The sequence below is a fragment of the Mercenaria mercenaria genome, chromosome 15, assembly GCF_021730395.1.
Source record: "Mercenaria mercenaria strain notata chromosome 15, MADL_Memer_1, whole genome shotgun sequence".
NCBI lineage: Eukaryota > Metazoa > Mollusca > Bivalvia > Venerida > Veneridae > Mercenaria > Mercenaria mercenaria.
The window spans coordinates 38,990,651-39,099,617 of NC_069375.1; the positions used below are offsets into that span (position 1 = coordinate 38,990,651).

At 35.4% G+C, this 108,967-nt stretch overlaps 3 protein-coding genes and 1 long non-coding RNA gene across 7 annotated transcripts; 3 read left to right on the top strand and 1 right to left on the bottom strand.

Annotated features, from left to right (window-relative positions):
- Window positions 1-287: 287 nt before the first annotated feature.
- Window positions 288-14,572, bottom strand: LOC123551745 (bis(5'-adenosyl)-triphosphatase enpp4-like). The gene is made up of 4 exons (XM_045340902.2): window positions 14,361-14,572; window positions 7,287-7,395; window positions 3,076-3,812; window positions 288-2,229 (listed from the first exon to the last, which is right to left on the bottom strand). Exons 1-4 carry the CDS (start codon window positions 14,472-14,474, stop codon window positions 1,912-1,914), a joined length of 1,278 nt encoding a protein of 425 aa, XP_045196837.2. The 5' UTR covers window positions 14,475-14,572; the 3' UTR covers window positions 288-1,911.
- A 1,367-nt stretch (window positions 14,573-15,939) lies between these two features.
- Window positions 15,940-55,032, top strand: LOC123551752 (L-amino-acid oxidase-like). 3 transcript variants are annotated; one of them, XM_053525062.1, is made up of 12 exons: window positions 15,940-16,163; window positions 42,113-42,200; window positions 42,646-42,687; window positions 43,957-44,166; window positions 47,707-47,896; window positions 48,710-48,817; window positions 49,551-49,772; window positions 50,137-50,251; window positions 52,852-52,980; window positions 53,340-53,514; window positions 54,011-54,171; window positions 54,459-55,032. In XM_053525062.1, exons 2-12 carry the CDS (start codon window positions 42,116-42,118, stop codon window positions 54,663-54,665), a joined length of 1,644 nt encoding a protein of 547 aa, XP_053381037.1. In that variant the 5' UTR covers window positions 15,940-16,163; window positions 42,113-42,115; the 3' UTR covers window positions 54,666-55,032. The 3 variants fall into 3 exon arrangements, with proteins under 3 accessions (XP_053381037.1, XP_045196859.2, XP_045196850.2); XM_045340915.2 differs by lacking the exon at window positions 15,940-16,163 and adding an exon at window positions 31,148-31,517; XM_045340924.2 differs by lacking the exons at window positions 15,940-16,163; window positions 48,710-48,817 and adding an exon at window positions 31,147-31,517.
- A 3,454-nt stretch (window positions 55,033-58,486) lies between these two features.
- Window positions 58,487-62,935, top strand: LOC123551763 (D(2) dopamine receptor-like). The gene is made up of 2 exons (XM_045340931.2): window positions 58,487-58,647; window positions 61,031-62,935. Exon 2 carries the CDS (start codon window positions 61,042-61,044, stop codon window positions 62,419-62,421), a length of 1,380 nt encoding a protein of 459 aa, XP_045196866.2. The 5' UTR covers window positions 58,487-58,647; window positions 61,031-61,041; the 3' UTR covers window positions 62,422-62,935.
- Window positions 62,936-103,121: 40,186 nt separating this feature from the next.
- LOC123561194 (uncharacterized) lies at window positions 103,122-107,346 on the top strand. Of its 2 annotated transcripts, none has more exons than XR_006688331.2 (5): window positions 103,122-103,331; window positions 104,701-104,859; window positions 105,151-105,272; window positions 105,655-105,722; window positions 107,237-107,346. It is a non-coding gene; the product is annotated as an uncharacterized LOC123561194 (long non-coding RNA). The 2 variants fall into 2 exon arrangements; XR_008367245.1 differs by having other exon boundaries at window positions 103,123-103,331; window positions 105,151-105,260; window positions 107,237-107,343.
- Window positions 107,347-108,967: the final 1,621 nt, after the last annotated feature.

The following is a 108,967-nucleotide window of genomic DNA, read 5'->3' on the forward strand; positions in this document are numbered from 1 at the left end:
CCGTGCCATGAGAAAATCAACATAATGGGTTTGCGACCAGCATGGATCCAGACCAGCCTGCGCATCCGCACAGTCTGGTCAGGATCCATGCTGTTCGCTTTTAAAGCCTATTGGAATTAGAGAAACTTAGCGAACAGCATGGATCCAGACCAGCCTGCGCATGTTGGTTTTCCCATGGCACGGCTCATATACTGAACTTACGGACCGAAAAAGAAAAAAAAAAATATCTATTTCACCATTAAATAATTAGTTGTAATAACACTTGAAAGATGAAACATTGTACCCAGTTCATTTTTGATTATCCTTTTATTTAATATATAAAAAATACATGTTACACGTCAAAAAATGACATAAAACATTTTCACCTCTAAGTTGGATATTGACCCTTAAGCTTTAGGTCTAAGTGTTAGGTTTGACACATCCTCTTGTTATGGTGTATGTTTGCGTCCATCTATGTAGACAAAATCACAATTATAGTGGTTTTATCTGCTTTTGAAATGTAAACTGGGTGGATTTTTTTCTGGTTAGTAAGTATACTAAGTAAGCTTTATTTGTTATCAGCAAGAGTTTAAACATTACAACATATAAGCTCATACGGGCTTTTTAACTGACTATTCACAACTTAACAAAAAGCAGCAAATAAAATATACAAGATACACAGCAAAGAGAAATAGGTGCTTTAAGACACGTGCGACTATTCATGCTAATGACAAATGAGTTAAGATACAAGAAACATTAAAAGCAGCACATGAGATTTTGAGACTAAAAGCAATTAAGCAAATTACAAATTATGGCACAGCACATAAAACAAACGAGTTAAGTACAAATAAAAATACAAATGAAGCACATAAGACATGTAAAGTTAAAGTAACTCAAAATCTGAAACAGCAGATCGGTTAATTGCATAGGCTAAAAATATTGAATAAGGGTTTAAACAAACTTGCAACACTCCCTACAGAGAGTTGCATGCAACACATCGTTCCAGAATGAAACCATGTTCTTAAACCGATTAGAACTTGATGTTTGCCTAACTTTATCTGGCAGTGAGTTCCACAAGACTGGAGTAACATAATTGAAACTTTTTTTACCAAACTTGGTAGTTAAAATTTTGTCTTAAAAACTGTCTGTCTTTGCAAAATCAGCGGGAGAGGTTTTATGTCTTTTGAAATCAACGGGACGGATGTTTTGGAAAACCACCGGGGCGGGGCTTTATATGATTTCAGAATACCAGCGGAAGGGCGCGTATTTGGAGAATTAATGGAAGGGGTTTTGTATCCAGTTAGAAAATCTGCGGAAGAGATTATGTATGCTTCTGGGAAGTAAGCAGCGTTGTAGTTGTATGGAATTGCAAAATCGGATTGTCTGGCTTTCGAAAACCAGCCGGGGAGGTTTTGTGTAGTGCGTTGGAAAATTCGTAGGATTTTTTTTTAATCAGCGAAATGGGTCTTGACCGCATGTTAAGAGCCAGCTAGGGAGATTTTGTCTGCCGTAATCAACGGAAGGTCTTTCAAAAAAATTTCTTGAGATAGTAGAATGTAAAACAAAAAACAGAACATTTTCAAAAACGTACGATTTGAGGACAAACTAAAAGCTATAATGCTCTTAAAGTATAGTTACGACAATGTCCACCATTACGTGTTGACTTTTGTTTCATAAATTTGCAACTTAAACATGTATGCAACATTGTTAAAAGGTACAGTTTTCAGCTGGTGAAAATAATTATTGTTTACTTGAATTGATCATATTCTCCGAACTAAAAGGAATAAGTTTACAGTTGTTATAACATTCGGCATGCGTCGTTTAAAAATGGGCATTAATATTAGTGTTTTTTATTGCTGAAGTCTCTATATTTGGCAATGTTTGCACCTAACACCCCATGGAAGTAACTTAAAAATACGACTCTCCGATTGGTCAGTTCTTTTCTAGTTCTATCAGCACTCTTACTAAAACACACAACGTTATGGTCGATACAGAAGAAATCTCCGAAGAAGAAACACCTGATGTCTCCTTCACAATGAAATTCTGAACAATATCCAGTGTCCCATTGTTAGCTGCAGGTTCGATGCCAAGTAACTCACACATCAGAGGGTAGATGTCAACAGAATTGAATGGAGATGCCTCGTATCCAGATTTGACATTAGGACCACGTGCATAGAATATGGGCTTCATCGATGACAGTTCGTTGTCATAGCCATGCGCACCTTTCTCATTCTTGTAGTCTTCCGGACCCTAAATGTAAAAAAGATTTGAAAACTAAAGAGCGTAACAAAGTAAACATTCACATTCGGGCAATATTCATATACCCAAGCGGTAAAATATGGTCGCCAACTGCTTAAGATGTGACAGCTGAGACCTCATGTGGTTGTGGGACGATCTGTGTATGAAAAAAATTGGAACAACTGCCTTACACTTGCATGATCGTAAGAGGCGACTAATAGGGTCTTAACACTTGGTTTTGCAGTAACTCTGTGATTCCAGCAGGTATGCAAATTTTGATTCCATACTTAATGTTTTTATTTCTATGTAAATGAGATGTGGAACCAAAATTTGTAGTCCTGTTTGGCGCCATATAACCTATACTGTGTTGGTGCGCCGTAAAACCCAAATAAATAAATTGACAGCTGAGACTGAAAAAGAATGTCAAGTCAACGAGAGGCATAACACATGAAGATTCTCTTTCCTATAAGGTCTTACGTGACAAGAGATATCTCGATATGAACCCAAACAACAGATAATTGTGTCCAACTTTTCCGAAAATGATAAACCAGCCTCACGTTTACCTGACTCATCTTTTAACATCTAGTTTGGCAATACGCGTACATTTGTTTCGGGACAGCTGAGTTCTTCAAGTTGTCCTAAAAAGCGGAAAAAAGCCTTTTAATTAAGGCGACTGATTCCTGCCGGTGTCGTCCTGGCGCCCCCGCCATAACGACTTGATTGTAATTACCCTGGTACTAAAATGAGACGAGAGGCATAGTAATCGCCCCATTAAATAATGCTTTGAAGGTTTAAAAAATGTAAGCGATGATTATTGTTTGTCAGATATCTTCGAATAGCACGTTTATTTTGGATTACCTTTACAATCATCCATCCCTCGTCAGCCACGGCCAGGATAGGCAAGACTCGCCGGTGATTTTTGTAATGCCACCGGTTTGGAATTTCTTCTTTTCGATAAACTTTCATGTGTGGTGCTCTGGAGAGGTTTTGAAATACAGTTTCTATCATATTTGCCTTGGGTAAAATATTAGCTACGGGACCAGCGGCTGGGATGTGAAGTATTGCGGTCATGTCAATGTAATCTGAAACGTCAATACGTCTATTTGTATAATCAATCTCTGCCATACCATGGTCACTTGTAACTATAATATTTATTTTGTCCAACATTTCAGTTTTATCAAGTTCTCGAACAAGGTATCCCAAAATGGCATCCATTTCCTCTACCTTAGAAATGACTTCTGATGAATTCGGCCCATAAAGATGTCCTGTTCGGTCAGGCTGGTAGAAGTACAACATTGCCAAGTCAATATCAAAGGTTGAGTTCGATAACCACTGGACTACGGTATCAACTCTCTCCTTGAATGGAACTGATCTGTTATACGCATAGTAAAAATCCGGTCTTAAACCTTGAATCTCCGTTTCGCTACCGTGCCAGAAGTATATTCCCGTCTTCTTGCCTTGTTTACCGGCTGTTATCCACACAGGCTCGCCGCCATCCCACCATTTTGTATCAATGGTTTTATAGTTGAACGTCTCGTCAAACTCTTGATCATACATTGAGTTCGCGATAATTCCATGGCTTTCTTCATATAAACCTGCAACAGTGTCAGATTAATTAGATGAGACAGTCGTGACGTAAAGAAAGGACTAATTAATACGTTCTCAAAAGTCCACTTTCTGCATTCATATTAGTGTATAAATGATATAATCAACACTTTCTAGGGAACGTAATTTACACGAATCTTATCTGTAGCTGTACATATCAACGAAGGAAGAATCATGCTCAAACAAGAAAAAGAAGACTTTCGAACGTCTTTAGTTTTTAGAGATGATACTTTTGCATCTGAAATAAAGTTTTCCGCCTTGAACAGGTTCGTATTTTAAGGCAAAGTTCAAACGTATAAGAAATGTTCCCTTTTCTGAGCTTGGATAAAAAATATAACCCCAAATTCTTTAAACTTTAGGTATCAATTTTTTATAAGAATAATAACTTTTTTCCGTTTCCATGCAGTTCTGTTGACCCCTAAAATGGACGAAGTGGAACCATTAGAATAATATTACAGACCAAGTTTGATAAATATCCATTAAACGGCTCATGAGAAGAAGTCTTTCAATGTTTTCTTCCTTTTTTTTATTCTAGCGGCTGTAAATGTTCTCATTTGAACACACTTTGGAGAGAACGTTTCAGACGCAGTTTGAATAGTAACCACACAGCGGTTCATACCAGAAGTTCATTTTACAGCTTTTTACTTTTTTTAGCTCTAGTAGGTCATAAAAAGGGCCAACCATCCATCCCTATTTGAACAAATTTGGGTGGAGACCTCAAATTGATGTTTCAGATCAAACTTGATGAATATCCATCAAGCGGTTCATGAGAAGAAGCTGTTTAAATGTTGTTCTATTTTTAACTTCAGTGACAAGCGACCCTATTTGAACAAGGCAGTCTGAAAGACAGCTAAATCCCCCGCCACTGCTATGGATAGTGAAAGGGTAAAACCTTTGATTTTAGCTGTGACCTTGACCTTGAACTGACATGGCTGACTCATGAATTCTGCACAACGTCTTGATGAGGTGATCATTTGACCAAAGTTTCATGAAAATCCTTCAAGGGGTTTAGGAGATACAGAGCTGAAACCTTTGACCTTCAGTTGTCACCTTGACCTTGAGTTGACATGGCTGACTCATGAGTTCTTGATGAGGTGATCATTTGACCCAAGTTTGATGAAAATCCTTCAAGGGGTTAAGGAGATACAGAGTGGACACCAAATGGAAGGCTCAAACCTTCGACCCTTAGTTGTGACCTTGACCTTGAGCTGACATGGTTGACTCATAATTTCTGCACATCGTTCTGATGAGGTAATCATTTGACCCAAGTTTTATAAAATTCCTTCAAGGGGTTTAGGAGATATAGAGCGGACACGAAATGGAAGGCTCAAACCTTTGACCTTCAGTTGTGACCTTGACCTTGAGCCGGCATGGCTGACTTATGGGTTCTGCACATCGTCTTGATGAGGTGATCATTTGACCCAAGTTTTATAAAATTCCTTCAAGGGGTTTAGGAGATATAGAGCGGACACACAATGGCAGGCTCAAACCTTTGACCTTGAGTTGTGACCTTGACCTTGAACCGACAAGGCTGACTCATGGGTTCTGCACATCGTCTTGATGAGGTGATCATTTGACCCAAGTTTCATGAAAATCCTTCAAGGGGTTTAGGAGATATGGACCGGACACGATTTTGTTACGGACGGAAGGACGGACGGAGACCATTCCTATAATCCCTCCGCCAAGGCGGGGGATTAAAAAATATTGGAGAGGGCCTTATAAATTAATGCAGATCCATAAATTTTTCTCTTTTTATCTCCTGCGGATCACAAAAGAGATAAGTGCCCACATTGTATAAAATGTGGAAAGGACCTAACACCGATTCAGCAGAAATCAAATAAGCGTTTCAGCAGAATAAGTTTTTTTTCTATTTCTTACCCGAGTAGCCTCTAAAAGGGACCAAGCGCACACATTTGAAAAAAAAAAAGATCGGGAGATGACCCAGAGATGCTCCAGTTTCATAAAGGTCCACCAAGCGTTTCACGAGAAGAAGCAGATTAAAGGTATTTCTATTTTCAGCCTTAGCGGCCTCTAAAAGGGGCCAAGCGCCCCTACTTGAAGAAACTTTGGAGAGGGCCTTATGATGATGCTACAGGCAAAACTGATGAAGATTCATCAAGCTTTTTACGAGAAGTCGTTTGAAGACATTTCTGTTTATAGCTCTTGCTCAAGTGCTCCAATTCGAACAACGTTTAGAAGAGGACCTTATAATGATGGTACACACCAAGTTTGACGAAGATCCATCGGCATGGGACGAAGTCGTTAAAATGCATTTCTTTTCTATTCTATTTGTAATTCTGGCGACCCCTAAAAGGGACAATTGCGCAAAGTTGAACCATTTAAAAAACTTGATAGATTTCTATCTAAGGATGCTACTAACCAGGTTTAGTGTTATTCTGAGTGGCTTTTCAGAGAAGAAGTTTAATAAAAGTGTTTCTTGTATACGAGACGGGAATTCCGGTATTTTTACCTGTGCTGGAAAAAAATCGATCTTACCCGCTCTCCCCGGAGTGTAAGATGACTCTCGTGCTGTAAATGACGTATTACGAACTACATATATGTAGAAGATTTATGTAGTAATATACATTTTATTTTGGAAGTTCCTCTTTGTTCCTGATAGTATATTTCTCTATTCAAGAAACGTTATGTTATCGAATATTCCAATATGCTTGTTTCTGTTAAAACACACTTACTCTAGAATGACGTCACGCTAACTTGCGGTGACGTCAAAAATTTTCTTGCGACGAAGAAAGAGCGCTACTATATTTTATCTACTGTTTTAGATTAAAGGCATATTAGATTTTATTGAAATAATTTATAGCAAAACCGTGTTTTAACACTTTTTATACAATCGGGCGGCGCCCTCGTGAAATTATTACGCCCGACGTAACCACCCATCGTGCATAAATAGTGTTAAAGCACTCATTCTTAAAAAAAAAAATAACAAAAGAGTGCTTTAACACTATCTACGCACGATGGGCGATTATACGTCGGGCGTGCCCGATAATTCTTACATAAATTATAGCAAAAGAGTGCCTTATCTCTATTTATGTACGATGTGCGGTTATACGTCGGCGTAATAATTTCACGAGGAAATACGAGTAATTTATAGCAAAAGTGCTTTAACACACCGGTTTTCACCAAAACTGTCATTTAAAAAACTGCTTATGCCATATCAAGCCTACATTATGTAACGTATGCAGTCATGGTAATAAAATGATATCGATAACGTGTTAAATCAAGAAGAATGTTTAGAACAGTACAGGATAATGTTGGTGATCATGTAAGCCTCATCTAAATAATTCGATGGGCAAATCAAGTGAGGCGCAGGCTCGAACAGGTATTATTCAAAATCAACCTCTTCAATCATTCAACAACGGAGGCGACGTTTTTAAAACAAATAAACATGAAACTAGCCCAGCGAAAGCAAACAAATTAAGACCTCGGACTGAAGATTGCCATACCTGTTGCCATTGAATAGTGACAAGGTAGAGACTTCGTTACAAACGTTGGGTTGATGTAGACTGCACGTGTCCCTTTGGCGGCAAATTCGTCAAAAACTGGTGTTTTTGCCTGAATGAAATCAGTACATTTTGTTTAACATCTGATTAATAACATATACATATTTTTACCTCTCAATAAAACCATTTTTTTTTACGCTTCAGTTCTTCAAGGACACTTTAAAGTTGATCACGTTAAGATTTCGGGACCACAAATACATAAAAAACCTGCATAAATGTAAAACATTGTATAGACTTGTAATGAACGCTTAATGTTGTAATGCTTGTCATGAATTATAATCATGATATTGTGAGGTAGATGTAACTTATTTTTACATTTAAAGAAAACAAAAATCACAACATTTAGCATTCAGTACAATAGATGGACGTGTTTCTTCAGTCAAGATTGTACCCTGATTCTCGAAAAATATGTGTAAATAATAAAATGTAACCATGCAGAGCATTTTAATGCACCAAATAGCCTGACGTGGCTACATTCTGTCTTTTATAGACAGTTAGGTTCGCAGTTAAGTTACAGAAACAAGGGGAGCGGTGGTTTAGTGGATAGGTTGCCGACCGCTCAATCCAGGTGTCGTGGGTTCGAGTCCCACTGGGGTTACGACCATGACTTCTCATATGACACCTGTACTGGTTTTTCCAGGAAGCGGACTCGGAGATTGATTCCAATAAGCTTGAAGCTTTCATCACAATCGAGCTAAAACAAATTAGTATAAACTAAATAAAACAACATGGTTGTGCAATTCAGTCTAAATAAGATGGACGTCATTTCAGAATAAAACTTCACATACAAATGAAGTAAAGCCTCCCGAAACATGTACTGCTACATGTGTCAATGATAATTGAGCCGCGCCATGAGAAAACCAACATAATGGCTTTGCGACCAGCATGGATCGAGACCAGCCTGCGCATCCGCGCAGTCTGGTCAGGATCCATGCTGTTCGCTTTTAAATCCTATTGGAATTGGAGAAACTGTTAGCGAACAGCATGGATCCTGACCAGACTGCGCGGATGCGCAGGCTGGTCTCGATCCATGCTGGTCGCAAAGCCATTATGTTGGTTTTCCCATGGCACGGCTCATATGTTCAAGATTGTCACCGTTTACACTTCGGCTGCCTAACATTCGATTTGTAATGTGATTATGAAATTGAACTTTTCAAAAGTCTCAAAGTTGTGACAAAAAATAACTGGTATTTGTATGAATAAGTTACAATGCTGATTGCAACATTATTATAGGCTGAACACCACTAAATCCGACTGTTCTTTATTTCATATAAAATCCACTTTAATTTATAACATTTTTTACATTTTCTAGCATATCAGATTTTCAGAGACTTAGATTTCCATAAAGTACTATAATATCACTTCTACAGAAAAACAAAATAGGGTTGTTAAATTTTATTTAATTTACTCCTTTTCGCTTCTTACGCCTTTTTTACCTAGCATGCAATAGGAACATGCCGATTTCGAAAGAATGCTACACATGCGTACTGAAAAGAAAACACGATGCTATTGAGAAAGGACAATAGGAAAGGAAGAAAGATTAGCGATATTTATATTTGGACTACTATACAGACCTGCGGTGGCTTACATTTGATTTGGTAGTGATCAGCCTATACAGTCCTTGATAAACAAGATGGCTGCTATGTAGCATGTTCAAATAGGATTACGGGTTAAAAACGGGTTTTTGTTACAAATGTCCAAATATTCAGTACTGTACTAGAAATCGCCTAATAATTATTCATTTACCAGTACAGTAAGTTTTCAAGAGAATAAAGAATTTGTTTTTCTGAAGATTCTGTTTATATAGCTGCTATTTTCCAAACAACCACTTGAAAAAGAGGGGTTTTCCGTCAATACATGCCTATTGCTATATGACAGTTGTATCATGGCTTATTATAGACTGTGAACTTTTCATATGCCTTTATGTTGCTTTTCATGTATGCTGATGTTTGGTTTGTTTATGTAAACTGAATATTGCCTACGTAAATGTGTAATACCAGTTTACTAGCAGTAAGCCTCTTGTCCCTTTCGAGCTTGACGACTAATTGTATTTTGCGAAGGTCATATTTTTTAACTGTTTGTAGTGTTTATAATTATATAGGTCAGTTGCTTTCACTAGATCATCATTCACTGCAGTAAGATGTTAACCTCAATTTTAAGGTGTTTCTACACGTTCAGATCAAAAACTTTTCTACAATGTAAAATTCGAATAAACCCCGATTTTTCACAACTTCAGAATACACATAAAAAATTCTGTGGACCATGTCATAATGCGTTATGCTAAAGTTCTTTGTGCTTAGTGGATGTCCAAGGTGTAAACATCTTTCTGCAGTCAATGATGTGGATGATATAGTGAAGCCAAATGCAGTAAAATAATTTAATAATATTTAGGTGCGTAATGATCAGAGCTTCATCAAATTTCATTTGTATACTATGTTAATAAAATTGTAAATGTTAATATTTTCATTTCTCATAATTATATTTACGTACGTCCTTTTTAACTCTCCCGCAGTTAAAATAAAAAAAAAAAGAATGATTTTATTCATACAACGTTCGGTCTAAAATGTACATGCCTATGAATAAATAATAAAATAACCATTTTTAATATTTGCCAAAACTCATGCAGATGAATTGATATAAACTTTTCGAAATACCTGAGTTAACATACTATTAAATGAAACATCTCCATGTACATGCTTCAAAATTGTAATTTGGTGAATTTGGGAAAATTCATTTTTGCCCTAAAAAGACATTATTCAGGATATCGCTCATATTTAGAAAGTTCCAACTTGTATATAACTTATTTCTGTTTGTCATTTAACGATGTAACGATTTTTAATGATATTCGATACTCTGTACCAACGATTTGAATAAATCTTATCCGGGTAAGAGTTTCACGGGCGGTATCCTTGCCATTGAACGGTGTTCCGTTAGTGTCAGCGCCTGCTCCCTATGAACGAAAAGCACGAAGGTATGACGGTACGATGGCGAAGCGCGACAGTACGATGGCGATAACACGACAGTACGATGGCGAAGCGCGATGGAGACAGTCCGTCCTACTGTCGCGCTTCGCCATCGTACTGTCGCGCTTCGCCATCGTACTGTCACGCTTCGCCAACGTACTGTCGCGCTTCACAATATTGTCTCAAGTTTATTATATGGTATTGTCTACTCTGTCCAGTGATCAAATAATTGGAACGCTTTTCGGCACAGGTATTATTGCAATGAATATCACCAGGCAACTTTTATTCAAAAGAATATCACCCGGGTGTTATTCAAATGAAAATCACCCGGCAGAGTGTCACTCAAATGAATATCATCTGGCAGGACGATATTCAAAAAAAATATTATACCTTGATATTGTTTGAAATGTAGTATTCAAAAACAATCTCCGTTTGTCTATGGCTATTTTACATTGTTTACTTGAGGTATAATAAAAATGAATATCAACCAGCAGGGTGTTATTTAAAATCAAAATATCATAGTATTCAAAAATAACCTCTGGATGGAAAAATAAATAATAATATATTTACATGTAGTTAATTGTTTGTAAGAAAATGTTATTTAATCAGCTGTTATATTTCAAACCATGAAACGTTAAAATATTTATTGTCCGCTTAAAATAATTAAACAATACACTCTTGATTAAAGATTGCTTATATCAAAGTTTTTAAATTTTTTTTATACAAAAGTGTTAATTAGGTCTAGAATACAGTTGTTTGTTTTCGCTAACCCGACCGACCCTATTTCAATACCACCAACCCTAAAGGTTTTTAGTTTCGGGCATGCTTGACAGGAAGGCGATAGTAAGATGGTGAAGCGCGAAGCGCGACAGTGCGATGGTGACAATAGTGAAAAAACGACAGTACGATGACGAAGCGCGACAGTACGATGGACTGTCACCATCGCACTGTCGCGCTTCTACATCGTACTGTCGCACTTCGCCACCGTACCATCGTACATTCGCGCTTCACGTTCCTATGGAGCAGACGCTGGCCCTAACGGAACACCGTACCTCTGTGTACACTACGGTAGCACATAACTATTGATTCCTATTAGACCTTTATCACGAATGTAAATGTAAACGTACTCTGTACTTTGGTCAAATTTGGGGGGTTTTCTCAAACATGTTTTAGGAATCATGGGAACTTGTTGTACTAAGTGTATATTGAGAATATGTATAATTATAATTATAGCGACTTTTCTTTTAAATCGTGTAGAGGTAAAGTTTAACCTTGCAAAGTTGCATGCTGTATATGCTTACAAAAACGCTGATCTTTGACGTAATTGGAATTGTTTGGGAAAGGGTGGGGTGTTCTAAAACAATTACATGTAAAAGATACACAAATAACTGAAAGAGAAAGGAATATGAATAGAAATTACAAAAATAACTGACGGTCGTTGTGGGAGTGTAATAGGGAGGTTTATGGGTCTGGCAATACTAAAATATTAGAAGAACATAAAACTTATTTATTTGTTGTCTCATGTTTTGGTGGTCAGGGTGTAAGGGTCAGTGGGATTGAGAAAAATGGACACTTAGAAACAATATCAGCTATAACACGGCCTGTACACACTGGATCTACATACTTTTGTTGGATAGTAAGGTTAGTGGAGAAAAAGAGCTTATGATACTTCCGAGGAGGCTCTAAGTAGTAAAAAAAGACTGCTTTCTGCAACAATTTGGAACCTTATTTCAAGTAAACATGCAGTATAGTTCTAATCATAAATGACTGTAACTTACATTTATGAAGATCGATTTTCAGAGATTTACTGTTTCGAGAGTAGTGATATAGAGCCTGTTCAAACTAAGTTTTGCAATATATTCCGCTCCGGTTTGTACAACATTAGTATTTCACAGAAATATTACCTTTTTATTAGAGAAGCTTACTTTACTACAAAATAAATAATGTGGTTTACTGTTCTTACTTGTCTATTTACACTTTTGAGGTACGAGATGAAGCCATTACCACTTGCACAGGCGTAAAGAGGTGGAGCATATGAGATATCTACCCTTTAAGAAGATCTATCCGTAAGAAATGGTGATTTTTTATTATAGGGACTAGCATTGAGGAGGTAGACATAAACATTTAACCAACACAAATACGAAATATGAGGTTTAATCATTATAGGGGAAGTTAATAGAGAAATTTAGGTGGACAACTTTGACCCGAGAGCAAAGAGCAACACCGACACCGACGTCGGTGTGAGTATAATATATCCATCCTTATTCGCTTAAATTGAGCTCAGTTACTGCAAATAACAACGAGATGTTACGACAAAACTTTTGCTTTTGTTTTGCTAGATAGAAAGGCTTGGATGTATATGGGGTAGCTGCAGCTAATTTCAACTTGTTTGTTACTCAAAATAGAAACAAAGGTTTTCGGTCAATAACTAAAGTTTGGAATGACATATTGTCACCTAACTTGAGAAATAACATGGTTATAAAATACAGCTTGCGACTGCATTACAGCTGTTTGGGTCAAAGTCGTTGTATCTAATCTTCTGCCATAAACTATACTTATTTGAGTGAAGAGACCTATAGCTATGGGCTACTTGAGTTGGTCAGAATTGTTTTACCTATACAAAGAAACGGCTACCGTCCAATGAATGTAGTTCAGAATGTATTTTCTGCCACTACAATTAAATTTGTTTTAATTGCGTTGTTTGCTGATAGACTGGCAAAATATTCTCATACATTTACAGAAGTAAAAAAAGGTATTTTATCAAATGGCAGACAATAAATAAAATTACAGGTGTGTGACGTTTTATTAAACTGAACATTGTATTTTTTTGTCAGCTGTATGCGTAGATATAAAGTGTTCGTCGGTGTTCTCATTAGAGACAAGATTTATTCGCAGCAGAGGATAACACTGCCAAGAATTATAAAGATATGTTGTGCCTTGATAATTAGGCGAAAACCTTTAAATTAATGTCTTAAAAATAAAACGAATCCCTGTGGTTAAATGTTTCATTTTTTGTGGTTTGAGAAGTTCCCCAGACTTTGACCATAGTACATAGTACGATTACATTGTCCGTGTCCGTTATAAATGTCTAATATTAACCGTCCAGGTTCTAACTCTGTCAATGATTAAATGTAGCGTTCTTTTTATTTTCTTGAGGGTATCTATGTAACTGTTCTGTTTCAGATGGCACGAATTTATAGTTCGAGCAAAGCGTTCGTTAGGAATCACAGGATATTTTTTTGCAATCAGTACTAGAGCGATACACAATTTGCTTGAATATTTCTTACATGGTCATTACGTTGATATCAAATATTTCTATTTTTGTTACAAAGAAATACGTTAAGAAAAAATTTTTTGAAAAAAGATAAAATTTAAATGTTGATATTGCGACATCACTGCCTTGAGGGAAGATTCAGTTAATGCTCTAGTGCTTGCAAACTGTAAATTTTTGGTAAACTTCAAGTTTACTCGCTTATTGTACATACATGTAGCTAAAACTAATTATCATATGAAATATACAAACTAGACAGGTATGTTAAGTCTATTTTATTTATTTTTGCAGAGTTTTAAGGTACGCAGACACTGTTACGGTCACATGGTGCAGAAAATATCCGTTACCCGTATCAGACCATATTTCGATACATGCGGACGCGTACGCAGAATAACTAACCGTCTGCATGCCAACTGGCTGACTGCATACCACGACAGTGCGTGTGTGTTTCGAACCCATAACAGTTAGGAGAAAGACATTCACAACGACTAGCTTCAGTATTCGGTCGAAGAAACAACAACAACAGGACATATTAAGCTTCCTCCTAAAGTAAAGTCGAACCTGTTACGAAATACCACACGTGAAAAGATATCACTTGGCTTTAAAGTCTACTAGCTTTCTTTATGATTCAAATATTTGGTTTGTATTTTAACGTCTGAATACAGTTAAACCTGCGAATAAAAACCACTCTGTACATTTCCAAGTCGTGGTCTCCATATGCAGGTTTTACCATATATTTCACCTGGAAATTCAAACTTCTAACATAAGACTTTTGAGTCATACCTTTCCAATATAGTCCCATCGAAATCCATCCATTGATATCACTAGCACTTTGCTTGCATCAATCACTGTCCAGATGAATATAGACAAAATACTAAATGACGCTTTAAATGTCATCTTTATCAAAACGTATACTAAATGCAGTTGTTTACAACAGATAGACAAGGGATGTAGAAATAAACCTTTATTACGGACGCGGAAGGTCAATGAATTCTACACTTCAGTCAAATTTTAGGGGTTGTCTCAAAACAGTTTGGTGAAGATGTGGTTATCTAATATAAGATGAATTACATATACTCGGCGTCACTGAAAAGTTACCACCCTACTGGCCCTTATATTTTAAAAATCACATTGAACTGTGTTAAAAGCATAACACGACTACTTTTTTGACCCAATTGAGAAGTCACTGGTGTAAAGATTTGTCAAATTCGATGAACTCTATTCGAGTCAAGGGCTGCACGTGCAAAATGACTTTTTCGAGCAGAATCGACATGTACGCAACTTCTGTCGCAAATCATTCATCGCACTTGAAAGATAGTCGAAAGACTAGAAAAAAAACCAGAATATTTTTTCTAAGAATACCACGTTTAAGGGACGATCAACGTCATCAGGCCATTGGTATGGTTGACGCCGGACTTTCATGTCGTGAAATTGCACGTCGTATGGGCTGTTCTCACCGGACAGTCATGAAACGGGTTAGGAAACATGATCAGACAGGGTCTGTGTGTGATAGACCGCGCACAGGACATGAATAGGTGACGTCGATATTGTATTAAAAATAATGAAGTATATATAAGTGGTAACTTTTCAATGACGCCCAGTATATTTATATATTACAATTATATTATATATTAACTCCCTGGGGCCGAAATGCGACTATAGGCGTTATATTTTCTACCCCTGTAGCGTCGATATGCGACTATACGCGCGTTATCAGGACTCCCCAGGACGGCGATTGACGAGTATAGTCGCGGCACCGAGATCATGATGATTGCGATAAGTACTTGTTAATTTTTGATAATTTTGACAAAAGCAAAATCACTTTGCATACTGGCTATTATTTCTTTGATATAATAATTACTAGTTGTGCTAATAATTAGTCCCCTTGTTAAAATAAATGTCTGTAACTATGCGGTAATGTAAATGAAATAAAAAGACGATCTCCGCTGTGTTTCGTTCATACTGTATTTCAAAAGAGTAATTTAAAAATAATGTCGTCGGCCAGAGATCTTTCTTAAAATGAAGAAAATATTTATTTATTATCATGCTGATTCCGAAATATCAGTTCCGTCGGATGATGATACCGACGATGCGATTCCATTATCAGACAAATGAATGGTCGGAAAATGTTAAGTTTTAGAAGGCTGAAATATTGGTACACTTACATCGCATACGATACAAATGGATAAAAAATAACACAACAAAGCATGTTTCATAAAATACAACAAAGTATATGTAAATAAACGCATGTTTGTAAATTTAATAATTATTCAAAGATTGATGTAAATATTACAACTTAACTGTCTCAGCGCGTGACACACAACATCTGTGTACATGTTTAGAAATAGATTATACATCAAAATAAACCACTGATATTCACACAAAAACGGGTGTAAGTTTATGTAATGCTGATGTAAATATTCAGTGATGCATTTCTATTTATTGGATTTTAATGTTCAAATATCTATTAAACGCAGTAGGTGTGTTAAAATTGTGAATATTTCGAAGTGAAAATTGTGTTCTATTTGGATATAAGCTACGGACGAAATTGGATATAAAAATATTTGTTTAAACTTCGAGTATTTTGTAAGTATATTTTAATTTACACCCAAGTTAATAATGTTTCCCTGCATGATTTCAACGGACTGTATACGAGTGTGATTATGATAAGGTTAGATAATGTCTTCGACGCCAGGTGGTAATTCTTATCCCGCCGCAGCAGGTATGTTACGATATCGGCCTCAGGGAGTTAACCAGATTATGTACATTGGTAAAGGTTAATAAGGTAAAGATGTATATCGTATAGGATTATATAGTAAAATCAGTAAATAGACAACTTCGGTCGGACAGGCAGGTGCAATTTCAAACAGGTAATTCAACAAACAAAGTTCAGGCGGGCAAATTCAAAAACTAGTATAAAGCAAATTTATTTGGAGACATATCTTGAGATTGTATTAGGGGCTACTGGGTTCTAAATAAGACAGGTGATTCATCTTAACATAATTACTGTAGAGTTAATTAATGAAAGCTACCTTTACATAAAAAAGGAAGGAATTGTATATGGAGTCAAAAGGCTGAAGGTCAAGGCTACACTTATTAAATATTACCGAACGTTTGAAAAATTCCACTGTGTGCAGTGATATAAGGCTTAGGTCTATAATGCCTTCTTGTATGTAGACATGTTGAACGGTAATAATTAAAATCGCGGTCGGCACTTCACTTTCTTTTGGCAATGGTGATGTCATTAGGGCAAATGGGGTCAAGGTCACAGTTGCTAGTAATAGAGTAAACAGTTTGCGCTCAATAACTATTTTGAACAGTCAATCAAGTTGTTTCCGGTCAATAACTTATTTCAGTTGTCACCAGTTTTCGAGCGAACTGATATAGAATGGGCTGCTTGAGTTAAGGTCAAGGTCACTCTTACTTAAGATATAAAGGTGATTTCCACTCAATAACTCAAAATAAGAATGAGGTATTATACGACAAAACTTGGTATATATAGGTAGTTACTACGATAGAAAGGCGTGAAATGCATCTGGATCCGCTCGGGCTAATTTAATATTCACTGTTAGTAAAACTATCTTAGAGTGACATACTGTCATCACACATGGTGCGCAAGATGCTAAAATAAAGACCTAGCTTGTGTCAGCAAGACTGTGTTGCTGTTGGTAAAGGTCGCAATTAAAAATTATACAAAACCACCTGGTTATAATTTTTTTTTATTTTATTGTTTTTCCTCAGTTTTTATTCTTGCAAACGGGCGTTTATGCCTTGATTAGCGATGCTCTCGTTTGCTGTTGTTGAGCAGTACATCTCTGTTTTCTGTTTGTCAGTTCAAGTCCTTTCTATCGTTTCGTGCAGTCATAAAGTTAACGTGGATTATTTGCATTTAAGGAATAAGCTTGTATGACTTTTGGACAGTTTTATTAAAGTGATAGAAACTTTGATTGATTAAATTGCCAAGCAAATGGCGTTTCAAATGGAGATGGTCAGTAATCGTAGTTGAAATTTATTGAAAACGTTTTATTTTTGTAACCCAAACTTAGAAGAGAATATCTGTACGGAAAAATGAAGGGTTTCGTCATTATTTATTTCAACAGTTGAAATAGCTGCACACAATGTATCTATATACAAATTTCAAGAAGTAAGGAATTTACAGGCACGTGTAGAATTTTTATTAATTAATTAACGGACAACTTAAAAATGAAAAAAAAAATCAATCAAGAGAATGAGCACGGTAATGAGCATGGTAATACTGAAAAGTTTCAGTATTTGTTTCAATTATGGAGTCCTAGAAAACGAAATACTTTCTACAAAATTGATGAATAACTATAAACAAACAAAGTTAAAGAGAATGAGTCCTGTCAAATTGACGACTTTCAATATTTTCTTTCAGTAACGGAAACCTGGAAAATGAAAGACTTTCTACTAAACTGTTAAATAATTAACAAACAAAATTGAAATAACTGGTTCGGAAATACTTCCATTTTCAGTATTGTTTCACGGGGAGGACCAGTATCTCTACTTTTATTTTATTAATCCCAGTTACTAAGGTGTGTGTGTAACAACCTGATTTGCTCAAAAGAGATTTTTTTTGTCCGAAATGGCTAAAAAACATCATTTGGTTTATAGAATTTTAGTATTTCCCTGGGAGGACCCATATTTTCTACATATACTAGAACTACTCAAAGTAGCAGAGTGTACTTGCCCGACTGTTTGGCCCGAGAAAGCAAATACAATTGTAGAATTTCAAAATACCTGGTGAGAAGCCCTATCCTCCACCTTGAAATAAGTTTAAAAAAAATAAAGTTAATGTTGACTTGTCATCCAAGTTAGTAACTAGATGTCTATGCCAAACTACCCGCCTGCCACCTCCCCGAAAAAAATCTGAATTGGCGTTTTTTAATGTCAGTTTACGGCTTGTAAAGGTCGGTAATCGAAGATTATTAATTTTCTATATTCTAAAGTTTCATACATTCGCAACAAGCGACTGCTGTAAATTTAAGAATTAACTAGAAATTGCTTTTGTAAAAAAGCGCATGTCTCCCCCAATGCAAAGTCCTATAGACAAGACGTCAATAGGGGTCAGGAGCGAAAGTCAAAGAGACACTGATGGTTGGCTGCAATTGGGATCATCTACTTGGCATGTCCAGTCATCCCGCTAAGTTTCAACACTCTTGGCCTAGTGGTTCTGAAGTCACTGTTCAGGCTCTTGTGACCTTGACCTTTGATCAAGTGACCCCAAAATTAAACATTTATCCATGGCAGATGTTGTTTGCCATTTACAGATTTTGTAGGCACACATTTGTTTGTCAAAATCTCCAGCTTGGATGTGAGCTTCTCCCAAAGGACCTGAACACTGAGTTTATCTGACAAGTTTTTTAGTTCAATTTCAAATTGTATCAGTTCTGATTTAAAACTATTCCAGTCAGCCTTATTAAACAAGTATATCTTTCTTTTTTCTTTATAGTTAATCCTAGGTGTTGAAGTTATGTCAATAAATGGAATGCAGTGGTCGCTAACACCAGGAATGACTTTTACATTATCAACCAAGGATGGGTTATTTATGAACAAGAGATCAAGGATGTTACGAGTTTTATCAGTGATTCTAGTTGGTTCATGAATCAATTGTTGGAATCCATAGGAATCCGCTAGTTCAAGGAGTTTAACACTTTCTTCAGCATGGGTGGCCCCAGCGTTAACTGTGAGAGATTGCCAGTTTACATCACCAAGATTTAAATCTCCACCAACTACAATAGTGTTAATTGAGTTATCAATCAATGAGGTGGTACGACTGATTTCATCGATGTAATTAAAGTCCCGCTCTGGCCTGTAGGCACTACAAACATAAAGATCTTTTTTACCTTTCTGTTTAATTTGAGCCCAGATGATCTCTGAGTCAGATTGAAGCTCTGGTAGTGAATTACTGTTAATTTTGTTTGAGACCAAAATGAAAACCCCTCCGCCTGTACGGCGTTTGCGATCTTTTCTATAAACTTTATAGTCTGGTGGAAAGACTTCAGAGTTCTTTATATGGGATTTCAGCCAAGACTCAGTACCGAGTACAATATCAGGCTTCACAGTGGACATCATGACTTGAAAGCCCAAATTTTTACTTTTGACTTATTGACTGTTTACTGTAATGATTTTAAGATGTTGAATATTTTGTTTTCTTCTCATTTGTTTCGGAGCTCTGTTTGAATGAACAGATGATGCAGGGTGTGATTTACCAGATGGAGTGCTACTAAATAGAGGATGTTGGATTGTAGTAGTTGGTGACTGTATGTCTGATACATCTGTGCTGGTGTTAGAAATGGAATTTTCAGAGTCAACAATTGATGAGCTTTCAAAAAGTGAAGATGCAAAGTTTGGTAGTCCACATTTAAGACACTGCCAAAATTCATCAGGATGATTACTATGGAAATCATATACATGTGAGGTCATTCCTTGACACTGTGCATGGTACCAGGTGTCACAATCATCACAATAAATACCACGGTCAGGATGCCAACCCACTACCTCGGTGCAAATACCACATAGATCTGATCTATCAGGAACTGGACTGGCAGGACCAGGATTGGTCTCGATATCAAAAGCTAACATTATCAAAATAAGGCATATGTAAAAGAGTGTGAGTCTATTCTGATTGAGGAGTTTCTTTCTGAATTTTTTCAAGTGTATTAGACAAGACAAACCAAAAGCAAGATCTAAAGCAGGAGCACCACTATCAGTCCTTATAAAAGTACAAAATTGTTGGAACACTTTTGAAAGTAAATACGGGCTGATCCCAGATTGACAGATGTTGTTGAGTTGAATGGAACCCAGCTTTTTGAAGGAACCTCCTACATTCTGATTAGACAGCTCAGCACTCATAAAATATAGAGATAAGGATAAAATCCCCACCGTACACAGAGTAATTCTACACATGACTAAAGCACAAAACGGGCCAAAAATAGGTCAATTTTGAAAGGTCGCGAAAATGGGTGACAAAGCGACTAAGGAGCGAGAATAATGCCAAAAACAAATTGGGAAGGCCAAACTTTACCCTCACTCCGTGTAAGATGTCTCTATGTCCCTAGTTTTCATCAAAAAGATGGTAAGAAACCTGATGGAGTTGGTTAATTTGTGAAAATGGGACCTATTTTGAAAAAAGTGAACCCACGCTCTTCACTTCCGGTAGTTCATTATCTTACACTGCCACTAACGGCTACACCACTTACGAAAATACTAACTCAATCTTATTCTGAAACAAACAAATGTTCTCTTTTTATCTGTAATGTAGACTGGCATCAGTCGTTAGAGTCATAAATGTAAAGCACTTGGCCATAAAATCAATCCTATTTGATAGCACTTTCTGAAAAAAATTTACAATATCTCTTACCTCTGACTCTAACTAGAGAGAAAATGGTTTTCTTAGAAAATATCAGTGTCAGTATGAAGAAAGAATAAAATTTATTACAGGTAACTTGATCTCAACAGACTTTGTAAGTCTATCTGTAATGCTATACAGTCTAAAATCGCGCAGGCGCATTGACTCCGATTTTCCCTTATGTATAAAATCTCAAAACAGCTGGTTGCAATCCCCATGGAAAATTATCTCATCCCCTAACTAGGCAATCACGGAATTATCATCCACTGTCTTACAGGTTAATCTCTGCATCCAGATACTCCTTTTCCCCAGAGAACCTTCCACCTGGCATTCCCTTACTTCCAACCCTTGAGCCCAGTTCAATGCCGTTGTTTGCAACATTGAACACACTTCACCATAACCTTGCTCTTCACCCCTGTTTTTCATCTATTAAAACACTAACACATTTTCCTTTCCCTTTTATTTTGGCCGAATTTTCTTATATTGTCTACTAACAATCTTTACGGCCTGACGCACACGAAAGTGTTTACGTTCCTGTAAAGGGTTAGGCAGCAACGGAAGACAGACAATGTAAACTTTCTTTTTTTTCTTTTTTACTAAAATTCGACTATTAATCTTAATGGGATATTGATATATGTGACCAATCAACTTTTCATAAATTCATAAATAGGTGATTTCTAGTTGAGAAAATAAATGCCAAAACATTAAGATTTACATACATCTGTTAATAAATTGCTTTTTAACTGACCGAAAACTTAATGTTTTATGTGATACATTCCTTTTCTAATAATTACTAAGCCCGTAACTAATTAGGAAAATCACCAAACTTTAGTAAAATAGAGTTTTTTCCCGCATCTCCTCTGTGATACAAAACTCAGTCTTGGTGTTCGTGTGTTGAAAGTTAGGTTATATAAATAACCCTAACTGGAAGTTAAGTGGCGTACAAGAAAAAAATACTGTCGGAAAAATTTCAATTCGCTAAGACTATAATTATGTAGACAAATTAAAACGTCCTTGAAATCAAGCAGGTCCTTTGTTTAAAACCCGTTCTTGGAATTTTTCTTATTTTTATAGACAATCAGGGCCAACTATATGATACGGTCAGGTCCAGTACTAATACTAATAGCTGTGTCCTGTGCAAACTTCTGAAACATATTATTGTATTTAGCCTTCACATATCTTACTACATATACATACTATTTTTTATTATCTGCAACGCGGATTCTTTGAAAAACGTTTCTGTGAAATTGAGTTGCTGGATCACCTCGTTGACAGATTTTTTATATAATCTCATTAGAAAAAAAAATGATGGTGATACTAGTATTCTGAGATTTACAAATAACTATAGAATATTCTATAAATTAAATACTGTTATTAGTCTATATCACATATTTGACGCCGCGAGAGTGAAATAAAGCCATTCCATAAAATTGATAATACACGAGTGTAATAAAGCTTTGACGTCGGCATCGTTTATAATATAGGAGAAGTTGGTCGAATTGACTTGTTTATAATAGTTGAAGAAAGTGGGATTTTTAATGTTTCGGCAGGAAAAGCAAACATGTGATAAAAAGAATATTACATTTGTGACTTTTCACATTGAATTTATAAAACTCTCGAATAAAATTGATAAAATGCTCAACAAAGCCTCGCATTTTACTATTTTATTCAACTCGTTTCATAGTAAGAAAGTGAGTGAGTGAGTGAGTAAGTAAATACATTTTTAATTTATAGAGGGTAACCCATTTACCCATCTTGCAGAAAATAAAGACATATCCTCTTTAAAATATATACATTCATCATCTCTCCGTTTGTATTGTTTACACTGTGCATATTAAAAGACAAAAAACAAGATGTTTCAATCTCAATGAATTACATGTTCATTCCTGTCGTTCCCCATGATCCTGGCACTGTCACGTTAGAATTCTTCAGTCTGTAAAACAATAAATTATATACATATTATGTGCATAACACTGCTTAATTTTGAACCAGCTTACACTTTTCAGTGATACTCAGAGTTATTATCGCCAGACCTGAGCCCAGGACCTTCCTATGAATGTCCTAGCACTGTCACGGTAGAATTCTTCAATCTGTAAAATAATACATTATACACGTATTATGTGTATAACGCTGCTTAATTTTGAATCAGCTTACACTTTTCAATAATACACAGACTCATTATCGCCAAACCTGAATCCAGGACCTTCCCATCAATGTTTACCCACAAAAAATTGTCAAAAAGTCATCCCCACAACAACATAACATGCATAAAGTGAAAATAATCGGCGATAAATATATTTATGAGCGTGAAAATTGGACGAATTTCTTAATTAGCAAGTGATTAATCATAGTTAACAACATAAAGGCATGAGTAGGATTTATATACGTTAAAATGGAGAAAATAGGTCTTTCAAAATATTATTCCAATCAGCCAACTGGTGCCTTCGATAACTTGTTCTTAAATCTATTTAGCTAATGATTGGTGCCAATTAAAGCAAAAGCATAGCTCTCTCGACTGGCCATATTGAAATTAAATGAAAACTGCAAAGAAAGTTACATTTACGAAGTTTTCAGAAAATTATCGACTAAACAATGTCATTTTCCGCCATTTTGACTCCCACAACAACGGCTTCTCACATAAAGGCTCCCACAACAATACTTTACGTTTGACCCCCTGCTAATAGAACTATTTACATTGTTTTTGCAAAGATATTCTGACGTCACGATATTATGACGTCATGTTGAGTTGCACGTGACGTTGCGTGGACAAACTGCCTGGATATTACTTGGTTAAAACCTTTAAAAGCACATGAAATAAATAGAACATTTGTTTGTTTCGGTGTAAGATCGAAATATATTTCACTCGTGATCGCCATAATTTACATTTTCACACGTGGCTGCGTCACTCGTGAAAATATTGCATTATAGTGTTCTGTCGGTAAATATATATTTCACCGTAGTACGCCAATATTCGTACTGTATTGTTTTTTCTTGTTCCCCGTTTCTAACACTTTTTTCTGTACTAAGACGTACTGCTCCGTACTTATCCACCCACCCCTTCCCCTATTTACACCACCTAAACGCATGTACATATCCGTATATGTGTGACTGTAGTTTTAGGATCAAGCCAGATGGCCAAAAAATATCAATATTGTAAATCTCCTACTATTTTGCTTGGTTGCATACCAGAGAATCTTCTTACAGATATTAGTTTATGTAGTGAAGCATTATCGGCAATATGTAACGACTACAAAATTTACGGTAATTAAAGATCATAATTGAATAATTCAAACAAAATAATCTTAAACTATATAAAGGGCATTATAAGTGGAACGTTTCGACTTTAAGGTACTAATAAAAAGGAATACTGAAAATTTTTCTAGAATCAAACATGTTGAACCTGAGCCAATAGAGAAAAAAATGTTAGGCTAGCAGACTCCTTCTTATTTACAATAACGGATAATTCGTCAATACAGGAAATAAACAATACATGAAACTGATTGAGATGAATTTCGAAGGGCGGACTTGACGTAGAACTATGTATCAAAGGCAGGACCGTAATAAACATGTTTAATCTACATGTATATGAAAATCATTTATAAAGAAAACATAGAGGAAATTACGATTGATGAATTAACGAGAGGGTGCGGGGGAGGGGGGGACAAAGACTAAGGATCAATTAGTAAATTATGATCAACATAATGAAGACATTTTAAGAGATATTAGTAGGAGTGGTGAAGATCAAATTTTTAATAATAACTCGTTGGATAACAAAACAGTATCAGATTCTAATATAAATAATAGTAAGTCTGTAATAAATCTTGAGGATAATGTTATTGAAATAAAACTTCAATTACAGAGGGAATGTTGTGATATTAAAAATACATATAAATATCTGAATGTTAATACATATACTATAAGTTTGGGCTTTTGGTAACCTCATTATTAAAGCGTTTTAGTGCCTGTAAATATTTATACTGTATTAAGCTATACATGTACTTACATGTAGTGTATACTATTTAATTTATTTTATAGAATTGTTAATGTATATATAGATGGATTTACACTTGGCACGATCCTTAGAAACGGATGTAAAATTTCGCGCATGCGCACTCTATGTAGGGCAAAATGACATGGCCGCACAGTATAAACTACGTTAAAGTTATATCACATTTCAATCTTACGATCATATATATTATTAGTTATAAAGGTTTTTGACGGGATATACGGTGGGCATATAGCCTGACTGTGATTCATATAACCCGAGGCGATAGCCGAGGGTTATATGAATCTCAGCAGGCTATATGCCCACCGTATATCCCGTCAGAAACCTTTATAACGAATTTATAATACTGCAAATTCGCGTATTTGGTCTCAATAGCAACGATTTTCCTTAGTTTGACAAATATTACTATTTTTTTCAATTCCCCATTTGGTGCCTCAATCCGCACCTTGTTTTTCGTGCGTTTCCGTAAAAGACGCGGAAACATACGAAGATAACGGTAGGTTTGCGTTTTTTTTGATTGCGGAAGAAATTGGATTTACAAATGGAATTATAAATGTTTTAAGGAAATTTACAGATAGTAGAGCTGTCATTGATTGGGTCTTAGGCGTATCGACGATACCGAAATATCAGAAGACAAATATCGACGATACATCGATATATTGATTATTAAGTTAGATTAACGACCTATTTGTTCATATGCATACAATATACCTTCCTGTAAATGCTATTTTAAGTTTTATTGCCTACTTTCCATATTTCTGTTTGATTGTGTTGTATTTGTATTTATGAAATAAAAGAAATACATAAAAATTAATAACATCTTTCATTTTTATTTTGCCTTCACTCCTTTTTTGCATTTATCCAAATTTACAACTTTTTGAACTTTAGTTGTTTTTTAGGGTCTGAGTGTTTATTTGGGTAGTTTTTTTCTCTCTGTAAAATATCGATTTTTGAAAATGGGAATCGATAATCGATCGACAAAATAATATCGTTGATACATCGATATCGTTTCTATCGATGACAGCCCTAACAGATAGTTTCGAGTTTCTCGAGTAAGAACTCGGATTGTAGTAAAGGAGAACTGAAGTAAAACTTGCTTATCCGTTTAATCTTCTATCTAAGCTGTTCAGCCTCGGGTCGCGTGTACTTTTAGCCTGAACACGGAAGTAGAGTGAATATGTCATGATGTGCCAAAGAAGTACCAGTACTCACAGTATCTCTTTGGATGTTCATATAAAGTGGAAATCTATAAAAAATCAAATGTTAGATGTCAGGTCATCTAAGTGCAATCGATGATGTTATTCAACATGCTGTGGCCGCATTGAACTAGAAGTCATTTCTGGAACAGAATCCAGGGATCATAAGAGAAATGTAGGTATTTCAGAATATGGCAGATGTTTTAAAATATTCCTTTTCAAAGAGTGGTTCAATTGCTATTCACAGCTAATATTTAAATGATTACACCCGAATATAAACTTAGCTATTCATAGCTAACACCCGAATATAAACTTAGCTATTCATACAGTAGCTAATATTTAAATGAGAACACCCAACTATAAATAATGAGCAGTGTCTGTCCTCGACTCAGTGTCCAGCCATCCGTTAACTGGAAGTTTAACCTGTGTCTTAGATGTCCAGTAACCGGACACATAGCCTGACCTATAGGTTTTTTTTAACCGACCGATAATAAATTTATTGATGACTTTTGTTATTTTATTTTATTTTTGGTAATAATGTGATACGTTCATCTAACCAATATTTGTGTAAAAATGGTGCTGCTCATAAATTTCTGTCATTGATTAAAAGCGTTCCATTTGTGCTGTTGTTGTTTTAACCCTTATCATGCTGGACACGACTGATTCTGCCTTTGCAACTAGTGTAGATCATGATCAGCCTGCACATCCATGCAGTCTGATCATGATCTGCATTGTTGGCCATTCAGTCAGTATCTTTTTGGTAAGCACTCCTTTTAACATTTAATGGTACTGTCCAAACTGAAAGATGGACAAGTTCATTATAGAAGTTTAGCAGGGTAAGGGTTAATTAATGTTATGTCGAGAAAATTTGACAAATACACGGTTCAGAATAATGTAAAGTTTCATGCCAATCCCTCTGAAATTTTATTAATTCTATAGAATATCTATGCACTTCAGTCACATTTAAAAGTAATTTTGGAAAAATATACTTTGTGTGGTCTTTGGAATAAAAAATTCTTTTTAATTGCAGGTATATATAGCCAATGATGATGATACCTGCTGGCCAATCACTGCCAAAGATTAGAATAACCTATTCACAGAAATATGGCATCTTTCACACATATGGAATGGAACATTTTTGCCAAGATGCTACATAAACTCTGACACCGAGAATATGGCACCTTTCACACATATGGAATGGAAAATTTTTGCCAAGACGCTACATAAACTCTGACACCGAGAATATGGCACCTTTCACACATATGGAATGGAACATTTTTGCCAAGAGGCTACATAAACTCTGACACCGAGAATATGGCACCTTTCACACAGTCATATGGAATGGAACATTTTTGCAAAGACGCAACATAATCTCTGACACCGAACGTACATTACGACTAGTAGGACAATAATGGTAACATAAATTACACCATGTTAAAAACTCTTGTCTTCGGTATTACTGCAGCCGGTCAGATTTTGGATTTAATAAATGTATATCATGAAGTCACTTACAGGACAGTACCTATTGTCAAATTAACTGTGTCATATGACATAAGCCCTGCTAAGACATTACTTACACTAAGTCTTGTCAACAAATATATTTATTGCTTAGACTTTATGATTTGATTTTTGTCGAAAAATATGCATAATTTCTGCAGCAGATCCTAGACTAGCGCAATATTGTTCTGAGAAAGAATAAATTCATATTTCTGGATGCAAAGCTAATTTTCATTACATACACAGAGTTAGATCTAATCTTAGAATTATTCTGGTAGATGAAATAAATAAGTTCTTTAACCAAAGTAAAATTGAAAATTTTGATATTAAAAGATCGAAACAGTGTTACAAATGACGTCACGTACCCGATACGAAAATTGCATGCCAGTACTGTAAAACCTGCTTAAGCGGTCACCTCTAATTAGCAGCCAACCTGTCTTAAGCAGCCTGTGTCTCGATCATTTCCCAAAATGGTCATTTATTCTATAAATTACCTGCATTAAGCAGCCACCTGCTGTAAACAGCCACTTTTCCCAACACCCTTGGCTGGCTGTTTAAGACAGGTTTTACTGTATGGAAAAATGTTGATGTATGTAATTCGCATTCGCTCGTGCCATTTGGAAGAGTATAAATATGAGTATGTAATTCAGGTATTGATGTTTTCAAGCTTCTGTTTGATTTGTCGGTTTGTAATTTCTTTACTTTTCAAATATTACACATCATTCTAAAATTCTTGAGTTGAGGTAGTAGGAACTTTTATTCTGGAATTCACTTTTAGACTGGTGTATCCAGTGCCTGGCTTATTTTCATGTTGAATGATTCTATACAGATATTTATGTCGGAACAATGCTGAATTACCCGACGATATTAGTCAACAAGCGTCGACAGCGATGAAAATTTCATCGGAAATTGCTGCAACTATTTTGGACCTTCGAGTGTTTGACGCGAGTGGGGATATTGCCCATATGAAAAAATTATCTCAATATTTCCTAGGATGGTGTCAAATCAGTTGGACTACTGACTATATATATATAATCACATGGAAATGGCAGTCATTCCGTGTGTACTACATTATGACACAGTTGTTAATTATGATGATTATTGTTGTTTGAACTTGCTGTAAAATTGGAGCACTTGCACTTTAGCGGTCCCTATAATAATAGTAGTTTAATAATGTCTTAAATATTAAAAGAGGTAACTTTATTTTGAGATGAATATGTTTGGGGGCTGCGGCCCCCACATCCCTGCTTTGCCCACATCCCCAACTTGCTGCGCATGCGCATTGTAAACTTCCGGGGACCACTAAAGTGCATTCTACCCGTAAAATTAATTATTCTAACACGATCCGATTCATTTTCCTGTTAAACAAAGAAGACAGAAAACTGAATTATTATACAACAAATCACTGTTCTGACGTCACAGTTATTACGTCATGGCGTCAAACGGCATAGCGGCACACTGGAAAAGAAACCGATTGAAAACGGGCAAATATTTAATGAATGTCGGCAAGAATCCTTGGTAACATGTTAGAATCGAAATAATACATCTCGATTAGTGATTTGCTCTTGAATAAATCATTGTTTGTCGTTCAGATGCGTATTATTATGTCATTCGGGCTGCGTCCTCTGATATAATTCCTTCGCATCTTAACTCCAAACAATGATTTATTCAACGACAAATCACTAGATGATATATATTATTTCTTAATTATTTTTTATTATATCGATTTATTTCAAATTTACAACGTTTCACCGAGCACTGGAATACACCTCGCGGCAAGTGCTGGTTTGACCGCTCTTAGTTGAATTAATTTTGTATTTTAAATTTGTTTTTTAAGAAAACTCCTGTTAAAATTTTTTGCTTTTATATTCATTTAAAAAAAAAAAAATGTCAATGTTTTTTAATCCAGTCTTGAAATTTGCTCACTGCGGTAGGCTACTGTATTGTTATTATTAGAAATAAATTTATGAAGTGATATCATTTAGTCATTTGAATTTGTAATGATAGTAAATCATTTTGTTTATTTAATTAGTTTATACAGACTAAGCAGACTTATCTGCAGTGACCAGTCGTTCAGTTGCTGTTGACAGTGTTGTACACAAGATTAAGTGCTTGTTTAAATCAACTGGTGAATATTGCCATTATTGGCAAGAAAAATATGACTCGTACTGCTTTGTCTCCTATGAATAACAACAAAATGACGAGCTTTCCAGAAAATAAACTTTATTAAATGTATAGAATAACTCCATGATTGATATGAAACCATCTCAAAGAAGGGTAATCATTGAATTAATTTTCGAATCGAGAGACGTCCGCCATTTTGTTTCTAATGTAAACTGAAAAATGGCCTTACGCAACGGCCAATCAAAATCGATATTCACTTTCCGTATATACCGTCAGTGTAGAGGGGCCCGCTGAAGGGGAAATTCGCTCACGGGGTATACGGTTTTATATAACGTGCATGTTAACCAATGAAAATCCGAGAAATTCATTTGCAGTATTATAAAAGTCTATATCAAAAAAAATAACCATTGCAGGACAAGGAAAAATATATAAACTGTAAATATTTGCACAACAAAAACTGTCTTGCTCAAAAATGAGAGACTTCAACTATTGCGCATTATAACTGATGATTAGAGATTCATAATGAATAGGCAATAAACCATCTCAGCAATTATACTGATATATTTAGGTTAAAGAAAATTGCAAATTGATATTTTTCATCAATTAAAGACAAACTTATGTGTGTATGGACATTTCTTAACATGATCTGACAACTTACAGCCTGTCGCAATTAGCTTAGTAATACATGATAATATCATTAAATGTCGAACTTAAAAATTAAAGGTTTAATTAAAAGTAGTTCAAGTGTGGGTTTTAAAAATTCAAAAACTAAATATTTTCGACGGAGTTACAGATTTATTCCAACTGATGTACCTCTTCCTCACTCCCTTACACACACCTATAAAGTCCCCCACAGTCCCCCATGCTAAATTTAACAAAGACGGACACAATCCCTCCTTGAATTTTGTATCCAATTATATCCCAATGGGGATAAACTCATCCCGTTTTCAAATAGATGATCATCATCTTAAAATTGTTTTTTCTTTTTTATTTCTATTTATTCTTTCTATTTTAAAGGATAGTCTTATGTAGTTTACATAACATTTTAGATATCCTATGAGATGTTTATTTTGTATTTAGACGTGATATAGTCAGTTAGTGTTTGTGCTTAATAAGGGTCCATCCGCCTTTTCAGACACAGTATAGCATTACGCTAAGAGAAAGAGAATAGACCCCAGACATGCCGTTAAAGATAATTTTAGAAGCCAGAGTGGTGAAGAAAATTTACCTCTACGCAATTTCCGTAGAGTATAAGCCAAAAAGTATACCCACGTTGAGCGTAGGGCTTGAGTAGCTCGGGGTCTTTTCTGCATGCCGTCTACGCCGATGCACTGGTAGTTGGTCAACTCATCTGTGCCACTTAGGGGGTCCCGTGGCGATATCTATCACAGCGTTCGTTGTCTCTTGCCTCGTCTATCGCCATGCAGGAGTCTCGCAAGTAACACACGAGTCCAATGTTATGGTCTTGATCACCAAGGTGAACTATATTTTATCATGTCAGTTGCATAATACTTGCGTAACAATTTCCCATATAAAGAGCCGAGTTCCCTAACAATTTATAACAGATGTCATTCAAGTCGGTGAGAAATATATACAACAGCTATTTGAAGAAAAAAACTTCCTTGACAGATAAAATGAACGAAAATATGACATTTTCAATTCTAAGGAACAAGTTCTATATGAGTGGATCTAGACTTGGGAATGCTTGTTCTATTATGACGAAAATAAGAATAAAGCTGGTTTCTCAGGTAAGATATGATTAATAACGTATCTATTTTTAATCAAGACATTCTGTACAATAAATTGTTTAAATCAAAATCTTCTTTATTGTGGCAAAACAATTCGTAATATAAATTATGCTGTTTTTTATGTAGGTTTGCTTATTGTCTACGTAAAGAGCGCATGCGCATTAAAATCAAAACATCCCGGATGAAATATGAAGACAACCAATAGCGTTGTAAATCCGTCTATAAACTTCTTAATTTCATATTTTTCATGAACAATATGTAGTACATGTTCATGTTTTCAGACACAAAATTTTGGTCCAATATACCTTTAATTAGTATGACTAGAACGTGTTTCAATTGTACTAGTAAACTACTTGGAACTGTTGTATAATATCATTTATTGTCGAGCCCGCTTGCGGTGGGCTCGATATATTCGTCACTTTTTGCGGGTCGGTGTATGTGCGTGCGCGCGTGCGTGCGTGCGTGCGTGCGTCCGATTTTGTCCGGACCATAGCTTTGACATTGCATGGACCAATTTTGTTTATATTTGGCATGAATGTTTACCTCAATTATTATTATTATTATACCAGATTTATATAGCGCCCTTTTCATGATCAATTTCACGTTCAGAGGCGCTTTACTTAGTTCAAATGCAGCCACACAGGGCGCATAATTCATCCTCTACTAGTACAGACACAGAGCTATCTGACCAGAGGGACAGAGTGAGACAAATCCCCCACGACAGAGAGATCAGAAATCAGATACAGGCTTGTCCGGCTAACTTAGCCTAGCTCGTTTCGAATAGACAGCCTGGTTCTTTAACGTGCCCAGTGTATAGCACTGATACACGCAAGGATTGCCTGGGTTCCTGACCAGTACACCTCTAGTTGGGTGGGAAACACTGAAAAGCGTTTCTGAAAATTCCCGAGTAGCTGCCGGGGATCGAACCCCCGACCTCAGGATTGGAAAGGCAGTGTGCAAACCACTGAGCTATCCGTCCACAATGAGAAGGAGTGTCATGCGCAAACACAATGTTCCTATCTCAAAGGTCATGGTCACATTTGGAGGCCAAAGGTAAAATTAAACTTCGTCCGTAGAATTTCTTCTTCATGCATGGTGGGATTTTGATGTAATTTGGCATGAATGTTCACCATTATGAGACTGAGTGTCATGCGCAAGATTAACTAGGTCTAAGGTCAAGGTCACACTTAGAGGCCAAAGATGCTGGCGGGCTCGACATTCTGCCCGTGGGCATGCAGAATGTATTTCTAGTATGTTATTTTCCCGAATTATGTGAGATATGTGAAGTAGTAATTAGAGCTGACTTGGAGTCGGTGGCATTTCGCATAATATGTAACAAAAACCTGACAATGTTATACCATTGTTTGACTTTTATTTTTGTATTACACTGATTACGACACAACAGATTATTAATCAGATATCGTGGAATATTGTACGATTTATGACTATCATCATAAAACTGCTGTTCTTGTCACTTTTCGGGGCTGTTTTAACAGGAGAAAAAACGTGTGTTAACAGAGAGATTCTCGCGCTCGCGTGCTGTTATAAAAAACTTTTTATATATGCGCGTTCAGTGGCAAAGCGTAAACGTCATTCGGCCCTAAAACGGATAATTCAACACAAAATGACGTCAACGTGATAAAACAACATAGACTTTACTGACGTTGAGGGACAGTATATTTATTTACTTGCTTTTAACGCGTTTTATGCTAGAATAGCATTAGCGCATGATGTTCTTTTCGTGTTATCACTTCTTCACAATCCCTCGGGAATCGTGGGTACCCGAGCTCACCAATTCTGCAGATGTTATAACACGAAAAAACATGCGTTATCTGTACAGTATAAAAACACTGAGTACATAGAAAAATAGACAAAAATCTGCTGAAACTATCATAATAATTACATATGCACTCGACAATGCAAAGAGAATGTCAGTGCCAGGCAAGTTCGCGAACAGAATATAGGTGAAATCCAAAGACTACGAGAGAGTATGTAGGGACATAATTTCATCAAAATGTTAGCAAGAATTTTGGAACATGGTCATTCAATATAAGCATTTAAGTATGTGCAGTTTCATTTAGTTCTTATTTGTTGTTACTGAAATACTAACTTGCTGGCAATCGGAAACAGAGTATTTTTTGGGGGATTTTGCCCCGATAAATAGATTTTACTTGTTTGTTTAACTATAAGTGATGTCACATGTACTACTAAAACAGTATTAGGGGGACTCCGTGGCCGAGCGGATAAGGTTGATGCCTTCAAATCACTTGCCCTTACCGATATAAGCTCGAGCCTCACTCCGGGCGTTGAATTCTTCATGTGAGGAAAGGATCCAGCTGGCTTACGGAAGGTCGGTGGTTCTACACAGGTGCCCATTTGTGATGAAATAAAACTCCAGAGGGGCACCTGAAGATCTTCCTTCACCATAAGAAACTAGAAAGTCGTCATATGACCTATAATTGTGACGGCGTGACTTTGAATTCAACAAAACAAACAAACAAAAACAAAACATTATCTATGTGGTATGTATTTGAGAGATTTTAGTCTGCTCTGTCCTAAGAAGCCTTGAGTTACCGTTTCATAGACAAATATATGTTTGTACAAAACGATTTTAAACATATGTATTTCTTATCATAGTAGTTTATGTACAATGTAAATAATTCAATAACATCTTTATTATTTATACAATGTTCAGTAAACAATACATCAAAATATTAAGAACATCTCAGAAAATACATGTAATTAAGATATATGACATTTTGATATATGAACATACATATTTACATAATACTTTTATAAAAAAAAATCCGAATGATATTTTTGTTTTAGGTAGTTCCATATGTTAATTAGATGGAAATTCTGGCGTATTGTCATCTATCAAGTAAACCAAGACTATTGCCCGGTAGCTACTATACGGCTTGCATAGATTTTGCTGGGAATCTGTTATAATTTAGAATTCACCGCTGCCTTCGTTGTTCGCGTCAGTTCTGAAATAGATACGTTCTGTTGTAAAATAATTCAAATTATATAATAACATGAAATAATTTGTGATACAAGGACAACAAGTGATGTTTGGCGAATCGTTAAAAATCAAGCACAAGGGCATATACACTTTTATTTGATTATATGATTGAATAGATAACTAAAGTGTAAGAAATCAAGCGTTGGAATACTTGAAAAAGATCCTTGCTAAATGATTTTTTTGAAAGATATTTTTGTTTTGTTTCGACATGTGGTCATGCGTAAAAAAGAGAAATGTTTTTTTTTTGAAAATAGATAAAATAAAATGCACATGTCCCATTCATGTTTCCGTACTACGCTCGATTTTTCTGTCTGACACTTATGCAATGCTTGTCCCGTTGCAACAGCCAGGAATTCGCACCGTTTGCATTTTGCTTGCAGGTATTTTCTTGTTTCATATCGAAAAAAGAATTATATATAATTATTATATTAAACATTGGTGTAATAATATGAGTAGTATAGGCGCCACTTTGCTTGTAAACAATCGGGCGCCATCTTGGATGACCTAGTTACTATAATTAGTAACTCATTTGCATATAAGAATTCATAATAAGTGCGCGTGTGTGGCGGCCATTTTGAATTCTAATGACGTATTTATGAAAATGCTTAGGAATGTCTTGTATACTTATCTAGGGCGTGTTCGCGCACATCGAGGGTCAGACATACAGGTCACAATAGCCTAAATAGTTTTCCCTATATATTCTATATAAAACTGACCTTTTTTCAAAGAGCTAGCAAACATAGCTAGACCCATTTCAGAGAACAAATCCTTACCTCATTTTAAAGAGTTATGATAAAACTGATATAAAATGAAGAGAAAAGTAGGGGTCATGTATCTTCTAAGAGAGATTTCTCTGGTCACATTACTGTAAACTGACATCAAAATCACACTTCTGTGACCCGGAAGTACTACTCATACTAAAATTGAGCTTGACTTCACCGAATACAACCTGCTCTCCCACGTTTCCTACCAAAATGTCAACAATACATCCACAGAGATCTTTAAACAAAAACTAGCCTCAATTTAGACCTCTGTTAAGTGAAAAATTAGTATTCAAATACTTGACAGCCATTACGCGACTAGACCAGATGGCTCACACGCTGGTTCCTTTTAGTTTAGTTAGGCCCAGAGATAACACGAAAACAAAGCTATACGCATGCGTTATAAAGAACCTCTAGTATAAAAATCATTCGAAAGAAAATGTATAATATAATTACGTACTGCTGACCAGTCATTAAAACTATACGAGAATACCTGTTTATAAAATGAAATTAAAAGACAAACTATTACGCACTCAACGGATGTTAACTCGTCGATATCCCACGCTAAAATGAACCAACGCTCTTTATGTTGTGTGTGTTGAGTTTCTTTATAGTCGCCACCGGTTAATACCATATGGGCGACTGTTGCTGCAATTATTCCCTCCTCCTTCGTCACATCGTCTTTTCTTCACTCCCGTTATAGAACATCAATTATATTGCATCGTAGTTATATGTCTTCATAGTTATGTGTCATCTATTATGTATGTCGTCGTGTTTCTGTGACATCTGTTGTGTGATTCTTCTTAAGTGTTGTTGACAACGTTGTTATTACGTCTACATTTTAACGGTCTGATCTCCAGTCTAAAGGTTCTCGCCACCACGTTGTACGTCGCCTCCACCAACTGTCTTGTCCGAAGTGCCGCATCCGGAAGCCTGGTTCCGATGTCCCACCTTGTCGATGAACCAGCTGGAGTAAAACAATATAAACATCTCCAGAGATGGTAATCCGGCATCGAGTCGGGGGTTCCGAGCCGACATCAGCCTCGTCGATGAACCAGCTGAGGTATCTGGCAAGCGATCCCTCGGAGATGGTAATCCGGCATCGAGTTGGCCGGGATCAACCAGACCCGGCACCCCGGTTGTAGAAAAGAGGTCCAACACGATGGCAAGTAGACTAGACGATCCCCCTTTTATGGCCACACTCCTTGGTTTTAGTCATGTGACGCTAACTAGATCAAGCGTTGACCTAGTTAGGACGCTGACCCAGTTAGCGCCATATGTGCCCTCTCCGCGACGTGCACGCACCAAGGAGGTCGGAGAAGACGCTCTTTATCCGTTTAGAATACAGATTAATACCGTCGTCTCTAAACATAAAATAGCCAGTCAGAAGGCAGGGAAACGAACCAATAAAACATCTCCAATAAAGTCGTTTTGACCAATGCAAACGTCGAAATTTTAACCAATCAACGCTCAATATTATTAACGAATGACATCGCGAATTCAGAGCGCGAATCGTATATAAGAGAGTGCACAGCCGTCATCCATTGGAATTCATACGGGTGACATGGAAAACTTTACCGTTAACACTTTCACCGGCGCAGACGAATTTTGCGGGGATCAGGCGTTCTCTTCTGCAAATGACAACGGTAAGTCTGAATACTGATCAGAGAATAAAATATTTTGACAGGCTTAAACCCGTACTATAACGTACAAATACGATGATTTTACATAGCGCGATTTATGAGCGCATTAATATAATAATTACAATTTCTTTAATAAACCCGATACGAAATACAATAGAAATAATTCACTAAATTATTCATACAACCTACCAGTCCGGATAAATTCGCCTAATGAATCAATGGTTGAATAGAAATATCGTTTCACTACCAACAGCCAATCGGAATGCATTATTTTGACAAGCGGTAACGTTTTTCCAATACAGGTTGAGACACGTATCGCTTTACGTCTACTCCACGCTATAGTGTACATATATATTGATTTTAAACAGCGCCGTTAACGCTTTATACATAATTATAGAAATGATTATAGCAAAATGTCATGAATTTACCCGATACGAAAATGAAACAGAAATACCTAATTTAATCGTTCATACAACTTACCTGTCCGGATAAATTCGCCTAATGAATCAAATCTTTAGATGGTTGAATAGAAATATCGTTTCACTACCAACAGCCAATCGGAATGCAGTATTTTGACAAGCGGTAACGTTTTTCCAATACACCTGACAGGTTAAGACCCGTATCGCTTTACGTCTACTCCACGCTATAGTGTACATATATATTGATTTTAAAGAGCGCCGTTAACGCTTCATACATAAGTATAGAAATGATTAAAGCAAAATGTCTTTAATAAACCCGATACGAAAATGAAATACAAGCACCTAATTTAATCGTTCATACAGCATAAACCGTGATGTGCGCTTTACCTGAGATCCTTTAACCGAATGATATTTACCTGTAGAACTGGAGTATATAACACTTCGCTACCTACAACCAATCAGAAAGCAGAATTTTGACAAGCGATAGCGCGTAGTTTAACATTTGGCCGCATTATTGAGCGCGTTTTATAATTTCAGTGTATAGCTTTATAAATACTAACGGAATTAAAAAGCTAGGTTATTGAGTTTATTTATTTCCTCTAACGGTTTTTAATGTGATAATAGAAAGGAATGTTTACTGTTCTTTAATACATAGATGAATAACTATTGACACGGCAGTCAATTAAGCACGATGGCTGTCTTACCTTACCTATCTGTTAAAAAACGTAAAGTACAACATTTCTCTATTATGCTTGGAACGGCTTTAGCAGTGTTTGGTATCAAATGAAAGGTTTTGACGAGAACTATTGACAAAATGATTTGTTTTATCACATATCCAAAATGGCAGCGAATGAATTTACAGGGCGAAGTATAATAAATAGAGCCAAAGCAACGTTCTGATTAGTTAATATAACTTATAGCATTGCTTTGATTTGCTAGCGATACGGCGCATTTTGATTGGTCGCACAGGGATCACACGCATATAAGTCAAAAGTAAATTTAACCATGACTGAAGGGGTTACGAGTTACTGTATATACCAACACCACCTCCTCTCCCTCCTCCTCCTCCTCCACACCTCCTTCTCTCCTCCTCCTCCTCCTCCACTCCTCCTCCTCCTCCTCCTCCACTCCTCCTCCTTTTCCCCTCCTCCTCCTCCACTCCTCCTCCTCCTCCTCCTCCTCCACTCCTCCTCCTCCTCCACTCCTCTCCTCCTCCTCCACTCCTCCTTCACTCCTCCTCCTCATCCTCCTCCACTCCTCCTCCTCTCGTCCTCCTCCTCCACTCCTCCTCCTCCACTTCCTCCTCCTCCACTCCTCCTCCTCCTCCTCCTCCTCTTCTTTCTCCTCTGCCCCAAGAAAGCGTAAGAATGGCAAACAGAATAAAGCAGTGTCTTTTTGATAAAAGATACTTACATCGATTTCACAAATGCATCAGTGTCCTGTTTGCCATCAGTCTTTCTCTAGGATCGACAACATGCGGAGACATCAACGTTATGTCCACGGAAATGACGAAGCCACTGACAGTTTTTCACCGCCATTACAAGCATGGGACATCTCAAGAGTGATCACGTTTCAACATCCATTTTCTATGGTCGTTTCAGGACCAAGTGGTAGTGGAAAAACTGAATGGACAAGAAAACTGTTATCATCAAATCTTGTAAGACCTCAGCCTCAGCGTATCATATGGTGTTTTGGACAATGGCAACCGTTGTATGATGAACTTCGGCGTGAAATTCCCGGGGTCGAATTTGTACACGGTATTCCAGACTACCTAAACGATTCCCAATATATAAATGTTAATCGAAGGAACCTGCTGGTCTTTGACGACTTGATGACTGAAGCTAAATGCGATCAAAGAATTGCTGATCTCTTTACCAAGGGCAGTCACCACAGGAACATATCTGTCGTATATCTCACCCAAAATTTGTTCCCTCAAGGTAAAGCTTATAGAGATATCTCTTTGAATACGCAGTATCTGGTGCTATTTAATAATCCTATTGACAGACAACAAGTTGCTACATTGGCCAGAAGAATTTACCCTTCGTCTAGTAACATCTTTATGAAACGGTTTGAACGAGCGACATCAAGACCGCACGGTTATTTGGTAATAGACTTAAAATCGAGCACCCCAGAACAACACCGTTTACGCGAAAACAGTTTCGAGGCGATCAATCCAGAAAAGAGAAAACGAACGAATGATGAATATAAACAAGAAGACTATTTCAATGTAGAAGGATACTTATCTGACAAAAATGATGACAAGGATAAAGATGAGGAGGAGGATTACGATGACCATGATGATGATGATGATGATGATGATGATGATAATAGTGATGATGAAACAGAAAATAGAAATAATGTCACAAGCTTTGTAAAGAAACGATCTTTGATCAAGGGACCTCCAGGTAAACGTAGAAAAGTTGAGATTATAGAAGAGCAATCACGCCGTGAGATATGGGATAAGCGTTTTCAGTATCCTCTCAGACAATCTATTAAAGAACAATTCAGCGCTAAAGTTAACAACTATACGGAACAAGGGCTCTCTTTTGAAGACGCGTACCGTCACACCGCTAATGACGTGCTGCCTGAACTAAGAAAGAGACTGAGACAAAATTATGCCCGATTTCTCATCGACTTTTATGAGCTACAAAACGATCCTACTCAGCAGCAGATTATACAGTCGGCTAAGAAACTTAAAAATCAGCACGGGATGACTGTCAAAGAATCTATTCGGCAAGCCATTGCCCTTAGAAAAGACCTTTTTGTTGAGTTGTGGCCCGATCATAAAACCAAAGGAGACTATTCAATGGAGGATAATAAAGAAAGTGATGACGATCAAGAATCGGATGATGATGAATGAACGTTGTAAGAAGGATTGGCGTGCTTTAACTTTCACCGTGTCAAAATGGGTTCCATAGAAGTGTACGATTATAAACAAGAACAATGGGTCCCGGATAAACCGGACCCTGAAAAATGGATACAACATTTCAAAGACCTGAGGGACGGATACGTACGGCCTGATCATATGGGCCGTTACTTTGTAGGAAGCGGTGCATATCGAAGAAAAATGGCCGAATTAAAAGAGGAACGAGAAAGGGAAGCAATGAAACAAGAACAAAAAGGGGAAGATCTCCCCGTAGTAAAACTTGTGACACCCGTAGCCCAAGCGGTTGATATTGCTAGGTCGGAAATAAGACAGTCACGAAAGCATAGTGATCTGAAGCGACATAGGTATAAAATGGACACACCTTTGAGTCGTGATTTAGACAGCCCAAGACGTAAGAAATATCGCGAAAGCATGACCCAAGATACTATAGATTGGAACACCTATACATTTTAAAATGAATAACTACGAACTCGAGGAAATGTTAAAAGAGTACCCTGTGACAATATGCGCCGCGGACCAACTTCAAATACGTAGAGGACAATACGTCATTCGAATACAGACACGAGCCAGGGATCAGGAAAACATTGGGTGGTCTTTTACTTTCCAAAAAGAGGGCCCGACGAATTTTTCGATTCACTAGGTAATAGACCGGAGCACTACAAAGTTCATTTTGAGCAAGCGTTAAAGAAGCGTTATTGGATGAACTTCAGTCAAATACAGGATACGGATTCAAACATATGCGGGCTGTATTGCGTATATTACATTATGAACCGATGTTCCGGACGAAAAATGAAGGACATTTTAAAACCGTTTGATGCGTATCGCAAGAAGTCGAATGATGAATTTATTGTGTCTTATTTTAGTTGATACATGTAGTCTGTATATGTGTTACAAGCTTTGGCAATAAAAGATTGAAAGTACAATATGTCTTTGTTATTTATAACCTATACATTCGAATTTGATTTAACGGAAAAGATGAAGCGTCGGTAGGTGCACACAAATAAAACAACATATTCCTTTATTGTATTTTATTTCTTCAACATCGTTTCACTAATTGATAAAATAACATACCAGTTTCGAACAGCTTTGAACCAAAATATCGCAAAAATGACAAGTTTTAACACGTAAGCTAGCCTTCCTTTGAGAATTAAACCAATCAAAATGCGCCGTATCGCTAGCAAATCAAAGCAATGCTATAAGTTATATTAACTAATCAGAACGTTGCTTTGGCTCTATTTATTATACTTCGCCCTGTAAATTCATTCGCTGTCATTTTGGATATGTGATCAAACAAATCATTTTGTCAATAGTACTCGTCAAAACCTTTCATTTGATACCAAACACTGCTAAAGCCGTTCCAAGCATAATAGAGAAATGTTGTACTTTACGTTTTTTAACAGATAGGTAAGGTAAGACAGCCATCGTGCTTAATTGACTGCCGTGTCAATAGTTATTCATCTATGTATTAAAGAACAGTACTTTTGGACAGAGTTTGGAGAAAATATTGTACCGATGTAGCAATTTGTTGAAAAGTGGTATGTTTCCTTACACATTCACGATTCTGATAGTTTGCAAGGACAGAATTTCTCCCAGAGTTTTACTAAGTGATAGTTACAGTGTAGAGGAATTAAAAGGTGATATTTTATTTATAATTTATAGTTGCAGAAAATATTTTTGAATACTTAAAACAGAATTTTATGGCAAATGTTTTAAGGTTTACTGCAGGTAAAGTTGTAAAAAAGTAAAAAAAAAAAAAACCGCCTTGGACTGTTTACTTGTTTATTTTTACAGGTATCAGTTGTGTGAAAATTCATGTTGAAAACATTGCTGAAAACTATCACGTTTTATTACAATACATTTCAGGCCATGATGTCACGAATAGTAGTAGTAGCCTTTGTTATCCTAGGTTTTATGGTCTTTGCCAGTATTATTGCAATCATCATTCTTGCAGGTAATATTCCTAATAAATTTTGTTAAAGGGGCTCAGCTCCATAATTATGAAAGTGCAAAAGAACGTTAAAGAATAATTGTTTTGTGTAATTACTTTTAACAGTATGATACAGAAGTCAATGGGCAAGGTTATTTTGGCAATTTATACCCAAGAAGATATAAAATGTATTTTTGCGTTACGGGATAATAAGTTGACAAACGTGTGACGTGCTTTGTAGATAATTTCCTTTTTATTTGTAATGGCCATTTGTTTTCAGGAAGATTTGTTATATATTTTCGTTTCTTTCTCTGACCTTCTGCGGCCGAGTAGATAAGGTCCAACTTCCCCCGTACCAGTCGCGGATGTGGAATTCTTTTATGTGATGATGCTGCCGGGTGACTGTTAAGACTCGTAAATCTAATAGATCTAGGCCTCGAAATAATTTTTTACTTGTGATGTTTTGCAGAACGAGTGAATGAAATCTCAGCTAAACCAAATACAGATGAAGGTATGTATAAGCTTGATGTTGTAAAAAAGCAGTAAAATTCTAAAAGTACGTAAGGCATCTTACCTACTTTTGCAAAAGGAGTGCACAGTAAAAAGTGTTAAAAATACACAACCCTAAGACATTGCCGTTAGAAGTGTTACAAATAAAAGGAAATATTTTATATTTTTTTATATACTTTTGCATTTCAGTTGTGTGAATACAAATTAATCTATACTAATGAAATGTAAAAGGTATGCTGTTCGTCGTTATGAGCAAGAATAAGCCTATATTAGCACAATAAAATAGCCCTAATACCAGCGTGAACAACCTCAAAAGGCTGGTTATTGCAATTTAATTCATTTATTTATATAATTAAAGTCTCATCCACATACCTGATCAATATAAAACAACGTATTCACAACATCAATTTACAGAATTATTTATTAGAGACTATGTACATAGATTGTACAAGAAAAGACATTAAATTTTGTAGAATACACAAACATTTTACATGATGAAGCTAAGAGGCTATAAAGCAAAGTTAAATTTCATTTCATTCCGACCGTTATCTAGGTTACTCAGTCGCGACTTTACTCGGGGTGTTGAATTTTTAATGTGCGGCTTACGGAAGGTCGATGGTGCTACCCAGGTACCCGCCTGTGATGTAATAATGCATCGGGGGTACCTTTAAAGTTAAGTCTGCCTCCATCATCATAAGATTGAAAGTCACCATATGACCTATAATTGTGTCGGTGTAATGTTAACTCCCTCCCCCGGCTAACAAAGAGTCACGGACTGGAAAAATAAATAGCTTTACAATTACCCTACGTCTTTGTTTGTTCATCTAATCATATTTAGCTAACACAGTAAAAATTTCAAATGTTTATATCGACGTAGATCTAAACGAAAATTTCTTACGCGACGGCACATGAAAATAACGTTATGAATGACATCATATACCGACTTTAGACCGCTAAGCCTTTCAATAAATGTCTTATTTCATGGTATTAGATATCTTTTCTACGTATTTGACTCTAGCCTAGCTGAGATTACTTGCATATTAACCCGCAATATACAATTTGTAAACTTCGAACAATCGGTTAAAATTAAGCATATAATCAAAAATAATTTGTGTGCAATATTATTATACGAGATCTATAGACAATGATTATGCTCTATACTACACTATGCATGTGTTAGAAAAATTGAAAAAAAACAAAACTTAATTACAAAGATACAATGCAAAGCCGTACTCCTTTAAAATGACTTTTACATATAATTTACTTTTAGACAATATAGACACGGCCAGTTGTGACGATATTGCAATTGTAGGCGCTGGTATTTCTGGCAGTTACGCCGCCTGGCGTCTTCGAGACAAAGGACTGAAGATATCAATGTACGAGTACTCGGACCGTATTGGTGGCCGGTGTTTTACCGTTCAATTACCGGACATACCGGATGTAAACATTGATATGGGAGCGATGCGGTTTATTCCTAGCTGTGAGTTTTATTCTATAGATCTTAATTGTTTTAGCTGATACAGACCTGTTAACTTTGCAAGCATATATCTGTTTCTTACAGAGCACTTGCCAATGAAATAGTAGAATAAGGTAAGCTTTGAATAATTTATTATTGTGTGTTTCACTTACACTTAAGAAAGCTACTTTATTTAAGTGAGCAAACGAATACTTACATAAAGAAAATAAACTGCATACAGTTTAAAATGACAAAAACCTCGAAGTCGCGTTGCAATCCAATGGTTTTATAAAAGTCGATATGAACTGAGCCATGGTGTGATATGTAGGCCCATGGATATTTGGTAACTTAGTCAATGCTTGGGCGAATGATACCGGTAGTGCGAGTATGTCTGAGGCTAAAGTGTATTTTATAGTCTTCTTTTTCATTTTGTTTTGTTTTTAAATGATTATCTCAATATGTGTTGCTTCTCATCTCTTTTAGCTCTGAATACCTAGTATGTTTTCGAGAAGAAAATAATTATAATTATAAATAAAGCTAAATAGCATCAGGAATTATCTTCTGTAAACGAAACAGGGAGCTTTGGAGGGGAGGGGCTGCATACAGACTATTCGTAAGCATGTAACTGTTTTCCACAATGCACAAATTTATATTCAATCTGGATAATGTGAAAGTATAAAGAAACAAACTTGAAGTAATTAAAATGTCTGTAGTGATTGGCTCCTTCTTATTTCAGGTTTTGAAAGTGTCCATTTTGAAACATCGTTTAAGTTTGAGACAAACATATTATCTGTCGGATCAGGTTAACTGTTCAAGGTATGCGCCCATTTAATAGAATAAACAGTATTAGAAATCACTGAGTTTGGTGAATTTTTGTCAATAAGCTCAGTTAAGTAAAATGCGACATGAATTGGGGATACAGGCACAGCTGATGCACCCTTTGAAGTAATGAAATAATCCAACTTTTTTCAAATAAGAATAATACTTATTAACCGTACTATCACTTTTCGACAACGTCAGAAAATTGGCCATCTTGGACGACAGTTTATCAAAAGCAATATGTTGTATCCCGCTCTGCTGAATTTCCTCGTTAATGCAGCTTTTCAAATTCAAGCCTGTTCAAATAGACAAAACACGATATCAGTAGTATATATATATATATATATATACCTAATTATATAAATCTTAAAGCAATTAGACCAAAATATAACCGTCTGTCGTCAAAAATGCCGTTTCTGCCTCTGCCTCTTCTTGTTAGCTTTCCTGGCTGGAATATAACACAGTCGTGGACATAATCACTTTTCCTTTTACCATAAGGGAAAAGTAGTGACCAAAAATGGCACAGATTTCCGCACTGGTAAAAGGAGTGTACAAGAACATTTTTCACTTTGTATTTTTCGTAAACACTTAACATCCAATCTGGGCGGGAGAACAAGCCAAAAGGTTTTACCACTCCGTCTAAAGCTCATTGCATCTATACCGGAAGTTCCCGGACACCAGTACTTTGAGTAAAATGCATTGCATTAAGCATTGTAACTACATGCGAATAAATCAAAAGTATGCGGACCCGCATTTTGTCTAATTCCTCAAATATCTCATTTTCGACTGACCAGTCGTCACTATCGGTACATCTACTGAAAAAATCTGCGTATTTATTTTCTGCACTTGGAATTCATTATGGAAACAAACTGATTTAGTGCACTTTACATACTTCGTAAACCCAGCTATGTCTTGCAAAACTGGTCATCTACTGCCAACTTTTAAAACGGAAACAACATTTTTATTATCCATGTTGACCAAAATGTTCTGCCCTTCCAGGCTGAAACTGAACTGTTTAAAACTCTGTGTACGGCCTCTAGTTCCCTCCATGTGGAATTTAATTCACTTTCGGATTCAGACCAGCAGCCGACAACTTGACTGTCGTCATTTTCATCAATATATCCAGCAAAACCAGCTCCACTGGCGTCACATGTACTTTGTACATGTTTTTGTTCTATACTTTCTAATAATGCAGCATCAAGTTTGCCTTTATTAAGCATTTTCAAATTTTCATTCCAAACTATTTCGTAAAATGCCCTTAAACGTACCATGACCGGAGCTTCCCAACTAGCGCGACTGAGAACACACTCATACAGTGACCTTGACATTAGTCTTACTACCGGCCCAATGGCTGACTGCATAGAGATCAACTGCCCTATCAAACGTGCAACAGTTCGTACGGGAAAAATGGTATTACCTTTTCCTATTATTACTATGAATTAATTCAACAACCTTTCTGGTTTTTTTTGTATACGATCTTCTGTGACCATAAAGATAACCCTGCATGTATCTCATAAATAATCTAGCCAATCGATACTTTGGCATGGTTCCCAATGACATTTGTCTTCTGCTATCAAGAAACAAACATAATCAAATCTTGGTGCATAAACTTAGATGCCTGTAAAGCCCTAGTGTCGGTACTCTCACCACTGAGTTCATCCTCTAGAAATAATACTGTTCTAAAACCCAGGGATCTCCACTTTGTCACAATTACTCTCAAAAGCTTAGTGAGTATGAAGCCTGCTGTTGAAATTCCAAACTGAAGCACATTAGATACGTAACAATGAGCTTGACCGTCACACTCTCATGAAAAACTCGGGCTTCCGTCCCTGAGTAGACTGGTTCCATCCTTGTGACGGCCGTATTCCTCGATTCTGCGATGGTGCTGTTGCAAATGCATCTTGCGTCGGAAATACGTATTTCGTTGAAAATGTGTAACGAAACCCCCTAGAGCGCTTTTCCTGTTTCAACTACCTGTCGGCTTTGACTTGGGCTTTATAAATGTTCTTTTCGTCGTCGGAGTCGTCAGCTAACGGATGAGCATCGAATTCTTGGACTACACACTATCCGCTGTCAGAAGAATCTGCTAACGTTATTAATTTTTCACGATGATTAAGAATGTCAGTACCTTCTGATACTTTTTTTCTTCGCCGAAGTTACATCCTCGCTGGGAGTCGTTCTTATAGCATTCTGCAGAAACCCGTCCGCTTCCTTCAGTTTATCGAGTACTCGAACATTTACCTTTTGTTGCTCTTCGTTCCCCTTTTTACGAAACGTGTAAGAGTCATTTATCGCTAAACTATGCTGATTTCTTGAAATTTGAGCCTGTGAAAAAAACTCTCTGTGACTCCTCAGATGCAACTAACTTTGACGTTAACATTTTCTCCATATTGGAAAGAAGTTCATTTTCTTCGTTTGACATGGCCGCCAACACGTGGTCTCCAAACAAGCAGTGAAAACTAAACAGATGTTTCTTGTACGAAATCATCCGGTAGAATGACCACTAAATACACATCGCCAGTAAAATAATACCTTTACACAAGCACGAAACAATCGTGCGCAAGACAGACCAATATATATCACTGTATTGCATACGTTGCACTAAAGACAAATTTTCACGCTACACTACCGAAATTCGTGAAATTAATATAAACTGCGATTTACTTCTAAATAATCTTTGGTTAAAACATATTTCATTCCAAGTTATACATGTACAAATTAAATGTTTGAAATAATCTGTTACAGGGCACCAGTTGCTGAACAAAACTATTCATGAGTTAGGTTTGGAAGTAGAAGACTTGATAAACGCACCGGCTGGCGACGGCGGCACTCTCTACTATCTTCGAGGCAAACATATGTCATATAGTGAACTCCCCACCAAAGCTCCATATAACATACCTGAGAACTACAGAATCGATTATGACACACTAAGATGGTAAAGTTCGTAAATTGTATACGTTTTAATTTCTAACTGCACAACCCCCGCCCTCTCCCCGCAGAAAGAATTATAACAGCAACAACAACGACAAAGCAATGGCGTAATTATCAAGGACTTCTTTAGACCATACAACGGAAGAATATCCTTAGTCGCAGTGATTACGTTATTTCAACTTTACATATAAACTCGTGTCAAAGTTGAATAAATAAAAACGGTTTCCGACGGAAGCATTATAGTTACTACGATTAACGTATACACCTCTCCAAGGGTGCGTTATTTTTAAGGGAGCGTTATGTGATGCGACAATGAATAATACGAAATTGAAAATATTTCAAAATCTCAATATGCGAAATAAAATATTCACGGTATGTCTAGGGTAAAAGCATCTTGCTTGAAAAGAAATTAATGGTATTGACCATGAAAACGTTGGTTACAAGCCATTTTGATATAACAGTCTGCAGTATATATGAAATGAAAATAAAGCCTAAAGGCCATATCAGTAACTTATAACACTTATTATAATGTTTTAAACAACGTGACCAGCCATGTAAATCTGCGCTTACATTCTATATATAGCTTCCTCATATTATTTTCTCGTAGTGGCTGTATGAATATAGGAATTATGTGTATTTGTAGAGTAGCCTAGTACAAAACTGAGATTATCAAGCAATCTTTTGACAAAATGGCAGTTAAATAATCTCCCCTACAATCATGTATGGCCTTTTGTGCCGAATCGCACTAAAATCCTACATATTAATTTATTCATGCATAAGTTGTTTTCTCTTCATGCAAGTGTTAATTTCTTTTTAGGCAAGTATACATAAATAACACATTAGAAAGAAGCAGGTGTGAAACACTAACGTCCGAAAACAAGCAATTTATCAAGACATTAGACGGGGTGAATTTATATATGCAAAGGTACATTGATCAGTTTGTGTAGTGAGTCATTAAAGCAGTATGCCTCCAGATTTGGCTAAAAATAATCTTTCTTTCAAATTGAAGCTTGGTCTTATTATGAACATTAGAATATGAATAATTGTTGTTTTTTTTTAAATATTTTTCAAGACAGTATTATGACCGCGTCGGGAATCGAACCCCGGACCGCCGCGGCAATAAAGACATTTTCCCATCGTAGTACCCAATAGCGCTATAGCTGAAGTAGTGAATAATGACTTCAAAATATTAATATTTATAATCGTGAATGTTTACATGGAGTAAAAGCGTGAGAAACGCTTTTCGATTTTTATCGTAAAAAAGTAGTAAAAACAGCAAATTCTCATGTGTTTCCATAACATAAAATTTGTCAGTAATTACAAAATGTAAGTTTTAAAGCCTTCTTAAGAAATATAGCTTTTATTTCAAGATATCTAAAAAAATATTTCTTTTTGTTGTCGAACGGTCTGGAGGCATGCTGCTTTAACAACAGATGCATGTTTTTTTCAGTACTAAATTAAACAAAATCTATACTTTTATTTATGGAATTTATCAATTCAGAATTAATGTACAATTAATGCACAATAACTTGGTTGAAGGAACCACTCTTAAAGACGTCAAACTGCTATCTTAATTATTTTTGCGTCGCTACTAGATAGCCCTTATGAAAGAAAAGAAACGAACAAAAAAATGTGTGAAGTACTGTGCTATTTTTCAGCTGGGACGTGTTCAGTGGAAAGTATCTAGATAAAGAAACAACCAATTATATTGTTGACGCCGCGGGATATGACTTCGAGTTTGAAGGTGCTACTGCAGCACAGTTTGTTCCAACTTCAAATACTCCTTCAGGATGGAATACTGCCCGTTTCAAAACGCCTTCGAAAGGATTTCAAGCTGTTCCAATAACGATGGTCGAACAATTTCTAAACGCAAGTACCAGGTGAATAAAAAAAGTAACATATGTATACACAGGTATGATTGGAAAGCCGACATGTTATCCTATTAAAGTAAGTAGCTGCAAAATGTCGAAAAAAGAAAGAACTGATATTCCTTGATATGGTTTTAGGAGCGTTGATTTTCACCGATAGACATGTTAGGTATTTGTGTTCTTTATTTACGGTTCTAATCAAACCAAGTACACAAAACACTCGCTTAACCTCTTGAACTTTATAACTTATGTCATATTTCTCATTGGATTTTTGCTATAATTCATGTTCCCGTGACTTTACTTGAGTACTTTTTCATTTATATATTCATTACATGTATTTATTTCAGTGTTATGGTTAATCTAACTTACATTTCAGACACACATTTTACAAGAATTTCCACTTGAGGACAATAAAGAGGAACTGGGATGGATTTTATTTACTTAAATTTCATCCAACGGAAACTAAAGCTGGTATTACCTCGGATGTTCAGGTTATTAACATTCTATATCTGAACTAATTTGTTTAAACAGTCTTAACAAGCAGCTTTTTTATACAACAGCTTTGTTTTCAGATCGCAGGTATAAAGTTGAAATATACGTATGCTTACTGAACAGCGGCTGTAAGACTCCGTTTACTTGATCCAGTGTTTCTATAATTTCTTTTCCTTTTGGATTCTTGGAATGCATTTAGTTTTAATACATTTGAAAGAGTTCCACTTAAACTGGTGCTAGAGAGGACGTGAGGGATGTCACTCATTCAGTTACCCATAATAAAGAGACTCAGTTGAAGTGAGTCTGCTATAATTCTGCTTGGTTGAATTCGTTGTTTCCGGCACAGGTGTCTTGGGCTCTAACAATGCAATATATTTGCAGGTTAGATCTCTTGAAGAGATCGTAGATCTCAGAAAGAGATCCAGGTTGGCAACTTCACGCCTCGGTTCGATATTTTGAAAGACGATTTTGAAGACAAATGATGACGGATTGTTGTCAGTTAAACACCATTTCAAAGAAGGAAATTTTACTTGTAAAGGAACTTACATAACGAGTCATAATTTCAATAAAAATATACATATTTCAGACAATAAAATTATGTATATGAGCAGTTTTTTGTATTCGGCCATTCCGTGTTCAGCTCCTGGTAATTCAGGAGTGAATGGTCAATGGTCATTGCTTAGCAATAATTTAAGATTCGTTGCATTACATAAGTTGTAGACGAACATGCCTGTCATGGTAATTGTTCAGCTGATCCAAAATAGCAAAACGACAAGTGGTCATTTATAGAGCAACGCTAATGCAATAAAAGAGAAAAGAAACAAGAAGAAATTTATCCATGTACTACCTTATTTAAATACTTATTTTAATCCTCGTAGTGGTGTCGCATTGATGAATTGCTGAATAAACATACTTTACACACATTAAATGACATAATATTTCTACAGACCAATTTTGGTGGAACCACTGACATTTCCAAGTATTATGTGACGTCATTTCCTATAAATTACGTCAGAAGAAATATGAAAACATATAGAGGCCCAGGGCCGGATCTAGAAATTTTTGACTGTGGGTGGGTGGCGGGGGCACGAGTCTTAAGCGAAGACGTAATTGTCAAGGCGCATAACAAGGTATTGGAAGGGATGCACTTGCCGATGTTAGAGGATTCAGAGGTGGGGTCTTCCCCTGGAATTTTTATTAAATACAGGTATGAAATGGTATCCTCGGGTGCATGTATTGGTGGGTTTACTCCCCTCATAATGATCTCCTCCTGAATATTTTTGAAATACAGGCATGGAATGGTCGCCTTTGGTGCCTTTTTAGGTCTAAATGTTGAGGATATTTTGGGATAAGTTACTCCTTTTTGATTGGGTGGTCAGGGGACTTTCACCCTGGAAAATGTTGAAATACAGGTGGCCTCTGGTGCGTTTCTAGGTCTAAATTTTGAGAAAAAATGTTCCTTTGCCAAAATAGTAAGGTGCTTCTTTATTGAGTATAGGTCACATCTCAGCTGACTGGGGTGGGGGCACGGGCCCCCTCGGCCCGGCTTTGGATCCGGGCCTGGATGCCCGTCCAAGTGTTTTGGCGTATAACTGTAATGGCCAGTGAATACGTAAACACTTTTGTACAAGTTCCTTATTTATTCAACTTAATCATGTTCTAGTATGATCATTATCGTAGGAGTACAATATCTATTAAAGTATATAAAATGAAAAACCAGTTGTATATATCTTCATCACTAAGGCTTCATTGATAAAACATTTCATCAGAATCTATCTATATATGTTATTGAAATGTTAGTTATAATATTTAGCTGTCCCGTCGCAATTAAACTTTGACAGATTTTAATATAGATCTTTTAATTTGGAACCCCAAAGAATTAGCGTTTAGTTTCAGCATCTAATCATGAAAATAGGGCGCGTGTCAAGAAAGTCGTAAAATATTAGGACAATCAGCCACTGTGCATTAGAAACAACAAAGCAGAACCTCATAATCTTCAAGCTGTAATGACGCCACGAATAATACGTCACAATTCTTAAAATCGTTAGGGTTCTCCAATGTAAGCAAAAGTCTCTCTGACTGTAATCTGCTTGGGATGTTTGCTGGTAGTCCTTATATAATTGTTTAATTACATGTGTTATTTGGTAACAATTGTTTATGATGAATTTATGTCTTTTCTTCAAAAGTGATTTACTTCGGATTTTACAACCGGATAAGTAATGGCGAACTATAAATGCTGTGGTTTTGGTAGTGTCAGATAACTGGAAAAATGAACAACTTTAATAGTCTTCTTGTTAGTTCTGCACAGCGTGACATAAGATGGCTCTTTGTTTTCTTCAAAAAGTTTTTTTTTATATTAATAATTGAGTTTCTGTTCGAGTTATAAGACGTAAATACAGTGATTTACTTGTCAACTTGTACTATTCCATAGTATGTTAAGTGGGTGGGATATAATAATGTATATATATCTATCGATAGCGCCTGTTGTTTCCAAAGGATCTCCTCACATATTTTATTTACTAAAGTGTATACTTGCTTGCTGGATTAATATGAGACTGAATCAGCTCTTAAAAGAAATGTCTGTCAATCAAATTTCTAGGGAGAAGCCAAAAGAATGATGTGTGCTCGAAAAGTGTTGCTAGCAATACCAAAACTTGCATTAGAAAATTTAGACTGGGGTGTCTTGAAAAACGATCATATAAAAGACATTCTGAAGAATTCCCTTGTGGTAGGTATTCCAAGAACTAGTCATGCTCCGAATGAAAATTAATGCGATCTGTAAACTAGGTTGATAATAGTTTTTTATTATGATAGCGTTGCTAAACCAGCATTTCTGTTGACCTGAAAAATAGATAAAAATGTTAAAGTAACTATCGATTTCGAAAATATATTCACATGTCTAAGACTACAAAAAGGAAAAAAATTGAAAGTGTGTTTCAGAGATAAAAATATTAAGGTAACAACAAAGTTCTAAAATGTCTTGACATGTATAAAACGACAACCCAATTTTAGTCGTTTTTGTTCTATAATGACGAGTAAGATCACGTAATTCTGTAATATATTTAAAGGAATTTCTGTCTCTTTAAGAGTATCCATGCGATGAAGATGTTTTTAGGGTATGATAATCTTTGGTGGCGAAATATGGAGCTGTCTTCCAGCAAAATCATCTCCGATACACATTTAAGAGCCACGTATGATTTTGTAAACCTACAGTCGAAAAATACGTCAAAAGCTGTTTATATGGCTGGTTATCCTGATCTTAGTATGTCAGTTTTATATATACTAAATATCGATCTAGCAACGAGTCAATGAAACGCATCTTGAGTAGAAATGTATTTCGTGTATGATTCAGAGTCTCATCAACACGATTTATGTCGTATTGCGACATTTTCCAGCTTTTAATGGCAAAGGAAGACATAGCTGTTCCTCCTGTTTAACTCATGGGCTGGGTATAACCAACGACAGTTCTTTGGCATCCACACAACAAGTGAGGTTCCGAACCCACGTCGATGAGGGACGGGTGATTTGAAGGCAGACACCTTTACCGCTCGGCTATGGAGGCACCTAAAATCTTTTGAATCTTATGGAATGTATCTATTACAAGTAGTAATAAAATCAGCATTATTCATGCTTGAAACAGATTTATACATATATGTTAATTCTTTTCTTCAGATTAACTTTTCTGTATAAACTGATACTTCATATTTTCACTACAATCAAATTTGCTAAGTTAACGTCAAAAATAACTTTATTATAAGGTAACGAGTTTTGGAGACATGCACAAGCATTTGGTGACCCTGTACTAGGTGTAGGAGACAAGTCAATTGAAATGACAAATACAACCGCAAACATTGCTAGGAACTATCTGTCTCAGATCTTTAACGTCAGTGTAAATGATATACCATCGCCGGCCTCTGCGGTAGGTATTCCTGTATAGTTTAACCTACGTTACTTCATTTTTTCTCCGTTTTATAAAGATACTTTAGACTTTAGTGAGTTTTATGTTTTATATGTGTAATATGTTTCAATGCAATGATTACAGACATTATTTAATATAAAGTAAATAGATTACAAAACTACTTGCAGTACATGCACATTTAAATGGTTCTAATTCGATACTCTGAAATTTATTTGACGCTGATGTAATCAGAGACCACTCCCAAACAAACAGACAATAGTTTCTCCGTTACATATTGACTATTGCAGGTGATGTCAATTTGGGACCAGTATCCAATAGGTGCATCATGGTATGCTTGGGCTCCAGGTTACAAATGGAAGGAGGTCGAATCTATCATGCTGAAACCGTCCTCTACAGATGACATATATATAATATCGAACACCTTCAGCCGCAATTCAAGTTCCACAAGTGGTGCTTTGGAGCTAGTTGAGAAAGCTCTCGAACGAATTGGATGAAATTCTGAAGTGATAGACAAAGTTGACAAGTTGAATAAAAAAGACATGTGCAAGTGGCAAATAGACTAGAAATATGACCGTGAAACAATTAAAACCTAGGTGTGTTATATCGAAATATATATTTCACGGCTTCGCTACTAAGGAAGACAATCGGAGTTCACTCGATGGCAGGTGTTCTCGGATCATTTAATATTTTCATGAAAGAGTTTCACTTAAACCGGTGCCAGAGTCGTGAGGGGTTTTACACTGTCCATATACTTTCTAGAAGAGACTCATTTTGTTTGTGTATTATTCTTACCTTTTATAAAAACAAAGTTTAAGTTTAAGCTTAAGTGTCACGTGGCGGCTAAAAAAAGTTTCCCTTTAACCGGACTTACGTTTTTATATTTGTCTGATCCTGTGGAACAATAAGGTAATTCAATATACATTTGTATCAGAGTTGCTTCAAAGACGAAGTTAGAGAACTTGAAGTCTGTTCCACTTTGAAATTCCATTACTTGTCAAAACGAGTCTGCCATTATTTTGCTTGATTGCCTTCTATGTTTATAAAGACCTCTCTTAAAGATCTTGTTATTGTCACTAAATGACTTCTCATCCCTGTCCTTAGTGGAACAGAATAAAACAGGCTTATGATTAGATACAACAAGAACTTAATTCAGCTGATTAAGAGTAAAATTATGTCTCATAAAGGTCCAACTGTAATAGATGTTTTTTTCTTTGAGCGCAACTTTCCTCCCTTTAAAATAAACTTAATGTTAAACATTTTTTTCCTCAATATTCGTGTTTTAAATATTTTCCTAACTATTTTCGTATTGGTTATGCGCATACCCTCTACGAATAAAGCTATTTTCCGGTGCAAAGTTGATAACAAAGTTGTAACAAAGTTATACGAGTAAATATGCTAGTTTTGGCAAAATATGATATGAGGATCAAACATAGATATAATTATGTCATGTATAAATCAACTTTATACTTTTAAAAGCACAATGACACCAAATGACGGTGTTCTCCTTAAAACAAAATGTTTACTTATCCCAAAGGGCGTCAGGTTACAGTCCGGCCGTTACATCATTGTCTTTTTATTTATCATTAACTTAAGTCATGTATGTAGTGAAAAGTTGGCGCGAAATAAAGTTAGAAAGTGTCCGTATGAACTAAAAGGTATGTCGGTGTTACGTAAAATATAATAATATATAACAGCCGGTTCTACAGAACAATGTGGTTATGAATAGAAAGAAGTCAAAATTAGGATGTCCTGACATTCAAGTCTAAGAAAATTTCTTTGAAATCTAATGTCGTGTAAACTTTTCTGTGAATAGAAAAATCCAAACAAAAACAGTGGTCATATTCTTAAAAGTCTATAACCAATTGACTGAACTTTTTTTTGCTTTGATCTGCCACAAAAACGTAAAGATACACTTTTTCCAATATTTCTTTCTTTACATGCAATCAGGTTATTTGTTTCCAAAGATGTCGTTTTGGAGATCTACTTATCAATTTGGCAGGACGTAACTGGTAATTGGTTGAGCACCAAAATTAATTGAAACTAAAATTGATGTATGTGTACTTGTAGGAGTTTAAATCACATCAAGGCATTTCAGGTCATTCAGCGACTTTCCAGTTTTAGTGGTAGATTAAGTCCGCATGTGCATTTCAGACAGATCAAATGCATTGAATAAACTTCGACGAATATTTGCTCTTTAGCCATTGTTTGTATCTTGTAAGGACACATGCCTATTTTCACGATATTCTATTTATCTGTCAATTCTAATGTCATTGTTGATTAATACAAGAAAGGTGACAAGCAAAGAAGACTGGTCTCCCCTGGTGTATTTCTGCATTTCATATAAGGTGAATGTTGATATTTAACATGTATTCCATGCAATGATATTGCAACTCATAATAGGTGATGGTCGCTTTTTCACATGTACTTCATATAGTAACTTGCATCTGACAAAATAAATTACAATCAATAGAACCATTAAAACGTTTAAAAAACTTCATAACTAAGGATATTGATATTTTATTCTAATATGCTTGTCTCTGTTAAAACACTCTTACGCTAAAATGACGTCACGTTAACGTGTGGTGACGTCAAAGTTCTTGTTGCGACCAAGAAAGAGAGCTTCTATATTTTATCTAGTGTTTTAGATTAAGGGCATGTTAGAATCGAAATAATTTATAGCAAAAGAGTGTTTAACACTATTTATACACTCGGGCGGTAATACGTCATACAAATAATTTCACTCGGGCTGCGCCCTCGTGTAATTATTACGCCCGACGTATAACCGCCCATTGTGCATAAATAGTGTTAACCTCCCCCCCCCCCCCCCCTCGACCCCATTTCGCCCCTTACCATTTCCTTCCCCTTTATCAATATTTAGCTTATAATAATATGTACTTGTTGGATGTTTGAAACAACTCGTCTGAAATATTTTTCCATTACAGCTTCTTTTTGTTGTGGGCCTACTATGTAAATGCGTGGCTCTGGGGCTGTGTTTTTGGTGCTCTGTGCTTCTGAGAAATCTACCCTTACCTATTATCTTTTAAAGCACAAATTTGCTAAAAAATAGTTCTTTCTATCATTAAGCTGATGGAATGAAACTGTACAAGATGTTTGTCTTTAGCACAACTTTTCACGTTTTTATAAATGCTATTTTCCTGTTCAAAGTTGATATACAAAAGTTAAACGAGTAAACATGTTAGTTTCGGCAAAAATATCACATGAGGATCGACACTAACCTATGCCGTGTATTAATTTTGTACTTTTTAAAAAACACAATGACACCAAATGACGGTCCTGACATCCAAATCTAAGAAAATGTCTTTGATATCTAATATCTTGTAAACTTTTCAATGAATAGAAAAAGTGCAAACAAAAACAGGGGTCATATTTTTTAAAGTCTGTAACCAATTTACTGAACATTTTGTTGCTTTGATCTGCCGACACTTTTTTTTTATAAAGAAATATTTTTCCCAATATTTATTTCTTTACATGCGATCGAGTTAAGACGTCTTTGATGAGGTCGTTCTGAAGAACTACTTAACAATTTGGCATTGCGTAACTGGTAATATGTTGAGCACCAAATTAATTGTAACTAAAATTGATGTATGTATACTTGAGGAGTTTAACTAACATCATGGCATTTCAGGACATATAGCGACATTCCAAATTTAATGGTAGATTAAATGCACATGTGCATTTCAGGCAGATTAAATACATTGAATCGACTTTTCGAAAAATATTTGCTCTTAAGCCATTGTTTGAATTTTGTATGGAAAACTACCTTCATGACATTCCATTTATCTATCGATTCTAATGTCGTTGTTAATTAATACAAGAAAGGTGACACACGCGTTTTAAAAGGCAAAGAAGAGTGGCCTCGCGTGAAGTAATTTTCATCTCATATTAGGTGAATGTTGATATTTAACATGTACTTAATGGAATGAATTTGTAACTCATAATTGGTAAAGGTCGCGTTTTAGCATGTCTTCGTGTAATGTAGTTAGCATTTTGACAAAATAAATTACAGTCAATAGAACCATTAAAAACATAATAATTAAGGTAAATAACATGATTTTGTTGTATCATTAAGCTGACGGAATGAAGTATCACGATACTACATTTCTTTTCAGCTGTTTCAAATTAATTTGTAATGCAAGTCGCTAGACATCAGTCTCCTCATTGTTCATCTACCCGGACATCAACGAGTAGCAAAATATTTATATTTACAAATACACTAATACAGGTATCTTTATTTACCGGCTGAAATATCAATGAATGTTACACCATTCATATCTTTTTTCCCTTCTTTTGAAATTTCAAGCAGGAAGTGTTTACAATATTTACGCTTTATCGGGACATAAATCTTTATATATAAAAAAAAAAAACAACTTACATAACATCAGGTATATTTCGGATTAAAACTGAGCTCAACAAAATAATGAGAGAATTTATCAAGTTAAATTGAATATAAATCAGGTAAGAGCCATAACTTTATAATAAGTATCTTAAGTTAGTTTTATATGAGCTTTGTGAAATATTGATTAAGGTATTACCTTAACTAATACCACAGTCACACATACGGCGCGGATAGCTACGTTTAGCTACGGATAGAAACGTAGTAATCCGTATCGGTCCGTACGGACTGGTACGGATTGATACGGGTTACTACTTTAAGGTACGGCTCAGGTACGGATCGATACGGATTACGGATTACTACGTTTCTATCCGTGGCTAGACGTAGCTATCCGTGCCGTATGTGTGACTGGGGTATTAGTATGGATAAACACAAACTTAAGGAATTACGTCGAGCTTGCATTTTATAGGTGATGATGACACAATAAAAATGCCGGTTAAATTGGAGATGCTGCGGGCCAGGCATTTAATGGGAGATATAACATATGTTATCAAAATAACGTCATAAAAATGTTTAACATTTTTAGGGCCATTAAGACTGTCAAGCTTAAAAAAAGAATAGATCAATCGCTGTGTGTATTATGTACTGTGTTGTGTACAAATTTTCTTGGCGCAATGTCAAGATCTAGACCTTCGTTTACGTATAAGAAAAAGTCGTAGTGCAAATACAAGCATCGTATATGGAATTAGTTAAAGTACAATTTATCGGACCTGGCTTAAGTTTGGATTTTTGAACGTATATATATATATATATTTTTTTTGCTGGATTTAACGTCGCACCGACACATGATAGGTCATATGGCAATTTTCTAGCTTTAATGGTGGAGGAAGACCCCAGGTGCCCCACCGTGCATTATTTCATCACGAGCGGGCACCTGGGTAGAACCACCGACCTTCCGTAAGCCAGCTGGATGGCTTCCTCACATGAAGAATTCAACGCCCCGAGTGAGGCTCGAACCCACATCGATGAGGGGCAAGTGATTTGAAGTCAGCAGCCTTAACCACATGGCCACGGAGGCCCCCGTATATATATATATATATATATATATATATATATATATATATATATATATATATATATATATATATATTTCCTATTCCATCTGTACATTGGTCGGAGTACCGTCAGTTCACTATACATGCACACTGCTTCTGCGTTGTATGGCGTAACGACATTTAGCCTTAAAACTTAGAATAAAGTCCGGATGCAGCATACGGAAAAGTAATTATATCTACAAATAAATGGCAAATGATTACATTATATGAGGAAAACATGCAAAGATCTAAGTTAGGTAATAACGTCAGCTTGAAATTAGCGGATATCTGAAGTAACGGGCAAATAGCTCAAAAATAAGCACGAGGACAATATGCCAGTTTTCAACTGTGAGAAGTTTCATGAAATTTTCACTGTAGAAAATTTTCTGTACTCTAGAATGTCATCAAAATTGTAATTGTCCTGTATACTCCCATTGTGATAATTTGATTGTGTTAAAAATAATTCAGTTAGGTCCAGCACAGTATCAAACACGATCCAATTTTTTATTGCCTGAATGTTCCTAAAGTTAGTATACCTTCATGTTTTGAAACCATCGTGGTTTAATCAAGTTCTAAATTGCAGAGGATTATTTAATATGAGCATGCAGAACTACTTTAAGTACTAAAATGTTTGCCGTTTAAGGTCAAAAGGTCAACTCTTAAAAACAATTGTATTACAAATAACATATTCATGATTTTGATAAGGTATATTTACGTATTTTACAATTGTTATTACGGACTATATCTAAATGTTTGCCCTTCAAACAGTTTGAAATTGGAAAATTAATAAAATGTTTTCATGCCAAATGAATTAGGAACTCTTGTTTGGTGAAAATGTCAAATACAACACCAAGGAAATTTATCAATAATTCATTAGAGTATCAATCAGAAGGTCATCTGGAGAAATTACATGCAAATAACCAACTAACAAATTTTCAGCGATTCGTTTGGTTGAATCTTATTATAAGAGTTAAGGAAATGTGCAACATTCTTCACGCCCTATTGCCTCGGATACAGCGGAATGCCGCCATAAAATAGTATTGGATAGATTCATATAAACAAAATTAATAACAAAAATATAAACAGTACAAATGTTTCAAAAATTGACATATATAATGCGAGATTAAGCGAGTAAATATGCGTATGCATTTAAAACTGGTTAATACGCAATCAGAAGTTGTGTTATGTGGTGTTTCACATTTTTCATTCACATTTTCCGTACATTTTATAGTGGACAACTTTAATACACAGTATTTAATTCCCGCATGTTTGAATTGTATTATCTGAATGATTTATAATAACATTGAACAGAACCCATTTTATGAGTTTCTTCTAATATACTTAAAATATATAATAAAAAAAAATCCAGTAGGAAAGTTGCATATGAAAATGTATACATTGCTCATTTCAGTAAAAACAGACATGGAATACCCTGAAGAGACTGAACTTGACGCAATAAATAACAGAAACACACAAGAATACATTCCAGCCATCGTGTTTGTTTCTATAGTAATCATAACGGGAATTTCTGTAAACGTTTTTGCAACAATATTCTACGCTTGCAAAGCACCGAAGTCGGTCATACAGATTTTTATGTTCTCACTCTCACTCAACGATTTGGTAACCAACTTTGTTCTTCTTCACGATTTAGTTGAGCTGTTTTATTTTGTTCAGTACAAAAGTGTGGTCGCATGTAAGCTGTTTTATGTGTTGAAACATTGGCTAGTTGGAGACTCCTTACTGTTCATGGTTGCAATTGCCTGGGACAGATATCGCCGTGTATGTTTCCCATTTTCGAAAGAGATTACTCTTCGTGTAGCCTGGTTTATAATTCTGGGATTGATGATGTTTTCAATCTGCATCTCAGTCAGAAGTTTTGCAACCGCTGACATTCTTCGAATAAACATAACAACAGAGCACAATATTACAATACAAGGGTACTACTGTACTTTGTCGGAAGAGCAGAAACTTGCTGTGGTACGAAGCGTATTTCATATCGTTGATATCTGCATACATGGCGTAATCATATGTTTACTTGTGTTTTTCTACAGTTTTGTGGTGCGGAAACTAATTCAAAGTCAAAAGAAATTAAAATCGCACGACAATCTGGGTATTGTAGCTTACAAAAGAAAAGCCTCGCAAGTTGTCCAGTCCCATACCGAAGGTTCCAGTACAGATATTGTTGAAATTAATTTCAGCAAGTCGGGTAACGATCATAATTCAAGTACAAACAAGTCTGCAGCAGCATGTGATAACGCTAACAATGATATTGTTCAGTCAGCAAAACAAGAAATCGAAAACAAAGAAGCGGTTGTGAGTACCAGAGGAAGACTTAGTCATTCCATACATGCTGCCATTAGAAAGCTACCTTTTAGCCACTCGAGAGATACAGACTCCGACACTGATGTATCTACAGAGGTAGATAGTAAAGAACATAAAACGAAAACAAAACAACTTTCAACTATTTTTAAGCGCAACAGGCCTAAAAATAAGAAACGTGGAAATGCTACATCAAGAATGGAGAAACGAATGACTATAATGGTGGCTGTGATAACAGTTGCGTCTATCGCATGTTTTGTTCCATATTATGTATCAATGGTGGTGATAAGTCCTAATCTAAACGGAAACGGACTTGTGTTGGATGTTGGAAGCATAATTGTTCGTAGATCTTTCATATTAAATAGCGCAATCAACCCTTTCATTATGGTAGTGTTTAACGCAGCATTTAGACACTTCTTGCTGGATATATTTCATCGAATATCTTCAAAATGTGGAGTTGGAAAATTTAAAACATTCAAATAGGAATGGTAGGATTCAAATTGCCATAAGTTTTATAAGATGAGAAAAGTTATGGTGACTTTTGCAATATCTGCATTTTTTTTTGCATATCGTGCATGAGTTTACACTTTTTCACCTATGCGACAAAACAAGCTAGGATCTTCCATTTCCGCCTTTGTAAGTCAAGGATTTCCCTACCTACCCGATGGACAGTACGGTATGAAAAAATGAGCGTACGGCGATAATCCTCATCTATTGCTGTCCTTATGGTCGGGAAAGCGACAGGCCGATCATAACATTTTTCTAACCCTTCCGGACAGCATGTATATAATTTATGATGTCATGACTGGAACTAAGAACGTCACTTAAGCACATACTATTATTCGAAGGAAGTACAGAGACATCTGCTTCCATCACATAATTGTATGATTCTAAAAGAAAATGAACGCTGTACAGATAGTCCTTCGTTTTATTTTATTCCTGTTATAATTTGTAGTACCGGTATACAACATGCAAGTAAAAGAATTTATCACTTGAAGTAGCTTCATATAGTAATATATATAGTAATATCCGGCTCCGAGATCTGTTCCTAACAGCTGTGTTTTTTTGCCTTTGAAAAGTCCTGCTCAGATTAATTATCAACACGTATCTCTGTGTGATTGTTAATTTAGTTATTCGGTGCATATGATTCAGTTTGCGTTTTGGATGTTTGGTCCGTAAATAAAAGGTAGCTAATTTGAAGAACGGGTTTTTGTGGAGACATAAGCGTACTTATTCATCTATGAAAATGGTAATTTAAATATGTACCCACTAGTTTATCGACTTCTGCGCATGAGAATTTGACGCTGGAATGTTCTGTTTCAAAGAATGTGCGTTAAAGGCATAAAAATTAACTTGACATAAATCAGATATTATATTGATTTAAAACTCATTATCATTTGTTCCACTTTGCTTACAAATTACGTAAAATAGTAGATTTAATAATTTTTTCACGTTTTTGCAACAATGTTTTGTTAAATATATAGTGTACACTTTATTTTTCAATCAATGTGAATAATGACATTCGATGTTCATATTTTTGCATTCATGTTTGTTTTTCAACATTAGCATAACACAGCTACTAACAAACCATGTAAACGAATAAACTATACATCACGTACAAAATAATATGCATCTCTACCTATTCTCGGAAGTAATATTTGTATTTTGGTGGCCATTTATTTTCAAATGGCCAACAAGTCGGCCGTCTTGGATGTTTAAGCAAGTTACATTCCTGTCCACATTAATAAAAACCCACCCTTTAATAATAATGTTTTTCCTTAAGATAGTACAAGTCTTTGATATGATAATTTGTTTGTTGCAACTGTACAAAATGATACATCAATATATCAATATATATATTGATACCATTTGGAATAAGCATATTTAAACTTAGTGCGAAACATATTTTAAAGACTTCTGTTTTGAAGAAAAGACTCACTAGGTGTCAAGATCATATTTCTCTGGGGTACCTCTGTGGTCGAGTGGTTCTGGTCACTTCTCCTCACTACTGTTGGTTGAATCCTCGCTTGGACTGTAGAATTATTTCATGTGAGTAAGCCATCTTCCTAGCCCACGACATTTGTGTCGGTGTGACGCTTAACTCATAAAAAATGCATTTTAGCGGAGTGGGATTGACACCTACGTCACTTATCTTTTTGTGGACAAGTAAATCTCTATATAGAAGATACACGTTTTAGAGTATCAACGTCTACAGAAACCAGAGGCATTGATTGGTCGAGCTCACCAACACCAGAACAGCTATATGGAAAACAGGTAATATAGCAATTTCTTGAATGAAACCACACAAATACTTAATGATTGCTGTTCAATTTGAATAAACCGTTCTGATTGTTGGCCACCAATTGTTTCCCTACAAAGTTCCAGTAAGGGTATGGCCTTCCATAAATCAAAACATGCATATCTAATCACACCTTTTTTAAGAACTGTCTTTAGTTCCGCCAAAATAAAAGACGAAAAGCATATGTCGATTGAATGATACTTTATTTAAGTATCTTTGTTGTGGACCCCCTATTGGCATGACGGGAGAATACTGCTATTTCGTAAAACATTCTTTTTAATTCACTTCAAATAAAGCAAATATTGTACAATACTGTAAATGCAGTAAACTGTTAAATTTCGAAATAAAATCACTTCTTGGAAATGTCGGTGTAAGTTACAGAGCAAAGTAAATCTAACATTATTAACAGGTATACGTTTAGCAAGTAAGCTAACCGTACTGACTGAAATACTGTTGAAAAAAGGCGTTAAATCCAAAACAAACAAACAACCTTTCTTTGAATAAGTGGTATCGGACCTGGTTGTTCTTGGAAACAGTAAACATTATTAAAATATCCAAAGTCGAAATTTTCAAAGAGAACCACAATGGTCCATTTTATGGCTTCTTTTATAAATTTTATTTACATTCATTATGTGACGTATGGCGGCCGTAAAATGCCTCTCCGTTCTTTGATTCGAGGTTATAATATTTGTCCTGGACCTCACACGAACAGATTCAGTGAAACCGAGATTACATCACTAAAGTATATACTAAAGATCTGAAAATAACAAAAGGCATTGTATTATGAACGTTTTTATTAAGAATGTTTTAATATATTATTTCAAAACTTTAACGTTGACATCTGATGTAATCCCGGCTGTTGTTTCTGTTGGTTGAAATTTAAGTAAATAGACCCCATCCTAGGTCATGTTTATAGACCGGGGGTGGAAATTCCGGTGAAATGTGTGTCTAAAATACAATTAAGATCTGCCATAGCACTGAAGCGATGATAAAGATTAATTACAGGGAAAATAAGTCACAAAACCATTCATAACATGTTTATACAGATGGTTTGATTAAGTTCAAGTTAGAAAAGTAAACTAATTTCGACCGTAAATGTGAACCTGTTTAACCCGTTATAAAGAAAGTAAGTCATTTTTTGTTGATTTTAACATTTGCTGAGAATCAACACTTACAAGTTAACATTTTAGTCGGGCCTTTCCATGCAACGTCTTTATATACAAGCGTTATTGTAAGTTTGCACTCACATAGCACAATTGTCGTTGGAACGGCTTGAAATCCTTTCGAAGGCGTTTTGAAACGGGCAGTATTCCATCCTGACGGAGTATTTGACTTTGGAACGTATTGTGCAGCGCTGGTACCTTCGAACTCTTAGTTATATCCCGCGGCGTCAACTATTATAACTAGTTATTTCTTTATCTAGATACTTCCGACTGAACACAACAAAGATTGCCCTTGAGGGTTTTTTATAACACTTATCATGTTCACACAAAAGACTAAATCAGCTTCGTCCCAACCTAACCAACTTCTACAAAACCATGTTTATACGATAATAGACCTTCATGAACAATGATGAATGCTGAGTCAAACAAACATTAATAGAAAATTATTTTATGCTTTTCAGTGAAATACTGAAATTTATCAGTGAAATAAAATTGATATTTTCACTGCTTCAAACAGTGAAAATATCATATTTTTTTTCACTGGTACGAAAATACAAATTAATTAATAGGAATGACTATGAATTTTCTACATAATGGTAAACTTCTTGCAAAATCTACTTCAGTAAAGATAAAGATGTATATAAATACTTAAAGGATCATAAAGATATACGCTCCATAAAAGAAATGTCATAGAATTAGTCGAAGAGATAGGGCACTTTTATTAACTTTCTTGAGCCCAAGGAAACATTTTTCCTTTGACAGCTAAAATATAAATTTTCAGAAAATATATTTCTTAGTTGTCAAAGCAGGTGGAATCACCAAATTTTCAAGATGGCCGCCAATATGGTCGCCCTAATTTTTCAAATTTCCGTTTATTTACAGAAGGAAGCATTTCTATATCAAAATTGATGAAATTTATCATGAGAATGGTTTAAATGTATAGAAAACAACATTTTCTAAATACCTTTGCCCTTTTATTTTAATTTTATATCTTCATTGTAAAACTAATGCCTAAAAATGGGCGAAAACAGTGCATTTTTTAAAAATTTTCACAATTACACAGCACATCAATATTTGTCATTTCAAAAGCGTACAAGAAATAATGTTGTGGTAACTTTTATATCTATTTGCCATACCTCTCCTCTAATATAGTGTGTAGTTTCTTGCCAGATATGTCATGCTTAGCAGAAAAAATATGTTTATTACTTACAACCAATAGGCCGAAAATTCATTTAGCTCACATAATGATTCTCATATTACCGTGTTGCGATAAATTCCGAACTTGTAAACAAGCAGACAGTGTTAGTCTGATTATGGTTCAAATAAATAAAAAAGAGAAAAGTTTCAACTGGCTACGATATAAGAAATGACAATCGTCAGTAAATTGTGAAAATCAGGGGCAATAACTCTTTATAATTTATAATGTCAAAACGAGCCATAACCGTCAAAACAACTTTGCTACTAACCTCTATACATGGATAGAACTGAAATACTAGTCTAAGATTAGTTAGTAAAGGGTATATAAGAGAAAACATTTTAAGGTCAAGTGTTTGACTTGTTCTCGGTGCTTCCGAGGGATCTACTTTTCAGATTGTATTGCCTTTAAAACATTTGTCCTTAAAACATTGATATTGCATTATTATGCCCACCTAGAATTGGTACTCATGCGAAGAAGTTGCCAAATACTATAGCAAAACATATTGGTACTGGCATGGAATACATGAAGATGTGATAACCAACTCAGGTAAACCTTACAGTTACCAAACTATGGGATTAGTGCAACGATGGCCCATTTGCTAATGCTAATTGTAGTTTTCATGTAAAATTGTGATCGATATATACGGGCTTCAATTATTAAACTTCAGTCACGTATGAACGTAGACCCGATATAAGTGTATGAATGGATGTGTGTATGACAGATATGCATACAATGGAGCTTCCGTGGTCAAACAGTTACATTTGCTAACTTCGAATCACTTACCCGGTACCATTATAGGTTAAAAACCTCACTTTGGATGTAAAATTCTTTCATGAAAAACTAAACAAAAAAACAACAACAACAACAAAAAAAAAAACCAGCTGACCTGACATACTGAAGGCGGCTGGTTCTATCCAGGTTCCTGCCAGTTCCTGAAATAATACCTGGAGGAGCACCTGGGGTCTTTCTCCGGCGTCAAAACTTGAATGCCGCCATATTACCAAAATCTGTGTTTAAAATGCTTTTAATTTATGAAATGTATGGCTGAATGTTAAATAATGACAGTCAAACGGTAATTGTCAAACGATAAACGAAAGCTAATTGTTGAGAAATGCGAAGTGATGAATACCAAATGCTAATAGCTAAGTGCTTAATATTTAAAGATAAAGAGCTGAATACATCATTGTATAATTTATCCTCCAAATAGTCATTGGCCTTTGTAACATAACTTTGTCTCAATAAAAACATTTCCGGTCCAATGTTCTTATGGCCGCTAGAACATGTTATTGTTTTAGGTCAGACTGTAAGAATAATATTATATGTCATATAATTAAAAGTTACATTCGTTAGGTAAAGAGGTAGAAAACAGTGATTCATAAGTAAAACAATTTAACGATTAGCATTCATTATTTAGTAATAAGCATAAGATTAAACTTGACATTTAGCATTAAGTAAGTGGCATAAAGCATTTGGTATGTACCATTTAGCATCATATAATTGGCATTTAGCATAAAGTAATTGGCATTAATAATTAAATATTTGGTATCTGGCATTTGGCAATTATCATGGTGCACCGGCCTCCCAAAGTATCTCCATACAAATCAGTAATAATTGCTTGTATATGTATGGAAAGGCTATGGTTGGCCGATGCGTCATGCTAATTGCCCAATGCTAAATGAAAAATGTTTGATGCCAAATGCCAATTACTTCATGCTAATTGTCAAATACTTAATGCTAAATGCTACATACTAAATGCTGTATTCCATATATTGAATGCTAAATGGAAAATGCTAAATGTTTAGTGCCAAATTACTAAATGATAAATGCTAATTGACATTTTTTTACTTAAGGAGTTAATTAATGTTCTGTATCTTTAAACTAATAAATGAACCTTTGAATTATGTGAAAACAACTAATGTTCTGTCAGTCTGATTCAAAGCTGTAAATGTTCTTTATTTCTGTTAAAGGTACATGGGACTGAAACTTTTTATTCTAACATACTGAGGTATAAGCATTTGGCATTTATTGGTTAGCATTTCGCATTTAACAATTAGAATTAACACTGCGAAAAAAGGGTCAATATACGGGAGTGTACGGTCCCGTATATTTCGAAAATACGGGAGTATACGGGATGTATATTACAAATATACGGACCTAATATACGATCCGTATTCGGAACATCTAGTATACGGGAAGTCCGTATATTTGTCATGCTTACGGGAGCCCGTATACGCCGAATAACATAAATGTATATTTCCCGTATATATGCAATATACGAACTTTAAAAAAAAATCCCTAGAAATGGTGTTTATTGTGTCCTGCTTTAACATAAGTTTCATTTTCATGTATTCGAAGGGTCTTGAGACTTTTTTTCCCGTATACTTTCCGTATTTTAGATATACGGAACACGTATACGAGCCTGTATATTCGAATATACGTAGTATACGGATCCCGTATTTTTGTCATATACGGACTGTGATTGCATCTAATATACGGGGCATATACGGACTTGTATTTTCTAATATACGGGCTTCGGATTTTTTCCGTATACGCATGATATACTAAGTATACGGATCCGTATTTTTGTCATATACGGACTGTGATTGCATCTATATACGGGGCATATACGGACTTGTATTTTCAATATACGGGCTTCGGATTTTTTTCCGTATACGCTTGATATTACTAAGTATACGGATCCGTACTTTTGTCATATACGGGGCATATACGAAAAACTGTACTTTTTGATATCGGGTACGGACTAGTCCCGTATATGCATGGTATACGCAATATACGGATCCCGTACTTGTGTCATATACGGGAAAAATACGAAACTGTATTTTTTTACTATACGGGCTACGGACTAGTCCCGTATATGCATGGTATACGCAATATACGGATCCCGTACTTGTGTCATATACGGAATGTATTTGCATCTGATATACGGGGATATACGAACTGTAGTTTCTGATATACGGGCCGGTTTTTCCCCGTTTATGCAAGATATGCAGAGTATACAGATTCCATATTTGTGTCACATTTAGACTGAATTGGTTTTCGTATTCGGGGAATTCACGGACCAGTATTTCTAAAGATAATTTACCAGACTTTCCCGTATATGCATGTGTAGTATACAAATCCCGTATTTTTCTTTTATGTGAACTGATTTTGTATATGGGCACACACTGAAAGATGACAAAATGAATGTCGGTGATACCTACAGCAGAATACGGTATGTTAGAAAAAAGCAAGACAAAGACAGGGTATGAGAAAAAAATCATATTGTTATTAATTGGAGACATGTCAGATTAAACTAACATTTTATTCAACTTAAATACATTTTAAATCAGTTTTTCAAACGGTTATGAATCATTTTTATTTCTTGTCCAAATGAAATAAGCAGAATTAAAATGTGAGTAATCGATAACATCAAGCATTTCTTAATATTATTATGTTCATTTCTAATTGAAAAACTAGCAATTCGCACATTTAATTCTGCGCGGTTGACTCGACAAATCAGTTGAGTATCACTTCTTTTACTATTGTCTGCACATGTTTTCGTTATTCCCATGAATGCTGATTACCGCTATAGGCTTTTCGATTTGCCGTCTTCTAAAAAGAGCAGTACACCCCTCCTAATGTCCGAAGATGTACTTTAAAAAGACGCATGTTGGTTCTGTACTGGAGCACGATATGTAAGCAGGTTACAAGTGATGAACCACATGGAAATATTCAGTTTCCTGATCTCAATAAGTATAAGCTTTTATCTGTTGTTACGAATGTCACTGAGAACGAATGGTTCATCCGGGCTGTCTGTCTGCATCTGTTGATCAAACTAGTAGAAACTTCACAGATAAGTATATTCTCTATCGTGAAAATAAATAGTCGGCCCGTTTTCTGATTCCAGTATACAACTCTTGTGTCAACCTGGAATAAAAAAAAATGCACGCATTAAAAGTTATAAAATAAATGGACTCTTGCAATTCATAGATACTGATAATTATATCTATTAAATGATGTGAAAATTATGACGAATAAAATGACATGTAGGCAGGGATGACGACATCATTAAGTGTCAGAACGCCCATACTCATTTCGTCGCGAAAAGAAATTAGATATCATTAAACGTGCCTGTTGATATTTAATACAAGTTATCTATGTAGTGTTTTATTTGCATTTTATGGTTATATTACGTTAAAATCTATCTCCCAAATTATATTTAATATAAAATGCATGGTGTTCATAGTGCCGTCACACGTTGTCCGGTCAATCCTCACCTCATTTTGATGGATTGTCTTCAAACTGACATACAGTAATAATATAAATACGGGAGAGACTTTTTTCAAGAGAGATTTTACCTGTCACAAAACTTCAAAAGCACATAAAGTGCGGTAATGGGATCTAAATAACACTTCCCCATTTTATTCTTACCAAAATGTCAAAACTACAGCCACGGTATAATTTAAACCAACGCTAGTGTTAACGTAAACTATGCTAAATTAGTGTTCCTTAACCTGTCCGCCATTACGCAATCCTCCGTGTTAGAACTTATTCAAAATGCACAATAAATCTTTTGTACAGTTTGGATAAAATACATCAGAGTGACATAACAGCATCTCTCATACCAGAGATCTACCGTGGTTCCCCGGGATATTGACGAACATCTGACTGATGAGAATGCATAACAGTCGCGTTGTTAAGCTTTTGTTTTTAATTTAATATTTCAAACATCTCTTTAAACTTTGTGACTGAACAAATTCTGAACGATATATTTGCCTCTAAACGTTTTAATATTTGGTTAAACAATCTGGAGAGTTTCCAGAATTTCCAATCTCGCGGTCAGTATAATATTCTTAGACAAGTAAAATATTCATAAACGTCCCATCTCTTTATCATGTTCAAATAAATATAATGCATCTGTAAATCTTGGTTTAAAATTATCCAAATCTCACAGATTAACCTAACTAAAATATAATAAATAATATCAGGGTATCAATATAATTTACACTATTTCATATTAGAGTTGCCGAATATTCGATAATAATTATGTAACGTGTATACATGTCTTATCTGTCGTAAATGAAAGAAATGGTATAGTTTGATTGAATGTTTGAGATCGAATTTACAGACATACTCAAATTTCATTCCTAATAAATGACCACTTTGTTTTCAGAATGATTGGTTTTGCACGAGCGCATGTCTATTCGTGCACGTGAACAGGCCTGGCTAGAGTAACAGAAAAACGGTAGACATGCAAAGATAGACCTTCCCGCGACATGTTTATTGTTCTCACAGTTTTTTTGTTTTTTTTTGTTTTTTTCGAAATATATAGACCCCAGGCAAACAGGCTTTAATATTCCTTAATCAATACACAGGATATGCTTGACGATAAAATTCTTCAAATAACATCTACGGAGTAAAATATTGAATGGAGGTTCGATTTAAAAGCACAATTATCAGTTCATCAAGGATACCTTTTAAGCTGAAGTTGTCACATTATGAAATTTTAAATAGGAATCATTTTGTTTCTGTAAACTATTAAAAAATGCCATATATAGAAAAAAAGATGGTCGCGCCGGGAAAACGAACCCTGACCGCAGTGGCAATAAAGAAGTTTTCCACTGTCGTTACCAATTATAACGCAGGGTGGGTTTAGTGTTTAATGCGCGTTAATATACAATTTTTATCGTAAAAAATTAGTTAAACATCAAATTTTCTCATGTGTTTACGCAACATTATAGTCTGTCAGTATACGTAGCATAATTATACACCATTAATATCCATATATCTAAAAAAATATAATGCCATGAGTAAACCAACATAGTGGGTTTGCGACCAGCATGGATCGAGACCAGCCTGCGCATCCGTGCAGTCTGGTCAGGATCCATGCTGTTCGCTTTCAAAGCCTATTATAATTAGAAAAACTGTTAGCGAACAGCATGGATCCTGAGCAGACTGCGCGGATGCGCAGGTTGGTCTCGATCTATGCTGGTCGAAAACTAAGACTATGTTGGTTTTCTCATGGCACGGCTCACTATATATTTTTTTTCTGTTCTTGTCGGACGATCTGGAGGCAGTGCCTTTTTTAGTATTCGTTTAACATTGCGTTATTTCTTAATTTATTTTAACCCAAGATTGCATACAGTTACACTAAAAATAAGATAATTTAATTGTGTCAAATGTTTAATCACCCTTTAAATTTCATTGTGTATTACAATATTGCCTGGGGATAAGAAATATCGGTCAGTGTTGTTTCAAGCTGGGTCTTAAAAATATGTTAACCCACTTACAACAAGTGATAGTTACTTTAAATTTTATGGTTTTATGGTTAACCTGTTAAGTACATCATTTTGCGCCCTGCTGAAAAAAAAGACGTTTGTGCTCATATTTGAAGATTTACAGCTGTAAAATGGAGTAAAACAGAGAACTGAAAAAATACCAGTCAATCGGAAATATCGTCAACTTTAATTTGTTAAAATGTCAAAATGGTCCGTTGAAAATCCATCTAAAATAACAGACTAAGCTGAGCAATTACTTATTGTTTGTACATGTATGGTCCTGAAAGTAAATGTTTGTTTTAGATGTATAATATGTAACGATTTTAAATATGTTAGATACCATATTCATATTACTAAATATTACTTTTATTTGACAATAAATAAAGTATTATATACATATTCGACTTGTTCCGCATTTCCCTTTAATATTAATTTAAACTTCATTCAAGTACATCGTAAGTAACCGTTTGCCTGTAAATGCATCAGATAAAATTATAATGACCAAAGCTATTAGTTATCGATTCACCCCACCCCACCCCGTGTTTACAACAACAACACTTTGTACGGAAATCGACAAATTGGACTATTTGTTCTCCCGCTTTATCGGTTTTAAAGATGTTACTAAAAATTGGTAATGCAAAAGATCTATGTATGTATGTATTTAGGTCACTATAAATTCTTATAACTTTCAGATTAATAATCAAATTCTACATAATATAAATTTTATTATTACCAACCTTTTTTTATTTATACTTGAAAAAAAAATACGCATGACAACCGCTTACATAGACTTACAAAGTCTGTAGAGATTAAAATAATCTGTATTAGTATTCATTTCTTCATACTGACACTGATATTTTCGCAGAGAAAAACATTTTCTCTCTAGACAGAGGCAAGAGATGTTGTTACTTTTTTGCCAAAGTGCCATCTAGAAAAAAGCGTTATTTGTCAGATTACCGGTACCCATTTTCTAAAAATAAAAGACTGTAATTATTAACTTTATTAATGCTTTCGAGATTCCAGTTTTAATCGAATGAATGAACGTGCGTGCCGCCTTATTCATTCTTAGCTAGCCTCGGCTACCTAGCTTCTACGAAATAAAACTTCTATCTGGAGTTGTTTTTGTCCTTTCAACTTTAATCTCGTTTAACCCCAATGGTATTCATCAAATGATTTTTGCACGATATTTTTTTTTTATTTAAAACACTTGCAACATCAGCATTTGGTGACTGACATCCTTGTAGACTATCGGATGAAAGCATGAATGAAATAATAGTTAAATGATTAATTGTGAAGAATGATCAATCGAATGAATGAATGAATGAATGAACTATTTTTCGGCTATTCTGAATTTCTTTTTTATATTAAGATTACAAAAATTAACTGACCTTTTGAGCTTCTGATTTGTTAAAGCAATAAAAAGCAACCCGTGTTTCCGATTAATTGAAATATAATTCATGGTCTGGTTTGTCACAAAAAAAAAATCAGTTTATCAAAAATTAAAACATATAAATCAAATAAGTACTTACTCGTGACTTCCTTTCCCTCTGAAATATGCAATATACAGATTATCGCGTGCGGTCACTTGAGCCAGATGTTATCGCTTCGGGATATGAACCCGCGAAGCGTGACGAAGCGTGTTCCCAACTGATTGGATACCTAATATCTATGCATTAAAGATCCCAATTAATTTGCGCTAATTTGTGTTAATTTGGCATTCATCGAGTTTCTGATATTGTCAATTTGCAGGTAGAAAAATGTTAGAAATTGTCAGACTGAATTACCAGGCTTAGGGTACTTGGGCTATCTATCTGATTTAGTTAATATGCATACAATTATTATCAATTAATGTTGCAGTAAAACTGTTCGGCAGAAATTATATGTACAGTTTATTTTCGTGGAGATGGGTAAATCAGTGTAAATGCTTATATCATTTGATTTAATGAAAGACACTCATTAATCTTTGCAATATTTGTATTTTATACAGTCAATCAGTGTCACGCTATCCACGTTACCACGGTTATCATTGCTTTAAAGTAAAGTAATATGATGTTATTGCTACCTGTTTTATCTTTATAAATTTTATTTTTTCTCTTAAAGTATTTATTTTTTAGTACGCTTGTGACTGGTAATGTGTCGTTCTTTTTGTCTAGAATATTTTAAATAATTGACTTTTTTTTTTACAACGGGTGAATATGATAACTTTTAATAAATGGACCATAAATATCACGGTGCGTTTGACAAATATGTGGAAAGTCTGCAAATAAATTTAGGGGAAAAGGTATGACCAAAACTCGAACCCACTACCCTGATATTGGCAGCTAAACGCTTTGCCGCCCAGCTACCTGCACATGCGATAGTATAATATCAACTAAGAATTATATATGTAATATTTGTATCGCTATTTATGTTTGGACATTGAAAATGATTTATGGAAATATACGAAATATTCACATGTGCTAGGTCAATACTAAAGGACCCTACATCCACGAGAAATAAAATAGTCTGCCACAGTGTATACTACAGTGGAATAGAGGGGACATAGGAAACATTTTATTTATCACGTGCACACGTGTTAGCACCACATTCGCACATGTTAGATACCACGTGCGAACGTGTTGATTAATACGTGCGCACGTAATAACTATCTTAGCTAACACGTTCGCATGTGATAGCTATCACGTTCGCAGTTGTTAGCTGACACGTGCGAACGTGAAATATTACCAACGAAATTAATCGAGATATCAGCCTTTTTTCAAAAACAAGAAACACTTACTTCGTAAATTACAGCTAACTATAAATAACACTTCCTTATGAAAGACATCCATTTAGAAAAATTGCAGATCTTTCACGCTTTTTCATTGATCAGCTAACTCGTGCGCACGTGTTAGTTATCACATGGGCACATGGTAGTATAACGTGCTGTCACTTGCGCACGTGATAGTTATCACCCGCGCACGTGTGAATTACCACAAACACACGTGGTAGCTAATACGTGCGCATAGAAAAAATAAAATATTTCCTATGTCCTCGCTATGCCACCGTACTATACATAAAACATCTGCAGAATTACTTCGAAACAAAAGTCAACGGATATGAAAATATTTTTCGCTTAATGATTTATAATTAAGTAACAGTTGAAAGTGAACATTGAACAAAAAGGTATGAAATACATATTTTATAGCTCTTTGAATTATATTAAACTGAATGACTTCGGTAGATTATGTGCTTTCTTTATTACAAAATGCTATGTTATCTACATGTTGGTTAAAGATTCGACCACCTGGAGTGGGTTTCCGTGGTCGAGTGGTTTAGATCGATGACTTCAAACCAGCTGCCCATCACCGATGCGGGTTCAAGCCTCACTCAGAGTGTTAAATTTCCATGTGAGGAAGACATTAAGCAGGTGCTCGCTCGTCACGATGAAATAATGCACGTTAGGGCACTGGGGTATTCCTCCACCAAGAAAACAGGAAAGTCGCTAAAGGACCAATAAGTGTCAGCGCAACGTTAATCCAACAAAAACACAAAAACGACCTACTCGGTCGGTAGCAGACGATACTGTATTAAATCGAACGAAAGGCGTTTGTTCGATCTTTGGACGCAGACACATTATATCGATTATTTTTCGTCTGTAAAAATATTAGAATTGATTTCATAAGTAAAGTATCAATACATGTCTTATATACTTTTTCAGTACAAAATATAAATGGATTAGTTCCTCTTTTTTTCTATAAATATTTGCATTGTATGCACAAGCGTTGGAAATGTGCAGAAAAAGAGTTAATTTATGCTTGCATTAGATTTTTACAATGGCGATGATCCACGGATGTATTTATCACTACAAATAAATAGGGATGAATTGATTAATCCTTTTCTTTTCTCAATCGGCTATTTAGATTAAATGTTAAAATAAAGCGGGAACGCACTAGATGAAATGATGGATTCATTCATGTTTGATTTTAGATTTATACCTGTTTTGGTCCGTGAATGCTTTTCTTCAGTTCATGTCATATTAGTATTAAACATTTCTTTCTTTCAATATTGGCATTCATTCTACATACACGTACAAGTTCGAAAACATGCAAAACGTTTGACCTTTGAAATGGCCGGAGAATATAATTTTCACTACACATATTGATTGCATCCCGTATTTTTGAAATATATAAATTATTTAAACCCCGTATTTCCGGCATATACGGGAAATATACGGAGTTGTATACGAGGAATTTACGGGAAATATAATCCCTGTATTTTCAAAATATACAAACTATACTACCCGTATATCAGAATATACGGGAAATATACGGGGTTGTATACAAAGAATATACGGTAAATATAAGTCCGTATTTTTAAAATATACAAATTATTTAAATCCCGTATTTCTGGCATATACGGGAAATATACGGAGTTGTACACCAAGCATATACGGGACATATACGTGCCGTATTTTCGAATATTACAAATTATTTAAATCCCGTATTTCCGGCATATACGGGAAATATACGGAGTTGTATACGAAGAATATACGAGAAATTAATCCCTGTATTTTCGAATATACAAACTATACATATCCCGTATATCCAGAATATTCGGGAAATATACGGGGTTGTTATGAAAACATATACGGGACATATACGTGCCGTATTTTCGAAATATACAAATTATTTAAATCCCGTATTTCCGGCATATTACGGGAAATATACGGAGTTGTATACAAAGAATATACGGGAAATTTAATCCCTGTATTTTCGAAATATACAAACTATACATATCCCGTATATCCAGAATATACGGGAAATATACGGGGTTGTATATGAAACATATACGGGAAATATACGTCCCGTATTTTCGTAATATACGGATTTATGTATTCCGTACACCAGACATATACGGGAATATACGGTGTTGTATACGATCAGAATAACCCTTTTTAGAATTTCCCGTATTTCAATAATATACGGGGTATCGTATACTAAGAATTCCGTATTTCATAGTATACAGAAATCCGTATTTTATTAGTATACGGACTTTTAAATATACAAGCCCCGTACACGCCCGTATTTTAGTTTTCCCGTATTTCTTCCCGTATACGGGTAATATACGGGATCCCGTACACTCCCGTATATTAACTCTTTTTTGGCAGTGTAATCGTTTGACAATTACCATTTGACAGTCAATATTTGACAACAACCATTTAGCAAAAAGCATTTTGCGTTAACTATTTGTCATTTAGCATTTGGCATTTAGCACATAGGAGACCATTGTTCTATGTTAACTGTGAAATGCTAAATGACAAATATGTGAGGCTAAATGCCGATAAATTCAGGACAAATACTTACTGCTAAATGCTACATACTGAAGCATATACTTAACGCTAAAAGTCATTGCCAAATGATAAATGTGCTTAAATAATAATTGCTAATCATCAAATTCTTTGACTTTATGAGTTAGTGATCTATAACTCTTGAACTAATACTCATAACTTATAATGTTTGGAAAACATACAATGTTTCATCAGTTTCATTTGAAGCAGTAACATGTTCTACCTGTCATGGGAACATTGGACCAAAACTGTTTACTCTAAAATGCTTAGAATTCTTTTGATTGTTGGCATTTATTTTTCCACATTTTGCAGTTAACAATTAGCAAATGTTTCTTGACAATTCCTTTTTGAAGTCAATATTTGGCATTAAGCATTTGGTTAATAGCAGTATAAATTATATTAACTATTTGGCATTTAGCATTTGGCAATTAGCTTAGCTCATCGTCCTTTAATATTTACACCTAAGGCCTAAAGTTCTGCACGGGGTTTTGAAGTGTTATAACATTTTCAAATTTTGACCAATTGTCCTAGAACCGGTTTTATTTTTATTCTTACAAAAATCTGCAAATTATTCTTCTAAAAATTCAGGTAAGAGACAATGTCTCGGTTGAGTGGTCATGGTGAGCACGAATTTCACGAGTAATGTACAACGTATAGATTCGAAATGTATTTTTGAGTTTTTATGCTTATCTTGCTTTGATAAAACCTGACACGTCATTCACCAGTGCAAATTTTAATTTACCTTGACGTTAACGTCACATTTAAACTCTCAAATGCGGAACGTATGAGCGCTATAGGTCAGGTGCAAGGTGGGATCACTGTAGCGCAAGTTGCAAGATACTTCAAAGTTCACGAAGATACCATTCGTCGTCTAAGACAACGATATGGCGTTACCGGGAGAGTTAACGACCGTCGACGTACAGGACGTCTACGTGAAACTACACGTCAGCAGGACAGGTGGATAGTTTTAACTCATCTACGAAGATAATTTAAAGTTCCTGTTTATTATGCTAGCATCATGCTAGGCAGGACGGACCCGTCGTCATGTGAGCGCGCGTACGGTTCGACGTAGTCTACGTGAACTTAAAGTACGTGCAAGACGTCCTTACTGCGGCGCCCGTTTGACACATAGGCACCGCCGAAACCGTAATGACTTTGCAAGACGTCATCAATGTTGGCCATTATAACGTTGGCGTCACATACTCTTTACTGACGAGTGCAAATTTCAAATCGATTTCATCGACCGACGTCAGCACGTTTACCGAGGTCGTCACGAGAGATTTGCCGACGCATGTGTCATGGAGCGAGATTGTTTCGGTGGCCCAAGTACAATGGTATGGGGTGGATTTACGTATCATGGGAAAAAACGTTTGGTTTTCTTGGATAGCGTTAACCCCGGAGCTAGACGACGTGGCTTTACAGCTTAGCGTTTCGTCGATGAAGTTTTACCTCATGTTATCGTCCCTTACATGCGACAACAATCTCCATAATATAGCGGAATTAAGGAACTTTCTCCAGCTTTGGATCAGCGATTTTTGCAGACACTTGTTTCCTCAATGAGAAGAAGATGTACAGCCATGTGCAATGCAGGCGGTGGACATACCCGTTATTAATAGCGGTGATTAGGTTCATATGAACTTGAAATTGGGGTGTGAAACTGATTTTGATGGTTGTGTTAAAAAATGCATAAAATGTTTTTAATGAATCAAATTTGTTCAAATTTGGGATTATTGTGTGAAAATGAATACATTTGGATATCAAATTAAAATACATATAAAACGGGATATGTTAATTTATTTTATTTTACTTTTTGGATCAGCGTGTATATCATTCAAAATATATATTCATTGAGAGTAATCACTTGCATCTTAGCTTTCATATCAATGGTTTAATACAAAAAAAAAATGCTTTAAACAAACACATACATCTGATTTTTACACATTTTATATAGAACATAGAAGTAAAAAATGACGAAATGATTACATTATAGATCGTCGCGTGGATCAATCAAAATTAAAAATAAAATTTATTTTATAAATAGCGTGTGATGAATGAAATGTTGAACATGGATAATTTTCTTGAACCTAAGGATTATTATTTTTAGTGTTTTTATTATTAAGTAAAATGCGTGCATGCCCTTCTGTTTTCTATATAGAAAATCTGACCGCTATCGATTATTGGCTTGAGTAAGATTCTTCAATATGTCGAATGGTTACTACATGGATGTTTCTTATGTTAAAAGTGTTTGAGAAATGGTGTCTATTTATAGTCAAAATGTTATGCATGTTACACACCATTTCATATAATTATCCGAAAAAACGCTTAGCAGTGTTATGTTGATGTAACAAGTTTGTTACAGGGCTGTTACATGGATGTTACTTATGTTTCGTGTACCTGAGAAATGAGCCTGTTTGTAGTAAAAAAAGTTACGCATGTTACACCCCATTTCAAGGAATTGGCCGAAGGACGCTTCGTAGTGTTATATAGATTTAATAAGGGTTTTTCAGGTATTTTACATCAATGTTACTTATGTAACGTGTGCCTGAGAAATGATGTCTATCTGTAGTCAAAATGTTACACATATTACAGTCCATTTCTAAAAATATGTCAGAAAACTTCCTTAGTAGTGTTATATAGATGTAACTAGGGTGTATGCCATATATCGAATGCTAAATGGAAAATGCTAAATGTTTAGTGCCAAATTACTAAATGATAAATGTTAATCGACAGGTGTTACAGGGATGTTACATGGACGTTATTTATATTACGTGTGTCTGAGAAGAGCAGTCTGTTTGTAGTCAAAATGTTACGCAAATTACAACCCATTTCTTAAAATTGGTAAAAAGACGTCCTTAGTAAGGTTAGTTAGATGTAACAAGGATGTTATATGGATGTTACTTATGTAACGCGTGTCTGAGAAGCGTATCTATTTTTAGTTAATATGTTACTCTTATTACATCCCATTTCTTAATTTCGGTCAAAAAAGTCATTGTTTTTTTTTTGTTGGGATTAACATCATACCGTTACAGTAAAGGTCAAGTGGCGACTTTCCAGCTTTGATTTTGGAGTAATACCCTGATGCTCCTCCGTTCATTACATCGTCACTGGCGGCATCTGGGTAGAACCTCCGACCTTCCGTAAGCTAGCTGGATGGCTACCTCACATGAGGAAGTCAACGTCCCCGAGTGAGACTCTACCCCACATTGATGAGGGGAGGGACAAGTGATTTGAAGACAGAGACCTTAACCACTCGGCCACGGAGGCCCCTACGTCCTTTGTAGTGTTATATAGATGTAACAAGGATGTAACAAGGATGTAACAGGGGTGTACATGGATATTACTTACTGTCAGGATACTAGTTATATGACCCAGGGAAGTGCCTACGCCTTTAGTATCTTGAACAATGGTTTGGGTCCAATCGCTAAGGCGACTATGTCTTAGACTAGCTGACAAACGATGTAGAATGTCCTTCGTTAAAACGTAGAGCTGGTGAGATCAAATATCTTATATATAGAATTTTCCTCTGGCTACCTTGCCTAAATGATTCGTGTACCAATGATTCGTAAATGATTTCTTATTATGAGCTAGACAATTTCAGGGATCAGGCAAATCACTAAATGTTGCAAACTAACAATGTTCAATTAAAAATGATTAGCTCAAACTCCTATAGGCTGGAGACTCTATACTTGACTAGTCTTTTTGTTGAAGTTCCCGTCAGACAATGTCTTTGAATCAACAACATACGAGTCCTATCGCATAGATGCTCGGCCTCTGTCCTCTCAAACTCTATATGATTGCCCTGACTCCTGGATGCTTAGCGCCTATATGCTATCATATGTAGCATTCTACTACCATATAGGTATATCCCCGATGCCTTGGCTGTACTTCGCCAATAATGCTGAACCGTCTATAAGCTGGAACTCTCCTACTATCTCAGTAGATTACCAAACTATGGGTCTCTGTCTCAGCTTCCCAATGCTCAGCCTATATATGCTATCGTATATAGCATTCAACTACCCTTAAGGTAAAACTTCTATGCGCTGGCCCTATAGCTCGAAACCTGGTTGAAATTCTGCAACTCTTCTTTAGTCTACGAACTTCCAAAGTCCTCTTTTTAATAATTTATCCGCCCTGACAGGGTAACTGCAATAGTCTCCTTATCAAGGTACTGGGATAAATTATTGGTTGAATTTTCGATGTGTCTTCTTCCACCGCTGGATACCGATTGAGCTCTCTGTCATCAATTTACCTATTTATACCCCAGCAGACGTGCTATTTTTAGAACTTGTTTCTGATTGGTCCAAATTTAAACATAACGTTTTACAACGAGTACTTGCTCTATCAAATATCTGGTTCCCTTTAACTTTTGTATATGACATAATGTGAGATGCTGGGACCCAGCCATCCACATAATGAACCCGAATCAGCCACAAATGATCCAAATTCTATTATATACAGCAATTCAACAATAATTTTAGCAATGACAACATGAAAAGGGAGTCAAGCACTATCTGTGCTTATGTGTTACGTTATCAATATATCAGATATACAAATTATTCTGACACTTACTTTACGTGTGAGAAGAAGTGTAGTCAAAATGTTACTCTGATTACACTTCATTTCTTGCAATGACCAAAAAACATCCCAAGTTTTGTTAAAAGGATGTTACCACGAGGTTACAAGGTTGTTACACGAATGTTGCTGATGTAGCATGTGTCTGAGAAATAGTGTCTTTTTGTAGTCAAACTTTTACGCATATTACACCCCATTTCTTAATTTCGGCCAGAAAACGGAGTTGGTAATGATATATAGATGAAACAAGGTTGCTGCAGTGGTTTTAAATGGATATAATTTACGTTCCCTGTGTCGTAGAAGAGGTGTCTATTTATTATTTACGTGTGTCTGAGAAATGTTGCATTTATAGTGGAAATGTTACGTTTGTTATACCCCATTCCTTAAAGTCTTAAAGCGACTAACCCACACATTGTGATTTGTGATTTTTAAAATAATTCATCACCGGAAGGCAAAATTCCGTCACGTTGTTATATATTTACGTGACACTTAATGGTTGATCAGTTTCTAGTTTCCAGAATTAAGGGTACATGCGAGTTTTCGCAGTTTTTCTCAGGCACTTTTATAAACCGTTGCAGCGGTTTATTTTTTAAATATTGACAAATATGGAACGAGTTTAGACACCATCAACAATTGGACATCAATAGAGCGCACACGTAGCTGGCACACAGTAACAAAATGGCTACCCACAGTAAGAATTCTGGGTAAAGATATTAGGTACTAGTATTTAACGGCGAATTTTAAAATATACGGTCTTGCATGCAATGCAAATCATTGTTAGGATGTTTTCAACAGCTTACAGACAAATGTCAGGGAATGCGACACCATTTACGATACATTTTAATGTATCTTAAATGCATGTAATAAAAGTGCATACTTTGAGGATGGATATAGTGTAATATACACTTTTGTACGTATGTATTAAGAGAAAAATGTCCACACACATCTTATACCACGGAATATGACACCACTTATTGCACGTCATGTTAAAGGTGTTTATATTGAAGACCTAACGTTTTTATTCCATAGATTAGAACCTGTACTTAATACACTTGAAAGACAGTATTAGTACCTTTAAAATGATGTATGACATGTGTCGTCATACTACCTGAAAAATCTGTATGCTGTTAAATAGCGCTCCAAACAGTGCTTTCCAAGAAGATTTAAGACGAAAGATTGAATGAAATACCATTTCTTCCCCAAGATAAAACCAAGAGCCCAAATTTGATCGAAAGACAATGTAAATACCTCTAAAATGATGTATGGTAAGTGGTGTCACATTCCCTGGAAGAGGGTCTGTGGAATCTTCAAAAGTGCTACGACCGACGATCCCTAAGGAGATGTAACGCTGAAGACTAAATGATCTACCATATTCATACCCAAGATCACACATTGGGCCTTAATGCATCTGAAAGGAGATATGAATATATTTAAAATGATGTATGACAATTGTATGACAATTGATATCATATTCCATGAGAACGTATCTGTGGACTGTTCAATGCACTCAGAACGGTCTTCTTTTCTCTATACTCAAAAAGCAAAACTGCATCATCTACTCTTTTCATCTACAAGAGAGATAGTCTGAATGCATCTGAAAGAAAATATAAATACTTCCAAAATGATGTAATGCAAATGGAAAGAGGGTCTGTGGGATGTTCAAAAGTGTTCAAAACGGCTTTCTCCAAGAAGACTTAAGATGACAGATTGAATGATATACATAATTCATCCGCAAGATAGGCATATGAGCCTCAATGCGTCTGAAAGACAATATAAACCTGTAAGGCGGTGTCATATTCCCTGGAAGAGGCTCTGTCGTTGCTCAAAATGCTCCGAACGACGTTTTACAATAAATGATTAAGGTACAAGATTTTATTATACACCCAATTCATTCTCAAGAGAGGAATTTCCGCGTGAATGCGTTTGAAAGAAAATATAAATTTACCTTCCAGATGATATATGAAAAGTAGTGTCACATTCCCTGACTGAGGGTCTGTAGGATGTTCAAAATGCTCTGAACGGCCTTTTCTCAATAATACTAACGATAGAAGATTGCATGATCTACCCAATTCATCCACAAAATAGGAATCTGAGCCTTAATGCATTTAATAGACTGTATAAATACCTTTCAAATGATGCATAACAAGTGGCGTCACCTTCCGTGAAAGATGTTATGTGGGCTTTTTTAATGGGTTCCGACCGTCGTTCTCCAATAAGACTTATTGTTGAAGATTTTTATTGATATGCTAAATGCATCCCCAAGAAAATACTCTGGCCATAAACGCATTAGAAAGGAGATATATATACTTTTAAAATGATGTATGACAAGTGATGTCACATCCCCTGAAAGTGTCCATGGAATGTTCAAAATGCTCCGAACGGCATTCCCCGCCCAATACTGTTCGAATGTGCTCCGAACGTCGTTCTGCAAGAAGACTTAAAGAAGAAGATTGTATAATATACCCTATTCATCCCCAAGATATGAATTTGGGCATAAGGGTGTCTGAAAAACAATATAAATACCTTTAACATGATGAACAAAAACTGGAGTCATATTCCCTGGCATAAGATGTGTGTGTTGTTTATCATGGTCGCTAACGGCATTTTCCCCTTGATACCATACGTACAAAAGTGTTTATTACACCGTATCCATCCCCAATGTAAGCACCTTGAAATACATGCATTTAAAAACATTAAAATTACCTTTAAATCCATGTATAATAAGTGATGTCACGTTCCCTTATAGTTTGTCTATAAGCTGTTGAAAATACCCTAACGATGATTTACATCGCACGAAAGACCGTATATTAGAAAATTCGCCGTTAAATTCCTAATTTCTTTACCCAGAATTCTTGTGTGCCAGCTACGTGTGTGTTGTATTGGTTATCATGACGATGGTATGTCTCTTCACTGTCACGTGATGTTGCCAGGTGTTCCCTGAACGTAATTCCGCTTTTTTATACATTGGGGAACCCTATAAGAAGTGGCAGACAGATTTTTTATTTTAGATTTATTAGGAAAATAAGGGATTTTCAACAGAATGCGATGGAAAATACATTGTTATAACATCAAATATGCGACATAAAGGTGAATATAGGAAAAGTATGACTTTTTTTTAAATCACATACCACGATGTGTGGGTTAGTCGCTTTAAAGAGAAACATCCTTAGTACTGTCTTACAGATGTAACAAGGATGTTTCTAGGTTGTTACATTGATGTTACTTATGTTACGTATATTAGAGATGAGGTGTCTATTTGTAGTCAAAATGTTACGCATGTAATACCCCATTTCTTGAAATTGACCAAAAAATGCCCCAAGTTGTGTTGTATGGATATTACAACACGTTTACAAGGATGTTACATGGACGTTATTTATCTAACGTGTGTCTGGGAAGAGGTGTCTATTTCTAGTATTTTTCTAAAATCGGCCAGAAGGCGGCACATGTGGTGGAGTAAACAATATATTTCATGATCTATATTCATGTAACATTATGTTACTTGATGTTACACGTGTAACAAATGCTAAGTATGTCTTAAAATTTCGCAATTTTGTGCTCTGTGTGAATTTGTTTCAATATTTTAATATTTATCAATTTTCTGATTAATGATTTCTCATCTTATAATTGTTATTTCTGTTTTATATTTTCCTTATTACGAAGATAGTGTGCTACAGGGATGTGCCTAATTATTTTCAAAAATAATTAATTAATTCCAATTACATTGAGAAAACTGCTAATTAAATTCAATTAAATTACAACCCATTTTCAAAAAGTAATTAATTAATTACAATTATTTTGCCAAAAGTAATTAATTATAACATTTTATCTCTAACAATTCAGTCATTTGCAAAACAATTTTTATTATTCAACATCCGGTAATTATTTACAATTTAAAGCTTTTTTGACAAAATGTGCATAAAAGCAGCAAATCAAATCATTTACTTAATACATGCATGTTAATATCAGCAAATGTCAGCAAGAAAACGTATTGAAATTCAGTCATTCAGTTCGTATCAGCAATTGTACACATTGACATTCATATGAGACAGTATCCTGCAACTCACAAAGGTTTATTGCACTTTAAGAACATGAGTGCCTCAAAATTTGTAAACTGTCCTTGTATTCCCTTAAGCAGTGTCTGCATTTTGCTTGAAAATTTCCACTAGTATCCTTTGGAAGGATAAAATGTTTGAGAGCTGATGAATTCATGATGTGCACTATGTGTAATACCACGACAGAATGACAAGTTTCAATATCAGTTTTTCTGTACATTCCTAATTATTAGGTTTAGTGACTAAAATGTTCACCCAGTGATCAGACTTAACAGAACTGAATAGAGATTAACACCTGTAACACCCGATTGTTGATACAACAATACCTGTCAGCTATTTACTGTCACTGTGGAAATTTCACACGCCCATTGATCAGTAAAGAAGCCAAAGTAATTGAAAGTAATTAGATTTAATTGACAATTACAACCCAAACCTAAGTCAGTAATTAATTAATTTCAATTACTTTAATTTAGTTTGTGCTTAATTATTCATTATTTCAATTAGATCAAAATCTGTAATTAATCATAATTAATTTAATTACAATTATAATTAGGCACATCCCTGGTGTGCTATGTATAATTTAAAGTGGAGCAGCTATGTGAGAAAATCCAAGGAAATACTTCACTTGATGATACAAGTATGAAAACACTAAATGTTATCATATGGCCCAGATTCAAAAATGATGAAGGGCCACCTAAAAATCATCAATTTGCAAGATGGCCGCCAAATGGCTGCCAGAATTAAGGCATTTTTCCATATAATCAGGATCTTTAAGTTTCTAAAGTGTCATATTTGTTTGGATATAACATGTTTTCTCTATAAAATTGTCCCCATACAGATCAGCTCACGCGGATACCCCACATTTCGTTTTTCCTCGAAGGAAAAATCTTGCATAGCGAGGAATTCCTCCGAGTACAGCCTTATTCTGACTCGGAGTCCCGACTGTTATAGTTTTATTACTTTAGCGGAATTTCGTCGAGTCACTCCGAGAAATTACTTGACGGAATTCCGAGTCGACTTTATACAGGTAACACTATAATATGTACCGATATTTTATGGCCACTCCGCGCGACTCCGAGTCTCAATTAACCGGTCATTTTGAATGCCGCGAGATGATTTCACGAAACTCCGAGACAGTATACCCTTACCTGATTGGATTTTTTTTACATACATAGCTTGTTCTTTTTACTGTTTTAAATTCACTTTAAAATAACACCCGCTAAAAAGTAAATTGTTATGTATGATATTGAAATACTTTCTGACTATGCTATTTAAATTAGAAATGAATTTATATACAAGATGGCCAAGATGGCCATAAGTCGCTCACCTGAGTAACACATCACAAAAGTGTAAACATGTTTGACCTAGTGACCTAGTTTTTGACAACACAAGACCCAGTTTCAAACTCATCTGATATGTCAAGGAGATGAATATTTTGACCAAGTTTCATGTAGATTGTAGCAAAAAAGTTACTTCTAGAATGTTAAGAAGATTTTCCTTCAATTTTGCATAGTGACTTAGATTTTGACCCAACCTGACCCAATTCTTAACCCGTCCGAGATTTCATGGACACAAATATTCTGACCAATTTTCATTTGACCAAAAATGTGACCTCTTGAATGTAAACAAGCGTTTTCTTTGATTTGACCTAGTGACCGAGTTTTTGACCACACATGATTCAGATTAGAAGTCGTCCAAGAATTGATAAAAGCAACCATTCTGACAAAATTTCATGAAGATTGGAGCAACGAAAGTGATCTCTAGAGTGTAAACAAGCTTTTCTTTTGATTTGACCTAGTGACCTAGTTTTTGACCTCACATGACCAAGATAAAATCTTGTCTGAGATTTCATAGAGACAAACATTCTCATGCGCATCAAATGAAAAATGCAGCCCCTAAACATTTTTTCTTTGATTTGACTAGGTGACCTAGTTTCTGACCCTAGATGACCCATATTCGATCTTTCCATAGATTTCATCAAGAAGATCATTCTGATCAAATTTCATGAATATTCGGTCAAAATTGCAGCCCCTATTGTACACACATAATTTTTCTTTGACTTGACCGAGTGACCTAGTTTTTGTCCCCTGATGACCCATATTCAAAGTTAACATAGATTTAATAAAGATAAACATTCTAATTAGTTCTCATGAGTTTAAAACTTAAAAATGTGGTCTTTAAAGTGTTATCAAGATTTTCATTTGATCTGGCCTTGTGACCTAGATTTTACCCCATATGACCCAGATTCAAAATTGGCCTAAAGATCATCAAGATAAATATTCTGACAAAGTGTCATAAAGATAGGGTCATAAATGTGGCCTATAGAGTGTTAACAAGCTTTTCCTTCGATTTGAGCGGGTGACCCCTTTATAAACATAAGAGCTGTACAAGGATAAAACATGGTGGTGGATCACACAACGACAATAACATGATGAACCACTTTACAAACATAAGAGATTTACAAGGAAAAACATGGCAGTGATCCACTTTCATACATTCCACAAAATAAATTCACACATTGGCACTTCAGATATAAAGCTGTATATCTGACAAAGACTTTTACAGAACAATGAGTGCACTGCAAGTATTTTGTACAAAGAAAATGGCCACTTAAGCATACCAAGCATGCCAGTAATCGTATGTTAGGTAAAAACACATATGAATGCAATGTTAATATTTCAAGTAACTATAACAATTATTCCAAATTATGGCGATTATCTAAAACCACCAAAGGGAAAACTACCATAACATATTGCCTCTAACATTTAAACGCTTTAGGAAATTAATGAATCATATCTGAAAACAGTAGAAATAAAATATTGATCTACCATTATAGAATTACTAATTCTAAATGGCATGTGACATTTAGCTAGCAAAACAAATTACCAGACAAGAGCTGTTTGTAAAACACATGTGCCCCTATGATGGTATGGGTATGTAATTTTCTGTCTCAAGAACAGCATTACTTAGACCCTTGACCTAAACACCAAATTACTCAAGGACAATCGAGTCATTTATGACACCAAGGTATTATCCTCTGAACTTGACTGCTGTGGGTCCAGCTGGTAGGAAATGATCATTCAACCTCAAGGCAACTTTGACCTTGACTTTTGACCAAATGACACGAAAACAAAACAAATTACAACAACACAATTTCAATCAATCACCACCACAAACAAACGAAAGAACAAGAAAACAATATTTATCTACCTTTAAGATTTGTGGATTTGAGTTTAAGGGGCACCAACACAATACAGGACTAAAACTTTTGGTTTCATATCTCATTAACTGGAGATATAGTAATCAAAATTGTAGTACTTTCTGGAATCATAGAGTTAAAGCAAAACTAAGTGTTTATATCATATTATTCACCTTTTGTAATCATGCAAGGGTAAGACAGTGGTTTCATACACGGATCGTCACAGAACAACACGGGGCCTACAACCAAAACAAATGACCAGAACATGATGTATATCTACCAGCAAGACACCAAGTTGTTAGGAAATGATGCATTTCTACCACCAAGAAAACACATTACCAGAACATGATGTATATCTATCAGCAAGAAACCAAACTGTGAGGAAATGATACACATCTACCACCAAGAAAACAAATTACCAGAACATGATGTATATCTACCACCAAAAAAACAAATTACCAGGGCATAATGTATATTTACCACCAAGAAAACAAATTACTAGGACATAATGCAATATCTACCACAAAGAAAACAAATTACTAGGGCCTATTGTATATCTACCACAAAGAAAACAAATTACCAGGATATCTTGTGTATCTACCACAAAGAAACAAATTATTAGGATATGATGTGTATCTACAATAAAGAAAATAAATTACCAGGATGTGTTGTGTATCTACAATGTACAAAACCAAAAGTACCAGAATATTTTCCTTAACTTTTATTTATTGAAACAAAACAATTTCAGGTACTTGCTAGTGATGTGCTGAATAATCATGGCGTTGGCAAATCCTGAATAAATAGTCAATGATTGTGATTGTCAACAAACATTTATTTTATCGTTGAGATTAGTTTTGCAGAATCTTGCCCCCACAACATGACAGGGGACACAGATCAAATTTGTTAAAATGACAATATTTTCCTAGGTCAGGGGCCATAAATCCTACAATACTGAATGAATCCGGACGCGAAACCCCGGGTGCACAACTGCACATGCTGACCAACATTCCTGTAAACTTGGTGACTCTAGGTCAAATGCATTTTGAGCTACGCGCGAAATAACATTAAAATGACCAATTTTAGGGCCAAGGGCCATAACTCCTACACGACTGAATAAATCCGTACGCGAAACCCCAGGTGCACAACTACACATGCTGACCAACATTCCTGTAAAGTTTTGTGACTCTACGTCAAATACTTTTGGAGCTAGGCTCGACACAACACTAAAATGACCATTTTTTACAAAGTAGGGGGCATAACACCTCCACGACTGAATGAATCCGGACGCGAAACCCAAGTTGCACAACTACACATGCTAACCAACAGTCCTGTAAAGTTTTGTGACTATATCAAATACTTTTGGAGCTAGGCGCGACACAACATTCTCGGCAGGACGGACGGACGGACGACTGACGGACAGACGGACGGACGGACAAGGGCAAATCTATATGTCCCCCCACAAGTTGGGGGCATGAAAAACCGTGGTATACCGATTGTTTATCTAGCATGGCGTTGTTGACACTTTCATTGATTGCGTGTTTGTAACTTGTTTCTTAATCGCCCCTGGCATCAGAACAAGTAAATCATGTGATAAGTGGCAGTGATTTACTTATTATTGGATTAGGTAATTAAAAAAAAAGTGTGATTGACGTTAAGTTAATATAAACAGGTCGGGGTACATTACGGAAAATAAGCGGAGTCTTTGAGTAAGAAAATGATCATGTTTGATTGAAATTAAAAAAAAAATGTTGGTAATTTTCCTGATTGAAAAACCGATGTTACTACGTGAAAAGAAAGGGCAATAATTTAATTTTCAGGTAGTTTTCTTTTTATGTAGGCAATTTGTAGGCAATTTGTTTTAACAACTTCATTTAACAGTATCAAGGATCTATTGACATAACTTTTATCAGCTAAATGTGAAGTCAAAATAATTCGACGTTTAGATTGTTTTTATATTTGTGACGAGGCAATCGAGTAGAGATACTGCCCATATTAAAAATTAATCTCAATATTTCCTAGGATCGCGTCAAATTTTTTTGACTACAGAATGTGCTTTGCTAAGTAAATTCTGTTATATCATAAGGCGTCTTTTTTTAATTTTTATGAAGAATTTGTTGTAATGTAATGATTTAGGTAAACGAATGAGTTCAAAACTGCTATTTAGTGCTTAAAAATGCCGAGGCAAATCTTCCTTATTGACCATCTGAAAATATGGCATGTATGATTATTGGCATGACTGATCAACAGTCACACATCTTCTGAACTGATTCACTGATGCAGAAATTTTGACTGATTCTCAAGACTGTAATAGATGCTAGTCAAAACCAGTTACCAGAACATGATGTTTATCGATCATGTACAGTCCAACCCAGTATAACTCTAGCTCTAATTTTCTCTATGTATGTAACTCTACCGTCTGAACTTTCCAGCTGAAATAGAGAACTTTCATCATTTACTACAATATACATTTTTTATCTTTTTCTTCATGCTTTTCAGTGAATTACTAAATTTTGGTCATACAGCTACTTTTCCAGCTTTTTTGATGGTAGAGGAAAACCCTAGGTGTCCCTCTGAACATTGTTTCAGGCATGGGCGGGCACATAAGTAGAACCACTGACCTTGTGTGAGCCAGCTGGATGGCTTCTTCACAGTCATGAAGAATTCTACATCGTCAGTGAGGTTTCGAGCCCACATTGGTGAGAGGCAAGTGATACAAAGTTAAGTAATCTGCCGCATAGGCTCAAGAAATGGTAATTGAATTGAAACCTTTTAATTTTGAAGACATCTTTAATAACTTCAATTCCACAAGCAAAAAATATTCTGCAAAGTAAAATCCTAGACAGAGTAAAAACTTTTCATACATTGAATTTTCTCTTTTGTTTATTTACTTCTTGTATAAAAATGATGCTAATATGCCAACTTGTTTCCCTGAACAACAAATGAAAAAAAAATACCAATAAAAGTCTAAAATGGTGTCTAATACACCCTATCAAAATTGTTTTTCGATGATGAAATATAAGTCAGTATTTCTGCACTTAAAAGTAATTGACAAAATATACTGTTATGGAAAAGGCAAATTGAACAGAAAGATTTTATATCAGGTTCAATACTACATTTGAATCTCCAAATTAGAAATGATGTCATATTGTTATGGGGATTGTCCTCAATCTGTAAGTCAATAGGATGGACTTCACCCATACTCAGCAATGACCTATTAAGTGACTGTCATTACACTGTTTAAGATAAAAATGAATTTGTGTGAAAAGGCAAATCTGTTGAGTTATTTTAAAGACAGAATGGAAAAAAGTAAGTACATCAGCAGTTGAACAAAAAAATCTGAATGCATAAACTGTTGCAAACACAAACGCAAGTCAAACTCCCTGCAGTGATTACCTCCCCTGGCAGTAGATTAACCTTTAGCCTGCTGGTGGCTAGTGAGTTTGCCTTTGCGACCCGTGCAGACCAAGATCAGTATGGTCTGCACAGTTCGCTATACAGTCAGTAAATTTGCAGTGAACACCCCTTAGAATAACCAGAACTGTCACAGGAGTGACGAATACCCCCACAATAGGGTCTTGTCACAGAAGAATGGCAACCATAAGAAAGACGTGGCCACAAGAAGGTGCAATTAAATCGAACTTGACCAGTCCTGTATTTTATGATGTTACACATATGTACCAAAAACATTTAAATGTCAAGAACTGTCACTGGAGTATTTAATGACTCCAATGGTGGATAAATATTGCACAATAGCTTGAGTCTGTGTTAAAAACATCAAATAATAAGAGAGGTACAGATTAAAGTGTTTCAAAACAGTATATAAATATAATTCTAGGCAAAAAGGGGGCATAATTCATGAAATATTGCTGCAAGAGTTATGTACTTTGTGTCATATGATGTGGGTGATGATGTGGAACAACTACCTTAAGTAGTAAAGAAATGCATTTCATAATAACTGAGATATAGTGAAAATGCATCAAAATTAACCTTTGATTCTAAGTAAAAGGGGGCGTAACTCACATAATTGCACATTGTGTCACATGATGTTGGTGATAAGGTGGAACATCTATTTTAAGTCTGAATCAAATTCACTTAGTAATGAAGTTAAATTAAATAACTGAGATATAGTGAAAATGCATCAAAATTAACCTTAAATTCTAAGCAAAAGGAGGCATAATTTATGAAAAATTTGTGTCAGCGTTATGCACCTTGTGTCACATGATGTGGGTGACAAGGTGGAATATCTATTTTAAGTTTGGATCAAGTCGATTTTGTACTAACTGAGATATAGTGAAAATGCATCAAAATTCACCTTAAATTCTAAGTAAAAGAGGGCATAATTCATGAAAAAATTTATGTCAGAGTTATGCATCTTGTGTCACATGATGTGGGTGATAAGGTGAACTATCTGTTTTAAGTTTGAATCAAATCCATTTAGTAGTAACTGAGATATCGATTTCGGCACGCGACGGGACGCGACGCGACGTGACGGGACGTTACGGGACAAAACTGACTCCTTTATAGCCATCCACCCCCAAAGATGTTTGGTAGGGGTATAATAAATGGTACTACCTAAACGGAATTATAAACATGACTATCACCTGACTTGCAAAAAATGTATTTTTATTTTCAATTTATCTTTTCGTTTTATCACAAATGTAAATTTTTTAGGGTAAAACAGAACGATTTCAATTAATAAAGTTTAATACCAAATGAACAAAAACCTGATTATCAAAATTCTAATAATTTTTTACTGCAAGGGCACACCAATGTATATGAGACTGCAGAGAGAGTTGGTCAACTTTCCTAAAATTTTGTATAGTCAAGCTAAAATGTAATCACTTAATAGCTCATTCTGCTAGTTTTTTTTTATTTTGCATGGTAAAAGTTTCCAATAAGTTCCTGAATTCACATGCCATGTCTGTGTTTGACATTTGCTGGCATTTGCCTCACGAAATAATTGCTAGCAGCAACAATAAATATAGTGTTCTCACTTTCTGAGATTATTTTATGCCATTCCTTTGTGGCTAAAATAATTCTGGAATGTGACCTTTAATATTATTCTTTACCAGGATTGCCATCAAACAGGACGAATGAAATTCCCTGACTTTTCACAGACCAAAAACTGCTTTTTGCTGACAAACACACCATTTTTGACCTCTTCTTCCCTAAAGAAGCTAATCTGTTCATGTACTCTTCATTAACTGCAAAAAATTCTGATCCTAACACTTAAACAGTCTTAAAGAGCACAGCTATGGCATGTCAAACTTCCCAAAAATATATATGTATGTTATTATTATTGTATGTTTGTTATTATTATTCAATGTCGTGTCATTCATATTCTAAAATTTGCTATTGTTATTGTATTTGTCTTCTTATGGTATGTTTGATATTCTTGTGGTAAAAGTCATTATTGGTATTCTATGCTTCGATATTGTTATTGTATCTTTGATATTGTTATTCATTGTCGTGTCATTCATATTCTAAGTCTTACAATTGTTATTGTATATGTCGTTATTCTTATTGTATGTTCGATATTCTTATGGTAAACGTCATTATTGATATTCTATATTTCGTTATTCTTATTATATCTTTGATATTGTTATTCAGTGTCGTGTCATTCATATTCTAAGTGTCACCATTGTTATTGTATATGTCGTTATTCTTATTGTATGTTCGATATTCTTATTGTAAAAGCCGTTATTGTTGTTGTATATTCATTATTGTTTTTGTAAGCTTGATATTCTTATTGTATGTACGATTTCCCACAATATAGATAGCACAGCGACGCTATACAAATACAATCACATAACATAGAATAAGAATGACACGTTTTGTTAATAGAATCATCAGATATTGAACAACAATGATGACTTTTACCATAAGAATATCGAACACACAATAAGAATAACGACATATACAATAACAATGGTGAGACTAAGAATATGAATGCCACGACATTATAACAATATCAAAGATACAATAAGAACAACGAAAAATAGAATAACAATAATGACTTTTAGAATATGAATGACAAGACATCGAATAACAATAACAAACATACAATAATAATAACATACATAATACAATTTAGCAATGTTTGACATGCCATACACAACTATCATTAAGAAAAAAATTTATTAGCCAGGGAAGCTGTACTAAATTTTGCAACATGTTTAAATATATCATGTCGCAGAAATCATAAAATGTATAACACTATGCCTTTTGTGAGCGAAGTGAACAAAGTCTTTTTAAAGGGATTCTCCCTTGCAATTTCAAATTTTATCCATGAAATTACCTTTCAATGAGCTTTCCCCGACTTTCTGAAATTTGATTTTTTACTTACCAATTATAAAGCAACCACCTCTTAAAACACAAGAGGACCAAATGGTCCTAGGTCGCTCACCTGAGAACGACTAGAACACGGTTCTTCTTTGATTTGACCGGTTGACCTTTTTTTTGACCCAAGAAGACCCATATTTGAACCTGACCAAGATTTCAGCAAAACAATCGGCAGAATCAAATTTTATGAATATCCGGTCTAAAGTGCAGCCCCTAACGCTTACATAATTTATTTCTTTGATTTGACCGGGAGACCTAGTTTTAACCCAAAATGATCCATATTTGAACCTGACATTGATTTTGCCTAGACAAACAGCCTGATAAAATTTATTGAATATCCAGTCTATAATGCTGCCCCTAATAAATACACAAGTTATTTCTTTGATTTGATCGGGTGGCCTACTTTTTTATTCAAGATGACCCATATTTTAACCTGCCCTAGATTATATCAAAAGAAACATTTTGATCAAATATAATGAATGTCCTGCTTAAAATGCGACCCCTTTTGCATAGGCAAGGAATTTATATGATTTGACAAGGTGACCTAGTTTTTAATCCAGCATAACCCATATTTGAACTAGACCTAGCTTTTATCAAGTCAAACATTCTGGTCAAATTTCATAAAGATCCACTGAGAAATGCAGCCCTTATTGCATACACAAAGTTTTTCTTTGATTTTCATCAAGACAAACATTATGTTGAAAATTCATGTAAATCAAGTAAAAAGTACAGCCCCTATTGAACACACAATGTTATTCTTTGATTTGACTTGGTGACCTAGTTTTTGACCTCAGATGACCCATATTCAAAATTGTTCTAGATTTCATCAAAGCAAACATTTTGATCAAATTTCATGAACATCCTGTCTAAAATGTAGCCCCTTTTGCATTTACAATGTTTTTTATTTCGCTGGGTGACCTGGTTTTTGACCCCAGATAACCCTTGTTTACCATCGTTCTAGATTTCATCAAGACACACATTCTGATCAAATTTTATGAATATCCAGTGTAAAATGCAGCCACTATTGCATACACAAGGTTTTTCTTTCATTTGACCGGATGACCTAGTTTTTGACCCAAGATAACCCATATTAAAACCTGACCTAGATTTTATCCAGAAAAAAATTGTGATTAAATTTCATGAAGATTCAGAGTAAAATTTAGTCCCCATTGCATAGTAAAGGTTTTTATTTGATTTGACCAAGCGATCTAGTTTTTGATCCCTGTTGCATACACAACGTTATTCTTTGACTTGACTAGGTGACCTAGTTTTTGACCCAATATAAACATATTCGAACTTTATCTAGATTTAATCAAGGCAATCGTTCTGACCAAATTTCATTTAGATCAGTTGTAAAATACATCCTCTATCGCATACACAAGCTAAATGTTGACAGACGACAGACAGACGACGGACGACGGACAATAAGGCAACCATTCTGACTAAATTTTATGAATATCCAGTGTAAAATGCAGCCCTTATTGCATACATAAGGTTTCTCTTTGGTTTTACCGGGTGACCTAGTCTTTTTTACCCCAGATGACCCATATTGGAACTTGGCCTAGATTTTTTCCAGACCAGATTTCATGATCATCCAGTAAAAATGCAGCCCCTGTTGCATACACAACGTTATTCTTTGACTTGACTAGGTGACCTAGTTTTTGACCCAATATGACCCATATTTGAACTTCACCTAGATTTTGTCAAAGCAAACATGTTGATTGAATTTCATGAACATCCTGCCAAAATGTAGCCCGTATTGCATTCATAATGTTTTTCATTGATTTTACTGGGTGACCTAGTTTTTGACCCCAGATGACCCTTATTTGAAGTCCACCTAGATTTTATCAAGACAAACATTCTAAACAAATTTCATGAATATCCAGTGTAAAATAGAGCCACTATTGCATACAAAAAGGGTTTTCTTTGATTTGATCTTGTGACCTAGTATTTGATCCCAGATGACCCATATGACATATATTTCATCCAGGCAAACATTGTGATCAATTTTCAGAGCTTGATGTACTATGTATCTATTGTAGAGACTGGAAGCTAACACTCAATGTCCAAAAATCTAAACTAGTGGTTTCTTAAAAATGGTGGACAACGTTCGAAACATGAGAAGTGGTTTTATAAGGGTAATAAACTTGAAGTGGTAAATGGATTCAACTATGTTGGACTTTTTCTCACGAGTAAAATGTCATTGTTTAAAATGTCAGAGAATATGGCTGTGAAAGTTAAAAGGGTTTTAATATCACTATTGTCCTTTTTAAATCACCTAATGCCTATGCCAAGACATGTGTTTTTCAAATTGTTTAATGTAAAAATTATATATGGATCCGAGATATGGGGACTTCACCGAATGGAACATACTGAAAGAGTTCAAACATATGCCTGTAAACGATTTATTTCAGCCTCTGACTAAATTTTATGAATATCCAGTGTAAAATGCAGCCACTATTTTATACACAAGATTTTTCTTTTTGTTTGACCGGTTGACCTAGTATTTTACTCCAGATGACCCATTTTCGAACTTGACCTAGATTTTATCCAGACAAACATTCTGATCAAATTTCATGAAGATCCGATGTAAAATGCAGTCCCTATTGCATACACAATGTTTTTCTTTGATATGACCTAGTGACCTAGTTTTTGATCCCAAATAATCCATATGCAAACTTGACCTAGATTTTATCAAGGCAATCATTCTGACCAAATTTCATGAAGATCAATTGTAAAATACAACCTCTATGGCGTACACAAGCTAAATGTTGACATACGACAGACAGACGATGGACATCGAGCGATCACAAAAACTAAAAAATAGACTTAATTTCAGAATTATATAAAACTAAACAAACTTTCAAATAACTGTCTATAAAGAATAGTGATTAGTTAAACATTATATTGAAATAGTTTCTGACAGTGCAAATTAAATTTAGAAATAAATTTATGTAAAATGGACTAAATTTAAAACCTATATAAAAGTAGATAATGGCCGTTTAAGAAAAGTGATCTTAATAATGACAATCATAGGAGAAATGACTATTTTTCATTTTGAAAATGGACCTTAGGGATGGGAACGAATATTTGAATATTCGAATATAAGAATATTCGAAAATCGATCGAATAATCGAATATGAAAATCAAATTCGAATATTCGTAAGTTATTGTATGTTATTTCTTCTTTCTTTCTTTTTCAAAATAAGTATCATTGATTCTGGGCAATATAAGCATGCTAATTCAGTAGAATAATACCGTTTGTTCTGTCTTGTTTATTTATCGAGTATCAAAAGATTTCCAATTAACAAGAAAATAGCAATGTATAATTGGCAGGTTCCACGGTTACGAATTAACAATTTGCAACAGGCGTAAATGTGTCGGGTGCATGTCAAAAGATGTCCAATTAAAGGAGAATTGCAACGCATAATTGGCAGAGGTCGTCATTACGGATTAACAGCTTGCTTTTGGCGTAAATGTGATACCTTTTTTATATTTTGTTCATTTTTATTTGCGCCTGTTTTATGCAACAAATTTAAGAATTTATTTTTTATACCCCCGAAGGGAGGCATATTAGTTTTCAACTGTCCGTCCGTTCGTTAGTTTGTTCGTTCGTTCGTTCGTCACAACGTTAACTTTATGCATGAAGGCACTTTACTCGCGAACCACTGCACCCAGGACCTTGAAACTTCACAGGCTGATAGTACTTACTGAGTATACGATCCCTACTGAATTTGGGGTCACCATGTCAAATGTCAAGGTCACAGGGGCCAATGTTAACTTTTTGCATGAAGGCACTTTACTCACGAACCACTGCACCCAGGACTTTGAAACATCATATACTGATAGTACTTATTGAGTACACGACTCTTACTGACTTTGGGGTCACCAGGTCAAAAGTCAAGGTCACAGAGGCCAATGTTAACTTTATACATGAAGGTACTTTACTCACGAACCACTGCACCCAGGACCTTCAAGCTTCACATGCTGATAATACTTACTGAGTATACGGTCCCTACTGACTTTGGAGTCACCAGATCAAAGGTCAAGGTCACAGGGGCCAATGATAACTTTTTGCATGAAGGCACTTTACTCGCGAACCACTGCACTCAGGACGTTCAAACGTCACATGCTGATAGTACTTATTGAGTACACAAACCCTACTGACTTTGGGGTCACCAGATCAAAGGTCAAGGTCACAGGGGCCAATGTTAACTTTTTGCATGAAGGCACTTTACTCGCGAACCACTGCACCAAGGACCTTAAAAAATCACATGCTGATAGTACTTATTAAGTACACGACCCCAACTGACCTTGGGGCACCATGTCAAAGGTCAAGGTCACATGGTCCAATGTTAACTTTTAGCATGAAGGCACTTTTCTCGCGAACCACTGAACCTAAGACCTTCAAACTTCACATACTGATAGTATTTATTGAGTACACAACCCCTACTGACTTTGGGGTCACGAGATCAAAGGTCAAGGTCACCAGGTCAAAGGTCAAGGCGCTGCGGGGACATTTGTCACCATTAGTGACAGCTCTTGTTGAAAACAAAGTTTTAGTTGTATATAAATAATAACAACAATATTAGGACAAACACGTCTTGTCAATCCTCGTTTTAAGAAAATTGATTGAAACATTAATTGAAGAAATAGATTTCATTAATACTTTTAAGAGTTTAACTATGGAAGAGAGGTGATCAACAAGATTTCACTTTCAGGAAGACGAACAGTGATTTCTTCATTACTGATGCCATTCTTTGAGAAAACGATTGGCGGTTCTGAGCAGTTTTAAATGAGATAAATGTTATGGTCTAGACGAGGTCTGGTATATATTTATCAGGAGTATATTATCGAATGTATTTTCATACAGAATGTTGTTAAGGTTACGGGTAGTTTTTGTCCCTCCAAAGTTGTCGGGGCTAATATTTTTATAAGAAGTACAGTCAAAGCTGTGCTAAACAGCATCTCCGACTAAAGGATACTACAGTAAGCATTCTTACATAGGCCTTTATCGTATTTCCGGTTTCCCCGTGTTGAGAGACCCATTTATCAACAAAGACTGCATTTTTCATTTCCTATGGTGGTTTATATAGACAGGTTTGTGTATATAAGAGAAGGGGGCCTCCGTGGCCGAGTGGTTAACGCCACTGACGGCAAACCACTTGCCCCTCATCGATGTGGGTTTGAGCCTCACTCGGGTCATTGAATTCTTCATGTGAGGAAGCCATCCAGCTGACTTACGGAAGGTCGGTGATTCTACCCAGGTGCCCGCTCATGATGAAATATGAGGCCCGGAGGGGCACTTTGGGCCTTCCTCCACCGTCAAACATTGAAAGTCGCCATATGACCTATTAATTGCATCGGTGCGACGTTAAACCAAACAAAATAAATAATTAAATAAATAAATAAAAAATAAAAGAGAAGTAGTAATGACTATTATGTAAAAGTCTTTATAGGGAAAAAGGTTGCTAAATATATGTAACCAGAAAAGATGAACGCTTTGGTTCTAACAATGGCTTACAAGCAAAACATTACTAGTTCTTGTCTTAAATTTAGTGTAGTTATATATTATGGTCCTTTGGGATCACTGAGTACAGTTTTTTTAGCTCACCTGTCACAACGTGACAAGGTGAGCTTTTGTGATCACCTTTCGTCCTTCGTCCGTTGTCAGTCCGTGCGTCCGTGCGTGCATCAACAATTTCTTGTCTGCACGATAGTGGTTTCATTTCTGATTTTATTTTAACCAAACTTGCACACAACTTGTATCACCATAAGATCTCGGTTCCTTTCTTGAACTGGCCAGATTTCATCATGGGTTCAAGAGTAATGGCCCCTGAAAGGGCCAGAATTAGCTATGTTCACCTTGTCTGCACAATAGCAGCTTCATTTATAATTTTATTTTAACCAAACTTGCACCCAACTTGTATCACCATAAGATCTTGGTTCCTTTCTTGAATTGGCAAGATTCCATTGTGGGTTCAAGAGTGATGGCCCCTGAAAGGGCCAGAATTAGCTATTTTGACCTTGTCTGCACAATAGCAGCTTCATTTATGATTTGAATTTAATCAAACTTGCATAAAACTTGTGTCACCATAAGATCTCGGTTCCTTTTTTGAACTAGCCCGATCCCATATGGGTTCTAGAGTTATGGTCCCTGAAAGGGCCAAAATTAGCTATTTTGACCTTGTCTGCACAATAGCAGCTTCATTTATGATTTGATTTTAACCAAACTTGCACACAACTTGTATTACCATAAGATCTTGGTTCCTTTCTTGAACTGGCCAGATTCCATCATAGGCTCCAGAGTTATGGCCTCTTAAAGGTCCAAAATTGGCTATTTTGGCTTTTGCAGCCATATAGAGACTTCATTTAAGGTTTTATTTGATACAAACTTCCAAAATATCTTCAACAACAATAAATCTTGGATTCCATGATGAATCAGATCATATCGTACGCTCCAGAGTTATTTTATATCTGATTACCTCCCATGATTGTAATCAAAATGGAATTATGGGCCCGTCTTATCAAGATACTTACGAGAATATTTCTCGTATCTTTCTCGTAAGTCTCTCGCAAGGTTCTCGTAAGTCTGGCAGGTGTCTTATGAAAATTATCGTAGCTACGATATCTCAAGTTTCTACATAAAATCCTCGTAAACTTACGAGAGGGTCAGGGGTCTCGTAAATATTTACGATATCGTAAATAAAATGGCGGCATCCGTTTGAGCAACCACGACGAAACTTTCTGTCGAAAATATTGCAGATTGTTCAGCAGTAAAACTTGATTTTCCGTGTACATGTTGCACAACAGTGGATGAACTACGTCATCGATCATACAAAAGCACGCGCTTTGGGTCAGTGCGACACGAAGCGGAAGCGAGTGTAAAGGAAATATTGAGCACATAAATTCTGTTTATCTTCGCTGTTTCCTGTGTTGACAGATCAATTGGAGGGACATGCTGGTAATAATTATTGTAGAAATATTCGGTTATTTAGGTATAATTTTATTAGTGTCGATATTGCAGACATTCATCATCAACGGTTATTTGGGGTCGACTCGTACCCTATTTACTTCGTATCAGTGTTTTTTATCATCTATATAATAAAAGAAACTGAATGTGCATGAGACTTAATTTTAATATATGTAGGTGGGTAGAGTATAAGGGTGCACTTATACCTCCTTGCTATTGAGCTAGCTTTTATAGCGACGTGGTAGAGTGTCCGCCTTAGGTGTGAGAGGTCCCGGGTTCGATTCCCGGTCAGGGCTGAAGTATGATCAGTCTGTTACATTTGGTGCCCAACGTAAATAACTCACGAGTAGATATGAATGGACACCTTGGAACGTCCCATAGAGGTTCAAACTCCTGGAATTCGAGAACGAATTCTAAAATGGAGGGGGTGTATGTAGTAGGGTAGAGTATAAGGGTGCACTTATACTTCCTTGCTATTGAGCTAGCTTTTATAGTGACGTGGTAGAGAGTCCGCCTTAGGTGTGAGAGGTCCCGGGTTCGATTACCGGTCAGGGCTGAAGTATGATCAGCCTGTTACATATAAAACTAAATTAAATAGGCATCAATGATCTATATTCGATACAGACAAATGCCTGCAATCGAAGGGTATGTTTGACAGTATTGCAACTGTAACAGTCTCTGGAAAAATGTGCAGCCTCGACCGGGTTTCAAACCTCGGACCTTCTGCTTACCATGCCAAAGCTCTACCAACTGAGCTACAGGTACCGAGGCCACCCGATACGAGAACCGCTACACACCTTCCCTCTTATTGCGAGACATTAGCACTCCTGGCCAATGTCTGCTGCAGACTGTTAACTGAATTTAGATTCACACCCCATCCAAACTGCTTTGCCCTGCATGGGCTCCAAGGGTGAGCATCCTGGACGAGCCGCCAAATGTAACAGTCTCAGGAAAAATGTGCAGCATCGACGGGGATTCAAACCTCGGACCTTCGGCTTACCATGCCAACGCTCTACCAATTGAGCTACCGAGGCCACCCGATACGAGAACCGCTTATTCAACTACACAACTAATATGACCTGTCTGTATTGAACATATGTTTACTGGATAATAAAGTCAAGGAATTCTCTTGCCCTCCAATAAATTAACTGAAAGCCACCTAGCCTGCATGATAGTCATCAGGTAACCCAATGCCTAGTCGAGAGTCCTCTAGGGGTTTTGTATCTGGCTTGAAATCTTGATTTGACATATTTGTGATATTACATATGTCATGCAATGTAAGTTACAAATGAAACATTCTTATCACACAAGCTTGGTATCACAGTTTATTATAATGTCTTTAAAACTATTTATGTTGCAGAATGCCAGAAGAAATTACAGACAACAATACTGCTCAGTGCAGTAACCAGACCTGAAAAAAAACACTGCTCAAGGCAAACTTTTGGGACAGAGTGCTGCATACATGGGCTTATGCACAAACTGAGATTTTGCAAGTCAACTGTCAAAGTCATAAACATAGGTAATAAAAGGAATGGAATCCATAATACCTTTTAAACTGTTAAGCAGATATTTAAACCTATGACAAATATATGAGTTATTATTGAGATAACAATTATAAAAAATAGGAAATAGCAAGAAATTTATATTTAGTTATAGTTATGTTCATGATAAAAAAAGATTGGCTGCCAAATTATAACCAAAGTCATTATAACCATTCAAAGGTAGTTTGTCGCATTAAACCAACTATTTCTGTTTTCTTAATATTGTATTATAAATAAAGTTCTAAACAGTGACATTTTTTTTGTAACAGATCTATAGTGGACAATGTTGAACAGAGTTGAAGTCCTGGAATCTCGGTCAACTGCAGATAGCAGCATGGCGTAAAGCAGACGTCTTGTTTCCCAGTCCAATTTTAGTCGGGTATTCTTGGTGGTATGTGACAAAAAAGCCATTGAGTTTTTTTTCTTCCTCTTGAATTCATACAATTCATACAGTCATATAGAACCATGAAAATGTCATTTAAGTTTATAAAATGTTCAAAATGAAGTAATTATAAAATTCCTTCATTCTAAAGATATATGTCTTTGTCTGAATTATAGTAGCAAATATATATATTCCTTCTTATCTTAGAGTGATAGTAATAAAATTTTTGCACATTATAAATAATTTAATTAATAATTCTTCATATTAAAGCATATTTTATTGTTTGTTTCTGAAAAAACAGTTGACAGACCATAATACTGATATTACATTTTGTCATAACTATAGCTTTAATAAACCAGGATAAGTTTGAACATTAGCTTTACTTTTTCAGGTATGAAACTGCAGTCAACACAGGTTTTTAGAGGTCTGCAAGTACAGAGTTTTAAATTGTGAAACAAAGTACGGTAAGTTATTTTTGTCTTTTCTAAGACCTGTAGGGCATATTTAAGACATACATTCTATACATATTCACTTTTACTTCTCAGAATTCATCATATAATATGTCATACCAGATAGCACACACTACTGTTTGTCCATATAGAGTACACCTTTTATTTGCTTGAAAATATTTTGACTTTTCACAGCTGATGTGGTATCAGTTGCCCTTTGTTGCTGTGCATTTGAAACCCACAGTAGGGGTATAGCATTCTTTCATGCAGGAAAGTTATCCAGCTAATTTACATAGTGTTGGTTGTTAAAACAAGTGCTTGCTCTATCTTGCCTGAAATAATACATGGGGTCTTCTGTCACCATTAAAAGCTTGAAAGTCATACTAAAAAAGTAGTTTTGTCCCTTTTAAGTTCCTTACATTTTGATGTTAACAAGAAAGCAGAAAGCTGGAATTTCTACAATTTAAAAATTAATCAGTCATGTTTAATAATGTGCCAGGAGTTTTACATACCAGCAGGTTTCTCAAGCACTACTTTATGAAATACTTTCAAAGGTCAGTCACACATGTCTTCTTCATCATTAGTTGATCTCACAGACAGGTCACATAGAGCTCTCTAGCTTTTATTTTGTCAGAATTGTGCCTCTTTTTTTAAACTAGAGATTTTGGTAACAGTTTTGCCTGTGTCTCAAAAACTACTAGGCCTTCATAAATTACTTTGCTGTCATCAGATAACCTCACAGGGCAAGTTGTGTAACTCTAGCTTCCGTCTTGTCAAAATTGTGCCTCTTTTAATTTAGAACATTTTATTAAAGATTAATGCATGTAAGCTGGTTTCTCATAAACAACTTCCCATATGATGATAATATTTTCAGCTTTAGAATAGTTAAATACACATAAATTAAAACATGGATGTATATGTGACAGCCCTGATTTTAAGGGTTTGGATTATAATATTTTAAAATCAAGAGTTATCTCCCTTTGTTAGTTTTATTGTGTTTTGTGTGCATTCATGTGCCTTGACCCTAGGTCAAAATTTTCCCTCTGAAATGCTTTAATATCATTGGATTCATTAGATACCTGGTCATTGTCTGACTGTCTGTATAGTCATGTAACTGAATACTAGGAATATAAACTAGCTATTTTTTTAGGGACCCAGACTGTCAAAAATAAATGTTTAACATTAAGTATATGGGCATTTTCTCCAACAATTTAGGGACCCAGCCCAAAATCTAGGGGCCATGGGCTACTAAGCCCCTGCTAATTTATATCCTTGAATACATGTATTGAGCTTTTTATTTTAAAACAGTTGAATTAATATTGGATTAAATACAGGTTTTTTATTTCACTCACTACAGTTTGTAATTATCAATTCAATGGTCCCATAAAGTGCTTAGTAATGATTTTATCTTTTATGCTATTGGCTCATTCTGTTTAGACAGTTAATATTTTGCTTTATAATATCACTTTCTTATATCACTGTCTCATTCTCTATTTGCACTATAAACCATTTAATCATTTACAGACCTCTAACCAGTTAGCAGTGTGTGTGTGTGTGTGCTATGCTGTGCTGAGATATTGCTGTGACATATGGTGCATTAAGGTCCATAACCTGGTATGCATAATTTGTATTTGTAACCTTTAATTAATTGCATAGCAATGTACATTTGAGTTTACACACTTCCTGAAGTATATGTATTTTAGCTGTAATATGCCACTACACACACTTGTATATGTAGATAGCTATGGACTGATTTTATGTCAAATTACCTCCTTTTATTTCAAATTAAAATAGGTATATCTCCGTAACTTATGAAGATACTGATCTGAAATTTCATTTATGTCAACAGATTTATATGGCAGATCCTTCTTTTGTTCACTTACAATAATTTTTTTTAATTACTTCCCTTTTACGTTACTATAAATAGCTTATTTTTAGTAACTTTTTTATATTGGCCGTAGGGAAAACCGACACCACTTTTCTGTGGTACAACATGGATGGTACCTCCAATTTTTAGGTGTTTTTTGACATATCTGTACCTTGTAAGAATTCTTTTTCTTTTTGGTTAAATTTCTTCCCTTTGTTGTTCCTGTCCTTTGGAATTAGATTTTTTTCTGAGTACCTTCTTGTTCTCAAGTGCAATGATAACAGGTGAACGATATAGGGCCATCATGGCCCTCTTGTTTCAATAATGTCATGCCGCATAAGCAGCTGCTAGTGGACGTGAGGGATGTTGCACAATTCATTACCTCTCATGAATAGATTCAGTAAAACCATATCTGCTATGTTTTGATTGTTTGCGTTCTTTACGTCAGAAAGAATTTGTAGATTTTATTTTCTCTTTTCTCAGTTAATATACCAGACAAGCGTCTATTAATTTGTTTCAATACACCGTTGGAATTATGTTTATATCACTTTCATTTTCCTTGAAAGACGTCATATGGATCTTTACTGTTATATGATATCTAAAACCACTGTGTCAAATGCTAATAAAATAAAACTTTTTCAAAACGTACACAGAACGCAAGAGATAACCCGATATTTTGTTAATATCTTATACTGGAAGTAGTCTGAAATTAGAAACACTTTCAGATCGATATATTTTTAGTAACACAGAGATGTAAAATTTGAGAATTTTGCTAGTAAATGATGATATATTTTTAAAGAATTACTTTCCTTTTTGCACTTTGTAAATGTCCTTCATCATTTTGGACTTTGGTTATTGGCAAAATAATTGTTTTCCTGCAACATTGAAACCAGCTGAGTTATTTCACTGGAATCGTTTACAAAATTGTCTCCCTATGAAATTGTCCTTGATTGTTCACATTTTTTATATTTATCAGAATGATACTAATGTACTGAAGGAAATTTAATGTGACAATGTGAAGAGGAACCAAAATGCACAATAACCATAACCCAGCCATGAATAACGGTAATTTAAAAGTCATCTGCCTTTTTTCACCTTTTTAAAAACAAAGAGAAGGAATAACTTCACCATAGGGAATTTAATATGATTTAACACCATAAAAAATAAGTTAACATAACAAGTCCATACCTGCTTTTTATACAAAATTGTCTCCTTTTTGTAGCTGTGTTTAATATTTCATATTTTCAGTATTGAATGACATAATTTCACTGAATTGATTTCGATATACACATGGCATTAAGAAGAATTGAAAGACACATTTACCAAAAATCTGTCCTGGATAATGATAAAATTATCTGCACTATTGTAGTTCTTTTCAATACTTTAAT

Coding starts and splice junctions, on each gene's coding strand:
- LOC123551745 (XM_045340902.2), bottom strand. CDS start 14,474: ATGACATTTAAAGCGTCATTTAGTATTTTGTCTATATTCATCTGGACA. Junction 7,396..14,360: donor GATGGGACTATATTGGAAAG/GTATGACTCAAA, acceptor GATTTCATTCAG/GCAAAAACACCAGTTTTTGA. Junction 3,813..7,286: donor TCACTATTCAATGGCAACAG/GTATGGCAATCT, acceptor ACACTGTTGCAG/GTTTATATGAAGAAAGCCAT.
- LOC123551752 (XM_045340915.2), top strand. CDS start 31,335: ATGTCATTCAAGTCGGTGAGAAATATATACAACAGCTATTTGAAGAAA. Junction 48,818..49,550: donor GTGAATTTATATATGCAAAG/GTACATTGATCA, acceptor GCTATTTTTCAG/CTGGGACGTGTTCAGTGGAA. Junction 50,252..52,851: donor GTATTACCTCGGATGTTCAG/GTTATTAACATT, acceptor TCAAATTTCTAG/GGAGAAGCCAAAAGAATGAT.
- LOC123551763 (XM_045340931.2), top strand. CDS start 61,042: ATGGAATACCCTGAAGAGACTGAACTTGACGCAATAAATAACAGAAAC.